This window comes from Pongo abelii, chromosome 14 (genome assembly GCF_028885655.2).
Source record: "Pongo abelii isolate AG06213 chromosome 14, NHGRI_mPonAbe1-v2.0_pri, whole genome shotgun sequence".
Taxonomy (NCBI): Eukaryota; Metazoa; Chordata; class Mammalia; order Primates; family Hominidae; genus Pongo; species Pongo abelii.
This window is the reverse complement of record NC_071999.2, coordinates 63,587,494-63,731,672: the sequence shown is the minus strand read 5'-3', so window position 1 is coordinate 63,731,672 and position 144,179 is coordinate 63,587,494. Positions and strand designations below refer to the sequence as shown.

General features: G+C 34.4%; 2 long non-coding RNA genes across 3 annotated transcripts; one reads left to right on the top strand and one right to left on the bottom strand.

Moving 5' to 3' along the window:
- Positions 1–35,679: 35,679 nt before the first annotated feature.
- Positions 35,680–130,677, top strand: LOC129049541 (uncharacterized). 2 transcript variants are annotated; one of them, XR_008512703.2, is made up of 4 exons: positions 35,680–36,058; positions 39,059–39,241; positions 120,909–121,043; positions 130,429–130,677. It is a non-coding gene; the product is annotated as an uncharacterized LOC129049541 (long non-coding RNA). The 2 variants fall into 2 exon arrangements; XR_008512704.2 differs by lacking the exons at positions 35,680–36,058; positions 39,059–39,241 and adding an exon at positions 100,915–101,165 and having other exon boundaries at positions 130,429–130,576.
- Positions 61,272–112,803, bottom strand: LOC129049542 (uncharacterized). The gene is made up of 3 exons (XR_008512705.2): positions 112,555–112,803; positions 104,495–104,556; positions 61,272–61,596 (listed from the first exon to the last, which is right to left on the bottom strand). It is a non-coding gene; the product is annotated as an uncharacterized LOC129049542 (long non-coding RNA).
- Positions 130,678–144,179: the final 13,502 nt, after the last annotated feature.

Below are 144,179 nucleotides of genomic sequence, written 5' to 3'. Positions count from 1 at the left end.
AGCTGGGTGTGGTGGTGCGTGCTGTAGTCCCAGCTACTCAGGAGGCGGAGGCAGAAGAATGGCTGGAACCCAGAAGGCGGAGGTTGGAGTGAGCAGAGATGCAGAGATAGTGCCATTGCACTCCCGCCTGGGTGACAGAGCAAGACTCTAAACAAATTCTTCTTTAATTTACAGAGTCTTCAGGTTTCTGCCTTGTTCCTTGTACTATTAGTATTCTAGCTAAATTTAATCACATCCCCCTTAATTGGCTAAGTTCTCCAGGACATTCAATATGATTTTCTGGAAAGGATGTGTTTGTACAATTACTTTCCCACAGATTGAAATATTTACTTTTTATAGTTTCCAATTAACATCTGTACATGAACATCATTGTTCTTTCTATGTTCACTTTATTTCTATTGCTTTACTACCTCAAAAAGAAAAGGCAGAGAATATGGTACAATATATGTGAGAAGTTTTGGAAATTGACTTCAATCATTGCTGCATACCAGGAAATTTTTTCTAAAGGTTTAACACGATAGGATCAGAGGGTGCAAGTGAAGTGATTACCTCATTTGGGATTATCTGGTGAGAGCCATAGACTATTTTGTAGCAACCTCTTATTCTGTAATCTTTAATGGCAAAATCTTGTTTATCAAGAAGTGCTCTGTGAACAGCTGCAAACAATTTGCCTTTATTGATTTTCCTGCTAAGTCTGACTGACTGCTTCACCCTGGCTCCAAAGTGCCTCATAGGGACGACGCCCCCTTTCTTAAGGCTTCTCATCTATTGAACTGGAAGTCATTTACCACCTCTCCCATCTCAGTCAAAAACTAGTAACCTATTACTTACCTCTATTACCAAGAGACAACCTACTTCATAGTTACAACATGGATGATAGGACAGACTGTTAACATTATTTAGTTTTGAATTTAAATTTTAAAAAGACCCCAATTCTTAAACAAGACAAAGAGTGACAGAAACGTAGACTGTAGACTAAAACAGATTAAAACATTATATTAACCAATTTCAATGTACAAATATTATTTGGATCTTGATTTCAAAGCAAACAATTTTTTAAAAAAATATGAGACAACCAGGGAAATTTGAGCATTGACTGGACATTTGTGATATTGTAATTATTGTTAATGTATTAGCTGTGAGAATGATATTGAGAATACATCATTTCTAAAAGGATCTTTGAGAGATATTCTAAACAGTTTATGGATTGAATGATAAGATGACTAAAACTGTTTTATAATAATCCATCGCTGGAGAGAGAAAAGTTACATGGTTTGATAAAGAACTTCAAGGTCATTTATTCCACTGTATTATTCTATTTTAAATGTTGCCTAAAGTTTTCATAGTAAAAAGTTACAAAGAAAAAAGTCAGTTAAATCCAGTAGTTTTGCAATTTGGTAAAAATATAAAAATACTAATGATGACAGCTGAAGACATTTTTGAACATTGAGCATGTGCTATACTAAGTAGTTTGCATATGCTATGTCGTGTAATCTTTATAACAACCCTGTGAGTATGTATAAATATCCTTATTTTACAAATGATGAAATTAGAACTTAAAGAGGTTAAGTAATTTGCCCAAATTTTCTTACATGACAAGTGGCAGAGCCAGAATTCTACAGAACCTTCCATTGCAACAATCACTGTCAGTAGTCTTTCATTACTGTTTAGATCCCACCCCTACTTTACCTCTATTTTATAACTAATATTAATGTGAAAGTTTAAAAAGATGCTTTATGAGCCATATTTTTTGTGAAGGTGCTTTGGTTAATAATTGAAACTTCATTTTCAAAATTTATAAAATTAACATCATAAGTTTGCTTGTTTTTAGTTTTTCATTATTGAAGGATTTTTTGGGTTATAATTTACCATTGAAGAATTTTCATAAATGTTGCCATTTCTTATAAATAGTTAAATTTTCTGATGCAAACCCATTGGTTTGTTTTCAATTGATAATTTCTTAGCAAAAGCAAAAATGACATCAACTATTGAATTGCTTCCATAATATAAAATTCTACTTTGTTTATCTACATAAATTATCAAGCCACTTTGGGTCTCAGTTTCCTCATCTGAACAGGAAAGAAATTGACTTCATGCAAAATGGTGAAAAAAATTCTCTTTGATCTTCATGAGACTTTTGAAGCAAACTACTACATCAAAGATTTTACTTACTTTTTATTATGTCAGAAATGTGCATCAAATTTCTATATAATCCATGCATTCATAGCTCTCTTTTCCTCAGAGAGGACATACTTTACCACTCCATGTATAAGCAGTACACCTTTTCTCTGTCTCCCTATATTGCTTTATTTTTTGTTTTGAGCAATTTGTCAAAGCAAAAATTACACTGGACAAAGTCAAAAAGGCAAGGAAAATGTTATTCAAGACTACTGCCATTAAAAAAAAAAAAAAAAAAAAAAAGATTATTGCAATAGGGTGATGAAGCCAAGTCCTGGTATGAATTCAACTCCACTGAAACAAAGGGCAGGAAAATTATTAAGTGCAGGGGTCAGGATGAGATATTGACCATATGTGTTTGCTAACTAGCCTTCTCCAGGTTAAAATTAAACTTTCTCATATATTCATGCAAATAAATCGTTTTACAACTTTGAGCAATGTACCCTCTGTGGGAGTGTACCTTGTTAGGCCCTTACTCTCCCACAGAAACTGGGAGATAGGGATGCTATCTCCCTTGATGTTTATGGTTCAATGAAATGGCTTAGTTCCTTTAGAATGACGTTCCTGAGCTGCACAACTGGCAAGAGGCTTTTTTAAAGAGTTGAATCTTAAAGAGGCAGGCAAAGAATTTATAATTACATGTTTTCTAACGTAAATGCTCTAAGAAAAGAGAGGTCGGGGCCTAGTGTCAGGTAAAAACCTATGTAAAGTTTAGTCAAGTTGAGAGAAACTTCTTGGTCAACCTTCATGTTCAGATCAAGAAAAAATGTCTGTGAATTTTTAATATTCATTGAAAATGTTTAATATTTTTAATCCAATTGGCTTTTCTATTCATAGCCATCAACAAACTCGAAATTTCTCTCAAAATTTTCATTTGTTTTGAAAATGCTTTGACTATGAAGCATGTATTCAGATTGTCTTTCAAAAAGTTTAACACAGGAAGGCAAAGCACATGTGCAAACATTCACTGCATTCTATGAAAAATGTTAGTTTTATTTTTTCTAATATTTAACATTTTCAATCAACATATATTACAATATATGAAAGACATTTGCAAAATAATTTGAGGCCAGGAGAGTGGCTCTGGTATTTCTTTGCTGTTGTTCTCTCTCTACATACAAATTCAAATATTAGACATTCTCAAAAAGTCACATGCATTAGGCTTTGCAATACCAAGGCTTGAAATGACCTAAATTTAAAAGAAACATCTCTGTATTGTCAAGCAATTGAAATAGAATACTAGATTTACAGTGAAAAAAGAACATTTGAAGCTCCCATTAAATAGTAAAAAGTTATTTTAACTCAAGCTTGAGGTGAATTTTCCCTAAAATTAATCATCTCCATTAGACATGGTTCATATTTTAACTTTTGTGCTTTTGTCATTTCTTGAATTGTTCTTAATTTTTTTATTGCCAGGTTTTATTCACTTTGAGAAAATTATTTCCTTTAGGTCTTGCTTTGTTTAATAACGTTCTTTTTTCTACTTTATTCACACCAAGGCTTTTCATATTATAAATATTATATATTTGATAGTCCTGTTTTCATAGGCAATTGCCGAAATGGTCTTTCTACTCATAACCATCAACAAATCAAAATTTTCTCTCAGAATAAGTGTTAATTTAGAAAATTATTTTATAGTAAAGCATGTATTTAGATCATTATGTATTTTTAAAAAATTACAATAAAGGAAGACAAGGTACATTTATAAACATTTACTAAATTCGACAAAAGGTGTTTGTTGCCTTTACATTTTATTTTTCTTTAATTCTCACAATAACCCTCTATGGTCAGATGTCCAATTACTTGTTACCTAACGAAATAATTGCTGAAGCTGTAAATGAAGCCTTTTACTAAAGCTTTTCTTTTTTTCCTGCTATGACTCATTATCTGCTGGTCATGTTCTTCTTTATAACATCCTTTGACTCTATGTAGTTCACAATAGTACTCAAATATTGTAAATTATTATATTTATATTCTATTTATATATTCTATAAATGTATAGGAGAACATTTTATAAACATATTTTGTGAAACATTCTAGTACAATTTGTACCAAACTTTTTATTTTTGGGGAGTGACAACAGGTTTTATACAAGTTGTGATTCCTAAAGCGCTTAATTACCGTTTTCCTTATTTTAGCTTATCCTTTATTCCATGTATCAAATATACTTGGTATTAAAAAAAGAATCCATGTTTTATGGGTCTAATGTTTACAGAGTTTCAAAGCTCTACACAAGAAAATGAAAGTAAAATTAGGTATAAAGGAAAATATGTATTTAGAATAGCAACAACAAAAAATTACGAATTTTAAATAATTGGCAAAATGCTGAAAGATACCACAAGTAAAAGAGTTCATAAATCTGTAAGTGTTGCACAGTCTTAGGTGTTTTATGGACTCTTCAATTTAATCAGCTTTTCAATTTCCCTATTGCCAGATTGTATATGTTAATGTGCAAAATGAGACGTATGTTTGATCATCTATTTTTTTCCAGAAGTATAAGTTTCGACTTTTCTAAGCCATCAAAAGTTTTCAATTAATTGCAGATGAAGAAATATCAACTTGTCCTAGATTTGAAGTATATTCTTTTATACCATTGTTCACCTTTTAAAAAACTAAACAATAATGAAGTGCAGTTAACTAATCTTTGAAAGTTTAATTAAAATTACCACATTGTTGTATTTCGTTAACTTTGACTAGCAAAAGTTACAACTTTCATAAAATCAACATTATAAGAATAACTCACAAGAGAAATATGGAACAAAGATCCACAAATTATATAAAATTGGTCAAAAAATTAAATGCAAAACTTAAAGCAAGAAAAAATGCAATAATATTTAGGAGTTTATATGTATGTGCTAGATTCTAGAGGTTTGTCTTAAAAATAATGAAAACTCAGAAGTTACAAACAAAAATATAGATAAAGCATGTACTTAAACAAAAATGTAATCATTTTGTATGGCAAAATAACTCATAACAGGGCGTGGTGGCTCACGCCTGTAATGCCAGCACTTTGGGAGGCCGAGTTGGGCGGATCACTAGCTCAGCAGATCGAGACCATCCTGGCTAACACAGTGAAACTCCGTCTCTACTAAAAAAAAAAAAAAAAAAAAAAAAAAATTAGCCGGGCTTGATGGTGGGCAACTGTAGTCTCAGCTACTTGGGAGGCTGAGGCAGGAGAATGGCGTGAACCCGGGAGGCGGAGCTTGCAGTGAGCCGAGATCGCGCCACTGCACTCCAGCCTGGGCGACAGAGAGTGGAGCGAGACTCCGTCTCAAAAAAAAAAAAAAAAAAAAAAACCTCATAATAAAATTGTGTATAATGAGAACTGAGGAAAATTGCAATACAAATGATAGAGCAAGGGTTAATTTCTGCTGTACACAGTTTTTTCATACTGTCAAAAGAAAGCAAATAATCTCAAAGTAAAATAATTTACAGAAAATAGTTAATTTACAGAAAAATAAATTGCACACATATGTGCAGTTAAAACTCATGTCTTTTATGTATTAATGAAAAATTATATTTTAAAAACTTGAAAATAAAATAAAATAAATATCTAGATATTGCCAAAATGGAAATATTTTGCAACATAATATGGAATACAACCAGAATAAAACATAATAAAATTTACACTTATATTAACAAAAATTAATTATTTAAGAATTCACTCAAGAAGTTAGAAAAATAAAATAAATATTAGCTTAAGGACAAAGGAAAGCACTGGTAGAACAAATAGCAGAAATTAATAAATTAGAAAACAGTCAAGATAGAACTTAAGATAATTCAAGCGGGAACTCTCTGAAAAAATTATAACAATGAAATGTATCACCAGCCATCTAATCAGGGGTGACAATGTAAATAAACACATAAAAATACAATTTTGGAAATTAAACTGACAAATGACTACAGATACAAAGGAAAATAAATGAATTGGAAGAGGATGAGAGAATGCCCTAATGGACTATATACAAAACGTCTTAAAATTTCTGAACTTAGAAGGCACAGGAATTTTTGTGGTGCAATTATTCTGACAGCTAAGGCTAAGAAATTTGATAAAACTCCTTTCTTGTCTACTTCCTCACCAAAAGTTCCTAATCTCACAAAATAAAAAAAAATTACCAATAATAGGTATCTTCAGAATGAATTTATATAAAACATTCAAGACACAGACAAATCTAATTATACTTAAAGTTTCAGAACATATAAAATGAGAAACACTTTTAAAACTTTTAGATAAAGCAAGTATAGCACTATCTATGCACACGCCCTAAAACATGCCAAATATATACTCCAACATACAATAAGAAAATTCACAAAACAATTTTATTTATAAGTACTTACGAAGAAATTCTAAAAAAAAAAAAAAAGCAAAGAGAACTCAGCCAAAAATCAAAAGAAATCAAATAAAAGACTTATCCCAGGAATTCCATGATAGTTTATTGTCATAAAGTTTATTTAAATAATTGAAAGGAGAAAATCATATATATAGCAAATAGCTTATGTAATGCTGATATAAATGCCTAAAAAGGCATTTCAAAAAAAATCAATGTATAACTAGTTAAAGATAATAGATTCCTATGTCTATTAAGTCAGCAACACAAAATGATGAGCAATATTGCTAGTATTGCTTAACATTTCTCTGTAAGAATAAGTCAATGGAATTTGGTAAAATTATAAAAATGAGATACAACTTTTTTAAATGTGTAAAATTATTTTCTGGTGATATGTGTCTACACATGAGAAAATCCTCACCACACACCGGATCTTTCAGCACCTTGATCTTGGACTTCCCACCCTCCAGAATTATAAGAAATAAATGACTGTTCCTTAAGTCATTGAGTTTATAGTAATTTGCTATATCAACCGGAACTGACTGAGATGGAAACTGATATCAAAATACCTAAGAATAAAGTTAATAAGCCATATTTAGGATTTGTATAAAAGAAATATGAAACTCTCCTAAGAGCTACGAAAGAAAAAAAAACCTGAATATATGATAAAAATAGACTGTTCTTTAAAGAATAACTCAATAGTTTAATATTCTTCGTTTTCAATTTAATATAATCCCAAATTACAAGGAACTTTCTTTTTTATAAATATAGACCAGCTGGATCTATGTTCTGTACAAAAATTTAACTTGCAAGAATATTCAAGAACATTTTGAAAGAAAACTGATGAGTAATGTCTTTGCATTGAGGAGGTACTACTCTGCCTTCCAGCTATTAAGGAGAAAGAGATTTTAATAGTACCAAATGGAAACACAGAAATCTGTGCATCTACCTATCTATAAAATTTAACATATCATAATTATATGTTTCAAATAAAAGTCATGTTGTTATAATTGATTAGCTATGTAAATAAAAATAAAATAAAATTGGATTCTTAATTATGCTAAAATAAATTCTATGTGAAACAAAAATTATAATAGGGAAGAAAATACATTTCATCAAAAGTAACCATTAACATAGTTTTAAAAATAAACTTGAAATTGAATCAAAACTTCTAAAATAATAGCTAGGAGCAATACAGTAAAAGATTGCAGGTAAATTTGACTCATCATTTAAAATTTTCTGCAGGACAAATAATTTATAAGCCAAATGTAAAGATAAACAGAAAAAACTATGCATAAATGATGGGAAAAAGTTAATTTCTTTATTATAAAAGTGTATTTATAAATTAAGAAGAAAGTGACAAAAGTGACTAAACTGTAAGAGAAAAACAGGCAGGGCCTGAAGAGGCTGTGCACTGTAATAAACAAAGCAAAGATAAATGGCTTTTAAACATATTAAAACATACTCCATCATGTGCATAATTAAATGCAAATTAAACATATAATGACGTGCCATTTTTCACTTTCCACATTGGCACAGATCAAAGATGTGTAATAATATGGTGTACGTAAAGGTATGAAGAAACAAGGCATTTCATACACTGTTTATGAAAGTGAAAATTGGTGAAAGTTTTTGGAAAGCAATGCAGAACTACAAAAATTTAGACACACATACTTATGGGCCAGGAAATTATATTTCTAAAAATGTCACTTACAGACACGTGTATATAAAATGCACGTAAGCATCTGTAAACTACTTCATTTTCTTTGATAAAGACTGAAAAAAATGAATATTCGTTAAAAGAAGATTGGCTTAATACTGAGGGGCCTATATGAAAATGATATGCAGTTATTTTAAAAAGTAGAGGCAGGCTGGGAGTGGTGGCTTACGCCTGTAATCCCAGCGCTTTGGGAGGCCGATGCGGGCGTATCAGGAGGTCAGGAGATAGAGACCATCCTGGCTAACACGGTGAAACCCCGTCTCTACTTAACCAAATACAAAAAGTTAGCCGGGCGTGGTGGCGGGTGCTTGTAGTCCCAGCTACTCAGGAGGCTGAGGCAGGAGAATGGCTGAACCCGGGAGGCAGAGCTTGCAGTGAGCCGAGATCGCGCCACTGCCCTCCAGCCTGGGCCACAGAGACTCCGTCTCAAAAAATAAAAAATTAAAAAAATTAAAAAACCGTAGAGGCAATAGGTTGATATATACACAGAAAAATGATCTTCAAGACATATTTTTAGGTAAGACAGTAGTTAGCCAGCTGGAGAAAAGAAACATATCTCTATATATGCTATATTTATAAAAATATACACAGAGCTTGTGTACAGACTAACATACACGCATACTTAGATTGCTTGTATAAGCATTACATGTGTCTAACAGAATACATAACAAATGAATCAAATATACTGGTTGCCTCTAAAAATGAAACTTACAGTGCTAGTGGGTGGTGGTGGGAGGGATATTGACCTTACGCAGTATTCCATTTTGTACTGTTTGATATGTCTTATCATTTATTAAACCATTTTACCAGGTACTTCATTACCATTTCAATAAAGAAATGTAATAAGTAAAGAAGAATAATGAACAATTTTGAGCAGAAATTAAAGAATGAAAAACACATTGCAATTTAATGAACCAATCTCATTGTCCTTTTTAGCTGTAAATATTAAACCTTTCTCTGTAACTTTAAAGAATAGTTTTAAAACTTTTGCTCGTCTATGGAAATATAACATTTTAGAGCAAAGAGATTGTAGACTTTGAAGAACCACACTCAATGTACAAACAACAGTTTTGTAGAAGTTATATGAACTCAGAAAAAAAATTCCCATTCTCACTGCATCCTCCTTAGTTATCTGAAATTGTAAAGAAAAATGTATACATGAAATAAAATGAGTTGAATTGTGTAAAGTTCTAGTAGCCTGTGAAATCCTAAAAGAATTTCCATGGTTCTTGGGTATCAGGAGTCTTTGATTCATATTAAAATCTCTTTGCTTTGCAGTTCCCCCCAAAACCCCCCTTTTTTTAACTTTCTCCACTGTGGTGTTAATAGCACAAATAATATAGTCTTGTTCCCGAGGTCAATCAACCCAAAAAAGACTGAATTCAGTTTCCCTAAATCATTGGTCAGTTAGTGTAATCCTAATTGCTTCCTTTCATGGAAATTGGAAAGAGAAGAAGAGGGAAACAAAACCAACCAACCAACAAATATGCCTGAGTAGGCCAATGTTTGTGAGTATGACTTCTTAATTTTTAAAACCAAAAGTGAAAATATTTTTTTCTCATAAAAGACTCTCTTCTTTAGCCATTTATCGTTTTAAACAGTAACTTGTTTTATTTTACTTTGCTAAAAATGCCTAAATTAACCCATTACTTATTGATGCTTCTCTTCTACTATTTTAGAAACTGACCACTCAAGAAATACAGCTTAATTTTAACAGAAAGGCATGACATTGGAAAAGTTGCAAACACATAGCATGGCAGAATTGGACAGTAAAAAAAGAGCCATGCCTATCTTTTGAAACAAAACTCCAACTACCAATAGTTGCATCTATACAGGTAGGATTGAGGATTAGCAGCTGCATGTGCAAAGAGGTCTTAGGAATTTTAAATGTCAAAAAGTTCTATATGACTGTACATTTTTATATAGATGCGTGAAATGCTGCTATCCCTACAGGTAGCATTGGAAGATATTTTAGCAGGACCCATAGAGATGCTAGGAGCTGAACTAAAACCATGATTGATGCTGAGTATTGAGTATTCCCTAAAGTATAAAACAGACTGGATGTAAATTTAGAAAAATGTTTCAGAGAATATCTTAGGAAGCTAAGGGATGTTTGCACTAAAGACCTTTATTTATATCCTATAGTGGGCCAAACAGTGGCCTCCAAAACCACCCACATCCTAATTCCTGAAATTTGTGAATGTTATGTTACATGACAGAAAAGACTTTGCAGCTATAATTTTAAAATGAGGGAATTATACTGGATTATCTGGGTGAGTTCAATCTAATAGCATCACACCTTAAAAATAGAGAATTTTCTCTGCCTGGAGTAAAAGAGAGATGCTTCAAATGAGAGGCAAGAGAGAAACAACAGATAGCCAAATTAGAGAGATGGCAGGCCTAAAAAGACTCAAAGATGCACAGGTCTCTGTGAAAATAGCAAAGAGAGGCTTCTAGGGACTAAGTGAAGCCTCTACCTGACAGCAACAAAATAGATACCTTAATCCTACAACTGCAAAGAGCTGGGCTCTACCAATGATGCAGGATTTTTCTTCTCAGTCACTTTGCAAGCCGGGGACCTCCGGCTGGCAATGCCCAGCCTGGGTCCCGCCTAGCCTGGGTCCCACTCAGCCTCAGCCACACTGGCATGCCCTAGCCCACCTGAGTTATAGCTTCTACCTGTGTTAGGTGGTTCCCAAGCTCTTGCACCATGTCCAAGAAGAATGAGGATACACTGGACATTGAAGGGTGAGGAGGGAGGGAAAGAATTTTAATTGAGCAATGAATCAGTTTTCAGTGGAGAGGGGGTAGTCCCCCTAACTGAATGTGGGCAAGTCCCTCATGTGGCTGGATCCAGAGCCTTTTATGGACTTAGAATGGGAGGGTGTGCTGTTTGGTTTGTGAGTATGCAAAAAGGTTAAAGCAAAGACACCACTCAAAGGTGGGCACGACAGTGCAGAAAACCAATTAGGAAAGGGTAGGTATATGTAAAATAGGCGAAGGGTGGGGATCAATCAGAGAAAAGTGCACCAAATTGCAAGACAAGTTCTTAATTCGGTCCTAGGATACAATTTGTAGCTTGGCTTTCAGGCTTTAAACTGTCTTTGGCTTATAGGTGGGGTTTCACCGGGGACTTGTCCCTATCTGCCTAAGCATTTGGCTACCTCCTGCCACTCTCACCAACACCGTGAATGACCTAGGATACAGCTTCTAGGCCTCCACAGAAGACTGTAGATGGCTGACACCTTGATTTCAACCCTGTGAGACCCTAAGTAGCAACCCAAAGAGCCATACTGTGCCCAGACTTCTGACCCAGGGATACTGTGAAATACTCAATATGTGTGATTTTAAGTGGCTAAACATGCGGTAATTACTTATAGCAGTAATAGAAAACTAACACAAATCTCTTGTAACACAGATTCTCTCATCCCTGGAGTTTCTAAGTAATACTATCTGAAATCAAGGAACTAGCCAAATGTTTATGAAAAATACAGAAAATAGTGAGGATAGGAGTAAAATGATTAGTGAGGCAAGTACACATGATGGAAATCTCTCATCTTCATTCTCTCCACACCCATAGTATTTCATACATTTTAATTGATTCAAATATTACTGAGGAGCTTGGTACAAATTCAGATTTCTAGACCACATACCCAAAGTTTTACATTCAGGACATCGCATTTTTGTTTTTGATATTGTTCTTCGTTCGTTTGTTTCTTTCCTAATCTGGATTCAGATCGCTCTCAAACCACATTTTGAGAAACATTGATCTGAATGTCAATTTCCCTGTGAATGTCAATGTTTCCCAATTTCTAAGTATCCATTTATTTCATTCATCATGTCTGTCTGTCTGTCTTTCTGTATCTATGCGTCTATTCATTATTTAGTAACTCTAATTCAAAGCATTGAGCTGGGATATAGAATCATAAATGATGATACAGTCATTGTGTTTGGGAAGATTTTATCTCAGTAAAGAACTAAGAATCTACATTAAAAAGCTTGAAGAGGGAGATAGACGTCAGCATGAAAGGTACAAAAACATTATTACAAGTATTTGGGAGGAGATCAGCTGCAAAAAACATCACAGGTGAAAAGAAGTTGAATTCAAATTGGCATTTAAGAATGGTTCAAAGTACACCAGGTATAGACAGAGAACCACAGTCATTCCAGGAGGAATGGCACAAGCAAAAGCCCAGGGGCAGAAAGAGATATCTTTGTGTTCTGTTGCTAGCTCCACCGGGACTGACTGCCTGGTGGGGCTTCCGTGAAGCAGTCTGGCATATGAGAAAGAGAGCTGTACATGCTGTGAGGAGTTCTTATTTCACATCCCTGCTCTGCCACAAAGTTGTTTAGCCTCTTTCCAGGTCAGTGTCTCCTCATTACTAACTCTGGGGTAGCTTCCTATTTCTAAAATTCTTCAGTGGTGTTGATGCACCTAATATTCATGTTTGTTTTGTTTTTAATTAGTGAGACCAAGATCATGATACTGATTTGAAAGACAGAACGGAATGCCTTTAGAAAAGAGGTAGGTGAAGAAATATGACCTAACTTTTTTTTTTTTTTTTTTTTTTGAGACGGAGTCTTGCTGTCACCCAGGCTGGAGTGCAGTGGCATGATCTCGGCTCAGAGCAAGCTTTGCCTCCCGGGTTCATGCCATTCTTCTGCCTTAGCCTCCCAAGTAGCTGGGACTACAGGCGCCTGCCACCACACCCGGCTAATTTTGTTTTTGTATTTTTAGTAGAGACAGGGTTTCACCGTGTTAGTCGGGATGGTATCGATCTCCTGACCTCGTGATCTGCCCGCCTCGGACTCCCAAAGTGCTGGGATTACAGGTGTGTGCCACTGTGCCTGGCCCAATAATTTTCTAAAATATTTTGGATTTTAGACATTTGCCTTAAGTTTGACATAAATAGTCTGCTGCTGTCATAATCTTCAACTTAAATTTTAAGCTCTTCGGTTGCATACCTTTAAAAATATTTTAAACATTATATATCTCTTTTTTTGCTTATGATTTGCACTGATTTATATTCATAGATATATAACAGTATTTGACATCTTGATTTTTTTATTGTTTGCTTTTTTTCTATTTTGAAGAATAATTCACCACCCAACCAACTAAGCAACAAGCATTTTTTGCACTTTTTATATGCAAAGGATATTCTGTTACTGCTAATTGGGTGGATATACAGGGAGTGTATAGTCTACAAATTTACTTGGACTAGTCCTGCCTTTTGGAAATACAAGATTGTTTTTATTTATAGGTATTACTTTTTTCTGAGTGTGTTTCCTTTATCCTGAGTCAATTTAAATAATATAAAATTGAAAGTCAATTTAAATTATATAAATAATACAAAATTATCTTCCAATGATTTAAGCACATAGATGCCTTACAGGAAGGTTTAGAAGACAATAGGGAGAGCTGTCTTTTGGGAGAAGTTCTATATCTTCTTCCTTATGCATTCTGTGTCTCTTGAGAAGAAAGTTGTCTGGAAAGAGCATGAGGTTGTTAGAAATTCTGAATTAAATTTGCCCTGCTGTCATTACATAGGAGTGTGAAACCTCTTCCTGTTTTAGGGAGAACATAGTATTTAAACAGTGTTATGAAAATAATTCTGGGTTCAAGGGAAATGTATTCATATTTTAAGTTGATCTGTTTAGAATTAAGAACAAGAGATACCACTTCTAACATTGTTTCCTGAAAAGAAATACGTCCGAATTCAAAAAATCAATATGATACATGGCAGAGACTTTTACTTCCAGAGAAGTCTGGAAATAGAATTGGGGATCATTACAAATGAATCAAGTTCACATATCAGGCATTTCTAATAGATAACAGAGTGTTTCAAGTTCCTTTCTCAAAGCTGATGACACATATAGATACTATGGCCACTAAAAGTGATGGTATACATTAACTTGACTTAAACGAGGTGGAAAAGAAAATTGAATTTACATTGATATTTTATAAATAATATATTTTGGTGAACCAGATTTTGTATGTCTTTACATTTGAGTTGAAGGAAAGAATTTGCTGATTTATTTCAATATCTACCCCCTCAGATCTGCTTAAAAAGCAAATGACAACACTACACGCTGGCAAAATATCCTTCAGTGGCAAAATATATAAACTAATCAGTAGCAGAAGATTCTTATTTTTTTCCTTTCTCCTACTCTATTAAGTCGTCAAAAGCAGTTGATGCAACAACCAAAATAAAAATGAAAAAACTTTGTATGAAAGTTTATAACTTGAGAAGTGTTTTCACATATGATATTATGGCTAATCAAAAGAACTCTGGGCTGGGCGCGGTGGCTCACGCCTGTAATCCCAGCACTTTGGGAGGCTAAGGCAGGTGGATCACGAGGTCAGGAGATCGAGACCATCCTTACCAACACTGTGAAACCCCGTCTCTACTAAAAATACAAAAATTAGCTGGGTGTGGTGGTGTGTGCCTGTAATCCCAGCTACTCGGGAGGCTGAGGCAGGAGAATTGCTTGAACCCAGGAGGTGGAGGTTGCAGTGATCCAAGATCGTGCCACTGCACTCCAGTTTGGTGACAGAGAGAGACTCTGTCTCAAAAAAAAAAACAAAAACAAAAACACAAAACTCTGGAAAGCAATACGGGGGTCATGATTATTCTCCTGAATAAATAAATAGAACTCTGAAGGTAAGTAAATAGAATTATTATGTTACATAATTTGATTGAGATTAGAGGTTAGTAATGAGTAGAGTCAGAATTCACTTTAAGCTTTATGAGACAATTACATTGTTTTATCTTAAAAAATGAAATTTCTGAAAATCTCTGTATTTAATAGTTTAGGAACATACATTGCTGTTTTCATCTGAGCCTTATTAAGATTAATCAAGTATTATTTTACCAAGTCCTTGTTCTGGGAAATAGTTTGTCTCATGAGTTAACTCTGAATACTTATGTGAAAAAAAGGACAGCTTCTTTATACTTTTTATAATAATATATCAGCTGCCTCTGAGGTTTGTAAAATTAGAATACATAGTACTCCCAATATATTGAGACTCTAGCAAGGAAAGATAGCATCTGTACTTTCCTGAAGTGTTTATTCTTCAATCTCCAAATGTTTGCCAATTTGAATTGCCAAAGAGGAAAAAGGAATAATTTGTTTTTTATTTGCATACCTTGTGTGTTCTACACTAACAGGCATTTTTGTTGTTGTTGTTGTTGTTGTTATTGCTAATGAATGACTGGATGACTGGAGGGGTGACTTTTCCTGAGAGGGGAAAATACGTCCCAGTAAGAAAATACAGTTTCAAATTTTCTGACTCTATTTTGTGAAGATTAGTCTGTCTCTTGCCTCTTCTCTGGGTTAACTTGAATTGTTTAAGTCTGTGCCATTCTTTAAATGAGGATTTAATTTCTTTATATCGAATACCAGAGAAATAGCAGCTCAGCAAACTGCTAGAGGATACAAAGCATGGTCTTCTTCAGCTCACGTGAATGGATGGCTTGACTCAGGCCATGACAGGTGTGACCTTGGTGATCTTTCAGCAAGCCTCTGGAGGACAGTTTGCATGGTTCCTTCAAGGTTTTAGTTGGCAGAAGCAACTGCTTGCATTCAAAATAGCGTGTCCTATTAATTGGATATTACCCAAAGGGATTCTTTATTAAGGAAAGACTAGTATTCCTCTGAATGTTAAGTTGTTGGTTGTAAGCTATATTTGCATAAAGCGGGCTGGCAATAAGAAATAGCTAATGGAGGCTTTATATGTGGTCCTCTATGAATGTTTTCTATATTCTCTTGCTCACTTAGAAACCACGTTCTCGGCCAGGTGTGGTGGCTCACGCCTGTTATCCCAGCACTTTGGGAGGCCGAGGCAGGTGGATCATTTGAGGTCAGGAGTTCGAGACCAGCCTGGCCAACATAGTGAAACCCCATCTCTACTAAAAATACAAAAACAATTAGTCAGGTAGTAGTGGCATGCACCTGTAATCCCAGCTACTTGGGAGGCTGAGGCAAGAGAATCACTTCAGCCTGGGAGGTGGAGGTTGCAGTGAGCCGAGATTGCACTATTGCACACCAGTCTGGGTGACAGAATGAGACCCTGTCTCAAAACAACAACAACAACAACAACAAAAATGTACTGTCCAATTAAACCAATTAAAGAAGTGCACACAACATAGGTCAAATTGTCCGTCGCAGGTGGCACACAGCTTGTTCAGACCTCATTATTGGGAAAGAAAAACCCAGGAGAAAAACAGACCAAGGAGTGAACTCCTCAGTAATCTTATCATGCACCTTCTGCCACACAGTCATTAGAACACTAGATTTTTTTGAAGCTGAGCACGTAGATTGCTAGTCATTGATAGATATTGGGTGGTGAATGGGAATTGTTGCAGTCTCAGACTGAACTGGCTTAAACAATGAAAAATCTAGTAGGCTAAACTGTTGCAGAAAAACCACAGGGTAAGTGAATTCAACCACATGATCATTTGTATCTCTTTCACTTTATGGTCTTAGAGGTTTGGAAATTATTTATCTGAACATTCATTTGTTGAGACTGCTGAATTATCAAGATAAGACGAACCTCTGAAGTTAAAAATGGCTGTGAGACGTCTTCTACAATATTTAGGGCAAATGTGTGTTTAGAATGCTGATTATAAAATGATTGTGGCATTTTCTTCATCTGTAAAAGCTCCTGATAGTACCAGATAATATCATCTGATGGGGAATTTGCCTGTATGCTCTAACTTTTTGTTTTCCTTTATTTTCCATAACTCTGAGTTGGTTTGAAAGTAGGAAATAAAAATAATAATTTATGTGACTTAAGGGCTTCCATAATTTGCTGGTCACCTCAGTGGTTCCATCTCACTGATCTCTTTCTTTTCTTCTTTCTCAACTGAAGAAGTAAATTTAAATGATATTAGTTATATAAAATTATAGAAATATGCTGCTATAGTTTGGATACATATCCCCCTTCAAATCTCAAGTTGAAATTTGATACCCAATGTTGGAGGAGAGGTCTAATGGAACGTGTTCAGGTCATGTGGGTGGATCCCTCACGAATGGCTTGGTGCCTTCTCTGTAGTAATGAGTTCTCAGTCTATTAGTTCACAAGAGAGCTGATTGTTCAAAAGAACATGGCACTCCTTACCCCCTCTCTCTTCCTTCCTTCCTCTCACCATGTAATGCCTGTTCCCCTTGCCTTCAACCATGAGTGGAAACTCCCTGAAGCTCTGATCAGAAGCAGATGCTGGTTCTATGCTTCTTATACTTAGTGCAGAGCCATGAGACCAAATAAACCTCTTTTCTTTGTAAATTACCCAGTCTCAGGTATTCCTTTAAAGCAGTTCAAATAGATAAGACATATGCATATACACCAATTATATATAAAAATATACATAAAATCCAGACCTAATACAAAGCATTTGTATTGCTAACCCCTAACTGCACTCAAATTGCATTAATTGTCCGTTGGTGTAAAGTAAACCAGACACGATATTCAAATAGTTAATAATTGCTACAGCAGAGCAAGCAAAATGTACAAACAATAAACAGTATGGCTTCCCTCATGTGTACTAGCTCTGACCACCAGTACAAGACATAACAAAGAAACAATTAAATTTAAGTAATTTTTAAACAACCATAATTGTAAAAAAATTAATATTTGTGTAATGTCAATAAAAATTTTATTACCATCAGATTAAGTATAAATAGCAAAACATAAATGATCCCTAGTTGTGTATAGGTACCAGAGGGGATAAAGAAGTGTGTGTGGCAAAGGAGGGTTAGACTGCAATTGAAGAACCTGAATTCTAGTACCTCCTCTGTTCATACTTGGCAGGGGAATACTAGCATGTAATTTACTCACTGTGAATTTTATTTTCTTATTGAAATTGAAATGGTGCAAATATAAATGTGATAGCATCTTAGATATGAATCTCTGCTGTTCACCACCTGAGAAGCCTTCTGCATAAAGGGAGAAAAAAGCAAACTACCCTTTTATTGAAGCAATAAGACACAGAAAGTTCATCAGGGCCAACATAAGACAAACAACGTGTTAATGATCAATGTCATACAGGTAGCTTTGGTGCAGAGCACATCACACAGGAAATGGTAGGCATTTTTACAGTAGCTCACTGAGGGACCAATGAGCAGCAGCTCCCAGAAAGAGCCTACAAGAATGTCTTCTCAAAGATCAATCATCCATTCCGAATTGCACATGCTGGAGAACTGAATTGTAACAGAGTAGATTAGGCAAAGACCTCACCCAGGAACGATTGAGCATGAAGACATGTAAATTGTGTTTTTGGTAGGGTCCCAGTGAAGGAAGTTGGGTGAGGGTGGGACCTAGGTAGCAAATCTCAGGGGTTGTAGCAAAATTACATGTCTTAAGCACACATAATTTACTTACCTTGGAGCCAAACAAAGATTGGCTACAGTAGTCAATGGTGTTAGTAATCATGGTGGCACAAGGTATTAGGAACAGAAGCCATCCTGAACCTAATTGTCTTCACAAAGACAAAAGTAAAACCCATAAAGGCACTAAATTTTAATAAAATATTTGGTCATCTAGGCAAGAGAAGAGATAGTCTTTGAGTTAGGAATCCTGGAGGGCAATCTTGGATGCCATCATATGCCACCACCCTAAAATAAAAATAAAAATAGACCAATAGTGCGACTGGTTCTGAAAAGCCCAACTCTGAATGATAAGTCATGAAAAGGGATATGGCACAACAATACTATTAATATTAACAACATTGTGGTGAAGGGTCAGAAAGTTGTTGAAGATTAAAACAATATTTTAACAAACTTTGCATGTAAAAAACACAGACAAAAATAAGAATTCAGGGAATAGGGCTGAGAATAAGAGAAGAATATGCGAACTGGCACAATCGTGAATTAGCCAAATTCAGGAAAAAAATGAAGAAAAACAGTTTTAGAATTTAAGATGAAATTGAGTGAAGCACAATAAAAGATACCATGTGCAAACAGTAAGAAATATGAAGGATATAAATGAAGAATTATATGAAAATACCCCACCACCATACACACATGAGATAATCAAGGAGTTGAGAAAGTGGTAGGAAGAAAATGACAGATTTAGAAGATATCCAAAGGAGAATGTTTCACAGCAATGGGGCAGAATAAAGATTTTAAAATATAACAAGCAGCCTTGAATCTACATGTTGAAAGTTGTGTTGTGTGCCATGAAAAATGTAATAAAATTGTCAATATTGGGATATAACCTAGTAAAGTTATTGAAATTTAAAAATAAAAAATAAGTAGTTTGGCAGCAAAGCAAAAATCCAAGTTACTTGTAAGGAAAAACATAAAATAAAATGAACATCTCCTCAGGCTACTCTACTCCATTATTCAACTCCAGAAGACACTGGGCTTAAAATGTTCTTAAGAAGATAAAGGTTGAGCAAAAGATTTTATATCCAGCCAAGATCTTTCAGTTATAAAAGCTACAGACAAATAGTTTTTCCCAAGAATCTCTTGAGGAATCTAATAGAAAATGAATACAGCCTGCCAAGAGTTGGTGGTTGAAAATTTAGCCAAAGCCACAATAACAAGCATCAAATACAATCAACTATAAAACTAAGTTCTAAAGAAAAATGTAGACCAGAGTGGCAAAATAAGGTCTAAACATAATTAAAGAACTAAAACATACTAGAAAGGGATGAGAGGAAAAGTTGAGAACTTACATACTGCCCCATGGAATTAAAGATTATAACATAAAACTGACAAATGAATTGATAGAAGTATAAGTAAATTTCACTGCACAAGATTAAACAGTAAGAAAGAGTATACCATAGACTAATTCTGTCAGTAGAAGACAGGTATGGGATATGGGAGGAAAAGGAAATAATTTTGTTATTTTTTCATAGTAGAAAACTCATACTCTATACACAAACACAGAACTAAAAGTATTTCATGAAGTCATTATATAATCTCTAGAACAATAATTGAAATTTTGTAAATATTAGAAAAAATGGCAAACAGAGAGGGAGAAAACAGACAACAGAGGAATTATATTGATTTTCAGATTTTATTACAAAGCAAAATCTAAACCTATAAAAGAATTAAAATGATTCATTCAAAACAATGTCATTTAAATTTTAAAAACAAAAGATTGAGTAAAGTTATTCCAAGTACATGCTTTCAGCTAAAAACAATAAAACAGACAAATAACTGTAATTTATAATATACAATGAAGATAATAATTATGAAAAAATCTACATATCACATAGCCTGGCTGTAATTTGGTTACACAAAAAATGCAGGAGATAGAGGAAAAAAAATTTTTAATGAGGCTTTAGTAAATCTCTAAATTCAGAATAAATTGAGACCTGTTAAGCCCAAATATATAAAATGTTAACAACATAATCTACAAAGATACCTGATTAATATATATCAACTTCAATATTCTAAAATTAGGACTGTGCTTTCTTTAAAATTTCTTAGGTTATATTATAATATTTAATATATAATTTATATGTGTGTATAGTGTATTAGGGTTTTCCAGAGAAACAGAACTAGTAGAATATGTGTATACACACACACACACACACACACACACACACACGCATTGAGAAAGAGACAGAGATAGAGGTAGAATTTATTTTAAGAAATTGGCTCATACAGTTTTTGAGGCTGGCAAGTCCAAATTCTGCAGGGTAGGCAGGCAGGTTGGAAAACCAGGAAAAGACAGGTATAGTAGCTTGAGTCAGAGAACATTCTGAGGCAGAATTCCCTCTAGGTTGGAAGACATTAGTTTGTTTTCTCTTAAGAGATTGAATGAGACCCACCCATTTTATGGAGGATAATTATCTTTAGTCAGTCTAATGATTTAAATTTTAATTTCTAAAAAGAAAACTTTCACAGCAATATCAGAGTAGTATTTGCCAAACTATCTTGGTACAATGGCCTAGCCAAGTTGACACATAAGATTAATCATCACAGAGAGATATGCATATGCGTGTGTGTTCATATAGATATATGTGCATGGTCATATAGATACGTGTGTGTGTGTGTGTGTGTATTAGAAGAATGACATGTTTTGTGCTGCAAATTTTTGGTAAAATTGCTCACTGATTGTATAGTCCATACTGCTATAAAGAACTGCCCAAGACTGGGTAATTTATAAAGGAAAGGGGTTTGACTCATAGTTAAGCATGGCTGGGGAGGCCTCAGGAAAGTTACAGTCTTGGTAGAAGGCAAAGGGTAAGCAAGGCACCTTCTTCACAAGGCAGCAGGAAGGAGGAGTGAATGCAGGAGGAACTACCACACACTTAGAAAACCATCAGATTTCATGAGAACTCACTCACTATCATGAGAGAACTGCATAAGGGAAACTGCCCCCATGACCCGATTACCTCCACCTGGTCATGCCCTCGACATGTAGGGATTGTGAGGATTACAATTTGAGGTGAGATTTGGGTGAGGAAACAGAGCCAAACCATGTCACTGATGTTACACTATTCCATCAAAAAAGATACTTCAAAATATATTGACATGCCTCTATAACTCCCTATTGTGAGACTCAATGACATTGACACCTATTGTCAGTATATTTACTCTCTTTATTGCTTTTAGTATAGGAGTCAAGGCACAACCAGGTTTTACATGAGGACATGGCTAATCACTCAAAAGACTACATTTCCTAGATACCCTTATAGCTGCCAATATCTAGGGGACTAAATTTTGCCAAGGACACAATGATGTATGCACCTTCAAATCTGCATCTTTTTTTTTCTTCTTCTTTTTTTTAGACAGTCTCGCTCTGTCACTCATGCTGAAGTGCAGTGGCATGTTCTCGGCTCACTGCAAGCTCCGCCTCCCGGGTTCAAGCAAGTCTCATGCCTCAGACTCCCGAGTAGCTGTAAGTACAGGCATGTGCCACCATGCCCGGCTAATTTTTGTATTTTTAGTAGAGATGGGGTTTCACCATGTTGGCCAGGCTGGTATCGAACTCCTGACCTCAGGTGATCCACCCACCTTGGCCTCCCAAAGTGCTGGGATTACAGGCGTGAGCCACCACGCCCAGCCCAAACCTGCATCTTTAAAAAGCAGTCTTTGCTCATGCTCCTTCCTCTTTTCTCAGGCTGAATGCCAGAGGTGGTAGTGACCCAGCTTTGACTATCTAGAGAGAGAAATTACACATGGAGGCAGCAGAGGAGGAAAATTAAAACAACCTAGGTTTCTGAATCTTATAGAGCATAACTGTCTATTAAGAACAGTACTTTCTGTTCTTATGAACAAAATTGCCTGAGTTATTAACCAGACTCTTGTGCAAGACATGAATAAACTTCTCTCTTATCCAAGCTGTATTTAGGGCATTGTTATTACAGTAGCATAGTCTTTATTCCAATAATGTGCAATATTTTTTACCAGAATTTCTATATTACCAGTAAGGCTGTGATGCATATATGTTCATAGTTTTTATTCTGTATTTTGAATTTTTTAGAACCTTTATTTTTAAATCACTTTATGAAAAGATTGTACCAATTTATTTTGACATGCTCTGTGCATGACAATAGTACTACCATTAAAACCTAAATTATTGAACTCCTTTGTGACCAAAGAGAGATTAAAAACATCTTCTCGTTGTGTACAATAAGAGTCTTCACAAACTCTATTCACCCCACTCCTTTACCAATGTCTCTATTAAATCTTATAACTACTTTTATATAAGAAATATTACTGAAGTTGAAATGACTATGAGAGAAAAACTGTGCTTTGTTTTCCTTTGGAGGTTAAAGAAAAATGATTATTTTAATTATATGATACTTTTCATCTTTAACCTGACTTTCAATAATTAAGCCTCTAATTATGTTAATTAAAAAGAATACTTTAAGATTAATTATATTGGGAGGAGGGAGTATTAAGAGAATTTTCTTTTGATTTTGCTTTGACTTCAAATGTTACTTAGTATCCACTCTGTTCAAATTGCCCTCTCATGCGCTGCTGTGATTACATCCTGTTCATTCAGCTTCGAGATGAAGGGACACAGAAAGCCCATTTGGAGCTTTTATCTTTAGACTAGACACTCACCTCCTTCACCTTTTGTTGCTTTGACAGTCAAATGGACAATCACTTATGGTGAAAATGTCCTGCTGATAAAATAGAATTTAACCCTATTTTTACTTTGTTTACATGAATATCTTTCATAAGTTTTAGGAACAAAGATTTTTGAGAGCCACTCCCCACCAATTTAACAGTGACTCAAGACGTAAAGACAAATCCAGACTATGCTCTGATAACAGCACCTTTCAGCTGACTGCTTGGGGAACTTCAGACCCACTTTCCCTTGGCCTGTGTTGCTCTCTTGAGGAGCACAGCAGGTTCCCAGCCATTTGCTCAGGCCCAAACTGTCATGACAGAGGCAATTAATGTGGTAATGAGAGTTTGGCATCCAAAATGTTATTTCCTGAAGGGCTTGTCACATATTTCGGAGAACACTGGGAGCAGACAAAAATCTGCTTTTTCTCTTCCCATCCACAAACAGTTGAACCTTGGAGGTCTCATACATTAGAGTCATACCAGGGAAACAGATTGACGAAACAGGAATGGAGGGCAATGCTTATGGTTTCAATGTTGACGACTGGTTGATGAAAGTTGTAGTGATACTGAGAAATTAGGTTAAAAAAAAAAAGTTCAATATAAAGGTTTACTCTTACAAACTAACATCTCTTTAATGCAGATTAACTCCAACTTTCCTATGGGAGACTGACCTTTCTCCTGAGTTTGAGAGGGTCTCACCTTTTCTGTATACATAAAATTGCAGTCTTATTGGGGAAGAGTGCAGGACCTTGAGAATGGATCTATAGCAAGCTTAAATTTCTGCCACAAACTAACAATTTTGCAAGCCTATAATGACTCCGTAATTGGACTCTATTTGGAGACAGAGAAGTGTTTAATTTAAATTATGAAGTGAGAAAAGCTATGAAAAGTTCTTTCACATGAAATTTCCTGAAGCAAAACTGCAAAATAAGTATCACCTTTTAATGTGGTCTCAGTGAAATGTTTAATAATTGTTCTGTGAAACAAATAGAACAAATTCATCACTGTGCTACATCATTTAATTAATAAATTAACTAAATACTAGCAATGAAATTCAGAATTAATTGATAATGGTTTGAGGGGTGACTGGGCTTGCTTGTTCGGGTTATTTTTGTCCCAATTTTTTCTTGGGGAAATTTTGTAATGGAGTCTAAAGTGTCCATGTCAAGTCTAATATTCTAAGATTATGTGACGTAGATGATTTAACCCAGTCTCTCAGAGTGGATAATTGTTGGATGGTTCTTTCCATTATGCATGAACTTTGTGACATCTGGGATATCCACATGCGCATTTGTGGAGCACTTTGAGGAGAGTGGTGCTTCATAACTGCTATGTGATGTCTGTGAAGATGGCAACTGTGTTGCCAATGTTCCTAAATCCATCCCCTTTTACTGGCTCTGCAGTCTAAGAAACATAGTGCGGCTGACTAATGGCTCTACATGTGCCCACAGAGACTAAACTGTGTTCTCTTGCATAAAAGACAACTTAACTTTATGGACACCTGCGGCCCGGACAATAGTCTTCCATCTTTTACTCTCCATACGTCTTAAATACCGACCTCTAAGTAATTCAATACCATGGTTTAAATATAATATTCTTATTCTGTTCATGAAAAGAAAAATTAACTACTGAGATGTTGAGAGGAAGAGATGTCAAAGGCAGAAAAACAGAATGAGATAAACTAGTAATAGTGTTCTGATAATCAACTGCTGCCTTAAAAGCTGTTCCCAAATAGTGGATTGAAACAATAGCATTGTGCTCAGGAGCTCTCATATAGTGACAGTCAGACATTACTGAGGCTGGTATCATCATGTAGCTGGCAGTGGGTACTGCTATATACTGCAATCATCAAACAGCTGGAAGATGGAACAGCTATACTTCTTGGTCATCTCTCTGGCTCTGTGTAGTTTCTACAACAAAGTAGCTACATGGCTGTGCAGAGTGCCAAATGTGTGTGTTCCACTAGATAGAAAGCCAGAAGGAAATTCTATGGGCAATGCAGGCACATTGACACATCAACAGCTAAAATGTTGACAGCTGCAACATTTTATTTGTTAGAAAGAAAGTTATTAAGGTAGCCTATATTGAATGAGAGGAGGATTAAATTCTACCTTTTGATAGGGGAAGTGTCAAAAAATTAGCTGATATGCTTAAAACTACCACAAATAGGCCAGGTGCCTGTAATCCCAGGCAATCCACCAAGATCAGCCCATCACTGGAGCTAGGAGTTCAGGACAAGTGGGAGCAACATGGTGGAACCCCATATTTACAAAAAAAATAGAAAAATTAGCAGGGCATGGTGGCACAAGCCTGTAGTCCTAGCTACTCAGGAGGCTGAAGTGGGAGGATCATCTAAGCCGGAGACATCAGTGCTACTGTGAGCGGTGATCCTACCACTGCACTCTAGCCTGTCTTCCCCACCAAAAAAACCTTACCAGAAATATAAATGTTATTAATTTTCTATTATTTCTAATATTAAAAATTACAATAGTAACATTAATAACAGTATCTAAAATGTATCAGGTGCTTAATATTTGCCAGGCATATATTAAGGATATTATCTGTAGTATATCTTCTGAAATAGTTACTTCTATCATCCCCAGTTTAAAGATGAAGATTGAGAATTGAAGAGTTTTCATTGTGTGTTCATGGTCCTACTGCTAACAGGAGTTAGACATGATATTTACAAGGATCTTTATATGGTAAAGGACTCTCTCCTCAGCATTGCCCTCTATCTACTACATCAATTCACATGTCCTTGTAACTCAATATTCTACATGGTACTGATGCATGGGGGCAGGTATCCTATATGATTTTACTTGGGTTTTTGTTAGATCATTTTATGTCTTGCTAACTGACAAAACAAATATGTTAAGTAAAAGTGCTGTTATAGATATGAGAGATGTGTCACTCCTGTTCATGAATTCATTACATGCTCTCAGAGAAAGCATTGGATAGTAACAGAAATTAACTTGTAAAACCACTGTTAATTTATGTTGACACAGAGAAAAACTGAAAATAAGGAGGTATTTGTAGCTGATAGGTAACACTTGGAAAAACTTCTGAGTGGTTCTCTCTTAATGGGAACATTCTGAAGTATTGTATGACAGATGACAGTATTGTCCAGTATTATTACCTCTTCTTCAGCAGGAGTTATTAAAAGAGCCTGTGAGCCAAGTTGCTTTAAACATCAATAACATTCATGTAAACAACCACCGCAGTATAACCAAATACATCACTATGGGGAAGCATGACAACCAATTCAAAGTGCACCATGTATTAAAACTGGTCATTTAATATACCCCTCATAATAATATGAGAATCGAATTATACCAAATACCAGTCCTAGAGGTTTGAACTCGTGTATATGTGTATGATGGTTGCATGCCATTTTAATGACTTATGCACTAATAAGAAAGATCAGTCATTGCACTTAAGCAATTCTTATGTATTCTTAACCATTTTACTGTTTTGTGACATTTTATCGGCAGGCTATTTGGAAATTAAACAAAAGTTTGTAAATCTAGTAATGAAAAATTATTCACAGTCAATTTTATACATACTTAAAGGATCTGAAAAGATGAATCTTTTGAAAACCATACACATTATAGTCTAATTTTTATTAACTACTTTATATTTCCCAAATGTTCCAGTCTTTAAGAATGATCACATTCATTCTTAGATATGAAATGTACCTGAACCTCCACTCATTGATATTTAAAGATAGAGTGTTAAGATTTGGTTATTAAAACATGCATTTTTAAAAAGCAGTTTGACTGTTGGCATGAATGAGGGATTTTCAGCTAAGAATTCAATATATAAAATCAGTTTATTCTACTAAGCACGTATGATACTTAGGGCAAGTCTCTAAATCACTTAGTGGTTCAATTTCACATTTAAAGATCAGAATATTAGGGACTGTATTTCAAATGTGCTTTTCCCTTAAATGGCTTATACATGATATGCATGATTATCTTTGAATCACGGAGGAGAAAGGAACGTCATGACTCTATAAATCGGGAAATGAGACATACTCAGGGCAGCTTATCACATAGCTCATTAATGAAAAATTTCTCCCGTGCCATATTCTCAGCCCAACTAAAATATGTCAATTGACTTTCAGTCTGGATTTCTTTTCATTAAATCACTTCCATCAAGGAAAAGAAGAAGCACAAAAGCAGGAATTGTCCCTCAGGTAATCCATATTGGCCCTTTTACTGTATCAAATATTCGAAGATGAAAAATATTTCAATATTTCTATATTTTTGGCCAATGAATATTACCACTTCTAGCAGGAGTGACATGTAGGCCTTTTTTTTTTTTTTTTTTTTTTTTTTTTTTTTTTTTACATGCATCCCTCTTCTACATCAAAACAGATTTAAGATAAAAAAAAAAACAACTCTGACTTTTAGTAAAGGCAGGCCTACAACTAGACTACCAAATTCTACACTCACATAGAAGAAATGCCTAAAAATCTTTATTCTTGGGAACTCCATCATAACCATTTTTAAACATTCTAAAACTATGTAAGATTCTTTAAATGCTAAGGGTGCATATGCTATCTCATACTTCTTGTTTCCAGCCAATCCCTGTGCACTGACATTGCTAGTTATCATAAACTTCACTTTTTGCAAGACTTCCACTCCAAAATTGTCCACAAATTCAGTGGCCTTACTCATTCTAACAGAGGTATGTCATGCATCTAATGTTCAGTTGTCTCTCTCTTCAGTTTTACCTCTGTGGTCTAAACAACCTTATTTTTCTCCTCAAGCAGCATCCTAAATTGCCTCCCTTAGGTCCCTCTTGTCTGCTCAATACAACGCACCTGGAGGAATAGTTACAAACATAAATCAGATCATGTATTTCCCCTGCTAAAAACTATTCCATGACTTTCCATTACACATGTAAGAAAATTCAAAGCCCTTAGCATGGGCACAAGACTATACACTATGACCCTTGCCTGCCTCTTTCACTTACTCCCTTACCACTCTCTGCTGATACCCCATGAATCAACAACACTGACTACTCTTCTGTTCTTCTGATGCCCCACTATTAATTATGCCTTTATAGCTTTTGAATTTAATGTTCATTCTTCCTGAAATGCTAGGCCTCAGATGTCAAGCGTGGCTCCTTTACATCATTCAATACAAGGTATCTAACTTTCATTTCCATCATCCCAGTGTTTTTTTCACTATATCTACTAATTGTAGTATCTGTTGGCACTAATAATTAAGGAAAATTAATTTTTCCTCTCATTTATCCTCTTACCTTTTAAAATCCTCATTACTTCTGCCTCTTATCATTAGAACACAAGCTTCTGAGAGCCAGTTTTCTGGATTGCTAGAATCTGGAAAAATGTCAAGCACAGCAGCCTCTTGATAAATGTTTGATGAATGAATATATATTGAATTTATAAATAAATGTCAGGCATAGAGCACATGATAAAAATCCACCCCTCTGCTGTTGCTGTTCCTTCATGCTGTCACTTAGTGTCATTGGAGAAGACCAGAAAGGTAAACCAAGGTAATTATGACTAAGGCAAATGACCAAAAATACCAGCAAACCTTACAAAGGGAGAGCAAGGCATATATGGGCTGCTGAGGTCGTAGGTGAAACAGTGTTCTCACTACTCATTGAAGACGCTGAAAGGTCATCCGGTACCAGGCCATGTGACTGAAAGACTGGATTTGTACTGTGTGGGCATGCATTAGCTAGTTTTCACTATGCATCTTTTTTTAAATTTCATTTTTTATTTCAATAAGTTTGGGAAAACAGGTGGTATTTGGTTACATGAATAAGTTCTTTAGTGGTGACTTCTGATATTTTGGTGCATCCACCAGACAAGCAGTGTACACTGTACCAAATGTGTAGTCTTTTATCCCTCACCCATCTTCCACCCTTTCCCCTGAATCCCCCAAGTCCACTGTAACATTCTTATATGTCTCCTGTCTAAATAGAGCTTCACCACAAAGGTCTACTTTGACAGGCTCTCTGAAGCATAATATTGTTCCACTTTACTCATATTTCAAGCATTCCCTGTGCTTGAGTGAGCATATTATTTAAAAGGAAGCATTTGATTCTTCTGCCGAGTTTTTTGTAATGGTTGTGGCTGACTTCAGAACCCCTCTCTCCCATTCCTGCATCTCCAGCAAACAATATCCTCACCATTTGACTTTCTGGCTTAACTTTTATTATGTTTTATTAATATAAATGTTGGTCTAAGCCCTTAGAAACAACAAACCACAGTAATAGGAACAATAGCAGTAATAAGAAGAACTAACATTTATTGTTTAATATGTGTGGGGCACTAGGTTAAATGCTAAATAAACATTATGAAGTAAGTGATATTATTGTCCCAATTTTATAGATGGAGAAACTCTTCTTATTGTGCTTAAGCATTTCCTTCAAGAAACTGTACTCATGCCATGATTTCTATCATCCCTACACACAGATGGCTCATATTTTCTATCAGCTTCAGTCCTATGCATCCAACTACTATCTTGATATCTCCTATTAAAAATCTCAAAGGGAACTCAAACCATCTCTTCCGGAGTTCCCTATTGCAGGAAATGGCACCACCCACTTGTCTAGTCATTCTCAACACACTATTCTCACACCTCACCCTTAATATATGCAATCCACCATCTCTTCCCTGTTATACTTCTATGTATTTCTTCATTTGATCCCTCATATCCATCTAGTATAACCCAGCATCATTTTTATCAGCTATACTATCCAACTCTGAACTGTTCTACTGATAGACACTATCTCCACCTCCACTCCAGCTGGTCTCTGCACATCAGCCAATGTAATTTTTTTAATGCAAATTACCGTGTTATCTTTCTGTTTTAGAACTCTTAAATAAGTTTTTAATGCTCTTGAAATAAAAGAAAAACTCTCTTAATGTTGCCCAAAGGCTCTATAAGACCTACTTCTCTCTCTAGCATTGTCTATCTAATGGCTTCACTCTCTGTACTTCAGCCACACTGGCCTTCTTCATATTTAGCATGTGATATGGTTTAGATTTGTTTCCTCACCTAAATCTCAATTCGAAATATGATCCCCAGTGTTGGAGAAGGGGTCTGCTTGGAGGTGATTGGATCATGGGGCAGATTTCCTTCTGGCTGTTCTCATGATAGTGAATGAGTTCTCATGAGATCTGGTTGTTTAAAAGTGTATGGCACCTCCCCCTTCACCCTCTTCCTCCTTCTCCAGCCATGATTGTAAATTTCCGCTTCACCTTCTGCCGTTTCCTGAAGCCTTTCCTGCCACGCTTCCTGTACAGCCTGCAGAACTATAAGTCAATGAAAACCTATTTTCTTTATAAATTACCCAATCTCAGGTAGCTCTTTATAGCAATGGGAGAATGGACTAATACAGCATGTCTCCATGTAACCATGTTACTTAAGCTATTTTATTTTCTTGGAACACTATTTCCTTGCCCTCTTCTCCTAATTTTACAATTGCTGTTTTATTATTTGATTAATGTCTATCATTCTCCATTCTTGGTCTTCATTGTGAAAAATTCAAAACAATGGATACATTTTTTAAATACATGACAGCTGGAGACTGACATGATAAAACAGCATGAGAAACTATTTCATTGATGTCCCCTAAGGAACCATAGCATCTGCTGTACATGGTCTTGTGAAGCCACTCCCTTCGAATTTATAATCAATAAGTTGTGTTGGAAGTAATGCTCTCAAGCTTTGAGCCTAAGAGGTAAGAAAGCCTAGCAACGTTTTTCCTTTTTGGGAAGCCATTCTCCATATAAGAAATCTAATTACCCTGAGACTACCATTATGTGAATTTAATCTAGCCCCATGGAGAAGTTAGGTAGAGAAAAACTAGGGCTTCTGACAGTACAGCCCTAGCAGAGCTCCTATCCATCAGCCAGCACAATTCACCAAACACCTGAGTGGGGTCATTTTAGAAGTGGGTCTTACAGCTCCATTTGAGCTTCTATTGATGACATCATATGGAGCACAGAAAAACTCTCTCTTCCAAATGCTGCTCAAATTAGAGAACTGGGTGCAGATAAATGTTTGTTGTTTTAAGATACTAAATTTTGGAGTGGGTATTATGTAATAATAGATAAGCAAAACGAAGAAAGAGAATCATGAACTGAAAGCCCAAAAGGTATATTCTGAAGCTGAAGTGGGTAGGGGAGCAGGAGTCAGAAGCTAGCCTGAACAACACGGGGAGTCACTTTTTAGCAGATTGGTTTGGAAGAAGAAGAGACCTTGAAACATTAACAAAACTGGTAAGAGAACTGAAAGAGTGAAAAGGGAAAAGAATATTTTAAAACAAGTTTTCTGAACATTAGTGATACATAACCCTTTGGAAAATTTTCTAAAGAAGATGCAAAAAATGGTTAAAATGTTTTCATTTATATTGATGTGTGTATAAAATAGTGTATATTTTAATCATATAATAATTTCATGCCAAGAGTAGGCAATGAAGAGAGGTATGTTATTCCCAATGGAAATATCCATGGTGATATACCATTGCTAACAGCACTTTAAAAAAGATAGACACAGAGTTTAGAATCAGCATTTAATGCTGATTATGCACACATTTTATAGTGTTTTTTAAAATTAATTTATTCAAATGGAATAAATTAAAATCTAAGATCTAAAAATATTGGTTTAAATTGAAATAGTAAAGTTAAAATGTGAAATAATTATAAATGGCTATGGATCTCAGATCACAAGAATTGTGCACAGAATATAACTTTATTTTCTGCATCTGAAATTAAATTTCTGTTATGAGCCCCCTTTCCTCAGGATGGGAGAACTAGAACACTTAAAGTTCAGGCTCTTCTTCTACCGCCTATGCTGGGTTATGTCAGGGTTCCTTAGTAAATTATACAGTGTCAATTTCTAGGAATTGAAGGCAGTTGGTCTTTGTACTTTTCTGTCTTTCTTGTTCCTCACTGGACTTTGGATTTCATTCCCTGGAGGTGTATGCTAAGTAACTGTGCTGTGGATAAAAGTCCTCCTCTTGTCTTACAGTTATCTATAACACATGTGTATTCTTTCAGAAACAGGCAACATACTCTGTTGTGCCCTATGACACTCTGAAGCACATGAAGCCTTTAGACAACTGTTTAAAGGCTTTTATCCAGACATAGTAGGCAAACATTTCTTCCAAATTTTATCGTCCTGACTGTGTAAAAACGATGAGGGATTTTCAGCTTCCACTGTGCTCCTCTGAAGCTAGGTTATGCGGGTTCTCTCTGATACGTGTTTGCCAAACCGTCTGAACTTTCTAGTACCCACCATATTAAAACTCTATCTTGACAAGGCATAAACAAGGCACAAGAACTCTTTACGGAGACTCAGCCATTTACATGTCTTCCCTTTTGTCTTCCTTATTCTAGTCCTTATTCTTCGCCCAGTCAAGAGAACTCTATCTTGCCTCGATTGTAGTAATGTGATATTTCATATGTTTTTGAAAATATTTTATTTATAACACAAATTTTACGTGCTCTTTCAGGTCTTACATTTTTTTCTTTTCTTTTTTTTTTTTTTTAAAGACAGAGTCTCGCTCTGTCGCCCACGCTGGAGTGCAGTGGTGCAATGTCGGCTCACTGCAAGCTCCACCTCTCGGGTTCAAGCCATTCTCCTGCCTCAGCCTCCCGCCCGCCACCACGCCTGGCTAATTTTTTGTATTTTTAGTAGAGACGGGGTTTCACCGTGTTAGCCAGGATGGTCTCGATCTCCTGACCTCGTGATCCGCCCGTCTGGGCCTCCCAAAGTGCTGGGATTACAGGCGTGAGCCACCGTGCCTGGCCCAGGGCTTACATTTTTGAAATTAAAATCAGATTCCTGTAACATAGAAGCTTTGGGTGGGTAGGAGGAAGGGCAAAGAAGAGAAACAAAATCCTAGAGAACACAACTGTCAGTTGATAGTCTATTATTATCAGACATAATACTTTATGGACTTGTCCATCCACTCATGATAGGGTTTAAATGCCTTAGTGCTCTTCTTCTGGCTAAAATTTGTTCTCTGTAAAGGGTATGAGATATAAGCCACTGAAAATAATCTTATTAACAAAGATGGATCTGATGGTTTACGTATTTATGCCTACCATTCCATTTTTTGAACGCTAAGCATGTAGGAGTTATTTATATCCTACTGCTCAAGGTCATCGCCAACGCATGATGGCAAAAATTCAAAAAATTGCAACCTCAGGCATAAATGGGTTAAAGAAAGACTTTTGATATTGATATATAAAGAATCTGTCTAGCAAAGAGGTACTGTCTCCTAACTCAGATAAAATAGCCTTCAAATTCATATGCTGCCATTTTATTAGCTGTGTAACTTTGAGCACATCGTATAAACTCTCTGAGCTCATTGGCTTATCTGCAAAAAAAAGGGCTGGGGAGGAATAATCATACTAAACTTCTCTTAGCACTGCTGAAGGGATAAATACAAAATATATCAGAGAAATTTATCACAGAGATATTAGCATAGTAAGCTTCCAATGGATATTAACCATTGTGCCTATTTCATCAAGAGAGGATTTGAAGGCACCTCACAAAGAGTTTTCATTTACAGGATGTGTAGATTGCCTCCCCAGAACTCTGGTAGGCAGGGGTAGAGCTACTCTCCTCTCTATCACACTGGAATGCAGCCACTTACGGATGGAATCATGGTATGCCTCTTATTTTTTCTACCCTTATGGGAGAGAAGAAAACAGCATTTCCAATTAAAGCACACCAGGCATGTTATAAACCAAATGTAATCACCAAAGTTGGAACTATATCAGGAAACTCAGAAAAGAGAGAGAAAAAATATGCAAGATTATGTTATTGAGGAACTCTACAGTACAGCAGACATTAATTTATTTCAATTCAGTTAAAAATTAATGTTTACCTATTGCATACTAATCACCTTGATATATTCTATATTATATAAAGAATAGAAGAAAACATGCATCATGTGAAAAGGACTTGCAGTCTTTTGGGGATAATAATGCATATTCATATAACTACCAAGTAATACTGAAAGTGTCAAATAATACTGGTATCAATAAGTAGTTTCATGGAACACTTACTATATACAAAGTACTATTATAAGCCTTTTGCTTTTATAATTTAAATTTCACAAAATGCCTATGATCAAGGAACAATTTATTTTTCTCATTTTGCATATAAGAAAACTGAGGCATCAAATACTTGAGTAATTAGCTAGGATTCATATGGATATATTAAATGGGAAAACTGAGATTTGAGCAGAAGAGTTCTGATCCCAGAGCATTTTGTCTTCACCAATGTACTGTGCTGCTGATTTTCTAATTTATCTACACAAAAACTAAAAGCAAATATATAATAAATGTTACACGTTTGTAACATGTAATACAGAGAAAGAAAAGTTCCCATCCATATGGGAGTTGGAAGAAGGGCATTGAAATATATTTCCATTCAAGGAAGAATTTCAAAGAAGGATATGAAGAGAAGTTAAAAATCTCAGTCAGAGTATTTTAAGTAGGAGAGAGACCAGATGAGCAAGGTAATGGAAGGCAGGAAGTATAGGCCGTGTCAGAAGAAAAATGGAGTTTCTACTTTAGGAAGAGTCTAAGTTAAATAGGACATAGTAGGAAAGGATTGTGCAGATAAATGGGAGCCATAAAAGATCCATGTCTGAAGATCTGTTTTCTATAGCTAATGGGGGGTGTATTGCAGACTGAAACATAGACATGTCAAATGTAGAATGAAGATAATTGCCTAAACCTTTACCTTCTTACACCCTACCTATTATTTCTTCTCTTAGACAAGGTGATTATTTAAACAAGTAACAATAACACACTTTTAAAAAGTGGAACTCCTTCTTCACATGAAATATTTTGTAGAAATATCATGAAACTATAAATAAAGGGAGAACTACCCTATTTGAAAGAGTTAGTGGGAGAAGGAGGCATAAATCCACCCATCTGATACTCTTCCTTCTGATGTTTCTTCTCTGAATTCTGGGGCTTTGATGAACACATCTGAGAAGTATCCTAATTAACCTGTGGACAGGATGCCACAAAAAAGCTTCTAAAAATATAATAATCTTATTAAGTTTATCCTTTTCTTTATAGATTTTTTTTTCTTTCTTTCATCCCTTCTATTTCATCTAATTATATTCAGTTTTCTTTTTTTTTAATTTTGCCTTTTAACTGGTTACTGTAGCCTATGTCCATGTAGTTATAATCATAGGCAAAAAGTATTTGGGAAAGTTCCCGACCAATTGGCCCCTTGGTGTTAGCTGTTGCTGCACATTGTTAAATGCTACTGGCATTAAATTAGAAAAGATACCTCTCCTATAATCTGCTGAGTTCTTTCAGTGTAAAAGTGCCATATCAGCACAAATATTTACTAACTTACAGAGGAGCCAATGATGTCAGTCAAGCTTAAAAGATCTGATTCCCCTTAGATCAGATTTGTATAGACAGAATGGACTTGTCCCATTAAATTAGAGCTTTTGGAACTGATTTTATTTGGCTACTCCATGTAAAACTGGCATTAATAACATTTATTCATTCATTAAACTTACATTTGCTAGGGCTTCACCTTGGATAAGATTTTGCGCAAGACACCAGAGAATGATGACATATTTTAGGCGTCTCCTGACCTCCAGAATATCATCTTGGAAGGCTTATCTATGTTATATTCATAATGGAGGAAAAAAATCACCATACTCCAAAATCAGCCAGTATTGCTAACTGCAGCAGTTTTAAAGATCTGGATAGATTGCATATTCTTGATATAGCAGCAGCAATTCATACCTATTTTGAAGACAGACCATGGTAAGCTACTCTGACAGGTTTCCTTCATTTGGTTTGTTTTTCTAGCATGCATAAAAATGTGGCCTGAATACTGACTTATCTAAGAATGAGGCTGTAAAAAATACCTGCAATTTCTAAACAATTTATAATGACTACACTTCTGTATAACCATTAAGCACTGTTAATATTAAGTACTTTTTGTAGAATCATTCAACATTACTGTAAATATTTTGACATCAAAGAAAGAGTATAAAGTCAGTAAATTGACTTTTCACATTTTTCAATCAGAAAATAATTTCCCAACCTCTGTATTCTGCAGCAGAGGATCCAATTTAAAGAATTATCATAGTCTTTGAACCAAGATGAGTGGGTAATTAGAACATTCACGTTTTCTAAGACAGAAAAGAACTAGTTCTGCACAACGAAATTACATAATCATGTTATCTTTGAGAAGGATAACAGGTTGTTTTTAAAAGGATTGTTGTCATTCCAAATAGCTATTGGGATTGATTCAAGTAAGAGCTTCCTAGTGTTATAAAATCAGAATGCAGAATGGAATACACCCTCATAATTGCACCAATAAGGATATATCATTGGTCACTTCAAATATGAGAGTATGTTTATTCTTATTAATACCGTAAAAATTCCAATATATCTGATGAATAACCATATTAATTAACCTTTTCTCTATTTTCTTATTGCTTTGTATCTCTTACTTTGAATGAAGTAAGAAAATAGAACTCATTTTTTCCCCCACCATTCTGATGAACCACACAATGCTGTCATCAGAACTGTTCTATAAAAACTTGATTTTTTTAACTCAATTACCAAACAATGGAGCTGAATCCTGTATGTTAGTGGTTTAGTACATTTGGGCTGCTATAACAAAATACACCAAATTGGTTAGCTTTTAAATATCAGAAATTTAGCTCTCACAGTTCCAGAAGCTGGAAGTTTAAGATCAGAGTGTCAGCAGGATTCAGTTCTAGTGAGGTCTGTTTCCTGGTTCATAGATGGCACCATCTCACCATCTCTTCATGTGGCAGAAGGGAAAAAGAAACTCCCTCTGGACTCTTTTTTTTGTTTATTTGTTTTTGAGACAGAGTTTCGCTCTTGTTGCCCAGGCTGGAGGCTCACCGCAACCTCCGTCTCCCAGGTTCAAGTGATTCTCCTGCCTCAGCCTCTGGAGTAGCTGGGATTACAGGCATGCGCCACCACGCCCAGCTAATTTTGTATTTTTAGTAGAGATGGGGTTTCTCCATGTTGGTCAGGCTGGTCTCGAACTCTCGACCTCAGGTGATCCACTTGCCTTGGCCTCCCAAATTTCTGTGATTACAGGCATGAGCCACCATGCCCTGCCTTGGACTCTTTACAAGGGCACTTGTAGCAGTAACGAGGTCAGACACCTCATGATCTAATCCCCTCCTAAAGGCCCTACCTTGGCCGAGCGTGGTGGCTCATGCCTGTAATCCCCAAACTTTGGGAGGCCGACGTGGGTGGATCACCTGAAGTCAGGAGTTTGAGACCAGCCTAGCCAACATGGTGAAACCCCGTCTCCACTAAAAAATATAAAAATTAGCCAGGCGTTGTGGCGGACGCCTGTAATCCCAGCTACTTGGGAGGCTGAGGCAGAGAACTGCTTGAAACCAGAAGGCAGAAAGGTTGCGGTGAGCTGAGATCATGCCACTGCACTCCAGCCTGGGCGACAGAGCAAGACTCTGTCAAAAAAAAAAAAAAAAAAATAGGAAGGAAGGAAGGAAAGAAGGGAAGGAAGGGAAGGAAGGAAGGAAGGAAAGAAGAGAAGGAAGGGAAGGAAGGAAGGAAGGAAGAAAGGAAGGGAGGGAGGAAGGGAGGGAGGGAGGGAGGGAGGGAGGGAAGGAAAAAGGCCATACCTCTTATACTATTGGGCTGGGGATTAGGTTTCAACATATGAATTGTAAGGAGACATAAACATTCTAACAGTGGTGGTAAGGAATGAAAAAAGCACTGGACATTATTAATCCAATCTGTTAAGATAAATGATTACATCAAATATCTATCAGTCTGCAGGTCACTATGACAACTGAAATTCTTGGATCAACCCATAAATTGGCCCTGCTAGTTAAAAGACAGGTTCAATGAACATATTATTGTTTGGTGGTCCTTTTCCTCTTAGATGGTAGACATAAACAATATATTGTGTGTGGCATTGGCTTGAATAAAAGATGCCAGTAGTCTCTTTCGGAGTAATTTCCCATAGAAAATGTACTGCATAAAACAAAAACAGATGTTGCCCGCAGGGCCTGTCACATATTGCTGTTTCCTTCTTGGCTTCATTACCAGGATTTTCTACTGGTATCTTTTGCCTATATTTCAAAGTTCTCTAAAGTAGTTAACATTTCATATGGCGTTTCTAGAAAAGTTTTAACAATGTCTTAGGATTTATTTTGCACAAACAAGTGTGGATGATTTAGAATAATTAAGTTCAAGTTCTGATTCTGCCTTTTTCTAATTCTGTGGTCTTGGGCAAATCAGTTACACATTCAGAGTCTTTGATTTCTTCTCTTTCTTTTCTTTCTTTCTTTTTTTTTTTTTTTTCTGCACAGCATAGAAAACAACAAGAGAGTGGAAAGGGAGCCCGTGGAATGGGAAAAATATTTGCAAACTATGTATCAGATAAGGGCTTAATTTCCAAAATATACAGATGCCTCTCTATTTACGATGGGGTTATGTCTCAATAAACCCATTGTAATTTGAAAATATGATGTTGAAAATGTATTTAACACTTCTAACCTATCGAACATCATAGCAGCCTAGCCTATGTTAAACATGCTCAGAACACTTACGTTAGCCTACCATTGGGCAAAATTATCCAGCACAAATCCCATTTTATAATAAAGTGTTGACTATCTCACTTGTTAAATACTGTAGTGAAAGTGAAAAAACAGAATGGCTATATGAATACGTGAAGTATGTTTTCTACTGAGTGTGTATCTAATGCCAGGGCAGCACTTTCTCATTCCTCCCATTCTCTAACTTCAGCCCTCATAATAGTGCTACCCGTCCCTACCCAGAACCTGAGAAAACAAGCTTGAGATGACCAATCTGAGATGTAGGAACATGAGTGTCAGTCGGGGGCTTTCTGCCATCAACAAGAGGATCTTCACCTGGGTAGCCTGAGAGTGGAAAACCAATCTCTTGCACCATTTTGAGTGCCCTGGGAAGGTGAGTTGAGTAAAAATAGCTACTTCTGAATTTTGACTCCAAAATGGATCTCTGTACTTTAGAATATGTTATTTGACCTGGAAATATTAAACTTAAACCTTCATTTTGTAGATTCCATTCAGTTCTTGACAGGCTAACGTTAATAACAATTGGTTGTCATCAAAGGAATAGATTCTGGAATTGGCATTATAAAATTTGGAGATGCATTTGATGAATTATATTTTATGTTCTTTCGTGTTTAAGACAGTGTAAATTATCTAATTGTAGAGCTCCCTGAAACTCTGAAAATCAGGCTAAGCTCTATCTTCATCATTTTCCCCTGTGACTTCAAGAGGTTCAGACCTCTTAGTCCTGGTGATAGCACATGGTTACAATTTAGTCCATGGTCAAAAGGTTATTATAACTTTTTTCTCAATGAAATATTTTATTTACATTCCAACTTTTAATACAATTATCTTTTTAAAGAGTTGTTCTGAAAAAGGAAAATAATTTATGCCAAAATCTGTAGAAGACATTTCAACCTATAAACAAAATATGGTGATTACAAGATGAATATTTAAATGAATAAAAATTATACAATAGATATAAAATAATTTAACAACATTTACACAAGGGGAAAAGAAAAAGTCTTGGCATATCGGAGATGTTTAATATGAGCCAGGAATTCTGCTAGGCACTTCGTGTATGTTTTACCTTAGTCATTTTATGTCTGAATGAATGCTAAGTAACCTCAGCACCATATTACAGATATGGAAACAAAACTGTAACGTGAAGCAAATGATAAATTGTAAAGCTAGAATTCAAACTTAGAATTGTCTTGCTTTAAATACATTGTTCTTTACATCAATATAATTCACTTATGAAGAACGTTTAAATATGAGCAATAATATATCTTACACTAAACTCAATAAACAGATTAAACAATCACATCCCTTTATAAAACAAAGCTTGATATTACTTCTAATATCTTATTTTTTCAACTTTTATGTTAGATTCAGGTGACACGTGCAGGTTTGTTACAGGTAAATTATGTGTTGCTGAGTTTTGTTGTACAAATGATCCCATCACCAAGGTAGTGAGCATAGTATCTGACAGGTAATTTTTCACCCTGCCACCTTCACCATCACCCCCATTTAGGAGTTCCCATTATCTGTTGTTCCAATCTTTATGTCCATGTGTATTCAATGTTTAGCTACCTCTTGTAAGTGAGAACATGCAGTATTTGGTTTTCTGTTCCTGCATTAATTTGCTTGGGATAATGGCCTCCAGTTGAATCCATGTTGCTGCAAAGGACATAATTTTGTTCTTTTCTATGGCTGAATAGTATTTCATGGTATATATGTATCATATTTTCCTTATCCAGTCAACTGTCAATTTGAAACTAGGGTGATTCCATGTCTTTGTTATTGTGAGTAGTGCTACAATGACTATATGAGTGCATGTGTCTTTTTTGTAGAACAATTATTATTATTATTTGAGTATATACCCAGTAATGGGATTGCTGGGTCAAATGGTAGTCCTATTTTAAGTTCTTAGAACTGCTTTCTAAAGTGGCTGAACTAAATTACTTTCCCACCAACCATGTATGAGTGTTTCCTTTTCTCCATAGCCTCAACAACATCTGTTATTTTTTGTCATTTTTAATAATAGAAATTCTGACTGCTGTGAGACGGTTTCTCATTGTGGTTTTAATTTGCATTTCTCTAACGACTGGTGATATTATTTTTTACATATTTGTGGGCCATAGATGTGTCTTCATTTGAGAAGTGTCTGTACATGGCTTTTGCCCATTTTTAATGAGATTATTATTATTTTTCTGCTTGTTCAATTGTTTCAGTTTCTCATAGAGTCTGAATATTAGACCTTTGTTGAAGGCATAGTTTGCAAATATCTTCTCCCATTTTGCAGGTTTTCTGTTTACTCTGTTGATACTTTCTTTTGCTGTGCAAAAGCTCTTTAGTTTAATTAGGTCTCACTTGTGAATTTTTGTTTTGTTGCAATTGCTTTTGAGGACTTAGTCATAAATTATTTGCAAAGGCCAATATCCAGAATGGTGTTTCCTAGGTTTTCTTCTAGGATTATGATAATTTTAGGTCATACCTTTAAGTCTTTAAACCATCTTGAGTTAATTTTTGTATATAGGTCCTGTTTTATTCTTCTGCATATGGCTAGCCATTTATCCCAACATTATTTATTGAATAAGAATTCCTTTCCCCATTGCTTGTTATTGTTGACTTTGTTGAAGATCAGAAGGTTGTAGATGTGCAGCTCTATTTCTGGGTTCTCTATATTCTGTTGCATTGGTCTATGTATCTGTTTTTGTACCAGTACCATGCTTTTTGGGTTACTGTAGCCTTACAGTATATTCTGAAGTCTGGTAGTGTGATGCCTCCAGCTTTGTTCTTTTTTGCTAAAGATTTATTTGACTATTTGAGCACTTTTTTGATTACATATGAATTTTAGAATAGTTTTTTTCTAATTCTGTGAAAAATGAAGTTGATAATTACGTAGCAATTGCGTTGAATCTTTGTAGACTGTAGACTGCTTTGGGCATTATGGCCATTTTAATGATACTGATTCTTCTAGACAATAGCATGTGATGTTTTTTCATTTGTTTGTATCATCTATGATTTCTTTCAGCAGTGTTTTGTGGTTCTCCTTGTAGAGATATTTTACCTCTTTGTTAGCTATATTACAAGGCATTTTACAATTTTTGTGGCTATTGTAAATGGGATTACATCCTTGATTTGTCTCTCAGTTTGAATGTTATTGGTGCATAGAAACACTACTGATTTTTGTGCATTGATTTTATATCCTGAAACTTTACTAAAGTCATTTGTCACCCTAGCAGTCTTTTGTTGGAGTCTTCAGGGTTTTTAGGTATAGAATCATAACATCAATGAAGGGAGATAATTTGGCTTCTTCTATTACTATTTGGATACATTTTATTGCTTTCTCTTGCCTAATTGCTCTGGCTAGGACTTCCAGTACTATGCTGAATAGGAGTGGTGAGAGTGGACATCCTTGTCTTGTTCACATTCTTAATGGGAATGCTTTCAGCTTTTGTCTGTATATTCTAATGTTGGCTGTGGGTTTGTCATAGATATCTCTTATTATTTTGAGGTATGTTGCTTTGGTGTCTAGTTTTCTCAGGGTTTTTAATCACAAAAGGATGCTGGATTTTATCAAAAGCTTTTTCTGCATCTAATGAAATGATCATATGGTTTTTGTTTTTAATTCTGTTTATGTGACAAATCACATTTATTGATTTCTGTATGTTGAACCAGTCCTGCATCCCAAGAAAAAAGCCTACTTGATCATGGTGAGTTTCTTTTATCATGGTGAATTAACTTTTGATATGCTACTGGATTTGGTTTGCTAGCATTTTGTTAAGGATTTTTGCATTTTTGTTCATCGGGGAATTGACCGGCAGTTGTTTTGTTGTTGTGTGTCTTTGCCAGGTTTTGGTATCAGAGTGATGCTGGCTTTGTAGAATTATGTAGGGAGGAGTCACTCCTCCCCTATTTTTGGAATAGGTTTAGTAGGATTTATACCAGATTTTCTTTGTACATCCCATAGAATCCGGCTGTGAATCCATCTGCTCCAAAGCTCTTTTTGGTTAGTAAGTTTTTTATTACTGATTCAATTTCAGAGTTCAATATTCATCTGTTCGGGGTTTTGATTTCTTCCTGACTTAGTCTTGGGAGGTTGTGTGTTTCCAGGAATTTATCTATTGCCTCTAGATTTTCCAGTTTGTGTGCATAGAGGTGTTCATAATGGTCTCTGAGGATCTTTTGTATTTATGTGAGATCAGTTCTAATGTCACCTTTGTCATTTCTGACTGCACTTATTTGGATCTTTTCTCTTTTTTTATTAATCTAGCTAGTGATCTATCAATCTTGTTGATTTTTTTCAAAGAACCAGCTTTTCATTTTGTTGATCCTTTGTATGGATTTTTGGATATCAGTTTCATTCAATTCTTCTCTGATTTTATTTATTTCTTTTCTCCTGCTAGCTTTGGGGTTAGTTTGATCTTGTGCTTTTAGTTCCTATAGGTGTAATGTTAGATTGTTAATTTGAGATTGCTTAACTTTTTGGTATAGGTTCTTAGCACTATAAACACTGCTTTAGCTGTAGCCCAGAAATTTTGATATGTGTGTCTCTGTTTTCATTTATTTAAGATAATTTTTAAATCCTGCCTTTATTTTGTTGTTTACCCAAATGTCTTTCTGGGGCAAGTTGTTTAATTTTCATGTAATGTTGTGGTTTTAGGTGATGTTCTTGGTATTGATTTGTATTCTTATTCCACCATGGTCCAAAAGTATGGTTTGTATGATTTTGAATTTTCTGAATTTATTGAGACGTGTTTTATGACTGAGGATGTAGTCAGTCTTAGATTATGATCTGTGTGCAGTTGAGAAGAATTGATATTCTATGGTTGATGGGTGGAGTGTTCTGTAAATGTCTGTTAGGTTCAATTGGTCAAAAGTCAAACGTAAGCCCAGAATTTCTGTTAGTTTTCTGCCTTGGTCTCTCTAACACTGTCAGTGGCATGTGGAAGTACCCTACTGTTATTGTGTTGCTGTTTAAGACTTTTTGTAGGTCTAGAAGTACCTACAAAAGTACCTGGTTTATGAATCTGTGTATTCCAATGCTGGGTGTGTATATAAGATGGTTAAGTCATATGTTGGATTGAACCCTGTATTTTTTTTTAGTGCCCTTCTTTGTCCTTTTTTTTACTGTTGTTGGTTTAAAGTCTATTGTATCTGATATATAACTAAAGACCCTTGCTCTTTTTTGTTTTTAGTTTGTGTGATAGATGTTTCTCCAATCCCTTGCCTTGAGTCTATGGTGTTCTTACTGTGAGGTGGGTCTTTTGAAATAGTAGATAGATGAGTTTTTTTTTTTTTTTTAAATCCAACTTGCCCCTCTTCCCCTTGAAGTAGGTCATTAAAACCATTTAAGTTCAAGATTAACATTGATATGGGAGGTTTTGATTCTATCATAAAGTTGTCAGCTTGTGTTTTGTAGTTTCTATTGTGTAGTTGCTTTAAAGTGCCTGTGGGCTATGTACTTAGGTGTGGTTTTATGGGAGCAGATATTGCTCATCTCCATGTTTAGAACTCCCTTAAAGAACACTTGTAAGGCTGGTCTAGTGGCAATGAATTCCCTTAGTGATTGCTTGTCTGAGAAAGACTTTGTTTCTCCTTCAGTTATGAAGCTTAGTTCGGCAGGGTGTGAAATTCTTGATTAGAATATCTTTTCTTCGAGAATGCTGAAACTAGGCCCCCAGTCTCTTCTGGCTTTTATGGTTCCTGCTGAGCAGTCCACTGTTAGCCTGATGGGGTTACCTTTGTAAGTAATCAGGCGTTTTTTTCTAGTTGCCTTTATCTAGTATCTTATTGATGATAAAATTTTATTTGTTCTTGGCCATATGGGGATGTTATTCTAACAACTACTAAATCCTGACTCCAAAATGTATCTCTGTATTTTAGAATATGTCATTTGAAATAGAAATGTTAAGATTTCTATCTTGTTACCAATAGGAACTATGTGACTCTGGCACTGATCTGTCATTTATCTACTTCTGACTTGAAATTTCCTTACAAAAATTTCCATAAGTAGAAAATTTAAGTAGGTATGTTCATAGATATTTTTCCTCCCTTGAATAACATAGCTTTATAATAGTAGACAACATGCTGGGATAGCGGGTTTCAGGGACTGATTGTCAAAAATTAACGCTCAAAAGAACACTTGTTAGAAACAACAACAACAAAAAGTTTATGTGGTAAAGTAATCTGTTGAAATTTTTAGGCCATATGTCAAAGATGAGAATTTTACCAGAGAATTTATATTGTTTATGGAACTGAGAATTTAGGATAACAACTTTTATATTGTGTTCATTTATTAATAGACCATCCATAAAATTTCCTGCTATTAAAAATGCCTTTTAAAACAAATTTTATTTAACTGTATTTTTAAGATTTTAATAAACTTTATCCCATTTGTCTCTGATATAAGAATTTACATAAAATCATGCTTATTTATTATCTACTTTTAAGTTTGTTTTCCACACCAGAGCTTTTTGACACTGTTTTTTTAATTTAAAACTCTTTTTAAAAGTACTGCATCTACAGTATGTGCTTGAATTTTTAATAATGATGCTATAAAGAAAATAGCTCATGTAAAATTTCAGTTATATTTTAATTTTAATTTCTAGAGAAACTTTTCCTATAAAATTTGTTTGACCAACCTATATGAATTTATTCAATTTAGACCAATATAACACTTAATTGAGAGCTAGCTGAATTTTGTATGTTTTTTTCTTAAATATTTCCCAGGTACTTATTTGTTTAGACAGAATTTTAAAGTATTCATTGAGTGTTGGCTGTATGATAGGCATCAGAGATAGCATGGTAAGCAAATTGGCACAGCCCTTCCTTTCTTTGAGTTTACAGTCTAGTGATGATAGAGATGTAAACTGAATTAATCAGGAAACAATTTAATTACAAACTAGTACGAGTGTGTAGGAGTTCTAAGAACATGAAATAATAAAACATGACAATATGATACATCAAAAATATTCTATGAATAAAGTAAAATTTTTGATCAAGGCTAACTGATATGTAGAAACTTAGGAATTATTGTAGCTTTAGTAAGACTTCAATTTCTGGCTGTAATGTATCAACTTAGAAAATAAGCCCTTTTGTGAATAATAACTGGAAAAACAAAATACCAAAACAAAATCTGCAAAATACAGCCAAAAGAAACAAAACAAAAACAATTTTTTTTAAGTATCAGGAACTGCTAAGGCAGCCAGAATTTAAGGCACCATGATCTTGAAGAAATGAGTAAATGCACTAAGGTAAAGCTGACATTTAGTGTCACTTCCCTCTGTAAATTATTTGATGATTTATAAATGGCATAATACCTACAGATTGAGAACCCATACAAAGTTTTCTGAAGCCAAAAATTCTAAGAAAACAAAAACTGGATATCAGAGCTCTTCAGGAAGGATGGATTCTTATATCCAGGATTTCAGAAGAAAATACTGAAATACTAAACCCTAAGAGTAAGATTTAAAAGAACCAGACAAAATTCCAAAATCCAGTCCCCTTCATCTGAGAGTGGATTAGGGTGTAAGGTGATTTTGCCCTTAATCAAATTCTTCATCAAAAGCAAAATTAAATCCTCTATGGAAAATTTAGCATCATATAGAACATCTACAGTTTCCATTTAGAATTTATAGCATTCAATCAAAAATTTTCAGGAAATAAGACCAAGAGGAAACAGGCACATAGGTGATTCATCTATCAGATGTATCAGACACTGTCTCTGAATTTACTGTGATTAGTATGTTTTTTTAAAAGGTGACAAAATACAGAAATTTACCACTGATCAGGCATACAGAAATACAATAGAATAGAAATTCTAAATAATATAAAAATTGTAATTAAGATTGCAGTAAGCTTGGCATGGTGACATGGGCCTATAGTCCCAGCTACTTGGGAGATTGAGGTGGGAGGATTACTTGAGCCCAGAAGTTCAAGACCAGCCTGGGCAATATAGCAAAAACTCATTTCAAAAAATAAAAAAGATTACAGTAAATGGGTTTAATAACAGATTAGATGCAGCAGTTGAGAGGTTTATTAAACTGGAAGATAGCATAAAATATTGATATTAAACCATGGAAATAAAATGAGTAAAAAATACAGAAATCCAGCATAGAACAAAAAGCTACAAAACATACAACCCAAATATATAAAGAATTTCTACAACCCTACATAAATAAGAGAGAATTTAACAGAAAATGGGACAAAAAGCAGCTGAGAAGCAATATACCTATTTTCATGTTTTAGAAAGTAAGGACTTTCTGAGCAAAGAAAACAGCAACTTACTCTAATCAGCAGAGCTTGAAAGTCAGAAGATGACAGAATGGACAGTGAGAACACTAGAGAGATTTAACTGCCTGGAGGCATGTATTTACATTTTAAGGTAAGAGAAAACCTGGAGGCATGGAAACAATACTTGCCTTATCTCTCCTCCCACCCCATATAAATAAACATTTACTTACATTCCAAAAGATAAAATCCCTCCTACAGTCCTCTTTTTTTCTGAAAGAGACTTTGTTCACATTAGAAAGATTAGATTCCTCTCATTTCTCGGAGTGGTGTTCGGGGTTGGTGGCATCTGGACAGCATACATATAAACTCCTAGGTTCTTAATTTCAGTGTTCTTCCACTATAACATTAGAAAACTTCTTTGTTGCCCAAGCAGGTCTACTTATCTGGCTCTCATGCATTGCCCCACATGGGGGAAAGAACACAACATGGAGTAGTAATGCAGTTATTCCTGTACATAATAATAATGTGGTCTTGGTCCAGAAAATTTATAGTTACTTTCAGAATAATATGAGTAAATACAAATATTAAAAGTTTCAAAAATCTACCTAAAGACATCTATTAATAAGAGGGGATGTCCAAATGGCAAAGAAACATATGAAAATGTTCTCAACCCCATTAACCATAGGGAGATGCAACTTAAAACTGCAACTAGCGATCACTGTATAGCCACCAACATGACTAAAATGAAAGACTGATGATACTAAGTACAATGGTGAGGTTGTGGAAAAACTGAAACTCTCAAAAACTGTTGTCAGATGTGAATTAGAAAGACTATTTTGGAAAGTTATTTGGCAGTGCTTAATAAAGTTAAACAAAGATGGCTGGACATAGTGGCTTACGCTTGTAATTCCAGCACTTTGGGAGGCGGAGGCAGGCGGATCACCTGAGGTCAGGAGTTTGAGACCAGCCTGGCCAACACGGTGAACCCCCATCTCTACTTAAAAAAAAAAAAAAAAAAATTAGCCTAGTGTGGTGGCATGCACCTGTAATCCCAGCTATTTGGGTGACTGAAGCAGGAGAATTGCTTGAACCCGGGTGGTGGAGGGTGCAGTGAGCCGAGATCCCTCCACTGCACTCCAGACTTGGCAACAGAGTGAGATTCCATCTTAAAAAAATTAAATTAAATTATAAAAACATAGAAATTGTTCATAATGCTAGGTATATTCTCCACATAAGCATATATAAATATACATTCACAAATGGTCATCGTGGGATTGTTTTAATTTCCAAAATAGTGCTAATGTCTAAAATCATAAACAGTAGTATCTCCATATATTCAACAAAATGCCAATAAATATGCTAAAAAATACATAAATAAAACAGTCATTGGCAAATTATTTATTCATAATTGTTCCCAATTGGAAATAACCTAAATAACCCTAAAAAATACATTTGATAAATACTGGTGTAGTCATATCATGGAAAACTAACTAGCAATGAAGAAAATGGGCTGCTACTATAGAGAATTATATGGTTGTATCTCAAAAACATAATGTCGATCAAAAGAAGATGGAAGCAAAATGATACCTATTATATAATATAATTCTATTTATATGCCTTTGATAAATTGGCAAACTTAATCTATGGTGAAAGTAGTCAGAATAGGGATTAACTTTTAAAAGAGGAATAGTTACTGGTAATGTACACAAAGATGTTTCTAATCTACTGTTTAATGTCTGATTGTACTGTTGTGTTTATTTTGCAAAAATTTATACAGCACATATAATTTCTGTACTTCATATATGTTAATTACACTTCATTTTTCAAAACAGTTTATTCAAAGTTGGTATAATTTGGGATATCAAAATCTTACATTTTATGTAAAAATAGTTTAATAAAATGTTAAGTTCATATTATTTTACCTCATTTTTATTGAAAGAAAGATGAAACTTCCAATTCTCTGATCTTTAAAAGGTTTTAGCACATAAAATATAAAATATTAAAACTTTTATATTTCAAAAATGAAATGCTTCCCTTGAAATATTTTTAAAATTAATTTGTAGCTAGTTTATACCAATTTGATCTTCAACTTATAGGTTGTGGAGAAGATGAAGGATTTATTCACTGTTTTCTTGAGGCAGAGAAGTAGTCAGAATGGCAAGCAGCTTTTCAGAATACAAATTCTAGGCTCTATTTTTACTCCATCTTTAGAGTTTCGCTGAAACGGTTTTTTTGCATATTCTTCTCTTAAGAATACTAATTCACAACAGAAATTACATGTTTATATAGGATGTTAAATTCAACTGTCAAAAGATGAGTGTCTTAGTCCCTTTTGACTGCTATAACAGAAATACCATAGACTGTGATTCTTAAAAAACACTTATTTCTCATAGATCTGGAAGCTAAGAAGTCTAAGATTAAGGCGCTAGCAGATTTGGTGTTTGGTGAGGGCCTGTTTCTTGGTTCACAGAGGACACCTTTTTGGTGTATGCTCACTTGGCACAAGGGACAAGGGAGTTTTCTGGGGTCTCTTGTATAAGGGCACTAATCCCATCAAAGATTAGCTAATAAGGTCTCTACTATCATTATCTAATCACCTCTCAAAGGCTGCATCTCCAGATACTAACACAATAGGATTTAGCTTTCAACCTATAAATTTGGTGGGGGTGGTGGAGGGTCGCACATTCATTTGATAGCAGTTGGCAGTTGGCTTCAAGGTTTATAACTGGACAACCTAAATGAGTACCATGTATATGATAGATGCTTTTTTATGTTTTTTCAACTGACCTTCCCCAAATCTCTGTGCTAGTAAGGAATAAAACCATAATTGTAACCCAATCTGTCCCACTGTGAAGCCATACAATTCTCTCTGTGTTACATCCAAACCAATTTAATTTTCATTATGGAACTTGTCAACTCCAAATATGAAAATCTTCATCTATAGGCTGTTATAATAGTGTGTCTCATTCTATTATAGGTGGTAGATCTTATTTGTCTGTATTAAAACATATAGATAGAAATAGCCCCTACTCAGGCTGTGTGTGGTGGCTCACGCCTGTAATCCCAGCACTTTGGGAGGCTGAGGCAGGTGGATCACCTGAGGTCAGGAGTTTGAGACCAGCCTGGCCAACATGGCAAAACCCCGTCTCTACTAAAATTACAAAAATTAGCTGGGCATGGTGGCGGGTGCCTGGAATCCCAGCTACTCAGGAGGCTGAGGCAGGAGAATTGCTTGAACCCAGGAGGCAGAGGTTGCAGTGAGCCAAGATCACGCCATTGCACTCCAGCCTGGGTGACAGGAGTGAAACTCCATCTCAAAAAAAGAAGAAAGAGAAAGAGAAAGAAAGGAAAAGAAAATAAAAGAAAAGAGCCCCTACTCCTACAGGTAGTGATATGTTGCATAGTGTTTGGAAAAAATATCAGTGAAAATATGCTAGAAACCACACTCTAAGTCATGTAGAAATGCCAGCCAAAAAACAAAAAAAGCATTTACCATCACTTTTCCTAAGTAATGTATGCATGTTAACCTATATATATGAGTATGCTGATCTATATATCAGCATAGATCGGCATAAAGGAGAGTGAATAACATGAACATTCCCTGCTTGAGGCACCTTATGTAGTTTTTTTTTTATAATATATATATTTCTTCCTAAATCCATTAGAGAGTAACTCATTTCAACAAGGGCAAGGTTGTGATTGGTTTTCATAAAGATAAGGTGGGGTTTATAATTAAATTTCACCAGGGACCTACCATCCTGCCTCAGGGAAAAAAATAAAAGGGCTGACAATCCTGCCCTAAGAATATAATAAAGGGTCAAAACACAAATTCCTTCTTGCTAGAATGGTAACTGGAGATTCCTTATTGGGACTTGGTTGATGACTTTTTTTCCTTCCCCAAACATTCCCAGTTTCTTTACAATATCAGCTCCTATCCCCAAGGTCTTTTGAGTCACTGAAATTTCTGACATTAAGACAAAAACCTGAAAACAGAGCAAGTGGTAATGGTGCCTATTGCTTAGATTTTTCCTTTAATGGGAGAAAAAAAAGGCAAATTCCTTTGACTATATTCTGCCTTCAAGTCTGCAGATCTTCTACTTTAATGTAAATTTAAAAAAGGAAAAATCAAACTATTATCTGACCCAGCAAGGATCAGTCTCCCTAAATTTGGCAGACTCTTAATCTCCCAGGAAGCATAATAGTATAGCAAGGATGGGAGGCAGCATCTTCAGATTGTTCTCAAATCAGGAAATAACTCAAAGAAATGGAAGGCAAAACAAGACACCGAGCACTCTGTAGAGTCAGAACAGTAAGAGCTAACACAAGAGGAGCCGTTCCTGATTACTGAGTGTTAGAAACTGAACTGTGTCCCCCTAAAAGATACGTCGAAGTCCTAACCCCCAGGACCTGTAAATATCAGCTTATTTGGAAATAGAGTCTTTACAGATGTAATCAAGTTAAGATGAGATTATAATCAGTTAGGGTGGGCCCTAATTCAATGATTGGGTATCTCTTTAAGAGAAAGAGAAGAGGCCAGGCACAGTGGCTCATGTCTATAATCCCAGTGCTTTGGGAGGGCTATGCAGGAGGATCACCTGAGGCCAGGAGTTAAAGACAAGCCTAGGCAACATAACAAGACTCCCTTCTCTACAAAAAATAAAAAATAAAAGAAAAAGAGAAGAGATACAGACATATAGAGAGAAGATAGCCAATGTGATAACAGAGGTAGAAATAACAGTGATATAGCCAAGGAACACCACAAACTGATGACCATCACCAGAAGCTACAAGGAAACAAGTAAGGATTCTATCCATAGGCAGAGTAAGCATATGCCTGCTGACACCTTAATGGTTGGCTTCTGTCCTGCAGAACTGTGAGATAATAAATTTCTGTTTCCAAGCCTCCCAGTTTGTGATCTTTGGTTAGGGAAATCACAGGAAAACAACATACCAAGTAACCCAGGATGTTGGCACAGGAAGGCGTCATGCAGGGGGTAAGCTATACTGGTATAGTACATGAAGCACACTTCAATTACTTCATCAGTTAAAATGAGGAAAAATTTGCATGTAGCAATAGGACTTCATAAGAAACAAAGACTCTTTGCTCAGAGTGTAGATGGAAAAGAACATGGGAATATGTAGGAAAAAACATAATCCAGAGTGGAAACACTTTCCTGCACCAACTAAGGGCTTTCATAAATTTCTTAGACTGGTATAGAAAAACTAGAAATTAATATCAAACTCTTATTTTCTTCCATCACTTATAATTTGCTTCAAATATACACACTTTAGTTATTTGTATGTAAAATATACATTTGTCTCATTCCAGCATATACACTTAGTCACTACCCAGAAAAAATTATATTTAAAACTACGTAATATTTTAAGGAATAGAAACTTTCCAGATATTAAAAAATTCAGTGACTGCACAGATTAGGTAGCCAACTTGTCTACTGCCAGGACTCAATAGTCCACAATATGGGTTAACTTATGTAAATAGCAGATTGTTGGGGAGGCTTCTTGGCAGTGTTGATTTTGTTTGCATTTCAATACTCCATATTTCACCATAGATGAGTTCTGATTCCAGAAAAATTAAGTCCAGATTCACGTGTGCAAAATGTATAAAGCTAATCCATAGAGTTGAATGAGCTAGAGTTCTGTGTGTTACTGTGAATACATAGGGGAAAAAAAGGCTCAGCAAATATGGAGAATGTAAAGAAATCTTCACATCTTTAAAATTTCATATTTTTTCCTACTTAAATATGACATTTAATAATAAAAATGACATATTACTCATATATTCTACAGCATAATCAGTTCTACACCACTTAAAAATAGGTTGTGAGTAGGTGTGGCTACTAATCTATCATCAAATATCAGTTGCAAAGAAAGAAATGAAGAGATATTTGCCCTTTTCCCTTTATGATTTATATTTGGCATAAAAGAATTGTTGAATTTCTTAGGAAGTTATGATAATTGATGCTAAATAAACACATGGATTGCAAAATCATTCCAAATGTCAAATAAAACATGGTTTAACAATTTTCATAGAAACAAGACGATTTTATATCATCTATTTTGCTAAGTTTAATCTTTTTTTTTAATTTGAAAGTAAGGAGTATCTTTAATGAAAAATATTCCAATATATTATATATATTAAACATTGTAAAGACTCAATATACTGCTGTAATTATAATAATAGTATTGAGATTAATATATACAATGTATCAGATATGTCTATAAAGTTATATGGCTATACATATCTATATGTTTCTCTATACTTATACAGATATATGTATCAATGTAAATAGATATATAAATATATAGATGTAAAATATATCTTGGAGTACATATAAACACCTTGAAGAAGGCTTTTATGAGAGAGATCTATCCATGTAGCATATGTACTATATAAGTATATTAATTAATTGATCAGTTTTGAACAATAGTTTTTTATTGTAGTCACGGGTTTAATAGATAAATGTGCCAGCCCCCTTTAAAGTTAATACTGGTGTGCCTAAATATGTCAAATTTTATCGCTGATAATGTTTCTGTCTATTTTTTGCTTCCCTAATCTATTTGGATCATAAGCAAATAGTAATCAAACAACTGTTGAGTTCCCCTAAGGACTTAGCAATATACTAGGTATTTGAACATTGAAAACTGTAAAGAATATGCTTAGTTACTGTTGAGTTGAAATGCTGAGAGGTTCATTAGGCAGAATGAGTAACTCATCCATCAGAGACATCCATGGTAAATGATTTCTCTGACAGTTCATATGTTGAATATGAGAGCACTCATGAGAACATATACACTGGATGATGACATGCTAACTTTTCTATTATTCCAAAAGTCTGTTCTTCAATAAAGGCCTGTAACTCTATCTTAAATTACCTGTCATGCTGTACATAGCATAGGCTATAAATAATTCTGACCAACACATTAGATATATTGAAATATAACTCAAGTGATTAGATTTGTGGCATGGGATCACTGAAACCCTATAGAGCACATGCATAATCTGGAATTTAAATCGTTAAGGGAAAATGATAAGAAAATTAGCAATATTAATAATATTTGAAAAATCCTAATTTGCACACTAGTAAATAGCTGTATAGAAATGACACCAAAATATACCCATTAGGTTACCAAATCTTGTGTAACACAAAAGCAAGAGGATACATAGTTATATTAATAAGAGGGATAGGCCAGGTGCAATGAGCCACATCCATAATCCCAGTTCTTTGAAAGGCTAAGTCAGAAGGATAACTTTAGGCCAGGAATTTAAGACCTGCCTGAGCAACAAAGCAAGAGCGCATCTCTACAAGAAAATTTAAAAAAACAAATAGCTAGGTATGGTGATGCACACCTGTAGTCCTAGCACTCGAGAATCTGAGGTGGGAGGATCACTTGAGCTCAGGAGTTCTAGGATACACTGAGCTATGATCCTGTAACTGCACTACAGTCTGGGTGACAGAGTAAGGTCTTGTCTCTAAAAGAAAAAAGAAAAAAAAAAAAAAAAAGAAAAAAAAATGGGGATATCATCTGAAAGAAAAAAAGACCTAGGCTCAGTGATGGCCTTTATTAATCCTCCCAGCTCTAAATTATTCCTTCATTCACAATCCTACTGATAATACTATATGTTAAATATAAATATTTTACATGAATAGTAAATAATTTGTAATATTAGCTTGGTGTAAAAGTAATAGTGGCTTTTTTCATTAAAATAATATAAACATAAATCTTAAACACTAAAATTGAATACTAAATACTAAAATATAAGCAAATACTAAATAAATCCTAAAAGTGAATAATTTATATTGAGTTTAAAATGTTCATTACAGTGAAAATTGCATCTGATCCAATTATAGCAATAATTATTATTTTAATGGATATATAAATAGAAATCATGATCTACAAGGACTTCTCATTCATGTTTGTAAACAACGTGAGGATAGAGATTAGTGTGAAATAGAGCAGTTGGAAGCAGATAAGTATGTGGTGAAAAACAGAAGAACAAATGAATGGATGAAAGTAAATATAAATAAAACCAAACCCAAATCAATGTCAGTTTAGTGAAATATAATTACATGAGCACTTTGTTGCATGTGATTGGAATTTATGGAGCAAATAAAAGTTGGGAAATTTTAATCTGTAGTTGTTTTTTGGAGGGAGGGATTAGCAGTTCCATTTGTTTCTTTAAATCAGATCAAAATATGAAATGGTGTACATTAAATTTATCTATATATTGACAAATTATTTCCCTTTATAAGCCTTTAATCTCTCTATTTAAAATACATGTAATCAAAACACTATTGATATTATCAGTGTATTTTCTATAGCAGTAATATGAGCATGAAGTCTTTATATTTTTATTGTGTCACTTTTTATATTTGGGGATGATAATGATTACCTTTCAGTATAGCCATCCTCCAGCAAAAATAAGAAATCATGATAAATAATGACATCTCCTAATGGGTGCATAAAGAGAGAAAACTGAGTAAAGAAAGAAAACACTGAATAAAAAAAGATAAAAAAATACATTACATAAAATGCTCACTTATACCACTAATTAGTGATTTGTCTCCAGAGGATAAAAACTACATAGCTATTTTTTGAATTATTTTTTAATTTAATTTAATTTAATTTAATTTAATTTTATTTTATTATTTTTGTAAGAGTCTAGCTCTGTCGCCCAGGCTGGAGTGCAAAGGCACGATCTTGGCTCATTGCAACCTCTGCCTCCCGGGTTCAAAGGATTCTTCTGCCTCAGCCTCATGAGTAGCTGGAATTACAGGCACCCGCCACCTCACCTGGCTAGTTTTTTTGTATTTTTAATAGAGACTGGGTTTCACCATGTTGGCCAGGCTGGTCTCAAACTCCTGACCTCAGGTGATCTGCCCGCCTTGGCCTCACAAAGTGCTGGGATTACAAACATGAGCCACCGTGCCCGGCCTATTTTTGAATCATTTTATAAACATACAGATTATTTCTACAGACACCAATTCTTTTATTTATTCACTCATTTAATAAAGCAATCTAAAGCTCATTGAGTAGTTCCATGAGCCAGCCAATGGAATGTAAGTTCTTTGAGAGCACTCATTATTTTGTTCTCTGCTAACCCTATAACAGAGCCTGGCACATAGTAGGTATTTAATAAATTTGTGTTAAGTGAATGAATGAATGCTATGTGCTGGCATGTAATAGTGAAAAGATCATGTACAGTCCATGGCCTTATAGTGTTTCCAAGGCAGTGGGTGAAGCTTATAGGTGTTCATAATTATTGTTACATATGAATGCAAACCTTATAGCTATCACCTACGGCAAATAAAATTTTTGTTCAGCAATATTAAAAATAAGGTAACCCAGATGCCAGATGCTGAGTAGCTCTTTAGGGCAAGGAAACAGAATTGTGTGACATGCCAGATCTTAAATGAGTGGCTTCTTTCAAAGAAATCTCTCAATGTCTGTGCAAAATAGAGGGATCCACATGTCTTTTGTCCCTCTTTTCACACTTCTTTCACATTAGAAAGGCATCTTTACACATGAAGGCACGTATGGGCAATTTAAGAAAAATCTTGACTATGAGTCTCTAAATAGTGGAATTAAGCACAGATTGGCTGTTTATTCACCCCAGAAAAAGATTCTCTAGGGAAAGATCAACAATCAGGAATGATTCAATACTCCTGGGAAAAATTCAGTAATAAGCCTATCAGCTATCAGCTCCTAAGAAGTATTCCAGGAGTCAGATCTTGGATCCACAATTTAGTATGCTTACTGAAAACTTAGAAGGAATTGTGAAGAAGCTCAAAATCTCCAATTACATTAAAATGGAATATATACAAAATTCAAAGAAACAAAGATATCTTTTGAAGTGTCAAGGAAGAGGTGATTACAAACTTTGAAAGTTTATAAGGGTTATCTTATGGACTATAATCACAGTTATTGTCTATTTTTATCAAGGAAAATAAAAAGGAAAGCACAGATATGTTGTGTATTGCACTTACCTCATATTATGCCTTTTAAAAAATTTGCTTACAGTAAAAATTTTAAAACATGTGTTAAATGTTTTAAACACTTAGTGACTTATTTGGAAACTTAAGTGACTTATTTTGAAAAGTATAATAATAACATTTTCCTATTGAAGAATATTTGTGACATAAATACATTTTCTCCTTCTGGTATGGATAAAATTCTTCCAAAAAAGGTAGGTTTAGACCTACTGTAACACTGTAGATTCTTTGTAAAAAGATACTTTATAATCTTAATCCTCTCTCCATTAATTAATTACCTCAGCTAAATTTACTCATTGTTTGTCTTTTACTTACTGAACAATGAATGCTATGTTGCTGAGTTACATATGTTTTGTAAACCATCTCAAATATTTAATGGAACAGTGGAGAACATGAGTTAACACACTGTAAACATTTTGTTTAAATGAGCATCATCTGAAGTATAGTAACTCATCTAGGGCACTTGGGAACTGAGTAGTATTAATATATAGATCAAGAGAATCCATAAATTTTAATTTCCCCCGACAATTCTAAAGCTTTTTTTTGTAATTTTTTTTTTTACTCTTTTTATTATTATTATTATTATTATACTTTAGGTTTTATGGTACATGTGCGCAATGTGCAGGTAAGTTACATATGTATACATGTGCCATGCTGGTGCGCTGCACCCACTAACTCGTCATCTAGCATTAGGTATATCTCCCAATGCTATCCCTCCCCCCTCCCCCCACCCCTCAACAGTCCCCGAAGTGTGATGTTCCCCTTCCTGTATCCATGTGTTCTCACTGTAATTTCTTAAGGCTAGGTTTTGGGAAATAAAATATTTGTTAATAATCAGATTAACAGTACTAATCATAAGAATTAAAGCCCAATTAGATTTTAAGATGAGGAACTCTTGGTTGCTAATTCCATGGTAATGCTCAAGCAACATATCTGGAGAAACATAGGAAATTGTGTACTGCAGAGAATTGTAGGGAGAGAAGGAAATTCACCTATACAGTGCCCTTTTAGCTTCAGCAATTATTGATTTCCATGTTAACTGAGCCCTTCGAGAGCTCTACTTTAAAACCATAAATCAACAAAAGTTATACAAATCATCTAGATTCTTACTAAATGAAAAGAAGATGTGATATGATTTATAAGATTAGGGTTGAGATGTGCAAGCAGGATTCTTATGATTAATTATCCAAAGTAAACTTTATTATTTAAGAGCTATTCGACTATAAGAAGTTGATTTTTTTTCCCAACAACGTGGATTAGATTTACATGGTGTCATAAATATTGACAGCATTGTGCTAGTCATGCATTTTGATTTTTCTTTCATACTGAAAATCCTATAGAAATAAGGATTATATAAACACATTTAGGATGGATGCACTCAGGAGTTGAAATGATGGGACCAGTGAGTCTATGACTATTAAGTTGTTTTCATGCTGTTAAATATTTTCCATAACAGCGGGGAACTGAGGTACAAAGGACTGTTTCAGCATCTCTTACTACAACTCTATTTTTCCCATGATTTGTACACAGATTAAGGTTAATGGTTTTTAGTCTTTTTCCATGTGCTATTAAGTAGAAGGTAGTATATAAAAATGTAAATGTATTTTTTTTAATTTGCAGTGAAAGTCAAAAGCTGCAGAGTGTAGGTATTAAATACCTATCTATTCCGAAGAATGGTGTTAGAATAAAGCCATGCAGCATATGCTAAAAGGTAGCAACACTGGTCAAGCACCCTACTTTACAGGTTGTATAAGACTAGAAAAGTAAAAGAAGAGAGTCTTTCAAGTGAATTTCTGGAGTAGAAATGGTGATTTCCTGCAAGAGGGTGAGCCTAACATCTCTCTGTTTATCAGGATATTTACTAAGCTGTGGCATTGCAGCAGCTGTGAGGTTTTGCACTAGACAACCTTAGAACAGAATGATGTGGGCTTAATAGAGGTTGATGCACATATGAACATACAGACTGATGCCTGCTTTCTTTCCCCTGCCAGAAGTCTGAAGGGAGGCTTCTGGCTGGAGCAACCAAAAAAGGAATCCTCTAAGGGAGATCCTAGAAATTTCCCCAGTTGCCAAGGCAAAGATGCCTGAGCTCTAGTGAGACTACAGAAGCTGAGTAGCTCATTCTAAGGAGACTTTGCTTTTGACTAAACAGGAGAGACGATTGTAGAATTAAGAGTCTTTGTCACAGGATCAAGAGGAGGGTGGAAGGCAAGAGGCAGGAGGAGAGCACTATTCCTGTCAAAGAAACAGACAGTGTGGTTATCACCAAGGGCGGATCTCTGCAATCCACAATGACTCCCACAAAATAACCAGCCTTTGTCATGAGAGTAGGATGCCAGTCATTATCAGCTAAGATTAAACTGTAATCAGTCCTAAAACTACCAATACTCAAATATAATTGGTTATGGTTCCACTGGTTGGTTTTACTGTAGTCTTCCTAAATGATACATTTTTAAAAGATCCATGAGGGGAAGAAAACCAACAACACTGAAGTACATTTGAGGGTCTCAATACTGTTCAGGTGTCTGAAATTTATGCTTCACAAAGGACAACGGGAAAAATGTGGAGGTGATGGAAATGAGAACTACAAATAATAAGGTTGGGAGAGGTGTGAGTATTCTATTTATATATTTAAAGGGTTCTCATGCGGGGGTTTGTTTCAGAGGCTAAAATTAAGATCGGGGGCGAAAGATAAAAGGGCGAAAATTCTGGATAAATATAAATAAAAATATTTAAGAAGTAAAAAAGTCCATTAAAGGAATAACTTGTGCAAAATATGTTTTCTCCCATCATTAGAATTATCTAAACCAAAACTAAATAATTATCGTGGGTAAGTCTGGAAAAATATCATTGACTAGATGATTTTTAAAATGTGACTATATATTTTGATTTTCAAAGAAATTTCTAGTTTTGCCTGTTGCTTTAGAAAAATTATTAATAGGCCTCTTTTATTTTCAAAAGTTTCTATAAGATACAATGAAAATGTGGTCACTGTACCTAAAAGAGACTGCCTCAATCTAAGAGTCTATGAATCTATGTCTTTGGTAAAGTCAATGATCTTCTTTTAATGATATTCCTCATACACAAAAAGACTGCCTGGTTTACTTTTTGAGTTATTTAGAATCAAAACTGATAATATATTAGGAGAAACTTCAAAAGTATTACATACTCTGTGAATTTTGTTGTTTTGCAACTATTAATTTTTGCCGTTAAATGATTCATAAGCTAAGAATATATATTTCCTGTAGCCATATGATTTACAAAATAGGAGTACACTCTGGGTGGGAATTTAGAGACCCTCTTTCTCAATGAAGAGTAAGACTCATCTGTGGCCAAGCAGTTCCACAGGACAAAACTGGTATTACAGGAGAAAGAACACATGAACAGTGACTGAAACTGTATCAAACCACAAATTTTGGGATTACTGTCTTCAGGCTCCCAACTGAAGAAGATGGAGCTGACGTTAACAAAAGATGAAAACAACTGTTTTGGTTGTATTTGCTTAGCTATTTCCACAACTTCCATTGAGCTTCCTGGAAGAATGACAAGAGAGCTGAGACGTTAGGCTAGCAGGAGAAGAAACCACTCTGATCTAAACTTACCATTGGGGTCTATACTCCAATCATTTCATGATTTATAGTGCAAAGACTGTCCAACTATCTTAACCACACACCCCTGGCTCAGTTCTCTTGCCTGCCAAGATGATTTTTAAGGAATGAAGAATGTCAATGTCTGTAAAAATAATGGTAGGCAGAAAAGAGAAGAGAGTTATTATCTACTGAAAAATAAACTAAAAAAGTGATAATGACTACCGCGTTCTGATATTCCAGCATAAGTAAGGTAACTATACATCCTATCGTATTGGAGACAGCCTTGGTTTAGAGCAGTTTTCTTCATATTCCTTACCGCCCCTTTTCACCCACGAAAAGATACTGATTGGGATCAAGGTGCTCAAAGAGAATGTGGCCCTGATCTATTAACAGAAAAGAGAAAAACAAAATAAAACATTAAGCCACTTTCAAAAATTTATGGATCCAAAATTAGTTTAATGAGTTTTTTGAACTTTGTCTTGTCGGGGCTCTTTTATTTCACAATCTATATCAGTTGATCTTTTGAAAGGCAGATATTGATTGATTGATTGATTGATTGAGACGGAGTCTCGCTCTGTCGCCCAGGCTGGAGTGCGGTGGCGCGATCTCGGTTCACGGCAAGCTCCGCCTCCCAGGTTCACGCCATTCTCCTGCCTCGGCCTCCTGAGTAGCTGGGACTACAGGCGTCCGCCACCAAGCCCAGCTAATTTTTTTTTTTTTTTTGTAGTTTTAGTAGAGACGGGGTTTCATCATGTTATCCAGGATGGTCTCGATCTCCTGACCTCATGATCCGCCCACCTCGGCCTCCCAAAGTGCTGGGATTACAGACTGAGCCACCGCGCCCGGCCGCAGATATTTATGTGTTCTTCCTATACATAATGTATCTCCTTCAAATAGTTTGTATGTCCCCTGAGAATAAAATTCACATCAAAATGTCTTTAGTACATCTCTCAACATATTATTATTTTCTAAATAAATATTAAAAATATGCATGAAGATGACTTTAGAATGAATCCAAATTCTGTTAGAAATTTAGGAATAAACCTAGAAAGAATAAGTCTCAGTTTCAGAAGACCTGGTACTTATATGTCCACGATTTTAAATTACGTTGCATCGTAATTAAGTATAAAGGTCATGACATTATTCTAGATACATCTTCAAAAGTCACATCTGAAATTATTTATGCCTCTAAAAATAGACTCAGTGCTGACATAATTCACTTTTCAGCTTAGCGTTTTTGTGGAAACATCTTTATTGTAATAAAAATTGAAGTGATTGACCTGACTTGAGAGAAATACCTTTTTGTACTGTATCTAACAATAGAGACTTTAAATAGGAAGTGAAAAAATAAGCAGCTGAATATAAGGTAATGGCAAATAACATATTTTTAAAATAGGCAGTAGATAGACTTCTTTCTCTGAAAATATGAGATAAAAAAGAGTTAAAACAGAACATATCAGGGGAAGCAAATATCACGATTTCAGTGTCTCTTAACCACTAGAATTGTTTAACAGGAGGGAAATACTAATTAAGATTTCACCGCTGCCAAGCAATATTTACTGTAGTTGAACTGGATGAGTTTAAAGCGGCTCAATCTCATTTCCTTGTTAAGATCTTCATACAGAAACCCAGGCTCCTCAGATTTAATCAGAGGCAGCTCCCTCTCCTCCTGCTCTCCCCAACAGAGAAGAAACACATTTGGTACTCCACGACCTCAAGAGATTATTAATCTATAAAAATGTTCTTGCCCTCCCACAACCTCCCAGCCTATGACAATAATTATGATGGCTGCTGCAGCGCTGTATTGCTGTTAAAATGGCAATAATACTGATGAAATTAAATCCTCTTTCCTTATGTATAAATGCAACACTTATTTCCATGCTATTTGGATAGGCTCCATTCTTTTCCAGCAGCCATGGCTATGCATCATTCTTAAATGTACTATAAATCTTCTAATAATTAATAACTGCTAAGGCTCGATTCCTTAAAAATGAATTTCTATGAAATATGAATCACCTGTAACTGAATCATTTTTCCCTTTCCTCAGCTGTAAAGCTAAAAGGAAAGGGAGTGATTATCAAATATGTAAATAATAATTTAAAAATTCTCTTTAAAATATTTTGGTGTTCTAGATTGGCTTTATTTTTTATTGGATTAATTCCTTAGAACTGTTCTTTGATAGTCATTTTGAAGAGTATATTTTGTTACATTTGGTTTCTCAGGCATTGTTTTGTGTTCTACATGTGAATTTCTTTTTGAGATCAGTATAGTTTAGAAATACATAAAATGTTAAAGGAATTAAAATAAGTGGATATAGCACCATATATAATTGGCATTAAGTTTTTGTAGTATATTCATTTAGAGTATTTTTATACACAAATATATGTATCCATGTCTATATATCTGTCTATATCTATACATATATATTAGTGGGATTACACAATATATTATTTTTAATTTAGTTATTATTACTTAAAAAGCACATCTTTCACATTATTGCAAGTTTAAAGCTATTGCTACTTTACTGTTACTTAAGAATGGCAGACTATTTCTTTGAAAGGGTAATTTATTTCACCAAAATCATAACTAATTTTTTAATTTGAATTTTTAGCCACAAAAAAGAGAACTATTAGTATACCACATTATACATTTTTGTACATTTCTTAATTCATATTATTTTAAATTTTTATTTATATCTCTTCTTTTTTCCGTTCCTGTATCCCTCTATATCCCATCTATAATTTCCACCTTGTCATGGAAGTTGGGGTTCAAAAAGGCTTAGTAGCTTGTACAAAGTTCCACAGTCAATGAGTGGTAGAACAAGACCTGTTTTCAAAATCAAGAAGATCTGGCATTGTGGGTAGGGTTTGGAAATAGACAAAATTCTGAGTGAGTAATTTAGGTACAAGGATTAAGTGCAGTAGCTGATCCTGGGTGAGAAAGACAAAAGTCTTGGGATAGTTACTCTAAAACATGAAACATCTGTAGCTTGGCTTCTGCTTGGCTCAATTTTACAAGGAAGAAAGTTTTCTGCAAGTAAAAACTAATAACTAAAACGCTTCATTCTCAAGTATTCTAAATATAACAAATACTATTTAATAGCTGTAAGATTCATTTGATATTATCCATTCTACTTTTCTTTAGCTTTATTTTTATAAATAAGGAAACTGACTAAAAATTTTAAATGATCTTTCCAAGATTCCCCAGATAACTTGTGTTAAACTATGTAAATAGTTTGGAATTGATATTACACAAGTTGAAACATATATAATAAAAGCATAAAAAAGGAAGGAGGAAGGAAGGAAGAAAGGAAGGAAGGAACCGAGGGAAGGAGGGAGGGAGGAAGGAAGGAAAGACAACACTGATTTACTTTGCCTTTCATACTTGATGTATCAACTTGACGACGCATGCTGTATAGCTTAGTGGTTATTTGAATATGAAAAGTATGTCTCAATGTATTTTCATTCCCTCAACAAAAATGTTGAATTCTCGAGAGAAGGGGAACGTTAGGATGTGGGGATGCTGTTTCAAACAGCAAGTACTAAAATACTTAATAGTTCGATCATTTTTTTAATGCAGAAATGATAGCCCTTTATGTGAAAAATAATCCCACTCTCTGCTTGTTTATCTCTATATCTTGAATGTGTTTGAATTGGTTTTCTCGTAAGTAACTATGTCAGTATGAGAGTCCATTAAAACTTATCCATCACTTCTACCTTAATTGAAATCTGTTTTTTTTTTTCCCAGCATGTTGTAATATAGGGGAAGAATCACATAAAAGGAAAATTCTACCCCACATTGCAGAATTTAGCAGTAAGTAGATCAAATGTTTCCAACCAATGAATATGGTAGCAATTTGTCTTTTAACTTTTCTGTACGCGCGCGCGTGTGTGTGTGTGTAATTTTTTAAAACTTTGCCAGTGCCACATTAGGTTAACAAGAAAAACAATTACACTAAAAATGATCCAAATATCTGTATTGGGAGCCAGAAAGAAATGTCAACATAGCGAGACAGTATCCTAGGCTTTAACCAGATGTTGAGCTCCATGCTCTCAGGCACAGTAGGCTTATAGAGGAGAGCTTTATAGAGGGGCTTTAAAAAAGGAGAGAAGGCAGATGCAACCCTGTGGCCTGGGGCAAGGCAGATGCAACCCTGTGGCCTGGGGCAAGGCTGCAAGGAGTGTGCAGGGAGCTGGCCAGGGCCTAGAAGTGGCTCTCCGCCACTCTGTAAAAAAGAAAGTGTGTTTCCCCAGTAGTCCACGCTGGAGAACGAACACAACTTTGCTTGGGGGCTTGCCTTACTTAACACAAAGAACGCATTCCCAGAGGGGAGAATTTAGCTCAGTTTTGTCAAAGAAAAACTTTTTAGTGATAAATGGAGTAAGAACTCACTGCTTTTAAGCAACTACTTCTAAAACAAGGTCAGACAGAAGGATCAAGCTACATCAAACAAGTAAGAAATATCTAGCAAGGAACTTCCTGAAACAGTGAATATAACTGAAACTAAAACCCAGAATGTTAGCTTAAATTTCAGACACAAAATGTGATTGAGCATAGAGAGAGCACCAAGTATTACTAATAAGTAGGTGTATTAAAAAAATGACAGACTAACACGATCCCCAGACTCCAAAGAGAAATCTTCGTTTTCACTGTGCATCTTTAGGTGTTTATCTGGAATAAAATTTCATTGTCCTATTGACTTTTTTGTTAATTTCAAATATATAAGAAATTGATCATAAAATTTATCTAAAGATATTAAAGCCAATAAAATGTTGTTGGTGACTTTTATTAAATTGGCACAGAATCTTTAATACAATACTAGTCTGTTTGAGGTGCTATAACAAGATACCATAGACTGAGTGACTTAAAAACCACTGAAATTTATCTCTCGCAGTTCTAGAGGCTGAGAAGTCTAAGATAAGTGGTGGAGAGATTTGGTGTCTGGTGAGGACATATTTTCTGTTCATAGATGGCACCTTCTTACTTTGTTCTCACATAGTAGGAGGATCATAGGAGTCTTCTGGAGAGGGTGGGGTCTTTATAAGGGAACTAATTTCATTAACTAGGGTTCCACCCTCATAACTTCACCACCCAAAGGTTTTACCTCCTGGTACTATTGCCTTGGGGATTTGAATTTCAATATATAAATTTGAGGAAGACACAAATATTCAGGCCATAACACATTCACAGCTATGTAACTGAATAAAATTAATTGAGTTAATTGTTTAGTAACCTAATCTAAAATGAGAATAAGGATAACATATATATAAAGACAGAGGCTGGCCAAAATAATCAGTTAATTTGTTGAAATGTGGCCCAGATCTGAATTTATAATATCAATAAAATTGTTTTAATTTATGTGCTTTTAATTTGGCATAATTTTGACATTAAAAGCAACAATATAGAAAATAATAATGCTGTAGACTTAATGTTTGTGTCTCTCAGAGTTCATATTTTGAAACCTAATCCCAAATTTAAGGGGATTAGGATGTGAGATCTTTGGGAGCTTATTAAGTCATGAAGATGAAGCTCTTATGTTCTTATAAAAGGCACCTTAGGGAACTCCCTTCCTCCTTCTACCATGTGAGGGCACAACTAGAAGAAGGGCATCTATTGAAACCAACCCAATTGTTCCGTAGACATTTTTTTTTTTGATAAACATAGAAATTCTGGTATTAAAGCTTGAAATTTATATTTGTTTTATCTGAGTTCCTTCATCAGGAAACAACCTCAGATTTTTTAAAAAAAAAGTATCAAAGAACTGAAACGCATCAGATCACCACATCCAGAAAATGAGATGCCGGGCCCCTCATTTACCATGATTGCTTCCTTGCCCCTCCCTAGTTCCTGTTTTCTTACACAGTTACATTTCTTCCCTGCTATATAAACCCTTAGTTTTAGTTGGTCAGAGAGATGGATTTGAGACTGAGCTTCTGTCTCCTCGGCTGCAGCATCCGATTACAGCCTTCTTCTTTAGTAATACTCATCATCTCAGTCATTGGCTTTCAATGTGGGGAGGACCTAGACAGAATCCCTGGTGTTTTGGTAACACTATAAACCAGAAAGGGGACCTCAGCAGACATCAAATCTGCCAGGTCTTTGATCTCAGACTTTCCAGCCCTAAGCACTGTGAGAAATAAATATTTGTTGTTTATAAACCACTTCTTCTACAGTGTTCCGTTATAGTATCTCAAAAGGACAAAACAAATGAAAAGCAAAGAAAGTTCAAACATAATTGTCAAACTATATTTCAAACCTAGAAAGCCTTTTAAATTGAGGCAGGGTGGGATGGAGAGACGTATAATGAACTGAAGCATTATATAATGAACAAGCAGCAAATAGGTCAGAGAGAGAAATAACCTTAAATTCCAGCCAAATGGTCATTTTATGGAGAAGAGAATGGACACCCAGAAAGGGTATGTGCTTTATCCAATGTTATACTGCTACAAATGCCAGCTCTAGGTTAGGCCCTATATCACAGTGGCTTTTTCCTACTCTCATGAATTGAACTGTGTTCCTCAAAAAGATATGTTGAATTTCTAACTCCCAATATCTTAGAATGTGCCCTTAATGTTAGTTCCTCCATATTAGCAGGGGATATGTTCTAAGATCCCCAGTTGATACCAAATCCTATTTATATTGTTTTTTAAAATAAAATGTATAACAAAATTTATTTCATAAATATGTATGTATAACATAAAATGTGGATTGCTCTAATTCACAGAGATTCAATAAGAAAAATATATAAAGATTTAAGACAACATCATTAACTCTGGGCTACAAAATAAAGAAACATGTACTTATTTAAAATTGCAAATCGTTAAGAGAGAAAATAATGTCTAGAGCCTTTTGGGAAAGTGATAATATATGACCTCATAATAATGTTGGGGAATAAAACTTTGCTCATCTCCTTGCCATGCAAAGTCTGGATATTTTAGTTCTTACTTCTTACCTGTTATCACCAAAGTTTATACAAAATGAACCCTATACACAACTTAAAAATCTTTTATCTATTTTAACTCACTGAAATATAATGGCTACCTGGAGTAAATACAGGAAATGTATTTATAAAATAAACCAATGGGTTATAAATAGCTCATATATAATGTATTTGATAAGAGGAGATATTGATAGTTGGATTTTTAAAAAAAAGTTTAAGAGCAATATAGAAGCAAAGGTTTAGAGAAATCACATAAAAGGGAATGTTGTCTCTTGCCTTCAACTTTAGTTCTGGAAGGTCACAGTATATTGTTTGACAGCAAAGACTTTTCGCATCAAGCAGACCGGCTTTGCCATTCATTAAGTGATCTCGGGCAGTCTTTCTCAGCCTCAGTTTCCTCATATATAAATTTAATCTGCCTCAAAAATTTTATGTGAGAAAATGAGATAATGCACATAAAATGTTTGAGTACAAAACCTATCTCCTAGTAAGCCCTTATGCTTGCTTTGAGGTATTATTATGTTATTATGAAATTGAGTTTTATATACACAGAACATCAAACCATTAAGCCCTTTAACATTAGAAGAATGGCATTGACCTTCTCTAATGATTCTTATTTTTCGTTTATAAAGGTATTAAAGTTGTGCAATTATTATGTCAGTAAGAAAATAGTGATAAAAAGATATTAAAATTAACAAATAGTACGTACCATTTAGTAGCAGTAACAAGTACTTTTCCAAGTATCTCACGTATAATAACTCACTGAATTCTCATAGCTATTCTGTGTGGTAGCCATTATTACTATTCCTGTTTTATAAATGAGAAATCAAAGGACAGAGAGGTTCTCAAGCTTACCTAAGGATTTACAACAGACATGAGTGTTGCTGCTAAGGAAACCTGACTTCAGAATCTGCTTGTAACGTTAAGCGATACTGCTGTTGTTAGAATGGGCATCACTTTGTGGATCACTACAGAATGTGCTGTGTTCACTCACTTATGTGAAGGTTTATAGAAATTTTAATTCCATACTTGCATCCTTCTCTCTTACTAGGTAATGTCCTTGTATTTTTATGGTTTTTAAATAATGTAAATAAGATAGTCTTACTTTCAGTCAATTCAAAGGAAATGTTTGTCCACAATTCTGACTTTTAGCTTCATTGTAAAAGTACTTTTATGCACCTAAAAAGAGCTGAAAAAGAAGACAAGGGTGTATTGCAGGGATACTTATATGTGTAAGCCCTTATAGTTTAAATATCTATGCATCTAACAAAACAAGAAGCCAAGGATTATAACTTACAAAAGAAAGTTGGTTGGCAACTGGGATTCATAATAAAACCCTGAGTCTGACCATAGGCTCACAGAAGGAAAATTATGTAGAAAAGAGGGAGAATTTTTTTTCACCATATTATTTCCTGCATAGAGACCTAACCTAAGAGATTTATGCAGAGTCATATTTGTAGCAAGATGAAAAGGGTGCTCTGTCCTAAGAATCAAAGCCAAAGAAAGAATGAAAAATAGAATAGCAACAATAAGCTCATCTTTTTATCATCTTGCATGAAAAGAATGTGAAAATTCTTCTGATGCTCCCATTAAGCACAGTAAACTGTCTTAGGAGGATTATATTAAAACCATTAAAGGTATGATACTATTCTATTAAAACTTCAGTAGGTTTAAATGTGTTTATATATTTTTCAACTTTATATTCAGAACTTTTTATTCATAGGGTTTGTACTTGTTCAGAATGTTTACTTGCATAGTCAATTTTCACATAATTGTTTACCCCCAAAATATTAAAAAACGCTCTATTTTTAAGTGTAATGAATATACATGATAAAAATTCAGATAGCATTTAAAGTATAGAAAAATAAATATTAGCTGAATTTCTTTCACCCATACATAACCCTAACATGTTCATATACTATACATTGTCATAATGAAACTGGCCCAGTTATTTCATAGAACTAATGTTTACAGTTTTTTTTTTTTTAATACACATGGAAATTGACCCTCTCAGTCTTAAAACTTGAGAAATGTTACATTTGTCTTCAGTCCTCCCAGGTTGCTTCAAGGAGCTCAGACTTTCCAGATCATCACCCCTGGACAATAAGACACCATGCCCCTCACTCATCATGATTGCCTAACTGACCACCTTTGACCAATTTCTCTTCCTTACCCCTCCCTAATTCCTGCTTTCCCACATGTAGTTACATTTCTTCCCAGATATATAAACCCCTAATTTTAGTCAGTTGGGATCTGATTTGAGACTTATCTCCCATCTTCTCAACTGGAGCACCTGAATAAAGCCTTCTCTGGCAATACTTATTCTCTCAATGATTGGCTTTCCGTGGGACAACCAACAGGACCTAGACAGAACCGTGGGTGTTTCAGTAACAATCACAATACTATATTCTTCTAGTATAGACATAATTACATACTTTAGACTTAATAACTTTTAATAACAAACACATTTGTACCATAATTTTTTAAAGCAATCCCATATTGAAGGACCTTGAGGTTGCTTTTAAGGTTTTCCTATTATAAACAAGGCCACAGATAATATCTTTCACGCTTTCCTAGTTACTTCTGTATGATACATCGTTACAAATGGTAATAGTGTATTAAAGAGGATTCATATTTCTAAACTTTATTACATATTTTTGACCTCCCTTCCAAAAATGTATTAATATTTGTTTTCCCCAACGTTATATGTGAATGCCCTCTATGAAATATCATCAACATTAGAAATAGCCAAGCATCTCTTGGGGAAGCCTCTTTTGCCTATTCCTGATGTCTATTTTTTTTTCTATAAATATTCTGGTCTTCTAGCCCAATACCTTACTTCATTCCACAGAAAAGCAAGTTAATAGTTTGGTGCTAAGAGTCATTGATCCATTTTTGTGGAGAGGGAAAGACTAATTTGGGAAATTTATTCTCATTTGAAAACTTACACTGTCAATTGGTTAGACTAGAATTATATTCCCTCAAATCTTGTTGACTATGTGATTCCAAGTTAGAATTGTGTGAGATATGAAAAGTTGAATCAGAAATCATTACTTTTTGAAAATCACGCAATTAGAGGCAATGAAAGAAATCACAGAGTTGCAGGCCAGGTCCAGCCAGCTCTTACTTTCCTTCACTTTGTGTCCAACTCATTGTCCAAACTGTTGGCCCTGCTGATCAAGAGTCACCACTCCTTCAATACACACTTAGCTGCAGAACCACAGAAGAAACAGCTCCCCATAAATGTTTTTCACCAGCATCCCTTAATGGTCCCACATTGTTGGCTAAATATCAGATTGACAGGTTGGTGACATCATTGATTTTCCAAATCTCTCTTTTAAATACTAATTTCCTCAGCAATTCTCATGGTTGTGTAATGTAAAAAAATAAAGATAAATAATGTCTTACCTGGTTCTCATGTGGTTCTCTTACCTGATTAAATGCTGCCTGGTTTATATTTCCTCCTCTCTACACCTGGGCCAATGAGAGCTGATATGTTGGGGCACTACAAACTCAAATCTAGCCTCCCATGGGCTATCCTAGGAATGTGGTTGAATATGGAATGAGAAAACTCATTTTGGTTCTCACAATAAGGTATGTAAACCAGCCAATTTTTAATCATTAATAAATGTTCTCTATATGTGGCCTTACAAATTGTGTCAAGCTGTTCCAGAACAGAGAAAACAGGTCCTATCAACAGACCCTTTCTTCACTACTTCAAGGGTCATTCTTATTATTTTTTTCAATTTTGCTGATTTAAGAAGCAAAGTAAAATATTACTTTAAAATTTAAATTTATTTGAATATTAATTTTTTAATATATATTTTTATGTCGACTCACCATTTGCAATGTGATTTATTCTAAATGTTAGTGTATGCATTGTAGTCATTGTTTGATTGGCCTATTTATTTTCTTTTTAATTTAACTATGTGAAAACTTATTTAATTTCATCAACTTTTTATATTTGATGAATATATGCTAAATATTCCTCACTTTGTTATATAAATTTCTTTATTATGTTAAATATATCAAAACAAATAACAAAATGACAGATATTAGAATCTTTTGTACTTCAAAGGACACCATTAAAATTAAAACACAAGTCACAGATTAGGAGAGAATTTATATAAATAATATGTGATAAAAGGAAATAAAAATAAATATAAATTTTATATCTAGAATATAAAAATATATCTTATTACTTGATAATAAAAAGACAACTCATTTCACCAAAAAAATTCAACAAAGAAGATATATGAATTGCCAATAAACTCATGGTATGATTGTTGACACTATTAGACTTGAGAGAAATTCAAATTTAAAGCACAATGAGCTACCACTTCACACCTCCAAGGATAACTATAATAAAAAAAATAGGCAATAACAAGTGTTGGTGATAATGTAGATAAGTTGGAAACTCAAAATGATGCAATTACTAGAAAAAATATGACAACATTTTTTAAAATTATACTTTAAGTTCTGGGATACATGTGCAGAATGTGCAGGTTTGTTACATAGGTATACACATGCCATTGTGGTTTGCTGCACCCATCAACCCGTCATCTACATTAGGTATTTCTCCTAATGCTGTCCCTCCCCTAGACCCACCCCCAGACAGGCCCCAGTGTGTGATGTTCCCCTCCCTGTGTCCACGTGTTCTCATTGTTCAAATCCCACTTATGAGTGAGAACATGCACTGTTTGGTTTTCTGTTTCTGTGTTAGTTTGCTGAGAATGAAGGTTTCCAGCTTCACCAATGTCCCTGCAAAGGACATAAACTCATCCTTTTTCATGGCTGCATAGTATTCCATTGTGTATATGTGCCACATTTTCTTTATTCAGTCTATCATTATCGGGCATTTGGGTTGGTTCCAAATCTTTGCTATTGTGAATAGTGCTTCAATAAACATACGTGTGTATTTGTCTTTATAGTAGAATGATTTATAATCCTTTGGGTATATAACCAGTAATGGGATTGCTGGGTCAAATGGTATTTCTGGTTCTAGATCCTTGAGGAATCAGCACACTGTCTTCCACAATGGTTGAACTAATTTACACTCCCACCAACAGTGTAAAAGCGTTTCTACTTCTCTACATCCTCTTCAGCATCTGTTGTTTCCTGATTTTTAATGATCGCCATTCTAACTGGCATGAGGTGGTATCTCATTGTGGTTTTGATTTGCATTTCTCTAATGATTAGTGATGATGAGCTTTTTTTCATATGTTCGTTGGCCGCATAAATGTCTTCTTTTGAGAAGTGTCTGTTCATATCCTTCACCCACTTTTTGATGGGGTTGTTTTTTTCTTGTAAATTTAAGTTCTTTGTGGATTCTGGATATTAGCCCTTTGTTAGAGGAACAGATTGCAAAAATCTTCTCCCATTCTGTAGGTTGCCTGTTCACTCTGATGGTAGCTTCTTTTGCTGTGCAGAAGGTCTTTAGTTTAATTAGATCCCATTTGTCAGTTTTTGCTTTTGTTGCTATTGCTTTTGGTGTTTTAGTCATTAAGTCTTTGCCCATGCCTATGTCCTGAATGGTATTGCCTAGGTTTTCTTCTATTGTTTTTGTGGTTTTAGGTCTTACATTTAAGTCTTTAATCCATCTTGAGTTAATTTTTGTATAAGGTGTAAGGAAGGGGTCCAGTTTCAGTTTTCTGCATATGGCTAGCTAGTTTTCCCAACACCATTTATTAAGTAGGGGATCCTTTCCCCATTGCTTTTGTCAGGTTTGTCAAAGATCAGATGGTTGTAGATGTTTGGCATTATTTCTGAGGCCGCTGTTCTGTTCCATTGGTGTATATATCTGTTTTGGTACCAGTACCATGCTGTAAAGCTGGATGCATCATGCTGACAACCTTTTTTTAAGTTAAATACAGTTAGGAAATCCAAAAATTCCATTTCTAGGTATCTACCTAGCAGAAATGAATACATTTGTCCACACACAAAGAATATATAAATATTTATCGCAGCATGATTTACAACACATAGACAAAAGTGTAAACAACCCATATTTTCATCAACAGATAAAAAGATGAAGTATATGCATAAAGTAGTATATTATTCAGCAATAAAAAGTATGAAATATTGATACACACATAACATTGATAAAAATATTTTGCCACGTGAAAGAAGCTAGGTGTAAGAAACAATATATTATATGTTTCCATTTATTTTAAACGTCCACAAAAGGCAAACATATAAACACAAAAGTAGACCTGTGGTTACCTAGTGCTAGAGGTGAGAGCTCTGGGTAACTGCAAATGGGCATGAAGGACTTTTTTAAGGTCATGGAAATGTTCTAAAATTGTATTATATTGGAGATTGCACAACTCTGTAAATATATAAAAATCATTACATCGTACACCTAAAATGAGCAAATTTTATGGTATGGAAATTATACTTTAATAAAGCTATTAAAAAGAGATAAACCAAAAATTTAGTTAGTGTAATTTATTTGGAGCTGAGGGATATAAACATAATTAATCTTTACCTATGAAATGTAGATTTATGAAATAGTTACCTGATTTGCCCAAGAACGCTAAAAAAGAAGGTTAAGAAATCAATCATGCTAACACACTGGGTTCTAAATTCCCAGAGGACGGATGGGTGCGGTGGCTCAGGCCTGTAATCCCAGCACTTTCGGAGGCCGAGGCAGGTGGATCATGAGGTCAGGAGATCGAGACCATCCTGGCTAACACGGTGAAACTGCGTCTCTACCAAAAATACAAAAAAAATTAGCTGGGCGTGGTGGTGGTGGTGGGTGCCTGTAGTCCCAGCTACTCAGGAGGCTGAGGCAGGAGAATGGCATGAACCCGGGAGGCGGAGCTTGCAGTGAGCCGAGATCATGCCCACTGCACTCAAGCCTGGGCGACAGTGCGAGACTCTGTCTCAAAAAACAAAAAACAACAACAACAACAAAAAATAAATAAATAAATAAAATAAAATAAAATAAATTCCCAGAGGACATGAAATTGAAATTGTAAATAATTATAATGTACTAAAATATTTCACTTTGCTTTCAGGTATTTTAAAATAAATTATAAAATAAACCATCTGTAGTAAAAATAATGTATTAAAACAAAAATAGTCTTATTAAAACAAATCCAACCCAATTAAAAAACTGAATCCATAACTTATTCTCTTAGATCAAGGTCAAAAGAAATGAGTGCACATGATCATATTAGATAAAGGATACATGCACTATAAATGAAGTGCCAAATTTAAACTTTCTTTGGCTGAATCTTTCTTTTTGAATGGCAAAATTCTGTATACACATTCTAGGTAGTAAGCTTGGTCAGAAACTCTGAGAACATGTGTCTTTGGGGATCCAAGCACCATTTACTTATCTTGCTTCAGATCATTTCGTGATAGAGATCTAGGGGGAAAACAAGCAAGTCAAAGAAAGGAATAGAAAATGATGAAACTAGAGAGGGAGGATCAAAGTACTTTACTTATTTATATATTTATTTTATTTTATTTATTTTTTATATTTTAATCCCCATTCTGAGAAGCATATATATTTATTTTTAGCCAAGGATTGTCTTTGAAAACCAACCAAAAAAAAAAAATGATGCAAAGGAACTTTCTCCATACTGCCTTTGAAAAATCACAGGGAAATGATTCAAAGCACCTTTCTATACACAACTTGAATAACAGGAGATAAAGAAATACGTGGAAAATATTAAAAAATAAATGCAGTTATAAAGGCACTCTTATTCAGTATCTGCGCTATACAGTTTTCTGTTTTTCATTTTGTAGCTTCTACTGTATAAAGAGGCATTTATTATACACATGTTCCTCTGGTCTCATAAATTCATGCATGTCTTTCTCCTGCAATTGAAAAATAACAAATACAATTTCTATTCGTAATTCTTAAAGCACGTTATGGGTATTAATGTAGCCCGATCTCCACAAGATGTAATACAGGTAGGCAGATACAATTTTCCTTAGTTTCTATAGGAGAAAAATAAGAGATGTTAATTGACTTGGTCATGTCATAAAGTTGACAACACATGTAGTTGATGCTTAAAACCAGGTCTGAAGAGCCTAGAATTTAAAACAACAACTTTGCCTTGTTTTGTTTAGTCATCAGAACACCACCTCCACAAACAGTATCACTTTATCTTGATTTCAAAAACGGAATCTGATGGTTAATCTATACAACTGGTTACAAAATGGCCTGAGAACAAATTTAACGGTGACTTTCAATGAAACAAACTGCAGGTTATTTCAGAAAATGAAGTAATTGGTTTAACCAGAAGCCCTCAATTAATTCTAATATAAAGTAAAACAAGATATACCACTAAATGGCTAATATTATCTGGCATCAGGTATTACATATAAAATATTTCTTTTTAAAAATGTATTAAATACACACAATTAAAAATGTGTATTTCATAAATGTTCATAAGTCCAGTACACTTAGACTTGCACCAATATTTGGCACTTAAATTTCTCATTTTTTTTCTTTAAGTAATATTGCAGATACTTAGCACATGGTATTTTAAAGAAAATGTTTTGAGAAATGATTGTATGATATTAATAGCATCCAGGGATAATTCTGAAACGAAAAATAACCATTATTTCTTGTGTACATTAAGTCCATTTTCTTTCTCCCTACATGACCACCAAAGCTACACACACCTACAGGTGGCCATAAAACAATACATTTTTTCTTAGCTTCTGTAGTTAACTCATTCCTTAAACTTTTAATCAAGGGAGGACATTGCCAGTCTTTGTTGTTACTAAGCCAAATCCAAAGAACTAATATTTAATAATGTAGCTCATTTATTTAAATAGGAAACATATTATGCAACTAGAAAGTATCATTGTAGACTTTAAGTGAATAATTTTACTTATTGAAATGAATTTTAGCAGTCAGATTGAATTGTCATGTTTAAATCTTTATTTTTCAATGATTCCAATTATTTTGGGTACCAAATGCTTTAATAATCTCAAGAAGGAAATTAATAAGCTCAATCTGACAAATCAAAAATCCTCATCAATTTTTACAGCATTAAAATATTCTTTCTGTTATAAATGAGCATACCCCACAGACTATTTTTTTTAAACTTCTTATAATTTCCAACCTTAAGTGTCAAGAGAATGAATGATGTGTCTATGTCAATGGGTTTTCTAATCTAGGTTTGCTTTTTCTTTAATCTACATTCGTCTAAGCTTATAAAGAATGTAGACAATAAATTCATAGTTCATCCTAGCTATGATACACAAATAAGGAAAATAATATTTTATTTTGAAGAGCAATTTTGTTTTTCAAACTTTCTTCTTAACCATCTTATGAGCTGATTCCTAGAATTAGCTTTATCACTTACTAGTTCTGACATAAAGGAAGAGACTTTTAATTATTCATGCAAAATAATGTTTTGATCAAATTTTATTCCATCTCAGAAGTGTTTAGTAAACTATTATCTATCTAATGAAAATATATTCCAAATCGAGTGGTCCCCAAGACAAACTAAAAGGTCTTTACACAGTCCCTATTTAAATAACCATTCCCTACAAAGTCTCAAAAATTCCTAAAGATATTTTTATCTTGATTTTATTATATATTAGGTTTATCCCATAATAAAAATTTTAAATGCGTCAAGTAATTATATCTAACATGATTGTCTTTTAAAACTTTAGTTGATAAGATGTTTTCCACCCTGCAGAGAACCTTCCTAGGTAAAGAAAGAAAAAGCAAAAAACGGCTAAAGATATCAAAATGAAACTTCTCTTTTTGTATAATTTTTTTCATAGATCAATCCATTCCTTAACTAGCATATATTAACATTTATTTTTAAAAATAAAGAGAGGCATTATAATACAGAAAAATAAATTATGATACATTACCTTTCTTAGAAAATCAACTAAAATTAGATCCATGAAAATTATTTTTTAACTCCTTCTTTTGGCAGCCAGTTGTGGGTTTCAATGTATTCTTTTATTCTTCATGAATCACAAAGAATAGGCATATATGCATTGAAGCATAAGTTTGGTTTCCTATGTCATTATCTATGGTTTGCATACAACAAATAGTAAGAGCCATAAAACTATACAGCCATGGTATTGGGCTCGGTGACCTGCCATGATAGTGACTTCAACAGATTGACTTTATGAAGCATAGAGCTGGGTTTTTTTTTTCAAATTTATAACAGTTAATAAGAGTTAGCATTCTATTTCTATATCCTGGCTTGGGTTAAATTCAAATCTGTGTATTTGCCACTTAACTCAAAGCATAAGAAAAATCAGTATATTGCCAGGAGTCATACTGTAAAATTCTGAGACCAGAATCTGATTGAGAGGTAACTAGAAATTACTCACTGTATTCTGAAAAAACTATGCTAAAATTACAAATGATGGATACAGGTATAATAAATTGGATCATTTCCTATTTATATTCCCCACGATAATATTTAAAAAATGATTATACTTTTTATTTCATACTATGCTTGATCCCTGAATAAGAGAGAGCATTCGAGGGGGAACGCCCAGCCAAATATACATATCCTAATAGACTGCTTTCTTGCACCTAGGGGTCTTGGGGAGTAACAGATATTTTGCTGGGAAAGATACAGGGTAAGAGATGCTTAATAAACTATTTGCACAGTTGAAAGTTGAGAAAGCCCTTCAAGAGAATAGTAGTCATTCACTCTAAATTGCCTCCAGAGCAGCAGTCTTACTGTGTCACGAATGTTTGTGAGATGTATCATAGGGACTATATTACAAATAATAAACAACTGACGTGTGAAGATGCTTAATTTAAATAAAATGACTGCAAATTTATGATTGTCTCTAGTACTCGTTTGTTGTTAGATACTCTAGCTCCTGAGCTGGAGGAAACAGAGAAATTCAGTTTCCATGGCCTTTTAAATAGTTTTCTATATATTATTTTATGACATTCCAGAATATTCTCAATGAACTTCTTTTTGAACATTTAGTGTCTTGCAGCACTTGCGTTGCATATAAATGAAAACTATGCCAATCTTCTGACATCGGCCATAACAGGAAGTGGGCTCACTATATAAACTGTTAAGCCAATGTAATGGCCAGAACTATCGTATTAACTTCTCATCCTCATTTACATTTCCCACAAGGCTGCTCTTTATTTGTGAAATAAACAGGCTGGTAATTGGCTGTTCACCTTCTGCCTGCACTTTTATCAAGATTTACGAAATAAGGTTAAAGAAATCAAGATGAGATTGATGTATGAATCATTGTAACAGAGAAAACTGAGAGTCCCCTGGCCATTCATTTTCTGGCAATAAAATCTAATGCTGTTAAAGAAAGAAGCTGTGTATAATCTGTGAAGTTCCTGGTTGCGGTAATATTAATAACACTTAACAGTAAAATAATAACAGTTCCCAAGGTCAATGATTTTCTCTTACATTACTCATAGAGATTTAAAATTATAAATAAAGAATATCTACAGTTTTCTCTTCTGAAAGCTATTTTTTCACTAACGTTGAAGGCATTCGATCAACATGACTTGAGCTCTTTGAAAGAAAGTTGCCTAAAATGCAAGCATATTGACTCCATAAAAGTAGAAAACTAAAGTCCACATTAATCTCATTGCAATCATAATCTGGAATGCTGATAAAGATATTTGTCAAAGGGAATCTCAAGCTCCTGTATAACATCCTCATAAAGCTCCTTATTGGAATACATTTCCACTGCAATTTAATACAGTTAAATTTATTCACAACAATAGCATAATTTTGAAATTCAATTGAGAAATTCTACATATTGGGTTTTTCTGTGATTTAAATAAAACCTATTAATTCACCATTAAAAACTCAATTGAATATTTTATTATGATGGGATATAATTCTAAATTTATGAGTTGCATGTAAAATAACAGCTTGCATCTCTTCAAAATAGAGTCAATTTTATAATGTACAGTGGGATCACATGTCATGCATGTTAATGCATGTATGCTTTATATCTAGTCAGTACTGGTTAATTGTTTTGTTTGAGAAGAATCTCTTTCTCATATAGCAGGAGACATCCCTGTAAAACAACTATATTGTATATTTCCTCAGACTGTGAATGCAGCACACTGACACACATGCGTGAATCTAGAAGTCACAATAATAAAGGTCAATAATAGAAATCGGAAACATTTGAAACTGCAGGCTGCTTTTAGACTTACATCAGTTATCTTGTTTTGATACCAGTTGTTAGAACTTAAATATACAATTTGATGTTGAGTTTCTTAGCTGTCAAAGAAAAAAAAGAACAAAGAAAAAAAAAAGAAAATACCAATTCTTGAAGGTAGGCAATTATTTTCCCCTTTTTTTTTTCTGTCTCCCAGAAGGGAACGTATTTAGAGGGTTTTAACTGTTGCAATTGTCAACATCCTTTTCTTCTAACATCCTTAAATGAAAGTAAAAAAGGCAGACATTGGAACTCAATTCAGAAAAAGCGATTTGTGAGAGGCTAAATTGATGTGATATGATCCAGTATATAAATGTGGTTACCTGGCTTCATATAGTAATAGGATTTAGCCTGTACTTTAAATGATCTTTTAAAGATATAACTTCTTTCCAAATGGCATGTAATAGGAGCCAATAGCAGATTGAGAATGACTCTTTAACCAGACTTGCAAAGCTGATTCTCTATTTTTTGTTAAGATCAAATCTGTGACTATTGGATGCCAGATAGAAACAGTAAGATAGAGAATAAATTGATTTAGTTGGAGGAAGAAGGTGAACATAAATAAGATAGAAACAGGAAAATAAATGAAACTTTTTTGAATATAAGAAATAGAGTAACCAGAGAATAAAGGATTGGAAAACCATGTAGGTATTGGAGAGTTAAGAAAATAATGTGAAACAGATCTGTTTTAGGTAAGTTACTTTGCACTAATTGCCATGTATAAAATTAACAGAAAGAAGCTGGAAGGGCAGAATAATGTGGCAGCCAAAATTAATGTGCCTGACATGGCAGGAGATAATATCTCTCCAAAACAACTAAAATTGATATTACATCACGAAGCTTTATTTAGTAATTAACTCATTTTTAGAACCACACATGGATATTAAGTCTCAAAATGTTGCTTTCTGTTAGATCCTTATTGTTAGAAGTCATAAATGTTATTTCTGATGCAGTTATATTATCTTTCCAATTACTAAGAAGAAATAAAAACAAATGAAAAATGATAATTTGCCACTCATGGACAATTAAACACAAACTATATATGTAGTCTGCAGTTGGGGACAGAAGCCATTGTGGACCAGTTTTCCTTTATAAAATTTCCCTCTCTTCTCACAGACTTTGCAATACAGTTTATTTTATTTCTCTTGATTTGAACTTTTAATAAAACTTGTCTGATTCACTAGTGTGCCTTGTGTTTCCGGGTTTTTAAAATTTTTTGCCTTCCTTAAATGTAAAATTTATAAAGCTAAAAAATACCAGCTATCTAAATGTTTGCTTTGAGTAAAAAAATGACATTTATATAATATCTTCAGTTTAATGTTATTTATTTATTTGTACTGTTTCAACTGTGATAGTTTAGCAAACATATTCAAGGCCTAAGCCTTGTGTCAGGAACTGTGGATATAAAAAGAGAGCATCCCAACCCCTGCCATCGAGACTTATTTAACAGAAAATGTGGAGGTATAAAATATGATTTCTGTGACACAAGGCCAGTTCGTGGTGTGGACAATGGGTATGTAACACATGCACACAGAAATTAGGGCTTGAAGAGGCCCCAGCGATTATCTAGTTCTTCTCTATAAAGATGAGAAATCTGAGGAGCACAGAAGTGATTTGCGCAAAGCCACATAGTATGATTGTAATGGAGCCAATTGTTGAGAGTAAAACAAAGATATATATATATATTTTTAACCACAGAGACAGTACAATCTCTACTACAACACACAAACCATTTGATTCAGGAGTTGGCAAATTAATTCAACACTTTAGGGTACAAATTAAAACTTGGTTGCTTTGCTTTTACTTCTTGCTCTCCCTCCCCGTCTCTCTTATTTCCTTCTTTTTAAATATATATTTTTTCCTTTTTAAGTGTTCGATAATCTATTGGGGGTGGGGTGAGATTTTGAATAGCTATAAAACACCGAAAGAGTTATCTTGAAACAGTCAACTGATCCTTAAAAGTTGAATCCTGATGATTTAAGTTTAAATTAATCAGAAAAGTAGAGGTGAAGGGCCAGATTGGCATTCCCCTCTGCACCGCCTCGTTTCATCAGTGTTCAGAGTTCCAACTAATTGCAATGAGAACTCCATGTACAGAAGCAATGAGTAGGGTGCAAGATGCATATTAATTTTGTAGAGCATTTCCCCTAGTTACATTTGTGTTTTTTTTTTTTTAAATTAGAGGGGGAAGTGCTTGGTTAAATAGTTCAAGACATCCAAAGAACACCAAATGTAGCTGGGATTCCTAATTAATATGTGTTTTACTGAGAGGAACGCTTGTAAGTTTGAGAGCATTGGGGAGTTTGATGTTATTTTTGAAATAAATTTTTAATTAAATTTTCCTTAATTGAGCATACTGAAATTCCAGTAAAGGATGCCTATGAAGTACTCCTTGGGGTGTGGAGGAGATCCACAGAGGTGTGGAGAAATATGTGAATTGGGCTGAGTATCTCATTAATTCTTACAACACCCTGGGAAGAAGATAGGAAGAATAATGTGCAAGCCACAATTCACTGAAGTAAAATGACCTTGGAGGGAATGTGAAAACCTTTGATGTCTGGGGACTAAAAGAAGCTTAGCACAATTTCTTCCCACCAACCCTCTTTCTCTCCCCATGTTCGCCTTGTAAATTAAGCAAAATTCTAAGTATGGTGAGTTCCTATACACTCGCTTATATGGCAGAGATAGATTTTTCCATAAAGTCAGATTATATATATGTTTTTACTTATCAGAATAAGGAATTTAACATATATTACTATGTACAAGGCATTAAGTGTGCTCTCTGAGAGGCAAAAAAAAAATGGCTAAGTAGGCATCTCTCCTATGTGTCTCTCCATCAACAGGTCGCACCTATCATAATTTCAAAAGTATGCAAAACTCTGAAGAATTTTCAATTACTTTTCACTTAATGCAATTTCCATTAAGACACAAAATCATGAATCCATGAGTTTTTACAAAAGATACAGGGCTACCTGATGTTATGGTAAATATAAGAGACACAGAGGAAATGATTTTGCCTTTAAGGCACTCATGAACTAACTGATAAGAAAGAAAACGGACAAAAACAGGTGAAATGAATAGTTACAGACTACAGGAAATTGGAGAAAAGATAGGTCTGTGATATGTGTTGGTCATGTAAAATAAACTTCATAGACAAGACAGGATCAATATACAGTGATCAGATTCTTAAGCCAATCTCAACCTTCATTCTACCACTATGAGCCCTAAACTTAATCTTCTTAACATCTATTCTTGAGTTGTCACCCAAGTGACAACCACAAAATCTGACATATTAATTCCAAATGTCAAATCAAAATGAAATCCCTGAGACCAAGTTTAGTTGAGGTTGCTAAAGCAAGTAGGAAGATTTCATTTTGCCAACTTGAAGCAATTTGAGTCAGACTTAGGGTACTTTCAATATAAAACAGAAAGTTTAAAATATCATGACTCTCTTGCTTTTTCTTACCAGTGAAAATCATGAAAAGCAATTAATAGTATGATGTGGTCCAAATACACGTGATACGGTTATTTCCCTTTTTTTCTGAACTTCAAAGTTCCTAAGGAGAGTTTTAGTCATCTTTCATTACTTTGTCTGAGAACACTGCGTACTTACCAAGACATAGATTGTCACTGAGCCATGAATACTTGTTGAAAGGCTAAGTAAATGAACATCTTTTATTGCCTATCTTTATAGTAATAATTATCTTTCATAATATTAAAGTTTTGTGAACTATTTAAGATAGCAAACATATAAAAATAAAAATGAGAATATTTTTATTTGCAAAATAAATAATTTTAGTAAAACATTTACCAAAGCCTTTTTTTTAAAGCTTTAAAGTTTTTAATCTGCTATTTTCAAAAGTAAAACTTGGTTTGCTAAGTGTAATATATAATTTTCTGCAATATATCCATTGCATATAGTAAGATGTCTGCACTGAACTAAAAGATATAACCATTTCATTTATTTATTATTTGCATTGTAATTCTGTACAGATTGAAGCAGCCTAGTGCTTAGTTTTAAATAAATCACATTCAGTTGGATATTTAATTCAAAATGCTAATTGAATTTTATGTTGAAACTTGGCACTAAATCTTTACAAAGCACAGTGCAATTTTTAATACTAATTTACATCCTATTTACCCTTTCTTAGCCCTCACTTTCTTCTATTTGATCTACAGGTTACGACATTCCTATTCAAGGAAACCTCTAAAATTCATTCCTGAGCTCATAGATAACCTTTAATATCATCTCATGCTGAGATTTAGAAGGCTATTCTTCCTTCTTGTATAATGTTTTATTAAAATGGTATCTTGCTCAAATGTCTAGATACCACGTCAAAACATTAATAAACACTTATAGATAGACATATGTTTTCTGAGCTTGAAATGTATAAATGTCAATCAAAAATAATAGTAATCATCACAATAATAATGGTAATGCTACTTTTTATTTGTATAGCGCCATGCCAACCAAGCTACTTATGAGGTATTTGCCAAAACAAATAAAATTGGAGAATAAGTAAGCCCAGAAGAGATGTCCACAATTAAACATTATTTTTGAAAAATCATGTAAAATAAAATTTTAAAGTCCCAAAAACATACTGAGTGTATGGTTGCCTGAACTGATATTTCTGGCTTTCTTACCTCATGGAATTTTTATAGGAATAATAGTATGTGATTTTTCTATGTTTAAAATTTATAAGAGATATCAAAGAGATGTGCCATTCATTGCCTTTTTTATTAGAGCAGATAAGAATGGGCTATAGGTTATGACATTTCCTTTCAATGAAAATTCTAAAAATTGCTCTTTAGTGCACAGATAACCTACAATATCATATCACACTTGTCTTTGGAGAAAATTATTCTCTCTTCTTTTTTCTGTACTTCTCTCATATAACACACTTGTCAAAGTGTCTAAGGAATGCATGTTATAGTATTATGCCAATTAGATGTATCTAGACGTCTTTAAAAATAATACATTTTAAATGAAAATAAGGACAACTATCATAATCATCAAAACCATTCTGGTTTTGTTTTGTAATTGCTGATTTTTTCAAGATGTTCAAGATAGACATAGAGCCAGAATCTTCTTCACTGAAAGCTTTTACTTGGAACCAAGCTGGTCAATTTACAAAGCTTGATGAAGGAAGTAAAATTAAAGGAATGCTTTGACATGCAAGGGAGATATTTTGAATCCAAAATAAGATATCGCTATAACATCATTGGAGATGAGAAAGAATAAAACCAAGAAAGAAGAATAAATTGTGTCATAAAATGAGTGATGAAGGATAAATATGGTAATATAAAAGAGCATAAGAGTCCAGTGAATGAAGAAGCAAAAGTTTAAAGCACAATTATAAATCACAGCAGACTGAGTGATACTTCTGGGCCCAGAAATAGGGGAAAACCTGGCTAAATAAATTTTTCATCTAGATATTTCATAGTAAAAAGGACAGCATCAAATTTGACCAAACCAACAATAAAAGTACCCAAATGATCCCATAATTCCCTCTGGTAAATGGAAAATAATTGAAGTTACAACTGAAACAAATATTCTACTTCCATTACTTTGAATTAATATAGGGTGAAATAAGTTACAAATGTAAATATTTTATTTGTACAGATTAGGATTTTAATACATGAAGGTACTGGAAGGGATGTTAAAAAAGAAAAGACAAAGAACTTGTCATTTTCAGCCAAAAATTTGAGGGAAACAATTTGAAAACTAATTTGAGAGTGTATATTTGGGGACAAGTGATAGTGTCACAATAATAGATCTTGTATGGAGAAAGAGCACCATCTCTGTCAATGTACTTCAAGTAACATAACATCAAGTTTAGCAAGCAGTCTCTGCCTTTCTGTGACCAGGTGGCCATTTCTATACTATTTCCCCATTAATTTGGACTTTATAACTTTGTAGCTATTAAAATCAGGAAATCCTATTATCAGCACTAAAAATTATAGATTTGATTATATCAAAACATTGAACTAGTTTAATCAATTGTAGCCTTCTCCTCAATGCCTTCCTACTTGAAAACCGAACAGCTATTAGAACAGGTATGGCAAACAACATTGACAAATACCGTTGTCAACCTTAAGCAACACAGTGTGAAATGCTTCTCTGGACAATGAGAGGAAGTACATATACAAAACATACTAAAATAGCATGCAGTATTTTTAAATTTATATATATATATATATTTTTACATTTTCTCTTACATTCTAATTATATGTGTTAATCCAGAGTATTTATTTCATATATCTCAGGCTATCTCTACTGAACCTCTATTATATATTTAGGCTATGGAAAATTGCATAATTGACAAAATAGGTCTCTGAAGTAATTTTCTAGTTACTCAGTTAATTGGCATTGAATTTTTATAAATCATTGCTATTCTTTTCCATAAACAGCTTGCATTGAGATTATATTTCATAGTGCAGTATCCCCATGAAGTAGATGTGTTATTAATACAATGATATCTTTTATGTGTTATTATTAACCAGAATGCCCCTATGGGGTTGCTATTGTGCATGTTTCATGAAATCATACAACAGTAGAATTTTTTGGCTGGCTTCTTTTAGTTAGCATAATATTTCCAAGGTTTATTTATGCTCTACTAATTATTACCAGTACTTCTTTCTTGCTGAAGGTTATAGCAATATATTATTGCTAGATAATATTCCATATTATTGTACGGCTCTACTGCATATATTTATTCACCAGTTGAAGAACATTTAGATTGTTTCATACTTTGGCTATTATGAATAATACTGCTATGAAAATTTGTGCGTGCCCAAATTTTTGTGTGAACATTTGTTTTCAATTCTTTTAGAACTATACCTAGGATTAGAATTGGTGACTTATATGGTAATTCTATGTTTAAAATGTTGAGGCAGTGCCACACTGCTTTAAAAAATGACTGTGCCATTTTACATCTCCACCAACATTGTATGAGAGTTCCAATTTATTCACATTCACATCGACACAATATTTTTATCTTTATAACATTTGTCATCCTAGTAGTTGTGAAGTGGTATCTCATTGGTGATTTTAATTTTCATTTTCCTACTGACTAATGATGATGAACATCTTTCCATGTATTTGTTGACCATTTGTTTTCCTTTAGAGAAGTGGCTTCTTAAAATTTTTGCCCATTCTCTCATTGGGTTGTCTTTTTGTTGTTGCCTTGTAGAAGTTCTTTATATAATATTCTGCATTCAAGTTTCTCATCAGAAACTTGAATTTGTAAAGATTACAAATTGAAACTTATATTTGTAAAGATTGTCTTCTATTCTGTAGGTTTGTTCTTGAACTTCATGGTGTCTTTTGACAGACAAATGTTTTTAACCTTGATTAAATCCAACGTATTAATTTTTGTTTGGCAGTTTATGCTATTTTTTGTTGTAACTAAGAAAACAAACTCCAGTCCACAAATATTTACTTTTATGTATTCTTTCAAGAATTTAATGGGTTTAGTGCTTACATTTATGTGTAACATTATGTCAACTAAACATGTTGAGTTAATTTTTATAGTCTGAATTATGGGTTTAATTTCATTATTTTACACGTGGATATCCAGTTGTTCTAGAGCCATTTGTAGAGAGACTGTTTTTCTCCAGTTGAACTGTACAGATACCTTGTCAAAATATTAGTTGGCCATAAATATGAGGATTTATTTCTGAATCTTTAATTCTAGTTTGTTGATTTACATGTCAATCCTTATGCAAACATCACATAGTCTTGACTAATTAAATTTGTAGTAGGTTTTGAAATCAGAAAGTATGAGTCTTCCAACATTGCTCTTATTCTCGAGTGTTTTAGCTTTTCTGAGTTACTCCAATTCCACATTAATTTTAGAATCAGCATGTCGATTTCTGCAAAAAATATAGCTGGAATTTTAATAGTGAATTAAAATCCCTAAAAATTTATTGTGTTCAATCTGTGTATCAATTTGAAGAGTACTGCCATTTTAACAATGTGATGTCATTAAATCTATTAAAATTGGACATATTTGCATTTATTTAAATATTCTTTAATTTCATTCAACATTGTTTTATAGTTTTAGGTGTGGAAATCTTACACTTATTTTGTTGGGTGTATCTTATTTCTTTGTTGTTACTGTAAATAGGATTGTTTCTTAAATTTATTTTTGGATTATTCATTATAATATATATATATATTTAGCTACTGTAGCTTTCAGTTCTAAAATGGCCATTTGATTCATCCCTATATCCCTATTCATTGAGGCCTTCTGTTTTTTTTTTTTTCATTTGTTTCAATCAGGTTCTTAATACCAACTGATACATTTTTTATGAGTGTTTTAATTTTTGTCATGTAAATTCTATTGTCTGTATCATCTCAGTGTTAGTTTCTGTTGTGTTTTTAAATTCAGTTTGAGATCTTCCTGGTTCATACTGTAATGGGTGATATTAAATTGAAGCTCGGTGTCTTAGTCCATTTGGGCTGCCTTAACAAAAAATATCTTAGACTGGGTAACTTAAAAACAACAAAAATTTATTTCTTATAGTTCTGGAAGCTGGGAAGTTCATGTTCAAGTCATCAGCAGATTGGTGTCTGGTGAAGGCCCTCTTCATAGGTGGTATCTTCTAGCAGTATCTTCACAGAGTGGAAGGGGCTAGCTGGCTCTCTGGAGTCTATTTTATAAGGGAACTAACATCATGATCAAATCACCTCCTAAAAGCCCCATCTTCTAACACTATCATACTGGGAATTAAGTTCTAGCATATAAATTTTGGGGGATATAAACATTAGGTCATAGCACCTGGACATTTTTGGAATTATGTTTTCATACTCTGGATCTCATTTGAGTCTTGAATTTTAGTTGACTTCCTCTGGCCCTGCTCTGGAGGGAGGAATGCTCCCTTGTTACTGCCAGGTTGGCTAGAAGTCCAGATTCTCCATTTGGTCTCTTTTGACTCCCAGGAACTAGGGCTATTTTTTACTTCTTGGCTGAAGTGGGAATTTAGGGTACTTGTTAGCAATTTGCTGATAGTAGCCTAAATGGCAGGGAGAGGGGCACCTTGTCATTAGTCTCCACAGGACTTCACTGACACTGACTGAGGGTGCAAGGCTGTCTACATTTAGTTTCTCTGACACCATATTTTTGGGTGAGTTGGTCACCTTGGTATCGCCTGAAAAGGGAGGAAGTCTAGCCTCATCACTTGCTTTTGCTGAGTTGGGGCTGCAAATTTGTCTCTGGTAGTTTACTGAATAGACGGTTAGTAAGTAAAAAGTTTTCAACTCTTGCTAGGCTACCTCCGTCCTTGTCTTTTGTTCACAAAGAGCTGACTTTTCTTGATCTACACTTGTCATTTTCAGGCTGCCAGCTTCTATAGTACCTAGTCTAGGATATATGAGGCAAAAATAAAACTCAGGTCCTGAGTTCTTAGCTGATCTGACTTATACTCTACCGTTCAGGGTAATCTTACAGTTGTTTTGTATATAACGTAGGATTTTTTTTGTTGCACTTAGTGAAAAAAATAGATAAAAAGTATGTCTACTTCATCTTCCTGAAAGAGGACATTGCTTAAGATCTGTTAATCCACATTTCCTGACATTTTACGTAGTGGCTACTAAGTAATAAATAGTTGATAGATCATTGTTAAATGACTTAGTAGCAGAACTTTATGTCTACCTTTTTGGGATGCCTGGAATCAGTTTCACTTACTTTTGTTTTAAGATGATGTTGTAGATAATCATATCTTCCAGAAAACAGCACTCTAGATTAAGGGAGGTGTCCCTGAATTTTAGAAATTTTTATAATTTCTTTCATAATATTCTATTTAAATAAAATATTTTATTTGAAACAGAGCAAAACCCTTGTTTTACTATTGTTGCTGCCATTATCTGCATTTGAAAATTCCCTAAACACTTTACTCTTTAAACATGTTTTTCTTTGTTGTACTGATTTACAGCTTCTAAATAATTTAAAGAATGTAATTTGTAATTAAGAACATTCTCATTCACATATGCAAATTCAAATGACTACTTGTTATGATCTTGCTATTTTTAATAACAGTACTGCTGGGCTGAAATTTCTTAAAGATCAGACTGATTTTAATAACTCAGTGTTCTTTTTATAACTGCCAAAATCATTAATTTTATTGTTCATTCCATGAATATTATTGGTTATTCTCTTTAATATTATGGTGCCTACAGAATACAACATAAATATCTTGGCACTTGCGATGCAATGAGAAATTGTCATTTAGAGGTTCTGTAGTCCCGGGAACCAGAAATAGTTTACTTGAAAGAATTCTTCAGTGGGAATGCTTTGATAGGCAGGCCTTGATTGAGGCATTATTCCATCCCTTAGCTCCTTTACTAGTTTTAGACTAATCTGAACCTTTCAAGTACTATTCTTAGTGTCTCCATTGAATAAATCAATTAAACTAAGTTTAGTTCAAGTAACCTTGCTTTCAATGAAAAATATTTACCAGAAAATCATGTGGTTACAGTTATTATACTGAGTTTAAGGCTATATTAGCCTTAAATATGACTGGTAAGTCAGCATAGTCCACTCCACATAAAATAGTGTAGGTTGAGACAGCATTTTTGAGGAAGGAACAGGGTATCTTATTTAGAACACCACCACCACCACCACCAACAACAAAAAAACATTTCAGATAGCTGCAGATGGAAAGCTGTTTCCTAAAAGTGATAAGAATAGTATGACTGTTCAGCCGGTATAGGCTACATGATATGTTCACTAAAATGTTAAATGGTGGAGTAGAGATACTGGCCGGGACACTCAGGTCTCCTGGGCACGGGGCAAAGAAGAATTAGAAGGTACTTTGCTGCTGACTGTTCTCCTCTCCTCAGGCTCACTGATGCCCCTAGGACTGGTGCCTCCCTCTCAGGCCCTGATCTCTTCTGAGGAGAATCCCCTTTCTTCCTCTCATATCCAGCCATTGGCAGGATAGCCTGGCTTTCTCTGAATTATCTTCTAAGCTCTTCTTATGACATCATTGTTAATTCCAGCTCCCTTCAGAGATTTTCTTTTTGATTCCCAACGGTGCATTATGAAGGTCCAATAAGCTAGACATTGCCTGTCTTTCTCCTGAAATTATAACAATCAATTCTCCTAAATCCAGTATGGATACCTCAGTCTAATTAAGAAAATGTTGGGAAGTATGACAAATAAAGACAAATACATAATATTCTTTTGATAATATCTTGCTGTTTCCTTGCTAGTGATTCCTTTTAATCTCCAAGATAATCTTTGTTCTTATCTAGGTGCACTGTTCCCTACACCTTCAATAATAGAGGCCATAATCAAGATCTCTCATCTGAATGTGATTGAGAACATATAATTGTACTTTCCCTGAATCACAGCAGTGACCTGAGGTCTCAACTATCTGAGACATTCAAATTTCTGGCTATCATTGGGCATGTTTCCTCAAGTCAAAGGATTTAGAAAAAGAAGTCCTAGGTCGGGGGTGAACATTCTATTCATCATTACAGTTTATTACTATAATCTTTTCTATCTGACAATGACTTGACTTTCCACTTTTCTCCTCAAGAGTAAGGGTCATTGACTTTTATCATATTGGAAGGAAGGCTTTAACTATATAAAATATGGGATGTGATGCTTTAAAATGTGGGATGCCTTTAAAAATATTAACATAGTGTGCATGTGTCTGAGTCTTTTTGGACTGCCATAACAAAATACCAGAGGCTGGGAGGCTGATGAAAAATAGAAATTTATTTCTCAATGTTCTGGAGACTGAGAAGTCCGAAATCAAGCCCCTGGCATATTTGGTGTCTGGTGAGGGTTTGTCTCCTGGTTCATAGATGGTACCTTCTCATTGTGTCCTCACATAGTGGAAAGAAGCAAATATACTCTCTCAGAACTGATTTTAAAGGGGTATTAATTCAATCCATGAGGGCTCCATCTTCATGGCCCAATCACATCCCAAAAGTCTCCACCTCCTAATAGCATCAACTTAGGGGTTAGAATTTCAACATATGAATTTTGGGGGGACACAAACATTGAGATCATAGTAATGATATTATTCATTGAATTCTATCATGTAAGCATTTAGGTCAATTTCTTGAATTTTAACATATGATGATATTGCATAGCAAAATGTTAGCACATTTTTGAATTCATTTTTTTGGGAGTGATAGAAACTAAATAACAAAACTCCATAAACTAGATATGATGAATTAAATAAATTATAATGGAAATCTGGATTCATTTTTTCCACAATTTTAGTGTTAGAATTTGCCTTCTCTGCCCAATCTTTGGGACTATAAAACCAATTAGTTTTAAGATTTATCTTAAAAAATCTTACATTCACACTTAAAAAATTATATTTTAGCTGAAAAAAATTTCTTCTTTTATGGTGTCATGAAAACCTACCTATAGATTTATTTTCCTTCACATATGCTGCTTTCTTTCAGTATTTTATCTAAAAAAATTATTGCAAAATAAAAGTTTGGGAAGATTTTTCTCCTATGTTTTCTTCTAGGAGTTTTATCATTTGCATTTCACATTTAGGTGTATAAACCCTTTAGAGTTAATTTTTTTTTTCAGGGCAGTGACCTTGCTATTGCCACTACATGTCAAATTCATTCCATGGACTTTTAGCAAACTCAGAACTTAATTATGAATGCCAAAGTAAAAATTACACCAGACAATTTTAGTTAAGCAGGGAAGGAACACTTTATCCAAGGCTATTACAGTAAGGTATAAAGGCCAGAACTCAGCCTTATCTCAACTCTGCTCAAAGAAAAGGCTGAAGAGTTTTAAGAGCTGGGGCAGTGGTGAGGAGGATTATAGGCCATCTGTGTCTGCTAATCATTTGTACCCAAGGGAAAAGTCAACTTTCTCATATCTTCCTGATAGGAGGTAGTTTTACAACTTAGTCCTACCCTCCTTCAGAATCTAAGAGATAGAAACTCCACTTCTTTGATAGTTACATTTCAAAGGGATTACTCTCAGAAACACCCAAATGATATTCTTCGGTGGTAAACTTGTTAAGAAGTGTTTTAAAAATTTACATTTCAAAGGGCAGAGAAAGTAAATGCTCTGAGAAAAGGAAGATCAAGAGCCTGGCACACAGTAGCTCATGCCTGTAATCCTAGCACTTTGACAGGCAGAGGCAGGTGGATCAGTTGAGCCCACAAGTTTAAGGCCAGCCTGGCAAACATGGTGAAACCTTGTCTCCACAAAATAAAAAAATAAATAAATAAAAAATAAAAGAAAAAAATTAGCCAGGCACGGTGGCACACGCCTATAGTAACAACTACTTGGGAGGCTGAGGCAGCAGTGTGCCTGTAGTTCCAGCTACTTGGAAGCCTGGGATTGGAGGATCACCTGAGCCTGGGGAGGTCAGGGCTGCAGTGAGCTGTGATCACTCCACTGCACTCCAGCCTGTGTGACAGAATGAGACCTTGTCTCACCCCCACCCCTACCCGAAAATAAAAAAAAAAAAAGAAAGAAGGAAAAGGAAGATCAGGTGTCAGGCAGAGATTCAGGAGAAGGAAGCCTGTCTGAAGTCTAGCCAAGCATAGGAGAATAGGAAAGCCACCTTCATCAGGGACAACTTCATTGGTTTTAAGATGCCTAGTACATTAAAGTATTCTTGCTTATGTTTTGCCAAAATGATTTTGTAAGTTACTAGGTTTACATTTCAGTGTGTTTTATTTTTCTAGCATATATGACAACATCGTACTGAATGAGGAAGACTGAAAGTATTTCCTCTAAGAATTGGAACAAGACAAGGATACTTAACTCTCACCACTCCTATTCAACATAGTATTGGAAGACCTAACTACAGCAATTAGGCAAGAGAAAGAAACAAAAAGCATCCAAATTGGAAAATATGAAGGCAAATTATCTCTGCTCGTTGGTGATATGATTTTATAACTAGAAAACCCTAAAAACTCCTCCAAAAAAATCTCAGATTTTGTAAATGACTTCAGGGTAGTTTCTAGGTACAAAATCAATGTAGAAAAATCAGTAGCATGCTTATATACCAATAATAATCAAACTGAGAACAAAATTATTAACTTAATCCCATTTATAATAGCTACAAAGAAAAAGCTACCTAGAAATCCATTTAATCAAGGAGATGAGAAATCTCTACAGAAATAACTACAAAAAGCTGATGAAAAAATGTAGAGGATACATCAAATGAAAACACATCCCATGCTCATGTATTAGGATAACCAATATCATTAAAATAACCATACGTCCCAAAGTAACCCGCAGATTTAATGCAATTCCCATCAAATTACCAATGTCATTGTTTACAGAATTAGAAGAAACAATTTTAAAATTTATATAGAATCAAAAAAGTGCCTGAAGAACCAAAGCAACCCTAAGCAAAAACAATAAAGCTGAAGGTGTCACATTATCTGACTGAAAACTATGCTGCAAGGCTATAGTAACCAAAACAGTATGGTACTGGTTAAAAAAAAAATAGACACATAGATCAGTGGAACAGAATAGTGACCCCTGAAATAAAGCTACATACCTACAACCAACTAATCTTTGACAATTCGGCAGAAATATACACTGGGTAAAGGACACCATTTTCAATAAATGGTGCTGGAAAAATTAAAGAGCTGTAAGCAGAAGAATGAAAGTAGACCCATACTTCTTGCCATATATAACAATTAAGTCAAGATAGGTTACAACCTAAACATAAGATCTGAAATTACAAAAATTCTAGAAGAATATCTAGAAATAACTCTCCTGGACATTGGCCTCAGCAAATAATTTATGACTAAGTTTTCAAAAGGAAATGCAACAAAAACAAAAATAGACAAATTGAACTTAAACTAAAATACTTTTGCACAGCAAAATAAATAGTTAACATATTAAATAGACAACCTACAGAATGAGAAAAAATATTTGCAAGTTTTTCATCCAACAAAAGGCCCAGAATCTACAAGGAACTCAAATTAATCAGCAAGAAAAAAACAAATAACCCTATTAAAACAGGTAAAGGACATGAAAAGACATTATTTAAAAGAAGATACACAAAAGGCCAACAAACGTATGAGGAAGTGCTCAACATCATTAATCATCAGAGAAATGCAAATTAAAACCATAATGAGATACCATCTTACACCCTTCAGAATGGGTATTACCAAAAAGTCAAAAAGCAACAGATGTTGGCAAGGATTGTAGGAAAAGAAAATGCTTATACACTGTTAGTAGGAATGTAAATTGGTACAGCTTCTATGGAAAATGGTATAAAGATTTCTCAAATAAGTAAAACTAGAGCAACTCTTTGATCCAGCAATCCCACTACTGGGTCTCTACTGAAAGGAAAAGAAATAATTATATAAAAAAGACAACGGCCCTTGTATGTTTATAGCAACACTATTCACAATAACAAAGTCAGGTAGTCAACCTACACATCCATCAGTGGATGACTGGATTAAAAAAAGTGTATACACATATACATATACACATCATGGAATACTACTCTGCCAGAGAAAACAGTAAAATCATGTATTTTGCAGGAACATGGATGGAACTGAAGACCATTATCCTAAGGGAAATAACTCAGAAACAGAAGCCCCAAAACCATGTGTCTCACTTATAAGTGGGAACTAAACAATGGGTACACATGAATATACAGAGTGGACTAACAGGCACTGGAGACTCCATACGATAGGAGGGTGGGAGGGTGGTGAGGGATGAAATACTACCTATTGGGTACCATGAACATTATTTGGGTGATGAGTACACTAAAAGCGCAGACTTCACCACTACGCAATATATCCATGTAACACAATTGTACTTTTATCCCTAAATCTATTAAATAAATAAATATATCACAATCCATATCAACTCTAATTTTTCCAGACTGCATCACATAATAGCTCCATATCTTTTCCCACTGAATCATTTTTACTGTCATTTGCCTTTCTTAAATATTATGAATATGTTAGACTTTAACTATCTTCTGGTGTCATTAAATATTGGTGCATCACTAAGGATTAGAATTCTTTGTAACTAACAAAACCATTACAAATGAAAAAGATGTATTTGTAAGTATATTGGGCTGGCTAATGGAAACAAAGGTAGAAGTGTATATGGGCTTCAGGAAAAAAATAAGAGACAAAGCCTAAAAAACCTTTATATCTGAAGCAGTTTCCACTCTCGGGTCCCGCTTCTGTGCTACTCTCTCTCTTACTGGCTTTGTCCTTCTCTATCTTACTCTCTCCCTGTATCAATTTTCCCTGTATTCCAATCTACATGGTAGAACCATACAATTACACATGTCTGTAACCCCTCCAGAGTTGGTTAAGTCCTCTTGTTCCTATAGCACCCATACCTCCCACTTCCCTTGTAGTTATTAATTTATTGTCTAACTTTCCCTATTGTCTCACAGAGGACTTCTGGGTCATCTAATAGTGGTTACTAATTTATTGTCTAACTTTTCCTGTTGTCTCACTGAGAACTTCTGGGTCATTTAATATTCAGGGTGGTTCATTTTCATAGTAGCAATCATAAATTTTAAATCAAAGCCAGGCATATATGATGTGAGATATGGTGTGATGATGGGCTACATATTTGAAGTTATGAATGTCCTTGATTTGGTCCCATATTATCTAACCACCAGTGAAGACCATTGAAGTGCTATTTATCCTTCCACCAATCACAGAGCTCTACCTTCACCACACTTTTTTTCTTGTTTATCTGCTATTTATTTGTTAAGTCTCAGCTTAAGCAATCTATTCCAAATTTTGTGTTCCTAAAATGCCACTGAATATTGAATTTGCCCTCCCCTTCTATATTGCTATTTGTTATTGTATTCTGCCTCTGTCCTGAGGCTGGTGGGGACCATTTCCTTTTAGTTACTTACTACTGTGCTGAGTGCATCATTAGCTTTCAATAAATTAAAACAATAATGATACAGCTCATCATCATAATTATCTTTATTCTCTTAGGCAGATCCAACAGGGAATGAGAAAACTCAGATGCTGCTCTGTTTTCTATAAATGCCCTCTAGCATGTCTGAGGACATAAGAGGAGTCTTTCACTCCACTTACTTAAAAAAAAAAAAGTAGCAGTGGTGATCATTGAGGGCGAACTCCTTGAGGTTTACAGGAAAATAAGATAACATGGCCTGGTTTCTGTTTGCACTCCTGAAGCCCATATTGTCTTTACCATTTATGTAACGTCATATTATTCTTCCACTTTACTTACAAATGAATTATTATGCCCTTAAGCAAAAAGGAATACAGTTTGATCCCACTTCATATACCAATGGCTGCCATTAGCAGATTCTCAGTAAACAATCATTGTAAATTATGGATAAAAACTACGGTAGAGTTGATGTGTATTAATTCATTTATATGGACAACCATTTCCATTTATGAGATCTGATAAACCATGAGCTCCTAGTAGTCTGTCAGCTCCACAAGTCTACATTTGCTTAATCACCTATATATCTATGGCAAATAACACATGAACTGATACAAAGTGCACACTTAATAGGGTTTTAAACTAAAAGAAATCAAAAAATTGAGATTTTTATTGTAATGTTGAAATTGCATTTAGATTTGTGCAATTCGTCCTATTTTCAAACTGAAATGACTCCTTAACCCTAAATATCTCTGGTCAGAGGTTTTTGTTATTGCTGTTGTTCATTTTTGTTTGTTTGTTCCAGTATCTTTCCTATCCCTGGAGTTCCACTTCCATGCTTCCTAAGTGACTTTATCACTATCAATGACTGCTCTGGTGGACCATAAACACTTTGCACATAACTTACTATCTTCTTTTCCATTTCCAGCTGTGACACCACTTGGGGTAATAACTATGTAGAGAACCTCTCTCTAACATCTTGGCTTAAAAAGCAACTTGAGCCACCCAATTCCAGTAATTTTCACTCAAGTATATTTTAGCCACTGACTCTTCATAGCCACAGCCTGTGGGTTAACATATTTCTCCACCTCAGATGGATAAAATGCGAATATCACTTCCTGATGTAATTGCTTATCCCTTCCATCTCATACCTTCGGTTCATTAACAGTTGTTCTTTAACCTCCTCAAAATCTTCAGTTTGTTGATAATTCCCTTCCCACAAGGCCAAAGGTTTTCTTCTCCTGGCTTTATTCCTCTACTTGAGCATCACAGACGAGGATCATCAGAACTGCTTCATTACCTTGCACATTAGTTTTCATTCCTCTTTTACCTAAAATACCTAATCCTAGAATTATCTATAATCAGTCCTCTCCTCTGGTATATCTAATCCTTGAAATTACTCAGCTTTGTGAGTGGGTGATATTCTAAATTGATATTTCTAACCTTAGATTGAACTTCAGTGCTGCATATCATTTTTTTGCCTGTTATCTATAATTCTTACAACTATTCTCATAGTCTTAGCCACCCCCTATTTTTACTTTCAGAAAGTTGTTTTGCTTTCTATATTAAGAAATATAATATCTATATTATATACTGAGAAACAGCCCACCTATTCCCTTATCTGTATCACCCCCAGCGTAATTTCTTCCCTCCAGGCTAAGTAAATAAGACTGCCACAACTTTACTTTCAATATTATAGGCTCTCATCTCTTACACCTTGTTTCATAATGTAGCTCTCTACCAATGTCTTATATATTTTAGTCTTTATTTTTAATACTGGAAACTGCTTTTCAATTTCTACACAGAAATACAAGAAAATAAAATTTCTGAATATTACATTCCCCTCTGGCTATAGCTCAATTTCTTTTCTTTTCAGCTCATTTTCTGGTAAGAATTGTGATGGATCAGTCAATCTCTGTCTATCTGTCAACACACAGTTATTGAAAACCTTCTTTATGTCAGGTTCTGTGCAATGCCTGGGGATACTAGGAAAAACAAGATAGACCTGGTCCTGTATTTCTGGTACTTCAAGCTCCATTTTCTCACTTCCCATTCAGTCTTCAACCTACTGTAGCTGTGTTTCTACCCTTAACAACTCCAGTGAATCAGTTTCACTCTTGACCTCTTCATCAACAAATCAACTAGACTTTGCAGCATTTATATTCTCATCTATGTCTTTTGCATTTTATGTATTAACCTCACCTTATAACATTCTACTCTTTAAGTTTATACAATCAAAAATTTACATTGTTCCATTTCTGACTTTGCCTTCTCAGTGTCTTTAAATAAACCACTCCTTCTCAATTCACAACTTAAAATACGACATTCCTCAAGTTGCTGGTACTATCTACACACCAGTTCTCTTTTCATAATTTTATAGCTCCAGCTAATAATTTACATGAAATTCCTACATTGAAAATGTGATAATTGTCTACCCTTAGGTATCATCAGATCATCTCAAATTCCAAATGCCTTCAAATAAACTCATTATATTTTCTCCTCTTCTTGATCTTGATAGTGGCAGGAGGCAAACAAATCCCTAAGCAGACCTGGGAGGGTCCCTGGTGAAACCCCACCTTCAAACCAAAGACAGTTTAAAGCTCGAAAGCCACGCTACAAGTCTCAGATACATCCATGGACCGGATTGAGAACCTCTTTTCCCATTTGGCGTGTTTTCCTCTGATAGATCCCCATCCTTCACCTATTTTACATTTACATACCCTTTCCTAATTGGTTTCTTTGCACTCACTGTAGTATCCACCTTTGAGTGGAGCCTTTGAGTTAGCCTTTTTTGCATACTCCCAAACCAATCAGCACACATACCTCCATTCTGAACCCATAAAAGCCCTGGACTCATCCACACTGGGGGACTACCTTCCTTCAGGTGGTGGGGAATACCCACCTTTAGGTGGGGGACCACCAACTTTGAGCTCCCTCTACACTGAGAGCTGTTCCATCACTTAATAAAAATTTTCTCTGCCCTTTTTACCCTTCGATTGCCAGAACAACCTCATTCTTCTTGGATGTGGGACAAGAACTTGGGAACCACTGAATGTAGTTACAAAAAAGGCTGTAACACTATGGCCCTCCACCCTCTGTCAGCACCAGGCAGCCCCCACAAAATGACAGGAAACAGCGGCAGGGCTGAGCCAGCTCCAGAGCCACAGGCCAGAGTGTGGCAGCAGGAACTAATAAGCTGTAACACAGTCAGGCTGGGGCATGCCCGACCCAGCTGGAGGCTGAGCCTGGATCCCATGGCAAACATGAGATCCAGGCTAGAGCACAAGCCAAGAGCAGGCCCAGTGGGCTGAGAAGGCTGGTCACATTCTACTGCAAGCCTGGGCCTGAGTGACGCCTGGGCATGGGTGTTGCTGGCTGCAGAGGACTCTGGCTGGCAAAGAGGCACTGAAAATATCCTACGTCAATCTCATTTGGTGACACCTCCATTCTATTTATCAACACTTATTTGCTTTTATTTCTAATTATGACTTGTTTATTCCTTTTCTCTACACTTAGTGAAAACATCCTAGACTAAGAGCTATTTGAGTTGTCTCTTAACTGGGATAGCTTTGGCACCAGAATATCCTAGTCAAGACATATTTGCTCACAACAGATGTACTGTCTAAAAGTTTCAACAGTTATACATCACTTTTTGTCTAAGTATCAAATTTTAAGCATGGTAGAAAAGCCCTGCATTACCTACCCCACCCAACTATTTTTATCTCTATAATTTTATCTTACTTGAGTCCTTGTCATGTTATTTATTCTTCTTCAGTCTTTTACTTATTGTAGTTTTTAATATTCAGTATCTTATACCTCCAGTGAGTATCTCTATATGCTCTTTTTGTGTGTGTTGGAAATGCCTTTGGTTCACTTAAAAAAAAGTTTTGCCATATTAACAATTTTTTATCTCAAATATTTGGAGAAAAATGTACTTCTTTGGGAGACGATTTTAGGACCCCCACAATAAATAAAACACTCCTATTCTGTGCTCTTACAGCACCAAGTACATATATCTGTCATAAGATGTGTCACATTCTATCTGTATGATCAATATTTGTATTTCTCCTCTGTTGGAGTATGAATTACTTAAAGGATAAGATCATGTTTTATTCATGTTTATATTTCCAGGATCTAGAATAATTTGTCCTATATGTGACCAAAGAGTATCCATTCCTTTATTCCAATTATAGAAATAAACAGTCTTTGACACTTTGCTTAATGTTCTTATACTATAAAATATCTTGAGACACAAAATTAATCAAATATACTATATTTTAGATCACAGTTTGTATCAAATCTCATGAAGACATTTCTAAGAGCCGTCTAAGAAAAAAAATACAAAGGATGACAAAGAGCTTGATATAAAATATAGTGATATGTAAATACAACATGCTCTCTCTTTTGGCATTCCTCTGAAGTCCAATGAAAATCAGATTAGACACACTATGACATTTGAACTTACCTTGGGAAAATGATGGCCTTCATCTATTGTGCATGGACAAAAACCTTGACTTCATTCTGAACAAAACGTAAGTTGATTTCTGTAACTATGTTGTGAAGTAAGCTCATATACTTTCCTTATTGCCTGGAGTAATTATTATATTCTAACCAAATTAAATGACTTTTAAGTTCTTTATCACTCTACGATTCAGTGGCTCTGTGGAGCCAAAGGTAACTTCTAAGACTTACTGATAATATGGATGTTATGAACATGAAATTACCAATTCAGAAGAAAATATTACCTCATTTAATTTTTAAATTTTATTTCAGGAAAAGGCTCAAGTAGGAAAGCATTAACAATTCTCTATAACCAGAACATTTAAACAGGTTATATAGTTCTGTTAACTCAAAAATAGACAAATGAATAATGTTAATAGTCTAGAATATCCACCATAAAAATAATGTTTTGAATTTAAAATTTCTGTCTGCAGCGAATTTTTGTGGCCAAGTTACAAAACACTCAATCTAGGGGCTTATAATGGAAATGCAGAAAGAACTTTAAATATAAGGGCAAGAAGAGATACAGCTGTAATACAAAAGGAATTCTTTTCTTACAAAAGGCTGAATATATAAATCATTGTTATGAAAAATACTTTTCTTCTTTGTTATATTCAATCTGCAAATTATAAACTCATTCTTGCCAGCAAAAAGTGACTTAGATTTGATTTTAATGTTGATTTTTTTCATGCTTCCCCTCATTCTACATCTATTCTGACTCTTCCTTTCAATCATTTCCTTTGTGATTGCTTAGCTTCATGCTTCCTATATTTTGTTAGACTAAAATGTAATGTACTCAAGGTTTATATTGGCAGGCCCATGCAGCTAGTCAGCTCTGAAGCTAGCTTTCATCTCAAATGGGCAAGGCAGGGGAGGGTTTTAGAGGAGAGAAGGCAGGAAGCAGAAAATGGAGGTAGAGAATAAAAAAAAGCATTTATATTTCTGAAGTGGCTAATGTTCCTTGTTGCACAAGTTATTCTAGAAGAGAATACCCCTCTTCAGATAAGTACTAGCAGCTGTGCCATCTGCAGAGAAAGATACCTGTTTCAAAACATGCCACTTGGATTATTTTTAATGGTGTGATACCTGTCTCCTGTTTACTTATATTCTGTAAAGTATTCTCATGTCTGCTGGCTTCATTAGCTCCCATTTATGCTGTTTTTTTTGCTCACCTTGTGTTCTGCTGTCGACAAGTAACTAATGGGCATTGGGGAGGCATCTGGTCAGAATATCTTTTATATTTGAAGCTCTTTAAGTGTGCCAAGTTGTTTGGTCATCATATTAGCTAATAAGGGGGAAAAGGATTAGATTTTACCCTACAGTTTTATTTTTAATATGAAAGATTCATAATAAAATAGAACATAATATAAATGACTCTGCATGTACACAGAGAAAAGATTTTATTTTTATTCCTCCCATTAAGAACATCCTTGAATTTCCAGGAATTGCCTGAGCAATAAAATAGCAAATTCTACCTGTTTATGTGAGCAGTAATTATATATTCTGGGTGGCAGAAAGCACTCGGCAGGGCTCTGAGGAAGTCTGTTAGTCATTTCATCATTCTATGCAGCATTGATCTTGCTGACTGCACAGAGCACTAATAGAACAAGTTAATGGAGTTTATTCTGTCACAAATGCTGCCAGTTAAAAAAGATGATTGCCATGTATGGAAAACCAGGCTTTCTAGCTTCTTCCTAAAGATATATGGAAATATTAAATCTGTTATCTGCCACAGAGGGAATCCATAAATATTGCCTTCCTAATATGAGTACAGGTGGAGTTTATTATTACAAAATGAAAATTGCAAAAGTTTTTGGCAAACTATGGTTGCAGAATCTGTAGTGAATATAGTTGCTTATTTTTAATTAATGAATTATACAATATCAACATTATAGTGTTTTCCCCTGAAAGTCAATCATCTTAAATAGAAAAATGATAAACTTATATTTTATGAGCTGAATATAAACCAAATTGTGCTGTTTAATAAGTAACTTGCAGCCTTGGGTTGATGTTGATAAAGATGTAAAAACCAAATGTTTTTTCCCAAGCTGCAAAATTGCATGTTATTCATGCTAAAATATGAAGCTGATTATAAGATTCAATGGTAATCAGACCAAATTAATAGTAGCCCTGTAACAAACCTTCATTTTCTCAATAGTCCTTACAATTCAAGTAAATAAAAATTGAGAGGATACACCAGTTCAGAAAATAAATTCAGCATCTTACTTAGTGCCTAAAATATTTCTCCAATTGATCAATAAAACTACCTAATTAAAATGTTCTTTTATAGACTTGGTTTTTGAAAGGATACAGATTCTTATTTATATAGTCTAAATATTAGATGAAACTAATCAAGAATAAAAGATATACATGGTTTTTTGTTGTCAGTACAGAACAATGAGAGTAATTGTGATTTAGATGGTATATCACTATTTTAATTTAACATGCTGTGTAAGACTACAGCTTTTGGTTTTTTTTCCAGGATGCCAAAATCTAGTAGAATTTATCTCCTGTAGACTAAGGTCTCAAGTTCACAACATTTTTTAAGTGTTTTATCTTACAGCAATTTTTAAATGTTTTTCTACACAAACTGATAATAGTTTTTTTGAAAAAAATAAGTACAAAATCTAAAAATGTTTTTTCTCTTTTCCTAATAAATTATATAGATACACTCCCTTATAGATGGTCTATGTATTATAATACATGTATAACTTTAAAGATTAAAATGGAATCATTATACAATTTGTTGATGAAAACCCAGCTTTCGAACTGGACCTATTTAAGATTTAGAGGCAATAATCATCTAAGGGAACAAAGTAATTTTATGACCACAGTTTTGGTGTTTTCTAATAACATTATCCTTCAACAAACTAATTTGCGGGCCATACTCCTCCTGTCTCCAACTCAGTATAGATTAAATTTTAGATTCATCAATTTAGAGACCAACATTTAAATAATTCATCTCTTAAATGAGGTATACATTAAAGATGATGATAATGGATTTGCATTTGGAGGATATATAACTTGTTAATACAGCTAAAGAATAAACATCCCACTTCCGTTTCTGAATATGATAGAGCATTTCATCAGAATAATCATCCTAACTAAAAACAACCTTAAACAAATCTTTTATAAAGTTATTCTTCAAACAGCATTGGAAAGCAACAAAAATAGCCAAAGATTGAAGAAATAAGGGATCAAATCTCAGTGTGAAAGGGAGCATATTGAAATGAGTTTGACATTATCCATTGCTGATCTTCAGAAGGTATTGCTAAGTCCTATGTTAAATAGTATTGGAGGATGAGAAAGTAACCAGAAAGCGATAGCTAAGAGACAAGAAAGAGATCAATAGAGCACTTACCAGTCGCAGAAATGGAGAGTTAAATTTTGGAATTAAAGTTGAGACTCCTAAAATGCTATAACCTAGAAAGAGAAAAAAGTAATACAGGAGTATTCACAAAAATTCAAACCTAGTCTTAAATAATCTTCTTACCTAATTTTATTAAGGCAACATGACACTTCTCTACCACCTCTTAGAAATCACATCCTCTATGAAGCAAAGTGACATAAAAGTACCTCAAAATAGATTTTAATAAATAACGTCTGAATATCAATTAAATATAAATAGGCATACCAAGAAACAGGAATAAATGATTGAAAATCTAGGAGAAAAAAGAGATTTAAAAGACTGAAACAGAGATGCTCATGATACTGAAGATATCAGATATGTATTTTGAAAAAAATTCTTCATAAGTATAGAAAAATAAGTTAAATGGGGGAGAATGTTATCAAAATATTTTACCAAGTATTTGAAATTTATGGAAAATAATTAGGTGGAAATTCTAAAATTGAAAATATATTATAACAGAAATCAAGAAGTAAGTTAATTTAAAACATTTTACTTTTTGATTTCAATTATAATATAGGAAATTTTAGTTATAATTTTTTTTAGGAAGAAAGCATATGTTAGAGACGAAAGGATTGTTGAATTGGTAGATAGAGCAGTAGCTAACATATAGCATATTCATTCAGATGAACCGAGAACATGATGATGAGGTATTATGGTTAGTGTAATGAAAGTGTTGAGGGAAAAGAGAGGAAGAAATGAGGAAATGTTTCAGGAGGTATCAGGTAATAACGTTTCAAATTGATGGAAAGACATCAATTCAGAGATGAAGATGCTTAGCAAATCTAAAAATCTTTAAATGAAAGAAAACCGAAGATAGAAAGAATATCTTGAAAGTAGTCAGAAGAAAAATGAAAAAAGACACAGTACCTTTAAGGGAGCAATAATAAGATTGGCATCTGATTTTTCCACAGAAATAATATTAAACAAAAGAAAACTGAATGACATTAGTAGGGATCCTACATTAAAACATTGCCAATACCCAGAAATCAATAGCCTGCTAAAATATGCCTCCAAAACGTGTGAAAAGAAACAATAATAACTTCAGAAGAAAAGAAACCCTGAAAAAAATTATCAAATTTTCACTAAGAGTCATCTTAAAATATTGCTTTAGGTATAAGATGGAAGCATAATAAGAAAGAAATAACAAAGAAGAGCACATTAAAGAATGAACATCTTTTTCAATGTAAAAAATGATCACCTGTGTAAAACAATAGTTATATGTAGTGAGATTTATATTATGTGTAATATCAAAATACATCATAATCAAAACACAGAATGTGGGTAAACATCAAATGGAGACAGTGTTCTAAGCTATTTTCATTACATGAGAAATGGTAGGACTAATAACTGACTCAAAAACTCAGGAATACAAGTCTTCATCTTTAATGTAGCTGACACAATGATAAACAGTGTAAAATAGTCTACTAATGGGGAAAACATCATAATACAATATACTTAATGAATTTCTCCTTCTGCCATATAGTGTAACTCTGCCAGGTTAGTCTTACAGGCATAAACAGCTAGAAAATTGGAAAATCTATATGCAATCACTGTATCCAACGGTAGAAAAAGGCAATATAAAACTGCAATCCCTGAGAGAAGGCAGCTTAATGGCATATGCCCTAGAGATCCTACCGTTCTCCTCGTAGGAAATTTCTATAACACAGCTTAGAAAATACGAACTCAAGTATAGCCAAGTGGTTTCACTGAGATGTAAGATTGGATGTGGCAAAACTGAGGTGTCTGGAATTTTGGGGGCTAAGTACCCAAAATGATGGACCTACGCAGAAAAAGAGCTCCAGAAACATGCATAAGTCTCCTTGAAATTTTGACTGAATAATAAATCTGATTTATATAGATTAAGACCCCTTGAGGCCAGCAAAGAACAACTGGCAAGTAACAAAACAACAGATAATCTATAAATTGAATAATTACCAGGCAGAGAAACATGTGAGCCCTGACTAGTCGAGAGGAGAGACTTTGTCAAACACCTCAAGCATTCGATAGAGACCGCAGAAAGACTACAACTTATAAGCAGGGCTACATCTCATCTTATGTAGATAAGAGGCTACTCCAGAGCCAGTCTAACAAAGGTTATAAAACAAGCCTCAAAAGAATCAGGAGAATCCACAAGATAATTAACTGTCTTCCAGAGATGACAAAGAATCAAAAGCACAAGCCACAATGTTCAGCCCCAAACAACTATTAACAGACATGTAAAGAAGTCATAAAATGTAATCTGCAATCAGGAGACATATCAGTGAATAAAAACATACCCAGAAATGATAGAAATGATGAAATTAGTGGACAAGCATATTGAAACAGGTATTATGAATATATTAAAAATCTTAAAAAGAACATGGAAACAGTGACAATTGGAAATATAAAAAAATATATAGAGATAAAAAAGTAAAGCATTTGATAATAATAGGATTATATGCAAAATGACCACTGCAGATAAAAGGTCAGTGAACTTAAAACCATACTCGCACATGTACCATAAAACCTAAAGTATAATAATGATAATAATAATAATAATAATAAAAGAAAGAAAGAAAAAAAAAAAAAAAAAAAAAAACCATACTCATAGACACTCTTTGAACTAAGGCCCAAGAAGAAAGAAGGCTGAAAATAAATGGAGACTCAGTGGTCTGTAGAACCCAAAAGGAATGGGTATGTGTGTGAAAAATATGTTAAGAAATGATAAATAAGATATTTCAGATTTGGTACAACTTATTACTATAGATCTAAAGGGTTTAATGATATTTAAGGAAGTTAAATACAAAGGAAACCATGCCAAAGATACCATATAAAGACATTTCTGCCAACCAAAAGTAAAGAGAAATGTTAAAAGCACCTAGATAAAGAAAAAGATGCATTGCAACTTTATAAATATAAATATCACCATTGACACCTCTTCAGAAAGAATGTGTGCCAGTTTTTTAGATTCTATGTATGAGTGCGATCATGTGGTATTTGTGTTTCTGTGATCTTGTAGAAGGGAGTAAAATGGTGGTGGTAGGATCAATGGTGGGGGGTGGTATGTGGGAGACGTTGGCAAGGATACATAACTTCCATTAGATAGGAAAAATACGTTCAAGAGATCTATTTTAAAACATGGTGACTATAGTGAACAATATATTATATTCTTGAAAAATGCTAGGAGAGCAGATGCTCACCACAAAAATTATAACTATGTGAACAATGCATGTGTTCATTAGATAGATGATGTCATTCCACAATGCATATATACTTCAGAACAAAATGGTGTACGTGGTGAATGCATACAATTGTAATTGTCAATTAAAAAAAGGAAATAATGTGTCACAAAACAATGCAATGACACCTTGATAAGCTGAAAGAAAAAATCAACCTGTAATTTTACATCAAGAAAAATATCATATCAAGAGAAACATTTATTTACATTAAAAAGCATGGAAAATGAAGGTAAGTCATTGATATCTTCACATAGACAGAAATTTTAAAAATTCACCACAAGAAAACTTTCACAAGAAATGTAAAGGAAATACAAGTAAAACACACACACACACACACACACACAAACACACCCACACCCAAAACATAGACTCAGACTATACAATGGATAAAAAGTGTAGAGATGGTGAATGTATGGATTTTTAATAAGAGAATGTCTAAAATGAAAATAATAGCGATGTTTCATAGCATACGTAATTCTATAAATCTAAAATCTGAAAATCTAAAATAATAGTACAAAAAATGGATGTGAAAATGTGTGTACATTGTTTGAGATTCTTAAACAAAAATGTATAATGCCTTTTGAAGATAGATTTGAATGTATTGGAAATGCATAATTTAGAAAACAGTATAAACAACTAAAAATAAAGCAAAAATAGTGACAGATGAGATAAAGTAGAATATTACAATTCTTAAATCCAAATACAAAGCAGAACAAAAGAAGAAACAAAAAATAGTTGAAACAAATAGAAAATAAATAGCCAGATTGTCAACAGGAAAGTAACCTTCTTTGTTAACTTTTCCATTTAAAATAAGTGAATCAAATACATCAATTGAATGCTGAAATTATCAGAGTAGATTTTTAAAAAATCAACTATATGCTTTTTTCAATAAATTAACATTAAATAAAAAGACACAGAGAGGTACAGAGTAAATATATAAGGAAAAGTATAAAATGCCAATACAAAGAAAACTGGTGTAGCTATATTAACATCAGGCAACACACTCTTGATTAAAAACAAAAATCAGGCTGGGTGCAGCAACTCATACCTGTAATCCCAGCACTTTGGGAGTCCAAGGCAGGGTATCACTTGAGGTCAGGAGTTCAAGACCAGCCTGGCCAACACGGTGAAACCTTGTCTCTACTAAAAATACAAAAATTAGCTGGGCATGGTGGCTCAGGCCTGTAGTTCCAGCTACTCAGGAGGGTGAGGCAGGAGAATCACTTGAACCCGGGAGGTGGAGGTTGCAGTGACCTGAGATACGTCACTGCACTCCAGCCTGGGTGACACAGTGACACCCTGTCTCAAAAACAAAACAAAACAAAACAAAACAAAAAACTGCATAATAGAAACACAGTTGACAGTCGTTTTCTCATAAAGACACATGGTTCTTTTATTGTTTGCTTTTTAGCCGAGTGAGGTAGGATTGGCAAAACTGTACATATTTAATGTGTACAACTTGATGTTTTGATATAAATATACCTTGCAATATGATCACTACAATCAAGCTAATTAAAGCGTGCATCACCTCACATAGTTACCATTCTCTGTATGTGGTGAGAACACTTGAGATCTACCCTTTTTGCAAATTTCAAGTGCGCAAATTCTGTGCTGTTAACTATAGTCACATGCTGTACATTAGATCTCTAGAACTTAATAATCTTGCATAACTGAAACTTTGTACCCTTGACCAATAGCTCCCCATTTTCTGCTTCCTCCAGCCTTTGGAGGCCACCATTCTACCCTCTGCTTATGCGAGTTTGATTATTTTAGATTTCACATATATGCAAGGTTATGTGGTATTTGTCTTGATGTCCCTGGTTTATTTCACTTATCCTAATGCCCTTCAGGTTCATCCACATTGTTCCAAATTGCAGAATTTCCCAAACACACAGTTCTATATGTGCCTGTAAATAACAACACAGCTTTGAAACACAGGAAGCAAAATGTGAAAGCAAAGATGAGAAATAGACCACAGATATAGTTAGAGACTTCAACACTTCTCTTGGAGTAATTGAAAGAGAAAAGAATCAGAAAATCAATAATGACATAAGATATTTAGACAAGACTGCCAATTAATTTGATCTCATTGACATTTATGGAATACTACTCCTTAAGTGTGAAATGCAATCATTTTCAAATGCACATGAACTATTTACTAATCGGCCTGAATTTAGGACCACACAAAATATAAATCAAACGCTATGTTTTTAAATAACCTGTGGATCCAAGAAGAAATTACAAGATAAATTATAAAATATTTTACACAAAATGGTAATTAAAGTGCTAGACATTGAAATTTGTAGGAAGCAGCCAGGCAGATCGAGGATGTAAATATAGAGCTTGAGATGCTTACAATAGAAAAAGAAGAAAGCTCAAAAATCAGAAAACCCCATAGCTCAAAGTCTTAAAAACAGCACAAATTAAAGCCAAAATAAGTAGAAAGAAGGGAATAAGAAAAATAATGGCAGACATATGTAGAATAGGAAAATAAAGCAGAAAATAGTTGAAATCAATATATTCCATAACTTAGAGAAAATGTGATTTTTTTGAAATCCAATACTACCAAATCTAGAACACACAGAAAAAAACAAATTGAATTCATAATTAATAAATTCCCTTCAAGCAAAACTCCAGAAGCAGATTACTTCATTGGTGAATTCTATTAATAATGTAAGTAGAAATAATCCTAATTTAACACAAACTCCTGCAAAAATATGAAATGAATTAACATACCCCCACTCATTTTAGAAAGCCAAGATTTTCTCCATACTGAAACCTAACAAATAACAAGAAAAAGGAAATGAAACTGAAAAAGAAGTAAAAATTACAGAATAATATCCATCATGAACATGAATATGGATGTAAAAATTCTTAAAATATTAGCAAATCATATTCATCTCAGCAACATACAAAATGGTAGCATATTAATATCTACAGGGATTTGTACCTTATATTTAATTATTTGAAGACTGATCAATGTAATTCATAAGATGACCAGAATACATGAAAAAATGCATATGATAATCTCAGGAGATGTAGAAAAATCATTGCCAGAATACAAAAGCCATTCACAAAACAGTCTTAGCAAAGTAGGAATACATAGTATCTTCCTCAACCTGATGAAGAACAACTATAAAAACACCTTTACTGAGGTAATTCTTAATTTGAAATATTGAATGTTTACTCTTTAAAAATGAGAGTATAATAAATGTGTTTATTCTCACTGTTCAAAAACATGCTGTAATTCCTGGACATTGCAATAAGACAATAACAACAACAAAGCATAGGGATTTGAAAGTAAGAATTAGCATTTTCCTTACTTGAGGATGACATCATAGTGTATTCACAAAATCTTTAAAAATTATAAGAAAAAGTCCAGAGGTGGTGGCTCATGCTTCTAATCTCAACACTTCGATAGGCTGGGACAGGCAGGAAGATTGCTTGAGCCCAAGAGTTTGAGACCAGCCTGGGTGATACAGTGAGACCTCATCTCTACAAAAAATTAAAAAACATTCAAGTGTAGTGGGCGCCTGTAGTGCTAGCTATTCAGGAGGAAGTAGATGGGAGGATCATGAACTCAAGAGGTCAGGTGGAGGCTGCAGTGAGCTGTGATTGTACCACTGCACACCAGCCTGTGCGACCAGGCGTCTAATAATAATAATAATGAAGAAGAAGAAGAAATAGAACTAATAAGCAACAACTTTAAAATCATATAATGCAAAATCTACATAAAATCCTAGCATTTATTATATATTAGCAAGAAAATTTGGAAAATAAAATTTCTAAAATACAGCAAAATATAAAATATTATAGGACAGACTTAATCTAGTTTATACAAATCCATACACCTAAACTATACAATAATATTGAGAGAACTTTTAAAAGATCTAAGTAAATAGAAAAACTATGTTCCTGGATTGAAAATACCAATATTGTTATAGGATCAATCAAATTTCAGGAGGCTTCTTCATACTATTTGACACACCGTTAGACAAAATTACATAAAAAATAAAATTTTTTAAAGTGGACAACATTGTTTTTAAAAAGCAAATTAGAGAACATTACACTGCATAGTTAAGATTTACTGTATAGTTACAATAATCAAAATAGTGAACAGTTGGCATAAGGACAAAATTGTAGGGTAATGGAAAAGAAAACATTTGTCCAGAAATAGACACTCCCTTATATAGAATAGAATATACACAATAGGCCGGGCGCAGTGGCTCACGCCTGTAATCCCAGCACTTTGGGAGGCCAAGGCAGGTGGATCACTGAAGTCAGGGTTTCAAGACCAGCCTGGCCAACATGGTGAAACCCTTTCTCTACTAAAAATACAAAAATTAGCTGGCCTGATGGCAGGTGCCTGTAATCCCAGCTACTCAAGAGGCTGAGGCAGGAGAATCACTTGAACCTAGGAGGCAGAGGTTGCAGTGAGCCCAGATTGCACCATTACACTCCAGCCTGGGCAATAGAGGGGGACTCTGTCTTAAAAAAAAAAAAAAAAGAATATACACATATATAAATAATTATATATACTAATGACTATATATAGAAAGACACACTCAAACAAATATATAAAGACTTCTTACACAAAACAAATATATCAAGAAAAAATACTCGACATACTAAAAGACTTTATTAATGAAAAGTAATTCATAGAATAGTGAAAAATTATATAATTATATAATATATACCCTATGTTATATTGCTTCCGTGTGTGTATAGATATATATACATGTATATGTTTATATACATATATATTTAAATATTTTTTAAAGCCATTTATTTCACCTGATATTCTAGCTTCAGAAAAGAGAGCCGATTATCCAATCAGTGCCAGTTCTGTTCCAGAGTTAGCATTGCTTGTACTCGCCATTGTTCTGTGTTATTGCTGGAGATGAACTGCGGTGCACCATTGTTCTGTGTTATTGCTGGAGATGAACTGCAGCAGAAGAACCCATTCTTTCTTTCAGTTTGGACCCAAATATGTCAGCGTTCTTAGTTATTTGTCAGCATATCATTGGAATTGACTGGAAACATTTTCTGAAATAAAGCAGAACTTCTTGGTTGCGTCTTTCCATTTGTACTTAAGCACAGTAACATAAATAAAGTAATAGTTAGAAAAATATATATTATACACCTAACAAAAGGCTTATTTTTAGAATATATAAACATCTTGGAGATCTCAATATTAAAATGAGAAACTAAAATGGGTAAATATTTATTTTTTTAAAATCTTAATGAACAAGTAACAATTGTACATATATTTATGGTGCACAACATGATGTTTTGATGTACATATACATTGTGAAATGGCTAAATCAAGTTACTTAATATATGCATTACTTTACATACTTAGCATTTTTGTGCATGGTAAGAACACTCAAAATCTACTCTGTTAGCAGTTTTCAAATATACAATATATTGTTTTTAACTTTAGTCACCATGAAGTATGACAGATCTCTTAAACTTATTCCTCTTAACTGAAATTTTGTGTTGACAAATATCTCCCCACATGCCCCAACCCAAGCCTCTGGCAAACATCATTGTACTCTCTGTTCTTATGAGTTTGTGAGGGTGCAGATATCTCTTCTACGTACTGATTTTATTTCCTTTGGATATATACCCAGTAGTGAGATTGGTGGATCATATAGTAATTCTATTTTTAATGCTTTGAGGAATCTCCATACTGTTTTCCATCATGGCCATACTAATTTACATGCCCAGTAACAGAGTACAAGTGTTCCCTTTTCTCCACATCCTGACAAACTCTTATCATTTGCCTTTTTGTTAATGGTCATTCTAACAGGTGAGAGGTGACATTTCATTGTGGTTTCAATTTATATTTCCCTGATTGCTAGTATGTTGAACTTTTTTTTTCATAAACTTGTTCATTTGTATGTCTTACTTTGAGAAACATCTATTCAAGCCCTTTGCTCAATTGTTATTTGGATTATTTGTTTTCTTACTATTGAGTTCTTTGAGTTTCTTATATATTTGGATATTAATCCCTTATTCGATATATGGTTTGCAAATATATTCTCTCATTCCATAGATTGTCTCTTTTATTTGTTGTTGTCTTTGCTATGTAGAAGCTTTTTAGTCGAGTGTCATACAAAATGGGTAAATATTTAAACATCTAGTTCAAAAATAATAGAAAAAAATTAAAATGAGATTCTTTAGAGACTGATATAAATCCAAAATGAATGTCAAAAGTTACTAAAACCAGGAAATATATAAATGCCAAATATGTTTCTAATGCTATAGATTAAAATATATAAAGCAAATAAAATAAAATGAAACATTGACAAACTTACAATCATAATGAGAAAATGTAACAGTTTACTCTTAACAGCTAATAGAACAAGATCAAAAAATCATTAAGAATTACAAGTTTTGCATGATACCATGAATACACTTGATCTAATTGACTTATATGGAACACTGCACACAACTGCAAAATAAACATTCTTTTCAAGTGCACAAAAAACATTTATCAAAATTGACCAGATGCTGGTTCATGAAGCAAGTCTCAAACACCTTTTTTTTTTTTTTTTGAGACGGAGTATCTCTTTAACACTTTTTTTGTTTGTTTGTTTGAGACGGAGTCTCACTTTGTTGCCCAGGGTGGGGTGCAGCGGAGCGATCTCAGCTCCCTGCAACCTCCGCCTCCCGGGTTCAAGCGATTCTTCTGCCTCAGCCTCCCGAGTAGCTGGGACTACATACGCACACCACTACGCCCAGCTAATTTTTGTATTTAGTAGAGACGGGGGTTTCACCATGTTGGCCAGACTGGTCTCGAACTTCAGACCTCATGATCCACCCGCCTCGGTCTCCCAAAGTGCTCGGATTACAGTCGTGAGACACTGCACCTGGCCTCAAACACTTTAATAGTAAGAAGTCTTGCAATGTAAATTTTCAAACTTCACAGAAATTACATTAAAAAACATATGACAGAAGTTAAATAGAATAGTCCCAAATGTTTAGCAACAATACGTTTCTTTGTAACATATCTGCCAAAGAAAATAAAAATCACAGTAAAAATTAGAAAAATGTTTTGAACTGATTAATAGAGAATATCAAAACTTGTGGAATAAAAACAAATTTATACTTAAAGAAATAGTATAGCTTTAAATGTATACATTAGAAAAGAAAAACAATTATAAAAATAATATCCAATATAAGAATCCATTACATTAGAAAAATAATGAAAAATAGGAAAGAATATATGAAATAATAAAAAAATAGATTTTAGACACTAGAAAAAATGTTAGAAAGCAGATTCTTTTAGAAAGATGTATAAAAGTGATAAACTGCTAGCAAAATTCTACAAGATTGAAGGTAATAAATTACCAGAAATAAGAAAAAAAGGAAGGCCACTACAGACTTACAACATTCAAATATTTTAAGATATTATAAAAGCATTTTCTAATAAATATAACAATTTTAAAAAGTCATAACTCTTCAAAAGCAAACTTACCAATTTCAATTAGAAATTAATAGACAAATGTTTTATTTAGATGCATTAAATATATTTATGTAAATAAAAAACTCTACAAATTGGTGAGTTATTTCAAATATTTGAGGGAATAAAAAATATATATATACAAAAATTTCAACAGATTTTGAAAAGGCATTGACAAAAGTCAGACCGTTTTAAATAAAAAATACAAAAACTCTCACCAAACTAATAACTGAAGAAAATTTTCTCATCCTAACAAATGGTATCATAATATGCCTGAAGCCAACTTCATAGTTAATGTTGAAATATTTGCAGATATTTTCCTAGATATCAGCAATGGATTAGAGTTGTAGTCTATTTCCACCTTTAAACATTCTACTATTAGCTAGTAAAATAATGTAAAGAAAGTAAATAAAAGTGAAAATTGACAATGCAGAAAGACAATTGTTATTGTTCACAAATAATGTTATTTTAACAAAGTATACATACAATCTACAGAAAAACCATTAGATTAAGTGTGAGGTTGTTAGAATCAAGGACAATAAAAAATTAACATTTTAAAATGTTAACGCATACTATGGTGTGTGAAGATTACTAAAATAGTGTGTTGTTGGCAGAAGATTAGACGAATAGACCAATGGAAGAGAATCATTTGTACAGAAATTCTCAGTCATATACAATCATCTGAATTGTGACCAGGATGACACAACTGTATGTATAGTGGACAAAGCACCATTTAATGAATGTTGTTGTGATAAATAATTGGAAATTTCTATGGGAATAAAAGAAAAAACAAGAAAATTGGAAAAAATAAACATTTACTCTACAATTATGCCTATTAAAGATTGATTGTAAACCAGAACTAGAAAGTTAAAACAATAAAGCTTCCGCAGCACATAGAATCTATCTTTGTTACTTTGAGATATTAAAGATTTATTAACTGTGACCAAAAGCACTAAATAAAAGACTTATACATTAGAATGTATTGAAAATAAAACTTTGGTTCATAGATTCTCCTGGAAGAGTCAAAAGGAAAGCCAGAGTGGCAGAGTAGATCTGTAATATGTATATTCAATAAAATAATTCTATTAAGAATATATAAATAATTCTGAATATCAATAAGAAAAAATACAGTCCAATTAAAAATGCAAAAAATACTTAAAAATCAATTCATGTGGGAGAATGTCCAAATGGTAAACCTTTGAAATTCAGAATAATATTAAACTAAACACCCACTGGAATAACTAAAATTTAAAACATAAAAAAGAAAAATCCTGACAATTCTTAGGATTGAAGAGGATGTGGTAAAACAAAAACACTCCTATATTGCTAGCAGATGTGTCAATTGCTATATAAATTGACTTTATAGATAGAATACTGTACTAAAGACTATTCATTTATACATGCCTTTGAAGAAGTGGGGAGGAGTAGAAAGATGGGGAATAAAAACCACCAAGGGTCCACTATACTAACACCACTTTGGTGTCAGAGGTATCGTGGATATTCTAAAAGATAATAACATATCTTGACTTCAGAAAATCTATGACCTGGCAGGGAATTAAGAAAAGATATGGATAGCTTTTTCTTGAACATATTCCCACACCATAAATTCACTGCCATTTTATGCTTCACTAAAGTTTTATCTCTCACTTAATAAGAACTTAGGCAATGGCTAAAGTATTTTTGAAATATGTTTATAGGTTTCTTTTTTTTCCTGTAGATGATGGTATTAGGTAACAAAATAGATATGCAAACTTTACCTTTTACAAATTTTTAAATACTATTACCTCACTTTGATAGAAAGATGCCAGAAATACTCAGGTGCATTCTAGAACATTAATAGGGTTAGCTGTATTTAATAGTGTGTTAAGAAGAGACTGAGAAAGAAATTGTTTGGAACACTAAACATCTATTAATAACTGTTAATTTGATGGCTATCATTTTGGAGACTAGAGAACATAAAAGGAATTTTCTAATATGAAAACTTTATGTCCTTTGCATTCCCTATACCCACAATGGCAAGAGGTCAAAAAATGTTCATAGGAGTCTGCGTGTCAGGTTATCTCTGTCATTTCTAGAGTACCCAGGGATCACAGGGTAACTAAGAGGACAAATAGCACTGATTCCTATCACCAGCATATTATAAGAAAAGAAAAATATGAAAACTGTGTAGAGAAGTTGATGCTGAACCTTAAATGAATCTGACATACTTGCTAAATGACTCACTTTTGGATACCTACCTAACTGCAGGCAATTCAAATGTGTGCTTAACAAAATTATAAATTACAATGTATCATATGTATCATCAGCTTTCACTGTTGCTTGAACATGGTCTAATCTTCAAGGTTAAAATTTCAAACTCCAAGAAACTGTCATCTGTGAATATCACTTAACCTAGAATTTCATTTCTTTCCCATTTATTAAAAATAGCTTTTCTTACCTGAGATCATTTAAATGACAAAATAAAACAAGAAGATGAGAAATTCCAGAATGGAAGCTAATGCACTGCAATGATTACAGTTTTAGGATTGCTGAGTGTATTTGGAAGGGTTGAATATTAATAATATATAATTTATGATATTTGATTATGATGAAAAACAATATTTGAATACTAGTATTGATTTCAAAATCATGAGTGAGAAAGAGGAAAATTTTACATAGGTACTTCCTAGGACTTTTATTTTTACATAGTACTAGATATATGCTCTACAATATGTTTCCTAGGATGGGATTAGAGGAGCAAAAGATAATAAATTCTCAACCACATTGAGTGTGAAGAAGCTGTACTGCTTTGCCAGGAAGTTTTAAAAAAAATCACCAAATGTCATTTACGTACTTTTCTCTTAGATAAAAATAGTATATTGATGATAACAAAGGAAAATTTCAGAGTTGAAAAGTAAGAGTATTCAATCTGTTATATGTACTTACTATCTCATTGTATTTAAATAAAATTTACTCCATTTTATTTAAATAAAATTTATTAAAATTTAAATAAAATGTATCCTTGTTAATGGGGAGAAGAGACAGAACAGTAGAGTGAGAAAATTTCATGTCGCATCTCACAGAAAGGGATTTTCCTTTTTTTTTTTTTACAACTGATATTTTTATGGTGAAATCAATTTCTTACAAAAAAACCTAACCATCTTGTATCGCGATGGCTTTCAGGTGGTGTAAATAACACTCTGTATAATGGCCACTGCCAAGGAGACTTTTTGTCTCTTTTAAAAGTGGCTACCACTGAGCAACAGGGCCAGGTTTCATCCATTAAGGAAATGGATTGGCCTTCTTTATTTTCAGTTGAATATTTTAAGAAGTTAATTTATCCACATATGAAAAACCACATTTTGCTGAATAACCGAGAATAAGTAGCACATTTTGTTCTAACGAAAAATGTTAATGTTTTTGACGATATTATAGTTATATTGACTATAATTTTTAATGTCACTTAATGCTTGAAAAGAAGTGACCATCTACTTCTAACACAGTACAACTCGCAATTATTTATTTTTTTCCTTAGGCTAAATGACCTTACGTATTTTAACATAAAAAGCATGTAAATGGCTACCTAATCTAAAAACAAAAATAAATATATATTTTAAAATACTTTATAGATCCATCATTTTAAAATAGGAGACAAATTCACTCCTAGTGACTATGATATATATCAGACTTTGTATTGCTATAGTTAATACAATTGCTGGGAGTGTGCAAGGTTATGACTTTAGCTCACTACTGAACTGCAGTAAAACTGGGTTCCACCACACATGATTTATTATCTAGTCTGTTAATGATTCTGAAGGGAATTACATCTCAATTTATGCATGTGATGCAAAGTAATGTCACTACAAGTTTGCTAAAGTTAGTTACTCTCCAGTTATTCTCCATTTTATTGTCAATTTAATATAGAGAAGGAAGCTCCCTTTTAAGGAGAAAAGCACAGTAAACTATTTTACAAGATTTATATTCTTCCTTAAATGGTTCTACAAAAATTATTCTTAAGGAAGTAACTACCTTATTTTTAACTAAAATGCAGAACTTAGTGTAATGTCACTTATTGTGATTGATGGAAAGGTCTTATAGATAAAAGCAAAGGAGAGGAACATCTTTAATATATATAAAGCATGTAAGACTTAAACTATATGAAGACATTTGCACAGATAAGGAGGCCCAGCAGTATTTTCCCCATTGCAGGGGTAAACATCCCTTCATTATGTCAAGTCCTAACAAATGTGCTTTACTTCCAATAGCTGTCTAGGGTGAGGGCCACGTGTGGACCATCATACTTTTCATTTTTAGTCTTCTAAAGGCCATTCCCTCTGTGGCCTCTGTGGCCATTCCCAGCTCTTTTGTGAAGATTGGAATTTTTGTAAGCTATCTGGTGGACTTTTGTGTAGTGCTGCCAGGCATATAGCAGGAGTCTGCTGTAAAATGAACACGACTCTTGCCCTGACCCCATTCACATCCATTGTCTTCTGCATTTGTCAGGTAGCAGGCCAGTAACTGCACATTGCTGTGAAAGCACAGTGACTTCTTTTACCAGATGGCATTTCTAGGCATCTCCAACTTCTGACTAGCCCAGGTCAAATGAAGTTTCAGGACATCCCAAAGTCTTATTTCTGTACCTATTTTCAGAGGTCTTTAACTCCTAGAGATGTGGCTATTTCTTCAACATAAAATCTCAGAAAAAAAGAAGTAAAATCTTTTAGCAGTTTCTTTTGATTTTATTTCAGCAACACATTTCAAATGGCTTATTTCTATACATGTAGAGATACTAAGAAAAAAAGATTTTAAAAGTTGGCATTTTTTTTTCAAAATAGTCTAAAGCAGATTTTTTAAAGTTATTATATCATATTTCACCAAATCTAAGACTCTATTGAATATAAGAACATTATTTTAATATTACTAAGAAACAGAATAATGCTAACAAATTATGATATGCTCTCATTATGTCAGAAATTTCAACTTAAGAATATGAATCTTTGAATTGAAAGAAAGAACAGTGTATTTTTAAGAACTGTATTTTTTAAAAAAGCTCTTTTTCTGAAGTTCAATATAATGTAATGATAGTAATAATAATAATTTTCCCTTTGCCCTTAATATAACATTTATCAACTAAATACGTATCTGAATTAATGTTTACAGCATGCAAAACACTGCATTTAAAGAGATTTAAGAGGCAAATTTAAAATTTGAAACCACTCTTTCATAGTATCTTACACCCTAAGGATTGGAAATTTTACTATTTTATGATGTTGTTCTACTACTTACAACACTCTTTGATGGACTCCAGTAAGAAGTGCAATGCTATATCTCTTCAAAGTTTCTAAATTAATTGAGAGATACATAGCATCAGGCAAATGATAAAATATCATCTTTATTAAGAAACTGATAATTGTAGCACATGCAAATCATTAGCTTGTAATCATTCGTTTGTAAAGTAGCTTCTCTTGGCCTTCCTGCTACTGGACCACAGAGTTAGACAGTCTTATTCAACCAGCAGTAATGGAATGACTGGGAAATCTTCACTTCTTCCTTTCACAGCCAGAAGCTACTCTGGATAAGCACAGAAGGCTTCCCTACAGACAGCCTCTCTCAAGAAGAACAAAAAACCAAAAGGCTTAGTTTTCTACATGACAAGTTTTTTCTTCCAAACTTACTAATCACATGTCATTCTTCTTTTCAGGGAGGAGTTATTGGATGGATGAAGAGGAACTGAGAATGTTATACTAATGGATGTGTCCCTACTTGAAAGGAAAAAGAAACAGGGAGGAAGAGTGCTGACTCCCATGCCAACAGTCTGACCAGTATTTGTCCATTGGTAATTATTTACATGGGAGTGTAGAGCACCATTAATCCCTTCTGGTTTAAAATAACCTAAAGGCTTTCAATCACCAGAGCAACTCAGACTCACGGAGCAAAAAAAGTCTAAGGTGGAATGTGTGGAGCCCATATTGATTTTGGTTATATACCAGCATGATGCAACCTTGGTCGTCTGGAAAACAGAGATTTTAAGAGATGAGAAGAAAGAATGTTGTATAGTTCTTGCTTGATGTAGCAGGTAGAGGTGGTGATAGATTGGAGAATGTGCCTAGGAAGATATTTTAGGGACTCAGGTATGTGAAGTAGTGATGTGTGTTTAATATTGTTTTAGTTTCAATATCTGTAGAAAAGTTTGAGTTAAAACAGAAAAAATAGCCTGCTGTTTAGTTTAATTATTACTATCTTTCTTCCAGAACAGCCTCTGAAAAGTCTGGTTCTAACCAGACTTTGTATATGTGGATATAAGTAATTTTAAATGCAAATATAAATCAAATATATTCAAATATATAATCAAAATTTACATATAAATTTGATATAAATCATTTCTAAACAAATGATAATTAAGAACTTTTGGAAAGTTCTTTTAAGATAATACAAAATAATAGAATATTAGAATATTAGAGATGAAAGAAATACGCTGATATTTTTGAAGACTAAAATGAAAGCATTTTTCTCTATATGTGATCATTATAAGAACTCAGAAAAATACAAAGAATAGAAATACTATCATAAAATATCTGACCTCCTAGGCAAACATCTGCTAAGCATAATTTCTAATATTTCTTTTTTTTTCTTTTTATTATTATTATTATTATCATTATTATTATACTTTAGGCTCTATGGTACATGTGCGCAACGTGCAGGTAAGTTACATATGTATACATGTGCCATGCTGGTGCGCTGCACCCACCAACTCGTCATCTAGCATTAGGTATATCTCCCAATGCTATCCCTCCCCCCTCCCCCCACCCCACAACAGTCTCCGAAGTGTGATGTTCCCCTTCCTGTGTCCATGTGTTCTCATTGTTCAATTCCCACCTATGAGTGAGAATATGCGGTGTTTGGTTTTTTGTTCTTGCAATAGTTTACTGAGAATGATGATTTCCAATTTCATCCATGTCCCTACAAAGGACGTGAACTCATCATTTTTTATGGCTGCATAGTATTCCATGGTGTATATGTGCCACATTTTCTTAATCCAGTCTATCATTGTTGGACATTTGGGTTGGTTCTAAGTCTTTGCTATTGTGAATAATGCCGCAATAAACATACGTGTGCATGTGTCTTTATAGCAGCATGATTTATAGTCCTTTGGGTATATACTCAGTAATGGGATGGCTGGGTCGAATGGAATTTCTAGTTCTAGATCCCTGAGGAATCGCCACACTGACTTCCACAAGGGTTGAACTAGTTTACAGTCCCACCAACAGTGTAAAAGTGTTCCTATTTCTCCACATCCTCTCCAGCACCTGTTGTTTCCTGACTTTTTAATGATTGCCATTCTAACTGGTGTGAGATGGTATCTCATTGTGGTTTTGATTTGCATTTCTCTGATGGCCAGTGATGGTGAGCATTTTTTCATGTGTTTTTTGGCTGCATAAATGTCTTCTTTTGAGAAGTGTCTGTTCATGTCCTTTGCCTACTTTTTGATGGGGTTGTTTGTTTTTTTCTTGTAAATTTGTTGGAGTTCATTGTAGATTCTGGATATTAGCCCTTTGTCAGATGAGTAGGTTGCGAAAATTTTCTCCCATTCTGTAGGTTGCCTGTTCACTCTGATGGTAGTTTCCTTTGCTGTGCAGAAGCTCTTGAGTTTAATTAGATCCCATTTGTCAATTTTGGCTTTTGTTGCCATTGCTTTTGGTGTTTTAGACATGAAGTCCTTGCCCATGCCTATGTCCTGAATGGTATTGCCTAGGTTTTCTTCTAGGGTTTTTATGGTTTTAGGTCTAACATTTAAGTCTTTAATCCATCTTGAATTGATTTTTGTATAAGGTGTAAGGAAGGGATCCAGTTTCAGCTTTCTACATATGGCTAGCCAGTTTTCCCAGCACCATTTATTAAATAGGGAATCCTTTCCCCATTGCTTGTTTTTCTCAGGTTTGTCAAAGATCAGAGAGTTGTAGATATGTGGCATTATTTCTGACGGCTCTGTTCTGTTCCATTGATCTATATCTCTGTTTTGGTACCAGTACCATGCTGGTTACTGTAGCCTTGTAGTATAGTTTGAAGTCAGGTAGTGTGATGCCTCCAGCTTTGTTCTTTTGGCTTAGGATTGACTTGGTGATGCGGGCTCTTTTTTGGTTCCATATGAACTTTAAAGTAGTTTTTTCCAATTCTGTGAAGAAAGTCATTGGTAACTTGATGGGGATGGCATTGAATCTGTAAATTACCTTGGGAAGGATGGCCATTTTCATGATATTGATTCTTCCTACCCATGAGCATGGAATGTTCTTCCATTTGTTTGTATCCTCTTTTATTTCCTTGAGCAGTGGTTTGTAGTTCTCCTTGAAGACGTCCTTCACATCCCTTGTAAGTTGGATTCCTAGGTATTTTATTCTCTTTGAAGCAATTGTGAATGGGAGTTCACTCATGATTTGGCTCTCTGTTTGTCTGTTATTGATGTATAAGAATGCTTGTGATTTTTGTACATTGATTTTGTATCCTGAGACTTTGCTGAAGTTGCTTATCAGCTTAAGGAGATTTTGGGTTGAGACAATGGGGTTTTCTAGATATACTATCATGTCATCTGCAAACAGGGACAATTTGACTTCCTCTTTTCCTAATTGAATACCCTTGATTTCCTTCTCTTGCCTAATTGCCCTGGCCAGAACTTCCAACACTATGTTGAATAGAAGTGGTGAGAGAGGGCATCCCTGTCTTGTGCCAGTTTTCAAAGGGAATGCTTCCAGTTTTTGCCCATTCAGTATGATATTGGCTGTGGGTTTGTCATAAATAGCTCTTATTATTTTGAGATACGTCCCATCAATACCTAATTTATTGAGAGTTTTTAGCATGAAGGGTTGTTGAATTTTGTCAAAGGCCTTTTCTGCATCTATTGAGATAATCATGTGGTTTTTGACTTTGGTTCTGTTTATATGCTGGATTACATTTATTGATTTGCATATATTGAACCAGCCTTGCATCCCAGGGATGAAGCCCACTTGATCATGGTGGATAAGCTTTTTGATGTGCTGCTGGATTCTGTTTGCCAGTATTTTATTGAGGATTTTTGCATCAATGTTCATCAAGGATATTGGTCTAAAATTCTCTTTTTTCTTATAAACATATACATATAGAAAAAGAGATTGCTGTGATAATATAAAATTTGGACTATATTTTACACACCATTTTATAAAAAGCACTAATTTCAATAAAACTCAACTGCCACCAATGAGGTATAAGGAAAGGCATTGTTGAATTTAAATGTTTACCCATCCATGCACACACCCAATATTATGATACTTAAAAATGTCCCTCTAAAATTAAGAAAACTACTGAAAGTGGTGCCAATGTTATCATGTATCTTTTAACTGCATATTTCATCTTGTAGTTATTGATTTCTGGCTCTAGAAACTAGAAAAATTCTCACAGCCACATTTTATCACACTGCTCCTCCTTTGTTAATTTACATTCTATTCTATTAAACATACTTCCAATCATGTTAAGCTCCACTTCATAACTGAATTGCTTCCGTGGGTCATTTTATGAGTCATTTAAACACAGCTTCTCCATTTCTGGATTATTTTATTTAAATAATCTCTTTAGGTGCTGAACTCTTTTAGTTATCCCCCCATTTCACTTCTGAAAGTTTTCTTCCTTCAACATTCCTACCCTTCTCCAGCCCTCATGGGTTTTTCTTATGTTTATTATTCCTGGTGGTTTTTTTTTAATGTTTCAGTAAACTTTATTGTATAGAACAAAAAAAAAATCATGATTTTATAATGATTTTCTCTCTTAAGAGAGCATGGGTGAAAACCAGTAACTTACTTATAAAATTATTTTATTTAGAACTCTAATAAGACAATAAGTACATTCATATTTCGTCTTCTGAGTGTTTAAATTAAAAGAGGTTCACCTGAAAAAAGTTATACCCAGGAAACTCAGTTTCTTGGCTCAACTGACCCATTAAAAAAGTCCACCTATACCATATAGCAACTTTCTGCCAATCTGTCGAAGATTTCTTTTCTCTGATCTAATGTCCATGTGTTCAGAAGCTTCTAAAATGTTTGCCAAAATTAAAGTTGGCTGGATAGTTTTTGCCTTAACCCGTATCCTTCCATTCATCCCAAATTCTATCTCCAGTAGATAAGGTTTTCCCACTTCTTATATGATGTCACAATCTGGAGTTAGTAGCTTTCTAATTAAGCCCTAAGACATTTTTAAAAGCAGATCATCCTGTCTAATGACACCCATTCCAATTTATGCCTATTGAGAACGTTTCCTGTCTTTTCCTTTGTTTCTGAGCACAAAATAACTCATTTTTTAAATCTACAAACTACTGAGATATATCTCCAGTATATTCTGCTACTGATTATTTCTATGAGAGAATCTAATGTCATTCTTAATTTCTACCCATTTCTACCTGAATTTAATTTTTTTTTTACCTTCTCTACTCTTGAAATTCAATAGCTTCACCTGAATAATCTTAATTATTTCACTATAAGATTTCTCCTTGGGGAATTGTTTCCCTTTTTAATTAGAAAATTTAAGCTTTTTCTTTTTCAAATTTCAGGTAAGATGAATACTTTATACACTGAATTTACTTTAATTTTGTTATATGTTCCTGTCAGGATCGTTGATCCCTATTTTACTTTCTTGATCCCTATTTTTCCGTCCTCTCTTCTAACTTGCCTGATAACCATGATGTTCCCTCATGGCTATAATCTCCTCACGTTGATTCAGCTTTCCTTGTCCGTGTTGTCATTTTCTGAAAGCATTGAATGATGCTTTCATTTCTGTAAAATCTTTAGTTTCATCTTTCTGTTTTGGTTTCAGTAGTTGCAGATTGATTTCACCTCCTTTTGTCTTATAATTACTTCCTTAAACCTCCTTTTCTCGTCTCTGAGCTATGAGCTTACTTTAAAAGGTCCTATTTTCTGTAACTGTTTTTAGACTAAGGAGCACTATTTCGTTGAACACTCCCATTATAACTTCTCTTGTACTTTCAAATAATTTGTTATGGTTTTCAATTTTTACTCTTTTCAAAGGTCTTGTGCTTAAGATCCTTTTCTCATTGTTTTTATTATCTATATATGTCTCATTCATGGTTGATTTTTAAAGCAGAATGTGAACTGATGAAGGGTAGAATGGGAAGTGAACCTGTGTTCCATTGTAGCTTTGATTGGGGTTTGTTGTCTTGGAGACCTTTGCTGTTTGCCCAGGGGACATGGGTCCAATCAGTTTTTGCAACAAAAGTGTAAATGTGGCTCCTAATGACACTTTTGGGTTTACTGCCCTAGATGTTGAACTCTGTTGGGTTCTTTCAGCTACAAGGCAACATTATAGGAAAGTAAAACATTTCAGCATATTTCTTTCAGATCCTTTTCTACTATACTGTGGCAATGGGCTGGACCATTACAAAGACAACTTTCAAACCCAGGTCTACCTGACTCATGTCACATGCTTTTTCATCCTCTATGCTATTTTTTTCTTTAGACACCAAAATTCTGTGAAAGCAAATCACAGAGCAAATCTCAGTTAACTAAGATATTTGAGAAATGGAATATTGTGGTCAATTAGATTTCAGTTTAACTGAGACAAACAGGAAACCCTTTCATTTCAAAATGTATTATTGAAAAGTCTTTTAAAATGTATTAGCCAACTTCCTCAACCTTCATAGTACATTATGCAAAAGGTAATTGATTCTTTCCATGTTTGAAGGTTGTTTAGGATTTCAGTGTTAATATTATAAGCTGTGCCTCTCAATATTGTGTAAAGTAAGTATCTGTGACCATATATTAGAACACATTCTATATTCCAAAAGTTTTCAATAACATAGCACTGATTTGTAATATCACTCTCTTTTTGAGAATGAGGTGCTTTTTATGGAAATAGGGAAACAATATATAAATAGGTATGAACTATTAAAAAAAGAAGCATATCATCTATGCCGTGTATTATGACTAATGCATCCTATGAAATATCTAAAATTTGTTTGTACAAAGAATTTTAAGGCTTTTTTTTTTTTTTTTGAGACAGTTTTTCAGGCTGGAGTGCAATGGCGTGATCTTGGCTCACTGCAGCCTCTGCCTCCCAGGTTGAAGCGATTTTCCTGCCTTAGCCTCCCGAGTAGCTGGGATTACAGGCATCCACCACCATGCTCAGCTAATTTTTGTATTTTTAGTAGAGACGGGGTTGCACCATGTTGGCCAGGCTGGTCTTGTACTCCTGACCTTGTGATCCGCCTACCTCGGCCTCCCAAAGTGCTGGGATTACAGGCGTGAGCCAGCACGCCCAGCTCGCTTTTTTTTTAAAACACAAAATCCATCTGGATAAATTGTGAAAATTGAATCAGTTGGGATATAGTTTTTACAGCTAGCTATTAAGAAATTTCTGAAAATTTGGCTCCACTTCTAAGTTTTCCTTCACATGTTTGGCAACTTGTAAACACAACTTAACGGCACTCTGATAAACAGTAGTTTGCCTGTGTTTTGACGGTATTTCAACTGATGGCTTTCAAATTCTATTCCTTGATAAGAAGCTTTCATTACCATATACATTTTAGGTTATTTAATAGCTCAAAGAAAAAAAAAAGACTAGTAAAAATATCTAAAAACTCCCTCATGCTCTTATCTTTCAAAATGGAAAGCATGTGCTGAGTAGATGAATTAAAAGGAGATAGGGAAGCCTAGACTGCAGTTCAGCAGAAGCCATTGATCTTTACAAATTAGACTGACAACAGAGATCCATTAAAGTCCACAGTATAATGAAAAAAATTCCTTTTCTTTGGGCTTTCTTTTATCTCCACTTTTCCTAAATCTGATTCCTCTCTTCCATACTCTCCTGTCCTTCAGAAGACACGCTAAATGCTGATGAGGTAATGGCCGTTACAAACCTCTTTCAATCTCATTTGAGAAATGACTCTGATTCCAAACATTAATTTTTGGTACCTATCTGAATAACAATAAGCTGGCTATATCATCGATTATGCAGCAGAGGAGAATCAAGACAGTAAAAGAGGGAGTTGCTCACTTTAACACAGCCTTTCAGTTCAATGAAAACTATTGTGACTTAAAACAGGACACTCACTTCTATTTCTTTTTTTTTTCTTTTATTATTATTATTATTATTATTATACTTTAGGTTTTATGGTACATGTGCGCAATGTGCAGGTAAGTTACATACGTATACATGTGCCATGCTGGTGTGCTGCACCCACCAACTCATCATCTAGCATTAGGTATATCTCCCAATGCTATCCTTCCCCCCTCCCCCCACCCCACAACAGTCCCCGAAGACTCACTTCTATTTCTTATGCCACTTTCATAGTACTTATGATATTTATCACTTTCTGCATTTCATTGTTTTTATTTGTTTGCTTATATTTTGCTCTTAAGTTTCTTAAGGTTAGTAACTAGATCATTGTAGGCTTTCCCTTCTCAAACAAAACCAAGCCATAGTCCCACCCATTTGCTTAGTCATTCAAGGCTTATTTATTAGATGCTTGCAAGATGGCAAGAATGCTTACTGGTGTAGCTGCTTAAATGAATGGATTACTTGGATATGCAAGTAATAAAAATAGAGTAATAAATTTGATTGATTGTGATATAAGTAACAACATGGAGGAAATATCTGCTGTGCAAAAATGCCTCTTCATTCTCCAATTTCTACAGACAGAGGAGGAAATCATTCTATCCTTGTACACCCAAATATTGTTTTTTCATCTCTCTGTCACTGCACTTACCCGGTTGTGTTGCAATCCATCTTGTCTTCAAGCTAAACCATAGGCTCTTAGAGACAGGAATTCTGCGTTAATCATATTTAGATGCTTATTTTAGTGCTTACCAAGAGTAAATGGTCAGTTACATATGTGTCTGTGTGTGTGTATGTGTGTGTAGGTATATATGTATATGGACTTATTTACTTAGGCAGCAAAAATTACATACAAAAAGCTATTTGGGAAAGATAATATAGCAGGATTATAGGCCAGGAACCTTTTGTCACCTGGCCATATAACAAGAAAGGAAATCTAGTTCCATGAGTCAGAAGAGGTTCTGTTTCTGGCCTATATGGCTGGTACCATGCTTAGCATCTTATATACAGTATCACATTTATATAAAGCCATTTAGGCAGGCAGCATCACGTAGCACAAAAAAGCGTATGAGTAAATGCACCCTTGATTTGTCTGTTGAATCTTTTACTTATGAGCTAAAATAATTTGAGAAAGAAATTTAATCCCTCATTCTTGATTTTCCTTACATATTAATGGGAATTATAAAACCTACTCCTAAAAGTGTAAAGTAGATCTTAGTTAGAAAATGTACATTAAACAGTTTATATACTATCTAGTATATATAAACATTCAGTTAATAGTAGCTTCTGCTGCTGCCAGGCTGACCTGAGTAGAGAGATTGCAATTCAGGAGTGAGAAAAGGGAGCTGACCTTGTAATTATGGAAAGGAGAATTGTTTTAGGGACTAAGGCAGGCAGTATAGGCAGTACTTCCTTTTCCTTCCAGGAAGTGATGATTCTAATAATCTAGAACTGCTGAGCTTTCCCCAGGAACATAATCCTATAGATTTGCCCGGGAATTAGAAGTTGGAGAACTGGGAGATACACTTTTGCCTTTTGAAACTTAGCCTGAAAAATAATTTAATTTTGGCCTTATACTTGTTTGTCTTTTTCTGAAAATTTTAGGATATGATTGGACTATATCAAGACACAAATGCCTTGGGTCTAATAGTATAAGAAATCTGTATCACCTTTATAACTTTTTTTTTTTTTGAGGCGGAGTCTCGCTCTGTTGCCCAGGCTGGAGTGCAGTGGCACAATCTTAGTTCACTACAAGCTCTGCCTCCTGGGTTCACGCCATTCTCCTGCTTCAGCCTCCTGAGTAGCTAGGACTACAGGCGCCTACCACCATGCCCAGCTAATTTTTGTATTTTTAGTAGAGATGGGGTTTCACCTTGTTAGCCAGGATGGTCTCGATCTCCTGACCTCGTGATCCACCTGCCTTGGCCTCCCAAAGTGCTGGGATTACAGGCGTAAGCCACCGCGCCCAGCCACATTTACAAATTTTATAGCCATTGATGACATTTATTTATTGTACAGAAGAAAACACAAGTATGTTACAGATTTTGCCTTCTTTGTATTTCTTTCTGTTTTCATTGTAAGCCTAATAGGTATTGTACTGACTCTTCCCATGTTTCTACAATGTTTTTCAGATATTCTCACCTCTACTTTCTCCTTGAGACTGCACTGTTGGCAATTTTCAAGTATTTCTTCAACAGTACAACTTCCTATAGAGCATTTAATGAACAATCTCGTCCAATCTCTGAGAAGATTGTTAATAAAGCAGTGAATAATCAATATAAAATCTTGACCAAAGGTTCATGATGAAAATCCAACTGGTTATGTAGGGATATTTACACATAATTCTTTTCTCATGATGTAAAATACTAAAGTACTCCCTTGAATTTTGCCGTTTTGTCTCTTTGCTATCCTTGAGGGGAGAAAAATGCTAATGTATTGATTCAGTGTGAAGCATCTGAACACAAATTGGAAATTAGCTATAAATGCAGATATTTCTGCAATGACATATTTTTAATTTCTTCTTTCAATTTTCCAATTTAGTATTATGTAGAAAAACATGTAAAACAAGTTAAGTTTTTCTTGCAAATTTAGCACAAATTAAAATGTATGCAGTTAGTTGGGATTTTTGTATCACTGAGGGGAAGGATCTAGCTGGATATCATCAATGCAGAGGTTAAAGCAATGACTGCATTTGTGGCCAGTACTTATGCTTTATCTACCAAAAACTAAATATTGAGATGATTTTTAAAATGCCAGTGTGTAATTAGTTTCTAAATATTCTCTTCCTAATACTCTGTGGGGCAAATCAGAGTCTGTATTATCATTTTTTCAAGCAATTTCTGCATAACAGTGTTGTGCAGACAGCTTCGAGGAGAAAAGTACTGGAACACCTGTAATAGGATGTTACAATGGTATTCTTCCTCTCTCACTTTTGGCTCAGACATGAGGACAATAGAAGTTAATTCCAGAGCAGTGTACCCTATAGAAATTTAAACGTTGGAGGCTGAAAACTAATAAGGTGACTCTTAAAACTTTCACTGAAATCCAGGGTATAAAAAAATTACCCAGAGGGTGGAGATTGGGGCATATTTGGAGATAGAAAATTTCTTAAAGATATAGTGTAATGTTCATTCTCCCAGCCACCTCCAGCTTCTCACTAAGTGGGAAGGGGATGAGATTTATGTCACTTGTCTTTTCAAGTTAAGAGTAGGGCTTCAAGAAAATACTTGGGGAACTTAATATGTGTCTCTTGATCTTTGAGATGAGTGGTGATACAATGAATAGTGGTCTAAATCAAACCTGAGAAACTGGAAGTGTGGCACAGATACTGGAATGCTGCTAAGGACATGCTGAGGAAAGGTGGCTGCTCTGCAAGCCGCCTGCACTATCAGAGTTAGCAAAGGAAAAATATGAGTGCATGTTTCCACTGGCCACATTTGTGTCAAAAGCACCAAAAAGTCTGAATGAGCTTCACCTTGTGACTTTACAAAGAAAGGCTACAGAAATTTCTGGCCCCACAGGAGCAACAGAAAAGGTATGAATTGTACTGGAAGAGTGTGTGCATCAAATGCATCAAGAGACTGAAAGCAAATGGCAGATCAGGTTTAAACATCTATGAGGCCCCAAATCCAATGCTTTCCTGTTCCCTTTATTTCTCTTCCCTGCTCTTCACTCCAAAAACAAAGGGGCCAAGAAGAAATGGAGTTAACAACCTGACGGAGAAGCAGTGGAGAAGGATGTCAACCAAGCCCCATCCCTGGCCTTAGGCTTCCTGCATGAAGCAGACTCTAGCTGAGGGAGTTGGGGGGGAAATAAAACTAAACTGGACTGGACATTCCAATTTCTATGTAGCACAGCTTGTTTGCTGACTTAATGTGATCACAGAACACTCTATTACCTATGTGTGAATAGCATATATATGGGCCTATCTGTGTTATGATCCGGGGGCAGGGGGAAAAGTATACCCCTGAATAAACAAGGAAGACAAGTAAACTTTCTTTATGATTGCACTTAATGAGTCCTACTTATACAATCTACTGTTTAAACTCTCCATTGTGTTAACCGAAATAAATTGTGTACTACCCTTAAGATTATTTATTTTTAAAATGCTATATAATGACTGCCAATCTGCCAGGTCACACTAGGGGTTTGGTAAACACATCTAATACATGTCAGATTTCCTTTCCACTACAATTTCAAAATACTTGGAAGTAAAATATATGCTAAATCCTTCCATCCACTGGCATTAACTAATCTGACAGTTTACCAAACTGAATATATACTGTTTCTGTTAGTTTCAAGGAAAATCACAGGATAGAAATGCTATAACTAAAGATACCTTTTGTAAGGGTACAATTTCAACATTATTATATGAAAATTTGAATGACACGTAATAAAGCTTGATTTCTTTTTTTATTTAGAAGTAATTACTGAGTATTGTTCTTCAGATTTCCTTCACCATCTGGTCAGTATTCCTGGACAACATGGCTTTTATATAACTGCTTGAAACTATGCATTTTTTTACACATGGTTACATATAAAATGTATGCCATACATTTATTCTAATTCCAAGCACATTTTTTTAAGAAGCTGGTAGCCATTTTAATTTGGTCTTTGTATGTTGTCTTTCCATTGAGATACCTTTTCATTCTACAGAGAGTTTACGAGTTGGACATGTTATTTTTAGGAACAGAAAAAACATCTCTCCAAGGTAATGGGACACCATGAGGTGTGCTCTTGCATATTACTTCCTTTACTAATTAAACGGAATGTGAGAGTGAAAGTAAGTTGGCATTGTTAAAGTAAATGACCCAATGCTTTAGTAATGAAGACACATCTAAGCTGAAGTTTATTGTTTTAATTTTAATCTTGAGCAATTTTAGCCTCACAGACTAGGTTGCTCTGTGTCCTGCAGTGCATTGTTTCCACTGCACTACCATGCTGCCCACTGACTCTATGAAAACTATTTGAAACAAGTTGTATTTTGGAATGAAGTGTTTTATTTCTATGCAAGGTGAATTGATATTGGGCATTTATTAAATCTGGTTTTTAACGGGCTATTATAAGTGGGGTTCTTCAGAGGGCAGAGATATTGGGAGACTAAAAGTTGCTTAAATTATGCCCCATAAAAATACAGATGAGGCTCAGATGCCTTTGGATTAAATATTCATTACTGAATATTTACATAATGCATGTGAAAGTGCCTTTAAAATAAAAACTCTCTTTATATAAATGGAAGCTATGGCCAGATTTTCCCCATTATACCTAGCAGCACACTTCAAAGCATTCTCTGGAGCCTTAGAGTGGAGAAATTTCTTCCTTTCTACAAAGGAAGTAGAAGACTGATTATTCTACACTATCCAAATCTATCCTTCTTAAATTCTTTGGGCAATCTAAAATTGTTCAACTTTTAGCAGGTATCATTTTTTGTATGATTTATAAATATATGATTCTTAAAAAGGGAATATATATATTTTTAACTTCCATTAAAAATGCTGTATGATCAACAGGGCCTTCTCAACAAATTATGCAGATCATTTGAATGTCAGGAAACAAGCATAGACAGATCTGGCTTCATATCCCACATCCACAATTTACTAGTTGCATGACCTTGGACAAATACTTTTAACTCTGTGCTTTATTGTTCATCTTTCCTGATGAGATTGCAATATCTACCTTGAAGGGTTACTTGAAAATTAAATGACAGTGCAGGCAACGTTCCCAGGAACTGACACATTGAAAAAGCTGAAAACCACTTAATTTCTTCCTATGTAAATACATTATTATTGCCAAATTGAAAGCAGCCAAGTCTCAATTACCCATATTAATATATGAAAATTCCTATGCAGATAAATAAAAATAATGTGAACATAATTTTCACACAGTTTTGTGATCTACGTTTATATTTGATAATGTTCTAATATTTCACTGTAAAATTTAGACATGAAAGGAAGATATTAGGAATTGAGTGGTTGAACCCTCCCATTTTACAGATGAGAATAAAATTCAGACAGATAATAAATACAATTATTAATGTAATATAGCTAGTAAGTGGTAGAATTAGGATTGAAGATCAAATCTTTTTTGTCTGTTTTATGATTTTACAGTACTTCAAATAATCAAACACACTCAAAATGAATTATAAAAACATATTCAAAATGATCTCAATTTGCAGTAGCTGAAAAAGTGCCTACTTTCACTAACTACCTTGCTGTTTATTACTTCCTCTCTGAGAATTTCATTCTGTATGTACCATAATTGTTTACACTAGTTCAAACCAGCATATAGTGTTATAATTCATGAGTAACTCCAGTCAAAATTTTGAGTAAGTTTATTCTAAACTTTCCACAACTTAGGACTGTTGCAAATTTTTAAAAAAATCACTGTTCTATCTATTTTGAAATATACAACATTAGAATTTTAAACAAACAAAAAAAATCACTGACCAAGTCTTTAAATAGTGATTGGATCACTTTACCGCATTAACGGACTACTGTTTATTTCAGAGGTTACAGACAGAGTAGAGGTGAGGACTATTTTTGAGGCTGAGCATATAGGCACCATCTTAGCTTAATATCTTAGCTTATAACATCCCCAGAGGCAAAGAAGTAATTAAATGCTTTGTTGTAAAAGTCCTTCTACTGTGACTCCAAAGCAGGTAAAACTAGCATATGATAAGAGTGAGCGGAGTTGCTGAAAATGACATAAGTAATGATAAAGTAAGAAGAGCTAGTAATAATTTCTACAAGAACTGGAAATTGAGATTTGCTTTGGAATATTCACATAACTGATAATCTTCCAGGGAAAAAGACTCATTTCCCATTGCCCACTATCTGTGCTTCTCTAATGGCATGTATTTTCTACCTGGCACTGCAGTTATCTATGCAAGTGTCCTGTCTCTTTGATTATACCATAAACAGCTTGGGGAACAAACCTCTTTCAGTCTCATTTTTATAGTTTGCAAGACATCTACTTAGTATACCCTGTCCATAGCAGGCGTTTACCAAGTATAGGTTACATGAATTAATATATTTATTTTATGACAATATTGGAATTATATTTCATAGGGCAGAATGGGAAAATAATAATATAGTAGTTGCAGTTCTTCCTGGAGGAAAAAGAAATATTCTGATATTCTCTTTCAATAAAAGTAGTAAATTGCAACACTTCCCCCAAGGGTCTTGAATAAGAGAAAAAGAAAGAAGTAAGAATGGTTTAAAATATACTCACTTTACTGTACCTTGTTTTATAATCTATAATTTATTTGAATTCTTTTCAATGAGATATTCATAAGTACGAACTGAACATTGGAAAAAAGGTCAAGTTCTTCTGTTCACGGCTAACTCTTACTTCATGATTTCTAAACCTACCTACACATAGCAGATGCCTTTGGCTCTCATGCAATATCTATTTCATCCTCTTTCTTTCTAAAAGGACCTTAAACTTGTCCAGGAATCTACTGAAGTCTCATGAACTCCAAGAGCCTCAGGAGAAGCTGAGTTAATTTGCAGCTCCAGGGAAAGATTCTTATCTGATGGTCTGTTCCAATTATGGTTGGCCATCATTCTCACCAGTGACTGGTTAGAATATCTGATTGAGCTAATCAGTACAGGATTCCTGATCTACTACCTCAAAGTTACTGGCCCAAAGTGATTTTTGAGAGTGCCTCTCTAGTTGTCATGCTCTCCCTCTCCCTGTGTCTCCCCTTCCTTCTCTTTTCCCTCTGTCCGCCAGCCTCTCTCTTCTCTCTTCTCTTTTCTGCAACCCTTCTCTTCTCTTTCTCAGCCTTTCTCCATCTCCACACCTTACTTCCTCCCTCTCTTGCTGAATATGAGAATGGCAACAAGCGGCCAAGCAGCTTTGCTTGGCCACCTTGTTACTCCCACTAAGATAACCAGCCCTGAACAAAACGGATACTGAAGGTGACAGAACTGGGAGACAAAGGACAAGTCTAGATCCATGATGTCACCCATAAGACACTACAGCGATCCACCCTGAATCTCACACTCTGTATGGACTTTCACTTTCTTAAAATGATAAATGTACTTACTGTTTGAGCCAGTTTGTTCCAATATTGCTACAAACTAATTTTGATGCACTCCTTAATCCCAATCCTCCGCTGCATTTTAAAATTTTCTTCCTTGCCCACTTATTTTTCTACACGTGCCATTATTATTCTTATGTAGAGAAACATGTCTAGCTTTATGATACTAAATGATTACCATTAAATACTGACAATAGCAAGGGAAAATAGTACAAACTCAAATGAAATGCTAATAGCTAAAAGGCCGATTTTATAATGTGCATTTGTAGCGGCCATTTGAGTGAGTCTACATAATGGTTTTAAAGGACTTTCAATAATGTTTCCTGCAGCTGTGCAGACTTTTAACTTTTAACTCTTCATTTAAAAAATACATCTAAATATAAATCAAGCACTACACACTTCCAATTTAGCTGTTTGAATGGAAAGAGAAAGTTGAAAGCTGGAGCAGTCATGAGTAAGTGCTATAGAAAGCTGCAGTCGACAGTTGCAATTTAAAACCAATCAAGTGGGCAGGAGAAGGGGAACACAGAACCTGAAAATAACTGGTAAGCTTAGAAATAGTTTTAAAGCAATAGCCACACTAATAATGATTACGGTTAATTAGTGATCCAAGGGTACCACTCTCTCAGCCAGGGCAGTTTTGAAGGTAAGAAGTAGTTTAAGCAGTCTGTTAATTTCCACTAGCAATATTCATCTGAATTAATATGGAGTGTTTTGCCTTACTTCAACGTGCAAAGAGTATGAGAGGGGATAGTTACATGACATGTGTCCACATTCCAAGATTCTTTGAATCAGTCAAGCATGAGACTGGAAAAAAAAGACTTTTTAATGGCAATGACATGCATAACATGAGAAAAGGTATTGAGATACCCTCTCAAGAGTATTCGTTCTTGGGATTACGCATCTAGAATATGTAAACATATTGCCTTTTATGCTTTCACCCCTGGCCAGTACATCTTGAACAAAGGGGAAAACAAAGCTATTTTAGGTCTAAAATAATCCTTTCTTCTTTAGTACAATTAGAATGTCTTGGTTTTTTTAAGTTTTATCTACTGTAACTACTGGGCAAGCAACTTAAGGTCTTTTCCTTCTTCTGAAGACAAAGAAGGTTAACCCCGCATTACTTTTCTTTTGATGCAATTTCTGAAAGAAAAAATTGCATACATGTATAAAACCATTTTCTACATAAGAAAAGTACTATACAGATGCTAATAGCTGGCATCCTTTTTAGGATGAGATGATCAATTTCAGGCTACAAAGAAATTAGAAGATATGTTACATATATTAAATTTATTGTATAAGTCATGAGAGTGATCACTGGTCAATGACACAGAAACTTTTGAAAACAATAAACAAAAATTTAAAAAACCTTAAAGTGATATTAGATGACTCAGAATAATGAAAAAGTAGGTTAGTACATTTGTCTTTGGTATTTTTTGCATATATTTATTCTCCAAAATATTTACAAAGTTTTTTCTGAGATACTTCAATAGAAACTATCAAGGTCAAGCTTACATATTGTACTTAGTTCCTGAATCTTCTGCATTTGGAACCTTCCTTCCTTCCCTTCCCTAAAGATGGAGGTGGAGGTAGATAGGTGTGAAATAATACCTCAGATGCTTTGGAAACGTTTGGGGCAATGGTTATAAGGAAACTGATGCTGATTCTAGCAGCAGTACAATACAAAAATATTATGGGAGAAAATTAGAGAGTGATATTCAGTTGTTGCAAGAGCTTCTTTCTTGGTCCTGAGTTTTGTTTGCTTTTTTTTTTCTTTTCCTGTAGCTTAAAGAGGAGAAGGAAGCATCTGCTGTTTTCTTTTATCTTTCTCTTTTTTATTAACAAGGTAATTCATGGTCATTATCTTTGAATGTATATGCTAAAATAAAAATAAAATATATTTCAAAGCATGAATTCCACCTACAAAAGAAAAACAATGTTAACATGTTGCTGTGTATAGTTTATGTATGCATGAAGACCATAAAAAAATCCTTGGACACATTGCATTTTTCAAAATTGCACACCAATATTTCTGGTCTCCCATGCTCCTCCAGAACCTTGCCCCCTTCCCATCCAGATGAGGAACCCATTTGCCCTTTCTGTGAACTTGAATGAGACTTGTGGCTGCCTCACCCACAAGCACATGGTGGGCAGATGCTATGTGCTTTCTGAGGCTGGAGTACACATGGTAATGTGGTTCCTCCTGCTCCTGTCTGGATATTCACCTTCGCATTCAGCCACCATGCTGAGAAGAAGCTACGAGAAACTACAGAGACAGACCTCTTGGAAGGCCTGCAAGCATGGAGAAGAACTAAGGTCCCCAGCCAGCATAAGCCACCAGACATGTGAGTCCTCAAATGATTGCAGCCCCAAACAGGGCTTCACATCAGACATCTGACTCCCAGTCATCATGGAGGAGAGATAAGTGATCCCTGCTTCCTTTGTCTAAACTGCTGACTTACAGAAACCAAGAGAGGTAAGAAATTGCTATTTTTTTAAATCCATTGTGATGTATTATGCATCAGATAACTATAACAGATCCATACAGTATCAAGAAAAATTTTATCTCTAATTGCATGTACTGTTTTGGATACCATTTAAACCTTTGAACATATAACACTAATACGTGTAAAACCTTTTGTATCGTGTAGGTTTGGAAAATAGCACAAACATTTTGAGATTAGAGAGCTTTTTCTTTTCTACCCCATGGACTAATTTTCATGGAACTTTAGCAATCAAGGGGCAGAAATACATGTATTAAAATTTATGCTTAGCTCTTTTTTGAGGGATGGAACAAAATATGTTTCATTCTTCCACCTCTTAAAGTAGTAAGTGTTGTTGAACCATAATAGTGAAGAAAAAGAAATAGAAAAGATATCTAGGTGTTAGAGAGAGAAGAAATGAAACAGAAAGAATTGTAGATAGGGAGGGAGAACAAGAAGGAGGGAACAAGGTGGAGGACAGAAAAAGAAAACAGAGACTCACTTAGTAGATGCTCAGATGACTTTCCTAGAATAAGACATGTGAGGATGCTTAATACGCCAACCCTGTGTTTTTATTGTCCTTTGAAACTTGGAGATATTACATAGGGTCCAAAACTTTGCAATATCCAAATGTTCAGTTGTCTCTTTAGCAAGTAGCCACAGCAATCTACTAGGTGAGGAAGTTATTTCTAAGGCTGGGTGCTGTTGCCTTATAAAGCTAGAAGTCCCTGGGCTGGTAGAATTAATCCAAGAGCCAAATCTGGCATAGAGATGGAAGCATTGTATCCCTGAATTAACAGTAAGAAAAGAAACATTTTAATTCAGTAACGAGTAAGACAAATATTGTAGGCAATCTAATTTTCAGCCATGGGATTAAAATATACTTGTTACACAACAAACCGTATTTGTTTAAAATAAACACATGCAATATTTACTTTTCTCTTTTCTAATAGAAATTCAAGCATAGAGTTTTACAGTAACGTGTCTTTCTTTGAAATAATTTAGCAGTCTGTTTTAGAAAAGAGGCTCTGCCATCACATCACCTAGGCTGAGATCTCAGCTCTATTGCTCACCAGCTGAGGGACATCAGCCAAGTTACTGAACTGCAGAGACTCTTAATACCCCTGTAAAATGAAAAGAATTATAGAATCTGCATTATAAATTTGTTTGGAAGATTTAGTGAGAGACTGTATGTCATGCACTTAAAAAATCCCCAGAACAGAATAGGATTCAATGGTGTTAGCTCTTTTATTATTATTATTATTATTATTATTAATTACTATTATTTCTTTTCAAGCAGCCTAGTTCCTGCTTTTAGCCGATCATCCTATGAGTTTCTGATTTCTACTCATGGTTCTTTGCAATACAAAATTTTTTTATGAAGTCCTAAATTATTCTTTTAAAAGTAAAATGATTAGGTAGCAAAAAAAAAAAAAAAAGAAACACAAAAGACAATGTACTAAAGTAGGACATCATTTCAAACACTCTATAGCATTTTAAAACCTTAATAAAATTACTAGTATTTGATGAAAAACATTACTAGTATTTGATTACAAAATTGATTAAAATTAAATATATCAGGCTAAATGAAAGCTCTTCCTCTTTTTTAGGAATCCCTCAGGATTATAGGCCTGATTGGGCTAAATGCAGGTTACAGGTGCCAGCAAAAGCATCTATTTTTGGCCACCACCATCTCCCTTTAGGATCTGCACAATTAAATATATTATTGATAGGAAAGGAGCTGAACTTTTATATGCCAAAGTATTTTTTCTTTTAATCATTTTAAGAGCACAAAATTAAGCCCACTTACAAGGGCATGCATACAGAATAGTGTACAATGTCTACATTGGAATGATTATAATGAATAGCCTTCAGTTTAATAATAATTAGTTGCTTGTTTTACTGTATGTTCCACAAATGTTTCAAGGGCAAAAGGGAATGAGGATAAGACAGATCCCTTTACGAACGGTATTTCAAACTTTCAGATGATATTTTTAATTTTTTTGCTGAAAGTAATGTATAAAGAGAGAGCTTTTATGCAAAGCATTTTGTGAGTACTGGAATTTGGGGGTGTTGGTGGGGAAGCTGATAATCTAATATTAGAAAGACAATCTTTGCTCTTAATGAAATTTAAAATTTAGCATGGGAGACAATCATGTAAGACATAACAACAGGAACTGAATAAAGAGGAATTGGACAAAAGTAAGAGTTAGATATAAAAATACCCAGCTGACAGAACTTAAATAAAACATTTAACTAAAATTTCTCTAGGTAAACTGGAACACTGAAGTCATTAAAGCTCCTGGATGTCATTTCCATTTTTAAATTGAAAATAATTCTGGGTAAGTAACTTTTAAATTCCATACTTAAGTTACTGTGAGCATTATAATTACTGCAAAACAAGAAGAAAAACATACAAGATAGAATTCATGGGAGCACTTATATTTTTCCTGGTGTCACTTTTGGTAAAATATCAAGCAATAAAGAAATTTTTTACACTAAGGTTTTTAAAGATTTGTCTTCTCTATACTTAGATCTGTATTTCTTCTACTTGAGATTTTATCTACCATTGTGAAATCCTGCAAATAAGGTATTGGTAACAAACGTACTTCTTTGAAGCTATATTATTTGACTATGAATATGATGAAAACCTATTTTGATAAAACAGTAAGAGCGAAAAATGTGAAAATATGTTTGAGGACTACAAAAAGCTGTGGCATAAGTACATATTTTTATAGATGCTAAGGACCTCCCACATTAGAAATCAAGTCTTCAATTCATTATGATATTTGGCCAAAAGTATCCTGTGCCTGTCACCTCATCAGTCAATGTGAGCAAAAGACTAGACATTCAAAGACAAGAATTGTTGGAACTGGCCACATTTTGGGAGTTATTGGATTCAGGGGAGATATCTGTGGTCTTGCTCCTCTTTCCTAATGAGCAATACTCCTCAAGCCAAGAAAAGGGGCCTACAAGGGAGTCCCTCATAGGCTTTGAGGTCAAGCAGTATAGCAGATGTTGCTGGTGCCCCATCCATATGCCCTTCCCATTATCACTTTAGAGGGTACCAACTAGATGTGTTATTTCTAGCACCTGCATTCCTTTGTCTGAGACCTTTTTCTTACTCTTACCTTGCTTCGTCACTTGTGTAGCCAGCCAGTCACAAGGATCTGGGAATGAACACACCCTCACAATGAACTGTGCTCAATAATAATGGATAGAAATTGCTCTATACATTCACATACGTCCCTGGCAGCAACTAGGTCTGAAGTAAGGGTTTCCACTGGCTCCTAGAGTATCCCCTGTGTGAGGGACTATGGCTCATTGATCACAGTAGCGACTGGCTTGATAAACCACCCCTGTGAGCTACTTCCCTTCACTGTGTCACAACCCATTCCCACGCCTTCACCTTCTTCATGATCTATTTGCCCCGAAATCCCTGTTTAAGGGCTTCTGATAAAGTAATTCAAACAAAAAATAGTAGGCAGCAAACCAGATTTACCCTTATCTTATTTAAGCAACGGGGTAAACAAGTTCCTAAGAGAAAGTAGACTCGTGGAGAGAGGGTCAGCACTGGGACAGGCTACATCAGGCAGTATTCATTGTGGCAAGTCCGTCCTCTGTGGAACAAAAACTGTGGGCCAGAAAAGTTAGCAGGCTTGAACAATCTTGTCAAGACAATTCAAAGGGACTGACCATCAGAGAAGAGAAAACACGCAGAAGTACGTTGAATTGCATAAAAAATTAGTGATTTTTGACCGGAACTAATTTTTTTTTCTTTCCAACTTTTATTTTAGGTACAGGGGGTACATGTGCCACTTTGTTACATGAGTAAATTTCTTGTCACAGGGGTCTGATGTACAGATTATTTTGTAACCTAGTTAATAAGCATAGTACCCGATAGTTTTTTCTTGACTTTCTTCCTACCCTCTATCCTCAAGTAGGCCCTAGTGTCTATTGTTCCCTTCTTCATGTCCGTGTGTGCTCAATGTTTAGCTCCCACTTAGGAGTGACAGCGTGTGGTATTTGTTTTTCTCTTCCTGTGTTAATTTGCTTAGAATATTGGCTTCCAGCTCCATCCATGTTACTGTAAAGGATAGGATTCCATTCTTTTCTTAAGGCTATGTAGTATCCCATGGTGCATATGTACCACATTTTCTTCAACCAGGCCATCATTGGTGGGCATCTAGGATGATTCCATGTTTTTGCTATTGTGAATAGTGCTGCAATAAACATATGTGTACATGTGCCTTTATGGTAGAAAAACTTGTATTCCTTTGGGCATATACCCAGTAATGGGATTGCCCAGTTGAATGGTAGTTCTGTTTTAAATTCTTTGAGAAATCTCCAACCTGCTTTCCACAAGGGCTGAACTAATTTACATTCCCATCAGCAGTGTATAAGCGCTTCCTTTTTTTAAAATCAGAATGAGAACAAAATCTCAAAGTTCTTATAATGGAAAGTTACTGGAAGGCTCTAAGATTTACTTAGATGTCTGTAAGAGTAGGGAAGGGAAAATTGATATGGAATGGTTAAAGGCAACGATGAGGAGAAAATAAAACAATTTCATGCTCGTCCCCTGCCTAATTCAGGCTTTTGAATAAACTAATTGATTAGCCATGGTGCAAATTCCTTCTCCATCCCTCTTTTGGAAGAGATTACTGATCAAACATATTCCTAAGCTCACACTGGTGCTCAGAAGGCCTCTCAACAGCACAGTCTGTGCAGTCACTATCAATCAATCAGAGTTGGCATGCAAATCTCAACCCTTTCTCAATCCCTAATCTTGGCTGAAACATCTTAATTCCTTAGCATCATATTCAAAGCCTTTTCCTCTTTCCCAAATTAACTCTCTAGGCTTAAGTTTCACCGAACTTCTACATATTGTAAAATTAAATCATAAAACCATGTTTAGAGGTCTTCAAAATAATCATTGACTCATAATCCCCTAATTTACAATATTTTTATCATCCATTTTGTCTTGGAAAATTTTATACACAACCTTTAGCACAATTCAAATTCCACCCTAAACTCTAACTACTTCCTTAGTTAGAAATGATTTTTTTTATTTCATAGAACTTTCATGAATTTCTTAAACCCTGTTATTCTACTTAATTCATTTCATCTTATGTTTGCTGTCTTTCTCGTGCATTATAGTTTACTTATGGAAACAATTATATTTTGTTTATTGTTTACTCGTCATGGCACCTGGCACAAACTGTGTATATTTTATCAAATCAAATCAAACTGATTTAAAAGTAACTTATTTTAGTCATCAATTGGACATTCTCAATATCTCTTCTTACAAGGTAGCCTGCTCTACTCTGTCCTGCCTAGTTTTGTGGTTCTTGACTTG